This window comes from Lissotriton vulgaris, chromosome 3_1 (assembly GCF_964263255.1).
Source record: "Lissotriton vulgaris chromosome 3_1, aLisVul1.2, whole genome shotgun sequence".
Taxonomy (NCBI): Eukaryota; Metazoa; Chordata; class Amphibia; order Caudata; family Salamandridae; genus Lissotriton; species Lissotriton vulgaris.
The window spans coordinates 1,118,997,388-1,119,141,566 of record NC_141689.1 but is presented as its reverse complement, the minus strand read 5'-3'; positions in this window follow the sequence as shown (position 1 = coordinate 1,119,141,566).

The window sequence follows — 144,179 nt, the reverse complement described above, 5'->3', positions numbered from 1 at the left end:
TCTCAAAAACATAGCCTTTGATGTCAGCAAGAGAACACAGTATCACCAATAAGTACAAACAACAACTTAGTATAATTGTCAGTCCTAAGAACGGGATATCTTTGGTAATGAAAGGAATCCCTATGGGGCTGAACAAAATGAGACATAACATTTAAAACATATAATACTTTACAGTCATATATATACATATATCCTTTGGGGCTGAGCAAGTAATGCTTTAGATTTATGCATAGAGTACTATTGGAGATGTATATATACAAAAGAACCCACCTTGTTGAAAGGTGAGCTGAGCTGTCCGATGAATGTCCAAAATGCCGTAATAAGCCAAAAATGTGGAAGAGAATAAGATGTCTGAGGAGAGAAAGATTGCCTTAAGTATTTGAATTAGGGAGTACAGAGAACGCTTAATGCTTGTGTCCAAAGCACTCGACTGGTAGTAACTGAACAGGGTAGGCCATCACTTGCAAGATTAGAGCGACACTGACAGAGTTACACAGCGAAGGGCCTAAGCAGGGTAGACCATCACTAGAAGGATTTGAGCGACAATAACAGTGTTACACAGCGAAGGGCCAACAATTGCCTGTAGGGTTGGTGTTTGAGGATATGAACAGCCATATACAATCTAGGACAAAGTAGATGGAAAATGCAGAGCTACCGCAAAAAAACCCAAGGTAAAAAGTTAATCTGCAAAGGCACTATATAGATGTGGTGGGTACAAGACATAATAAAGCCCATGATACCGTCCATATATGTGGAAGTATTCACAATAAAACTCACCTAATATTAGACGGTGGAAATCAGAATGCGTAGAGTAACATGTGACAGTATTCCGGTCCAAAGAGACAGTATCAAGGGTCACATAAGACCTAGCTAGTATGCTGTAGGAAAAAGAAAGCGAGTAAGTCACACATGGTCTCGCAACGGTAGAGAGCAGCTGCGCATAGAAACGCGCAATTCTAAAAGCCTGCTCGGTGATACATGATAATCATATCAGAAACTAACAACAGTGTGGCTCTATCGTAAAGATTCAGGTTAGTGATATCGCTAATGCGTGGCAAACAATATATCGTGTAATGGAGAGTAGCATTCCAACCCAGATGTGTTACTACATTAAGGGGAAAGATGCTTGTATGACAGATATAAACACAACTCACCAAGCTGCACAATTGAGAAGTTATATACAGGTCAGGTTCTTATAGACGAACACACGAGCACGGACCGGAAAAGAGTTCAGTAATAAATGACGACAACCATGATAAGTTGAGACGCTACAAGAAACAGATACCAAGAGATAAGTTAGAGAGCGGTAATCAGACTACTGTGTAGAAGCCCATATCAAGAAACGTTAGCTAGTCGCTAGTATACACTTACCCTAAGTTTTGGACTGTTACATGGCCTCAATACGACAGTAACTGGAGCGCGGAACGGCAAGGAGCAACACGCGGCATTATATGCAGTCGCCGCTAAAGTGAAACCGCCGCCGCACTCACGTGGAACGACGGGTCATAGACACAAAGAGAGGACTAATGCGTGTCAAAGCCAGCTAATGAAATCAACGTGGCATCCATCTTGGAATATCCTCAAAATTACAAATGAATCAAAGTATTTGACCAATACTAAAATAGACTTGGAGGGTCAAAGACGTAGTTTAGACACAAGCATAGGTCGTGGTAAGCTCCCATAAAGAATGTGTATAGGTAAAGATAAAAGTACAGGAATATCTGTAAGGTATATGAATGAATAAAAAGAAATGAGTTGAGGTGAGAGAAAGACTTGTGTGTGGGGCTCATAGGATAATTCTGCACATGGGGTTGTAACATTTACAATATAAATTCAACATCATATGTAGCAAAATGGCAGTAACGGAGAATTAGATTTTTCAGAAACATAGGTACAGTACAGCTAATCTTTAAGAAAAACGTGAAGCTCACGGTCAACATTAAGACCCATGTCCACAGCTCGTAATTTAATTAACCATTGGGATTCGCATTTCCTCAAAGTGTTTATTCTATCACCTCCTCTAGGGTGAGCTTTTACCTCCATAATGCCATGAAATTTCACCGCAATAATTTCTGAGCCAGCATGTGCAGTATTGTAATGGACTGCTAGGGGATAGGTTCTATTCTGATTGCGGATTGCTCGTATGTGTTCTTGTATTCTCTCTTTCAAAGGTCTTGTGGAACTGCCAACATAGATTAGGCCACACTGGCACACTATGCAATAGACACAGAATTTAGTGTTGCAATTGATAAAGTCATTGATCTGGTACGTGTGGGGAGAGTTATATTTAAAACTCTTTTTTTTATATCGTCAGCAAATTGGCATATGCAACATTGGGTGCATTTGTAGAAGCCCTTGGGTTTATTAGGAAGCCATTTGTTAGAGTTATCAGTAGGCACTAGTTCTTTAATTATGGACGGGCTTAATCGATTCCTAAGGGTTTGTCCTCGTTTGTATACAATTCTGGGTTTATTTGTCAAATAGGAATCTAAGTCTGGGTCCATCCTCAGGATGTTCCAATGTTTGTTTATTTTCTTGTAGACCTGGCTACTGTGAGAATTAAATTGTTTGATAAAGGCTACCTTATCCGAGTAGTTGTTTTTATTTTTGCTTCTTTTCTTGTTTTTTTGTTTCAAAGTCTCAGACCTAGCAACCTTGTTAATGCGCATATGAGCCTTATCTAGTATTGCCGTGTCATAGCCTCTCACTGCAAAACGTTCTTTAAGATTGTTTAATTCATGTTGAAGATCTGTGTCGCGACTGCAGTTGCGACGTAATCTGGTCATCTCACCAAATGGTATGGCTGTGATTTGTGATTTGGGATGAGCACTGCTTGCATGCAACACAGCGTTGCAAGCGGTATTCTTACGAAAAAGTTTGCTTTCCAACTTGTTGTTGTTAACAAACAGTGTTATATCCAAGAAATCTACACTACTCTTACTATAGTGTGAAGTGAAGCCAAGATTGTACGTATTGTTGTTGATATACGTGACAAATTGTTTGAGCGATATTTCATCCCCTCCCCAAATAAGGAAGATATCATCTATATATCGACACCAAAAAATGATGTGATTAGATAAATCAGGGGGACCATTTTTCCAGATATGGAATTCCTCAAAGAATCCCATATATATGTTAGCAAAAGAGGGCGAAAATTTTGCCCCCATGGCTACACCAGAGTGTTGATGGAACCATTTTTTGTTGTGAACAAAGTAGTTATTATTGAGAGCAAAGCGAGTGAATTCCAATATCATTTCAGTATGGTAATATAGAGTAGCATCACGTTTAGATAGAAAATATGTGAGAGCCTCCATGCCTTTAGCCACTGGGATACTGGTATAAAGAGCACAGACGTCTAGTGTCACCAATAGGGCATCATCTGTCCATGAAAGGTCCTCTAATTTGTTAAGGAGGTCCTTAGTATCCTCTATATAGGAGGGTAAGTTGCGTACGATTGGTTGCAATGTGATGTCTATGTACTCAGAGATATGTTCTGTAACACAGCCAATACCCGATATTATAGGTCGGCCCGGTGGTTTAGTGATGCTCTTGTGTATTTTGGGAAGAATATAAATATAAGCTGCCATAGGATTGGGGTTATATAGATACTTGAGTTCTGCATCAGATAATACTCCCATGCTGTGCCAATATTTTAACATTTTCTCCAAACAGTGATTGACTCTAGAAGTGGGATTAGCTGTAATACAGGTGTATGATGTAGTGTCCATAAGTTGTCTGTCTATTTCAGAGAAATAGTCGGTTTTATCCATGAGGACAATATTACCTCCTTTGTCTGCCTCTTTGAAAACCACATTGTCATAACTGCATAGTTGTTTAAGGGCTTTCCTTTCCTGGATGTTAATGTTATCAGCTAATGTGGTGGAGGTCCATTTGAATTTGTTCTCTAATTTATATAATTCTTTAGTTACCTCCCTGAAAAAACAATCAATCAGATTATCATGCGGTAGTTGTGGTACAAAAATAGACTTGTTTTTTAGACCACTTCTTAAGGTAAAGTTGTCGTCAATACCCAAGTCTGTCATGATATCGTGTATGTCAGGAGGGTTGTCAATGCTATCATCTAGTTCTAGTAACATTTGTACGTTTTGCATGTCTTGAATAGATTGACCACTTTCAGCTACAGTATAAACAGGAATAGGTGACAATTTTTTGTTTACATCAAAAAACTTTTTTAATTTCAGTCTTCTGGTGAATTTAAACAAATCAACATGTAAAGAAACAAAATCTGGATTGATCATTGGACAAAAATTTAAGCCTTTTCTCAGAACATTTTCTTCTGTACTGTTTAGTGTAATAGAAGACAGATTAATTATGGACACATCATTGGTTTCACTGGGGCATGATACAGTTTGGCTGATGTCAATAACAACAGTGTTTACATCTACTTTCTCTGTACACGTGAGGCTGATCTTGTCACCCTTTTGCTCTCGTCTGTTCCTGTTCTTTCTCCCACCTCTTCTGGTTCGTTTCCTGTGTTTTTTCGGCTGTATGTTGATTTGGTTCCCTTGCGGAACCGTTCTAGTTCTAATAAAAAAGCCGAACCAGTGTTACCCGCATCAGGAGTTGTGGTATTGAGTGAGATCTCACTTCTGGTTTCACTAAATCCACTAGCACAGCTAGAGAGATCAGAGTTGCTGGCTGACATAGTAGTGTCAGCTCTTTTCTCTGTTAGGGAAGCTGTACCTGTTCTTGGCTTAACTTCGTCAAATTTCTTTGCGAAGGTAAAGATCCTACCATTGCGGTAGTCATTTTCATCCCTTTTCAGTTTTCTGAATTTCTTGTTTCTAATATAGATCTGGTGAGCATTAAGTATTCCTTTGAGAACATTGTAGTTCTTTTCTGTATTTTCAGGTAAGTTAAGTGATTTTATCTCCTCTTCTATTGCCTCAATCTCAGTCAAAGGTTTGGCTCGTTTACGCTCTGCATGTCGGATGAGGATGTCAATCATTCCGAATGAAGAGCCAGATATAAGTTTTTCCCACTCACTGAGGAGATCAGGATCAAGATCTTCAAAAAGTCGGGAAAATTATCACACGTAAGCCCCTAGGAATTTGTTTTAATTCTATATATTTCTTTAAGGTGGCCAGGTCCCACCATCTAGATAGTTCCGCTTTCCGGAGTCTTTCTAGTTTAACAAATAACTGTTTTAAACCAACCGGTTTGTCTTCTACACTAATGGTTTGTTTGGATTGAGATCCCTTCTCATGGAAAATATCATTGAACAGTTTATCTCTATCATCTGAGAAATTGGCCATATCTGCTTATTAAGCGTTTGACAATGTTCTGAATCTGTGATCAATTTTACACAGTTCACGTGTACAGAGAAAAAGATGGTGCTGGACTCACTTTAAATATTAGAAACAAAAAGCAACAGGCGGTAGTGTTCCCAAAAGGGAAATGTCCGCACAACACCCTACACAACCAATTGTCTTTTACCTTTTATATTGAGTACACATTGTATCAAAGCAGCATAATAGTTAGGGTGCTTAATAACCTCAAGGCACCTACCACCTGAAGATGCAGTCAGTACACACTGTAAAGTGCGTCACATAAACCAAACAAATTGGAGAGGATAGCACTCCTATGAAACAATAATTGTAATAGTTAGGGCAAAATTAAATAGCCCCTAGTGTGTGAAACTCTAGTATTTATAGAGTAAACACAGAGACATATAATAAGATGATATTCAATGGCAATGATAGAGTTCTGAGATATAGTCCACTTGTTTTTATCTTCAATCTTTATTCTTATGATTCCAAAGCACAGGTTATTCCAGCAGGATTAAACATCACCAACACGTGTTTCGTCCTACACAAGGACTTTTTCAAGGCTGGAAAATTACAAAAAAATATATACAATGTAATAATTCATTTTTTCTTCTAAAATGTATACTTTACACGTAATAATTACAATTAAAAACCTTATATACAATGGTGTAGCATGTCGGCTGACCATGCCTGTTATATCCAACTTAATATAACACAACGGGCAGGCCTGGATCTCAAAAACATAGCCTTTGATGTCAGCAAGAGAACACAGTATCACCAATAAGTACAAACAACAACTTAGTATAATTGTCAGTCCTAAGAACGGGATATCTTTGGTAATGAAAGGAATCCCTATGGGGCTGAACAAAATGAGACATAACATTTAAAACATATAATACTTTACAGTCATATATATACATATATCCTTTGGGGCTGAGCAAGTAATGCTTTAGATTTATGCATAGAGTACTATTGGAGATGTATATATACAAAAGAACCCACCTTGTTGAAAGGTGAGCTGAGCTGTCCGATGAATGTCCAAAATGCCGTAATAAGCCAAAAATGTGGAAGAGAATAAGATGTCTGAGGAGAGAAAGATTGCCTTAAGTATTTGAATTAGGGAGTACAGAGAACGGTTAATGCTTGTGTCCAAAGCACTCGACTGGTAGTAACTGAACAGGGTAGGCCATCACTTGCAAGATTAGAGCGACACTGACAGAGTTACACAGCGAAGGGCCTAAGCCGGGTAGACCATCACTAGAAGGATTTGAGCGACAATAACAGTGTTACACAGCGAAGGGCCAACAATTGCCTGTAGGGTTGGTGTTTGAGGATATGAACAGCCATATACAATCTAGGACAAAGTAGCTGGAAAATGCAGAGCTACCGCAAAAAAACCCAAGGTAAAAAGTTAATCTGCAAAGGCACTATATAGATGTGGTGGGTACAAGACATAATAAAGCCCATGATACCGTCCATATATGTGGAAGTATTCACAATAAAACTCACCTAATATTAGACGGTGGAAATTAGAATGCGTAGAGTAACATGTGACAGTATTCCGGTCCAAAGAGACAGTATCAAGGGTCACATAAGACCTAGCTAGTATGCTGTAGGAAAAAGAAAGCGAGTAAGTCACACATGGTCTCGCAACAGTAGAGAGCAGCTGCGCATAGAAACGCGCAATTCTAAAAGCCTGCTCGGTGATACATGATAATCATATCAGAAACTAACAACAGTGTGGCTCTATCGTAAAGATTCAGGTTAGTGATATCGCTAATGCGTGGCAAACAATATATCGTGTAATGGAGAGTAGCATTCCAACCCAGATGTGTTACTACATTAAGGGGAAAGATGCTTGTATGACAGATATAAACACAACTCACCAAGCTGCACAATTGAGAAGTTATATACAGGTCAGGTTCTTATAGACGAACACACGAGCACGGACCGGAAAAGAGTTCAGTAATAAATGACGACAACCATGATAAGTTGAGACGCTACAAGAAACAGATACCAAGAGATAAGTTAGAGAGCGGTAATCAGACTACTGTGTAGAAGCCCATATCAAGAAACGTTAGCTCGTCGCTAGTATACACTTACCCTAAGTTTTGGACTGTTACATGGCCTCAATACGACAGTAACTGGAGCGCGGAACGGCAAGGAGCAACACACGGCATTATATGCAGTCGCCGCTAAAGTGAAACCGCCGCCGCACTCACGTGGAACGACGGGTCATAGACACAAAGAGAGGACTAATGCGTGTCAAAGCCAGCTAATGAAATCAACGTGGCATCCATCTTGGAATATCCTCAAAATTACAAATGAATCAAAGTATTTGACCAATACTAAAATAGACTTGGAGGGTCAAAGAAGTAGTTTAGACACAAGCATAGGTCGTGGTAAGCTCCCATAAAGAATGTGTATAGGTAAAGATAAAAGTACAGGAATATCTGTAAGGTATATGAATGAATAAAAAGAAATGAGTTGAGGTGAGGAAAAGACTTGTGTGTGGGGCTCATAGGATAATTCTGCACATGGGGTTGTTACATTTACAATATAAATTCAACATCATATGTAGCAAAATGGCAGTAACGGAGAATTAGATTTTTCAGAAACATAGGTACAGTACAGCTAATCTTTAAGAAAAACGTGAAGCTCACGGTCAACATTAAGACCCATGTCCACAGCTCGTAATTTAATTAACCATTGGGATTCGCATTTCCTCAAAGTGTTTATTCTATCACCTCCTCTAGGGTGAGCTTTTACCTCCATAATGCCATGAAATTTCACCGCAATAATTTCTGAGCCAGCATGTGCAGTATTGTAATGGACTGCTAGGGGATAGGTTCTATTCTGATTGCGGATTGCTCGTATGTGTTCTTGTATTCTCTCTTTCAAAGGTCTTGTGGAACTGCCAACATAGATTAGGCCACACTGGCACACTATGCAATAGACACAGAATTTAGTGTTGCAATTGATAAAGTCATTGATCTGGTACGTGTGGGGAGAGTTATATTTAAAACTCTTTTTTTTATATCGTCAGCAAATTGGCATATGCAACATTGGGTGCATTTGTAGAAGCCCTTGGGTTTATTAGGAAGCCATTTGTTAGAGTTATCAGTAGGCACTAGTTATTTAATTATGGACGGGCTTAATCGATTCCTAAGGGTTTGTCCTCGTTTGTATACAATTCTGGGTTTATTTGTCAAATAGGAATCTAAGTCTGGGTCCATCCTCAGGATGTTCCAATGTTTGTTTATTTTCTTGTAGACCTGGCTACTGTGAGAATTAAATTGTGTGATAAAGGCTACCTTATCCGAGTAGTTGTTTTTATTTTTGCTTCTTTTCTTGTTTTTTTGTTTCAAAGTCTCAGACCTAGCAACCTTGTTAATGCGCATATGAGCCTTATCTAGTATTGCCGTGTCATAGCCTCTCACTGCAAAACGTTCTTTAAGATTGTTTAATTCATGTTGAAGATCTGTGTCGCGACTGCAGTGGAGTTTCACACACTAGGGGCTATTTAATTTTGCCCTAACTATTACAATTATTGTTTCATAGGAGTGCTATCCTCTCCAATTTGTTTGTGTTGTTTCAAATTAACATTGTCCTAATGAAATGTTTTAAAGAGTTTAAAATTTTAGTGCTAGGGGACGTTACTATTCCAGTATGCAAAGGTGAACAGGCACCTCCGGAGTAACCCTGGGCAGAGTTCACGGAGTTGCGCCACGCAAAACTCTGCAAAGTGGAAAAAAACTGTCGCGCTACACGGAACTCCGCAAGCATCGGAGTGCGACAGAAAAATGCCATTCGCTGTGATTTTCAGTGCTGGGTGCTTGTACGCCCTGTACAATCGTCGTAAACGGCACCATGCACAGCGCAGGCAGGCGCTGCTTTCCTTTCTGCAGCTCGAGTAGATTTTTACTCGAGCAACAGTTTTATCAACGCGAATGGGCAGTTTCTCAGCGTGAGTGGTGGCGAGCATACTCGACCACTCGCAATGCAAAACCTGACCCCCCCGCGCATTGAGAAATCTCACTGGAGGTTTATTTTCCACACTCGCTCTCGCCAACATGATGTTGACGATCGAGAACATTATGACTACAGAACTTGGGTTGAATGCATGTGCTTTTCTTCGCCAACGGAGTAAGATTACTGAAGAGGAGGGTGCTTTGAGTTTTCCTAGATATGGGAAATTTAACACTAGGATTCTTGATCACTTGAAGGACAAATATTATGAAATGAAGCCACCACCTAGATCCTTCCAGTATAAAGCATTGAGTGCATGGGAGAGAGTGGGCAGGAAAAAGGAGAAGCAAAGTACCAGAGGAGGACTTGTATTGAGCAGTAAATATTTACTCAAATGCCCGATGACAAACAGTCTAAATGGAGAAATATTAATATGGAAGTGACTAGGTTATATCCAATCCTTACTTCAGTGACTGCTAAGAGGGGAAAAAGCAAAGAGTCATTATGAAGGAAAGAGATGAGTCACATACGGATTTAGGAGTTGAAATATTGGAACAAAAGTTGACTTTGAGACCTCCACTATATGTGACCCCAGGAGAGCAGAGTTGGTCAAGCGCTAGTACCAGTTTGATAGTGCTGACTGCTCCAGTACAGCAAAGTGCATCTCAAATTAAACGACCTCTGCAGATATTACAAATTGCCTCTCCAGTAGTAGCTCAACCACAAGTTGCTGTTCCAACAGTGACTTCTGCAGCTACGGTGACCAGTGTAGCCCCAGCACCTGTTTTAAATGCTGCTTCTGCAATTCGGGTGATAGCCAGTCCTCCTCCGCTTACAAGATCTGAGACTCAATTAGTGAGCAGAGGAGTATCCACTTAAGGATTTGTCCCAACCTTCCAGAACTCACAGATAGTTGCCTAGAAGCCATCATTATTAGTGCAAGCACTTACAGATGGAGGGATGCTAGTACTTACAGCCCTAATCTCATCAGAAGATATAGTTGCAAATGAGGAGGGATACCTACCAGCTTGCTTTGAGGAAACAGCAGGATCTAGTAAGGCAGAGATTGTGGGAACACCTGAGAGATCAGAGATCAAAAAAGAAAAGCCATAAAATGTCTGATAGCTGAAAGTTGAATTGGAAGAAATAATAGAGTTTGAACACATAGAACAGTATCAAAGGAAAGAATTAATGTACATGTGTAAGGAAGGAACACGAACAGCTTCTTTAACTCATGAAAAATTGGCTTAACCCACTCAGAAATATGGGAAAGATCTTACAAAAAAATGTGCACCTACACAGAAACTATAGAGTCAAATTTGATGATTCTACATTTAAAAATATGAGGATTGCAGGACTGCGATTGCATAATTTAGAACTGGTCAAGTACATTCGCAAATTTAGAAATCAAGTGGGCTCAGAAACATGAAAAGTAAAAGATTGAACAAGCCGTTGTAGGAAAGCAAGACAAAAGAGGTGAGGGAGAAGTGACAGCTTATCCACTTAGAGAAATAGCAGGAGGAACATATGTACACGTTTCTTGGAGTCATGGTAAATTGAAGGCATTCATGAATAATTTTCCCAAATAGAGAGACAAGCCGGTGCAGTGGTATGCAAAGTGGAAAGGTTTATAAAGATTTCAAAGGTATTGTGGACTGATTTAAATATACTTTGTGACATTGCAATGCCTGTAGATTTTTGGGCTGAGTGTAACACTGTGGTGCAGTGGCCTGGAGTTGAACCAGCAAGAGTGGCTGGGAAAAATGTGCCTTCTCCTACGGTGATAGAGAAGTATGAAGCCGTTATTAACACACTAACTCACCCCATTGACGAATGCAGAAATACATGTCCATGTAACTCTTTAATTATGGGTTTACAGGAACCCAATGGGAAATATGGGAAGTTTCAGGATTTGAGAAAAAAAATGAAATTATAATACCCTATTGTCTGTGGTACCGAATCCAGCCACCAAATTAATACAGATTCCATGTACAGCAGAATGGTTTACCTTAATTGATCTATGGCAGGCTTTCTTCTCAGTGCCGTTGCATGAAGAACGCCTATTTATATTTTCATTTTTCTACCAGCAGAAGGTATTAACATTGTGTTGTGACCCCGAGGCTATTCAGAGAGTCCATCTATTTTTTACAGAGTCTAAAAAGAAACTTAAAGACCCTGGTAATGCCACACAAGTCCACACTTATCCAATATATAGGTGATCTGCTTTTGGCATCAGAAACACGGAATGCATATAAAAAGGACACCAATGCAGTCTTGAACCAGCTGACTGAGAATGGGCACAAATTGTCTCTAGGAAAACTGCTGTACTGTCAAAAAGAAGTTCGATATCTGGTCCATAATTTTGTGAAAGGAGCTAGGAAAGTGTCACCAAAAAGAGTGGAAGCAATCTTGCAGATGAATCCACCGGGAACTCAGAGAGAAATCAGGATGTTTTGGGGAATGGATGACTTTTGTAGGCAGTGGATACCAAACTTTTCGTTGGTGACCAAGCCTCTACTGAAGCTGACACACTGAGACGGGTCTGATCTGATTCCACAGGATAATGAACGTGCGAAAGCATTCCTAGAGTTGAAGGAAAATTTGAATCACGCCCCAGCACTAGGAATGTCAGACGATGCAAAAGAATTCACACTATTTTGCTGTGAGAGAAATTGGTGTGCTCTCTCGGTTTTGACACAAGGGCATGGAGGATCTCGAGAGCCTATTGCTTACTTCTCTACCACCCTTGACCCTGTACTTCCTGGACAGAATATCTGACCTAGCTGTAGGACACCCCCGCGCCGCACGGCCACCAGCTGCTGCGTGCGTGTTCCCTGCCTTCTGCCTCGCTAGCCGAGCTCCGCCGCGTGACCACGCCCCCTGCCTTCTAGAGGCGTGGTCCACGACCTGCCCCCGTCATTTTGCTGTTTTCTTACTGTATTTACTTTATTTTGTCTCTTGTTGCCTGTCTCCCTGTAACTTGCCGAGATTAGCCTTCTGTTTTTCTTGCTGCGTTAGCCCCTTCGTCCCCCCTCCCCGCTTCCCGCCACCGCCGCTAACCCCACCCCTTTTGCCTTCTGTACCCTCCCCGCTCCCGCCTCCCAGCTGCTCCGCCCCCCGCGCACTTGGCCATATATGGCGACCGTGCGACGCAGGTGAGTGTGACCTAGTTGTAGGACACCCCCGCGCCGCACGGCCACCAGCTGCTGCGTGCGTGTTCCCTGCCTTCTGCCTCGCTAGCCGAGCTCTGCCGCGTGACCACGCCCCCTGCCTTCTAGCGCGTGGTCCGCGACCTGCCCCCGTCATTTTGCTGTTTTCTTACTGTATTTACTGTATTTACTTTATTTTGTCTCTTGTTGCCTGTCTCCCTGTAACTTGCCGAGTTTAGCCTTCTGTTTTTCTTGCTGTGTTAGCCCCTTCGTCCCCCCTCCCCGCTTCCCGCCACCGCCGCTAACCCCGCCCCTTTTGCCTTCTGTACCCTCCCCGCTCCCGCCTCCCAGCTGCTCCGCCCCCGCGCACTTGGCCATATATGGCGACCGTGCGACGAAGGTGAGTGTGACCTAGCTGTAGGACACCCCCGCGCCGCACGGCCACCAGCTGCTGCGTGCGTGTTCCCTGCCTTCTGCCTCGCTAGCCGAGCTCCGCCGCGTGACCACGCCCCCTGCCTTCTAGCGGCGTGGTCCGTGACCTGCCCCCGTCATTTTGCTGTTTTCTTACTGTATTTACTTTATTTTGTCTCTTGTTGCCTGTCTCCCTGTAACTTGCCGAGTTTAGCCTTCTGTTTTTCTTGCTGCGTTAGCCCCTTCGTCCCCCCTCCCCGCTTCCCGCCACCGCCGCTAACCCCGCCCCTTTTGCCTTCTGTACCCTCTCCGCTCCCGCCTCCCAGCTGCTCCGCCCCCGCGCACTTGGCCATATATGGCGACCGTGCGACGCAGGTGAGTGTGACCTAGCTGTAGGACACCCCCGCGCCGCATGGCCACCAGCTGCTGCGTGCGTGTTCCCTGCCTTCTGCCTCGCTAGCCGAGCTCCGCCGTGTGACCATGCCCCCTGCCTTCTAGCGGCGTGGTCCGCGACCTGCCCCCGTCATTTTGCTGTTTGCTTACTGTATTTACTGTATTTACTTTATTTTGTCTCTTGTTGCCTGTCTCCCTGTAACTTGCCGAGTTTAGCCTTCTGTTTTTCTTGCTGCGTTAGCACCTTCGTCCCCCCTCCCCGCTCCCCGCTTCCCGCCACCGCCGCTAACCCCGCCCCTTTTGCCTTCTGTACCCTCCCCGCTCCCGCCTCCCAGCTGCTCCGCCCCCCCGCGCACTTGGCCATATATGGCGACCGTGCGACGCAGGTGAGTGTGACCTAGCTGTAGGACACCCCCGCGCCGCACGGCCACCAGCTGCTGCGTGCGTGTTCCCTGCCTTCTGCCTCGCTAGCCGAGCTCCGCCGCGTGACCACGCCCCCTGCCTTCTAGCGGCGTGGTCCGCGACCTGCCCCCGTCATTTTGCTGTTTTCTTACTGTATTTACTGTATTTACTTTATTTTGTCTCTTGTTGCCTGTCTTCCTGTAACTTGCCGAGTTTAGCCTTCTGTTTTTCTTGCTGCGTTAGCCCCTTCGTCCCCCCTCCCCGCTCCCCGCTTCCCGCCACCGCCGCTAACCCCGCCCCTTTTGCCTTCTGTACCCTCCCCGCTCCCGCCTCCCAGCTGCTCCGCCCCCCCGCGCACTTCGCCATATATGGCGACCGTGCGAACGCGCAGCGGGCGCGCCGATTGTGCGCCGAAGGCGCGCCAAAGGTAAGCCCGTCTACGCCCGTCCGCGCCTGGACCGCGCCCAGTGCCAGGACCCCTGGCCCCCGACGACCCCGGCCGACCCGCCTGACGTACACCGCCACCAACCTCAGAGCACTCAACTCCGGTCGACTCCCAGGGTGCTACCACGCCACACCACGACGCACCCACGGACCCTTCAGCTGCCACGCCTGCAAGTTCACCTGCATCCGGACCTGCATCGCACCAGCACCCGCCAAGTCGAACACCAGCAGCACCCACCTCAAGTGCATCCTGCTCAACACCCGCTCCGTCCACAGACACGCCATCGAACTCTGGAACCTCCTCCACACCACATCCCCTGACGTTGCCTTCCTCACGGAGACCTGGATGAACGCCTCTTCAGCTCCCGACATCGCCATCGCCATCCCAGAGGGCTACAAGATCACCCGGAGGGATCGCACCGCCAACCAGATGGGAGGAGGCATCGCCATCATCCACAGGAACACCATCCGTATCACGACCAGCACCGACAACACCCTCACCGCCGCCGAACACCTGCACTTCCAGATCCCCTCCGACCCGAAGACCACCCTCAGAGGCACCCTGATCTACCGACCTCCGGGACCACGCACCCAATTCAGCAAAGACATCGCCGACTTCGTCAGCCCGCATGCCCTCCCCTCCGCTGACTACATCCTCCTGGGAGACCTCAACTTCCACCTGGAGAACAACAACGACCGCAACACCAGCACCCTGCTCGACAACCTCGCCAATCTTGGACTCAAGCAGCTGGTGTCCACCCCCACCCACCTCGCCGGACACACACTCGACGCAGTCTTTTCATCCAGCACAGACATCACCTTCAGCCACGCCACAGAGCTTCAATGGACGGACCACAGCTGCGTCCACTTCACCTTCAAAAGAACGACGACCCACCACCACCAGCAACAGGCTGCCCGCAGAAGCTGGAACAAGATCACAGCCGACCAGCTCGCCACCTCCCTGAGCCAGCACCCTCCTGCCAGCTCAGCGAACCCCAGCCAGGCCGCCGACAACCTCACGAAGTGGATCAGCAACTGCGCGGACGAGCTCGCCCCGCTGAGGACCCCGCCCAGCAGAACCGGCAGCAAGAAAGCCCCATGGTTCACCGACGAACTCAAGAGCTCCAAGAAGAACTGCCGAGCCCTCGAGAAAGTCTGGAGAAGGGAACCAACACCGGACAACATGACCACCTTCAAGCTTGCCACCCGGAAGCACCACCAGCTGATCCGCGCCGCCAAGAAAACTGCATTCAAGAACCGGCTGGACAACAACGCACACAACTGCAAGGAACTCTTCAACATCGTGAAAGAGCTATCCAACCCCAGCGCAGGAAACAACGACATCACCCCATCGCAAGACCTCTGCAACTCCCTCGCCTCATACTTCCACAACAAGATCGCGGACATACACAACAGCTTCAACAACCAACCAACGCACACCACGACCGAACCACCACCCCCCACCACCACCCTCCGCGCCTGGACTCCGATCAGCACGGAAGACACCGTCCGCACGATGAACTCCGTCCACTCCGGATTTCCGACCGACCCCTGCCCTCACCACGTCTTCAACAAGGCCGGCGCTGTCATCGCACCCCACCTGCGAGACATCATCAACACCTCCTTCGACACCGCCACCTTCCCTGAGAGCTGGAAGCACGCCGAACTCAGCGCTCTTCTCAAGAAACCCACAGCGGACCCCACCGAACTCAAGAATTACCGCCCCATCTCGCTCCTCCCGTTTCCAGCCAAAGTCATCGAGAAGACCGTCAACAAGCAGCTGGCCGCCTTCCTTGAGACAAATGGATCCCTCGACCCATCACAGTCTGGCTTCCGAGCCAACCACAGCACCGAGACCGCCCTCATCGCCGCCACCGATGACATCCGAGCCCTGATGGACAACGGAGAAACAGCGGCCCTCATCCTCCTAGACCTCTCCGCGGCATTCGACACTGTCTGCCACCGCACCCTAGTACAGCGCCTCAGCAACGTCGGAATCCAGGAGAAGGCTCTGGAATGGATCATCTCCTTCCTCGACGGAAGAACACAGAGAGTCCGCCTACCACCGTACAAGTCAGAGGCCACCGAAGTCATCTGCGGCGTCCCTCAAGGATCCTCACTGAGCCCCACCCTCTTCAACGTCTGCATGAGCCCCCTCGCGGCCATCGCACGCCAACACAACCTCAACATAATCTCCTACGCCGACGACACCCAGCTGATCCTCTCCCTGACCCCGCCGCCGCCAGAGCCAACCTGCACGAAGGGATGAAAGAGGTAGCCGAGTGGATGACGACCAGCCGCCTGAAACTGAACTCAGACAAGACGGAGGTCCTCATCCTGGGCTCTTCACCCTCCGCCTGGGACGACTCCTGGTGGCCTCCCGCCCTGGGCACCGCACCCAAACCGACAGACCACGCACGCAACCTGGGCTTCATCCTGGACTCCTCCCTCTCCATGACCAGGCAAGTCAACAACGTCTCCTCAGCATGCTTCAACATCCTACGCATGCTACGGAAGATCTTCTGGTGGATCCCCACCGAGACCAGGAAGACCGTCACCCAGGCCCTCGTCACCAGCCGACTGGACTACGGCAACGCCCTCTACGCCGGTACCACCGCCAAGCTCCAGAAGAGACTCCAGCGGATCCAGAACGCCTCAGCCAGACTCATCCTCGACATCCCACGAACCAGCCACATCTCCGGACATCTGAGAGACCTGCATTGGCTCCCCGTCAACAAAAGAATCACCTTCCGCCTCCTCACCCACGCACACAAAGCCCTACACGACCAAGGCCCGAGCTACCTCAACAACCGAATCAACTTCTACGCTCCCAAACGCCACCTCCGATCAGCCAACCACGCCCTCGCCGCCGTCCCCCGCATCCGAAGAGCGACAACAGGAGGAAGGTCCTTCTCCTACCTGGCCGCCAAGACCTGGAACTCCCTCCCGACCGACCTGCGCCTGACCCAAGACCACCTCTCCTTCAGGAAGAAGCTGAAGACCTGGCTGTTCGAGCAGTAACGGCACCCCCCTCCCCCCAGCGCCTTGAGACCCTACGGGTAAGTAGTGCGCTCTATAAATGTCTTTGATTGATTGATTGATTGATTGACCCTATTAGGCTAACTAGGTATGAGCAGAATATTAAATCCTCAGAAAATTTTGTCTTAAAACGTTGCAAAGTGTTGAACCCTTCAATGTTATTGCCTGCAAATGATGATGACAATTGTCTAGATAGCACAGAATTGTGCGCTAAACCCCACCATCACACTAAGCAAGAACCCTTGATTAAGTCTGATCATGTGTTAATCGTATATGGCTCATGCTCAGGAGGTAATAATGGAACACTAAGAGCAGTGTATACTTAGCGCACCATAAGTGATGTGGTCGAAGCTTCAAGGCTCAAAAAAACAATTCGGCCCAAGTTTCTGAATCGAATTCTCTTATGAGATACTGTCGTTTAACTGATCAAATGAGAGTCACCATATTCACTGACAGACAATACGGATTAGGTGTAGTTCATGATTTTGGCAGTTGTGGTCAAAACAAGGTTTCATACAACCGGAGGAACTCCCATAAAATACGGGATGCACATCAAGAACCTACTGGATGCTCTGCAGTTACCAAAAGACATTATTGTGGTAAAGTGTCTAGCAGGAGTAAGGAGGAAGCGTATATGTTGCTATTCACAACCAATATACTAACTTAGGAGCCAGGTACTATGCCCTGTTAGCCTGTTCATTTAATGGAGGTTTCACATGCTAATCTGAAAAAGAGAGTTCTTTTACCATGTTGATGAAAGTCACTGATATGTGGGATAAGTGTAAAATGGTACAGGAAAATGTGTCAGAAACACAACAGAGTAGTTGGCTAAAAGCAGGTTGTGAGGAAAAGGCAAATTATATCTGGATGTCTTCAGATGGGAGACTAATGTTTCCAATGACACAATATTACCATGGATACAAGCATTTAGGGAGAGGCCTAATGGTGATACTTTTCAGACGGAATTGGTATACCCCAAGATTCAGAATGCTGGTATAAATCGGTGCATAACTTGTCAATAGCTAAACGCAGGGAAGCGGTCACACTAACTCACCTATGGAGATCATTTGCCCCAATAAACAGGATGCAGATGGATTTTTATTCGAGATGCCTATCCATAACGGGCTGAGATATATCCAGGTGATCATGTGTGTCTTTTCAAGATGAGTGGAAGACTACCCAACTAGAAGAAGAGACAGCCTCGCTGTAGCAAAGTTTGCTGTGGTGTGAATTTATGATGGGTGCACCACCAATTGAGAGACTGTTTAGATAGCAGGACTGTTGCCAGTTCAGCAGCAAGACGACAAGAGGGGTGAAGATCAGTAGACAGAAAATGAAATGCAAGTACCAGAAGTAACACAGAGTGATGTGTAGATCTTGAAGGAAAGAGAAGCAGATATTGAGTCACCAAAAGAAAGTGCTTCAAATGTGGGTTTGAGAGATGAAGATCCTAGCAAAGGAACTAGCATTGGAGTGAGGAGAATCAATCGACAAGCAGAAGGGCGACAAAGCTATGAAAACAGAAATCAGAGGTGAATCGCTTCAATAGCTTGAATACCAGAAGCAATACCTGCAGAGGCTGAGTCCAGTGATGAAAGTAGCTGAGACCCAAATTAGTGAAATCTAAGAAGATCAAAAAGAGCACAAGTGCCTTGTCCCAGGCATTTGGCGCCTGAATGGTCATACTTTGTGAACACCGCTTTGAATGTTTATTTTGAAGAAACATTTCAATGTCAATCCTGAACTATTTGAACCTCCTTGAAATTAAACAAGTGGGAGAATTTGAGAAAAAACAATCTGAGACTGAACAGAAGAGAAAAAGAAGCTTGAAGTGTGTCTATTAGAAATTTATTATTTGTGTTTGTTATTTTAAAGAAGGCTAACCTAGGTCAGAATTGAAAGTTTGAGAAGAATAGGGATAACATATTAGAAGAACACATAGTACAGTTAATGATTGTCTGGTTAGGAGCTTAACTAAAGAAGAAAGAATGAAAAAAAGAATAACGACTCTAAAGAAGCTATTTACTAAACTTTGTCACAAGGTATTAAACTAAGTGCTGTGAACTGACCGAAAAAAATGTGTTGCATTAGAAATTAATGTGACTATATTAATTGATCATTTTTTGTATTAACAATAATAATGATCACTATAGTACAGATATGGTTTTTAGCACCGGAGCCTGAGCATAAAGCAAATAAATATACTAATCTCCATATTTGCAACACCAGGGAGGATCATTTTAGTTACTATTTTGTAAGCTACATGAAAAATAATTATTCTAAAAATGTTTATTCAAGGTTAGTACAGGAATACACTTATGTCATGAATGCCAAAGAAATGTTATATTTGTTTACACTAACCTACATCTGTGTCAGAAGAGGTTACCTACTATCACAGGCCTTTATCGTGTGCTATTTCTTGCAGCATCCTATTATTATTAGATTATAGGAGAGGACGTTTCGAGTATTTAATATTCTAATAATGTACTAATACTTTCCAGTGCACCACTAATAGAAAGCATGAATTTACACTCACAAGCAAAGTAAATGAATACAGCCTGGTACTATTTCTTCCCACATTGACCCACAGAAAGTATAAAGGCTTATAAAGATAATTTAGCCTGTTTAATGCGACCTATAGAAAAGGCTTACATAATGGCATTAGAAGAAAGATACACTAATATGATACATACTGCTGACAAAAAGTGTGATATTTTAGAGAATGCATGGAGGAAAGAGGAAAATTAATTTAGAAAAAAGATGGTCTATCCTACACTGAGACTTGATTGCCAACATAAAGGGTAAAATTGTGTGAACAGAAGATGGGTACTTAAAAGAACTAGACATGTAGAGATTAGTAGCTGTGAACACAGTTTCGATTTGACAGGTCGATCTTTGCTAATATTGTAGGGAAACAAGACTGTCCAGGAGTTTATTACATTTGTGGACAGAATGCCTACTTTTTATTGCAAGCTGACTGGCAAGGGATCTGCTATTTAGGCATACTAATTCCAAAAATATATCATGTAAAAATTATGGATGCACTAACATTAACACCTGCACATAGGCAGAAATGCATTACAGAAACAGGAGCTGCATTCGTAGAAGACATATTTGGAGCTGTCATTCCATCTGTAGGTGTCATTTGAGTTTGGTGAAAAGATTAGAAAGCTGTAAAAAGTTGTTGACAAAATAACAATGAGTACATCAGGAGCTTTGCTTGTAATAAACACAGAATTATTAGCTATAAGTCAATTATATTAAATACACGTCTTGCATTAGACATTTTACTTGCTGAAAAGGGCAGCCTCTACCGAATGCTTAAATTAACTCACTGCTGCACTTACATACCTGACGAGAGTAGGGAAATAGAAAGCTTTGCATAGAATATTTTAAGTTTGGAAAAAGAATTGTTCAATTTGGAAACACCTTGGGGGATAGGTGCAAGGAAGTGGTGGAGAGAGGTGTTAGCCTTCCTGGCTGAACGCCTCTCTCCGCCACTTCTGAAACGCAAGGCTGCACCATATTTACAAGAAGGTGGTGCAGCATTACGATCCCCCCTGCAATGGCGCTAAGTTTAGCAAGTTAGCGCCAACGCAGGCCCCCTTGCACCATAGCGCAAGGGTGTCTGCGTGCAGGGGAGGATTGTTTATGTGTAGTAAGGTGTCTCTTCCTGCACATAACCAATCCTAAAATGCCATTCTGTCACTGTCATGTGTGCTGCTTCATGCAGCACACATGAAAGTAAAAAATCAAATTATTTTTAAAATTGTTTATGTACAGGAAGGGACACCTTCCTGTACATAAGCAATCCCTGGAATTTTGCTTTTTCCACATGTACTTCACAAGCCAGCTCACATTGAAAAAGCAAAAACGAGGAGAAATAATGCTTTTCTCCTCGTTTCCTCAACTTAAGACCAGGTTTTCCCTGGTCTTAATTTTGGCGCTGCCTCCTATGTACTCCACCCTTGTACATAGGGGGCTACGTCAAAATGAATGGGTGCTGTGCCGGAACGCCCACCGCAACACCCACTGCCCACCCCTTTCACGCTAAACATAGCTGGAAAGGGGGCCTTATTTACAAGGCAGCATTAAGCCACGTTAAGTGGCTTAACGCTGCCTTGTAAATCAGGCGCAGCCCCTAACACCACCACAACGTCGACTCTGTGGTGGTAATAGGGGCTTGTACATACGCCCCCAAGTTTGTTTGCAAATTTGGGGAAAGGGGTTACCGCAAATTGCAACAGTTATTTGACAGCTAGAAGGGTATTTTAAAATCTATTTTAATGCCAATAATAGTAGTAGGGCGTTGTCTTATATTTCTTTACGCATTGTTCTTGGCCTTTAAGTACATGCTTCACAAAAGAAAGGAAAAGTTGGAAAGCAAATAGTACAAGAAGGATTCAAGTTTGAGGGGTAATATGAATGATGACTACATGAACTCGTTAACATTAAGAGGTCTGAAAAGAAAAAGACAAGACTCAACTGATGATGAAAGTGCACTCTGAAATGGACTCACATGAGAAGCATAGATATGTGATGATTTCACATATCATCAGATGGGGAATTGAGGAAGTAATACATAATATAGAAATGTGGTTAAGCGTCAACATAGAAATGCATCGTTAAGGAGACGTTAGAGATTTTGCTTTTATTAAACATGCTAAAGTGAAAAATGCTGCTTAAATTCTGCAGAAAGCTCTCATTTCTATTGTTCTCCTTATGCTAGGCCACACTATTTTGTCATTCTTTTCTACCCTTTAAGAAAATAAATGCCTTTCATATATAGTGATTTAACATGATAACTGAACTATAGTGCTGTTTCATGCAAAATGTATTTCTCTTTTCCTCACACCATATGATTTCACTGTATTTTGATTGCTTTCCTTGCCACCAATTTATAATGAACAAGTGTATTAAGGAGAAGAAAATAATTGCTGCAACTTACAGTACGTGATCTAACCAGGACACACCAGAATTTAAATGTTTCATCCATAGAGCAGATCATTGCTAAACAATGATATACTTAACAGCTAATAGAGTAGGGTTGCATAAGGTTCACATGAGAACCTTTGTAGGTGTAATTTTTTGTAACAAGTTCTAGCCTCCTCTGAACTATTTCATGCCCACATGGACGTTTACCGTTGGAATCGAGGGCGAAGACAACAGACCATCAGAAGATCTTCTCCACTGGATGATGACGGAATATTTACCCGTTTTTCAACATATTTAGTGGCTTTTCTATTTAGTATGTGTTCCTAGTTAGAGAATCAAGGCATTCTATGCACTCCTACCCAGTCATGCCCCTTGGCATTTTATCGGGCTAGCTCAAATTGAAAGAAGCTATTGCTGGGACCGTGGTTTCCTTGATTTATACTTACGAAAAGTGAGGAGCATTTCTGTCTTTATGCTAATCATAGATCCTGCTGTGGTTCTCTCTCTCTCTCTTTCTTGTCCGTATAGACGGGTGCTACTGCAACTGTCCGGAGTACTTGGCTGAGTCTCCAGAACTACCCTTTATGGGAAGTTCAATCCTTTTTCTTAGTCATCTGACTTTGCTCCAAAATCTACTTTTGAGGATACAGGTGTAGTTGGGTTATGAAATGTAAGAAAGTATTTTCAATAAAATATCTGAGAGGGTTGACTCATTTCAGTTATTATAAATATGTGGAACAGTCTAATTTTGTGTAAGAGAAAAGGGAATAAACAATATGAATTAAGAATTTTCACTGTGCTGTACTTATTAGTTAAAGCGTGTTATGCTCCATGTCATAATGTTGTTTTCAAAAACTCAGTTGCCTATCCACACATCTTGCCCCTGTTAATTAAGTAGCAACATAATAAAGGGCATAGTGCTTGCAGCCACTTACATATATCTAGGCAGGATGTAAAAACATAGGTGCCATTAAAATCCAAATTTATGACATTCAATTGAATTGGAGAAAATCCGAGTGGCCCCTAATCCTCTCTCTCCCATGACTAAACACTGTCCGAGCTAACCTGCGTATGGCAATATAGAATGATGTTTATTAAGCATGCCATTAGTATATGCAGGGGAATATTTTCTAAAATTTGACACAATGCAGCATAGACACTAATGGTTGCTGCACTGAGTCAAAGAGTGAAACAAAAACAGTGCTGTATCTACTAAGATATGGTGATGTTTTTCTCTTCCCTCACACTTGCAAACTTTTTGCTGCCTTGTGTCTAACCCCACACCCCTCACCATAGAGCACAGGTGGGTGCATGATATCAAGCACAGATTTTGTCCTGGAAGGGCACACTTCAAGTACACAAACTATGCTTTCACTAGTTTAATACTTATCCCACTTTGTATATGTCCTGTAGAGTGTTGCAAATAAGCAAAGTCTGAAACATTTTGAGAAAAGATAACTTTTTTACTGATTATGCCTGCATCACAGATTTGTAATTTTTGAACACAGATCCTTGTCTACCATTTTTAGTATATAAATATTTGCATGAAAAAACATGGGTGTTTGCATGGGAATGCCCATTTACCCTGTACAGTATGCCCCTTTATCACAAAATGCAAACTGTTAGTAAATCTGGGCTTTATTGATTAGATCAATGTGAAATGTTCCATATTTGCAGATTAAAATGATAATTAGGTTTAAGACAAGGGAGTCTTGCCTTCAGCTCCAAAGCAAAAACATCATTTATACATCGTCCTCCAATTGTTGGGGTTTTTCTGGTGATTTCACTTCAAATATGTGAAATCACATAATAATGTATTTCAGAGCTCCTCATAGGTATATTAGTCTAAGTAAAAATTATGAAAATCCCTGCCTAAACGCAACAGCCAGAGGATTCTAAATGTGCTGTTTTACAGCCTTGCAAATATAATTATGCTCTTTTTTAGATACTGCTAAGCACAATCTTTACAAATGTAATTGCATTAAAAGTTAATAAGAGGAATCGATCAAAGTGGAAATATTTTGGAAACACTAGTAAACTTGTTTTTGTTACTTAGTATTAAACTATAAAATAAATTAAATGTGTTGTCGTATTTTTTCCACATGTTAACAACCATTCTTTATAGGGGTCTTTGCCCAACATGTTCTGTCATTAGACGAGAGCGGATTTTTAGACTCCCACCCTCAAAAATCAGCATAGGATTCTTGGATAACAGAGGAAAGCAGTATCTTTTAGGCCAGGCTTCCACTAGCAAGGTGACCGGCAACTTAATTGTACTAAAAATGGTATGGAGATGACATTGCAGAAGGATTCTTTTCCCTTTGAGTTGTAAAATCAACGCAGTTAATTATATACAATCATACATATATTTTTGCACAGCTTGCACTTTAAGTCATATTCCTCTTAGTTTAAATAAAGGAGCATTTCCTAGAATTCCTCTGCAGGAACAAATTTGATGAACGTTTATTTAACTAATGACTTGTTTCTGATTTTCTTAGACCCAGGATAGCCCTTTGATTTGCTTCTCCTCATGGTCACTGTGCTTACTGGTTTTAATTGGGACCCCTCATCTGAGCTGCTCAAGCTTCATTTGTATCCTGATTGAGCAATGAGATTTCATCAATGGCTGCTGCAGAATTATAGTAAGCACTTTTAGGCTACAATCCTCTAAATATAGTTGCAAAAGAGATGTACAGTCAGGTCAGCTGTCCTTCAAGGTATCTCCATTAACAGTTATAAACAGTGAGTAGTCATTAATTCCCAATGCACTTACTAAATTGTTTAACATTTCCACTTACTGAATGAAAAATCCTTTGCTTGTAAAAACTCTATTTTCCTCAAAGAACAGGTCATTTTTAATAAAATCGGTTTTTTTAAACATTGCACTATGCAACAGGTCGAGACTGCTCTGCTGTGATAAATCGATTTTTAGGACAAACATCTCTTTTTATTTACAATGTGTCCATGAGTGTACTCAGTTCAGCTCAAGATCTGCGTTTCTTTCGTTTGAAGCTAAAATAAAAGTAAAAGAAGAAAATATCTTTATTCAGTTAAATACATAACCATAAAATATATAAAATATAATAAAAACACAGTAAAACTAATATAATGTATACATGACTCACAATACAAAATATATATAAAAAAGCGGGTCAACCTATTAGCAGGTACTAGATAATCCAATTTTTACAAGTTCCAGTAAACACAAAAGACATTCTTTAAAAACACCAGAAGCATTATGGCAAAGCACCTCGAATTTTTAACACAGTTTAAAAAGTAGCCAATAGATACAGATATGCGAACATTCCCCAGCATGGGACATCCGATACACTTTCAGGCGGAGGGGGGGCCCTTTTGCACATATAACTGTTGGTTCCAGTGGAGGCCGATTAAATCCCTGTGGGTACTGAACCTCTAGATTAACATTAACTAAAGGTACTGGGGATTGACTTTTGCCCCTCCGGGCCCTATCAGGTTTTTTTCAAAATTTCGGGTATTCGGACTGTTGCATGCCTCCCTGATCCCTGAGAGACGCTGGGGTCTGATGAATTCAAGATTGTCTCCACTTCCTCTATTAAGTAATCAATCTGGCAAAGTGTACTGAGGTTTCTAGCCTTTCTGGCACACTTATTAGGTTTACTTATAGTGGAAGTAACAACTAAGACTTTCCGCTTGCCCATATCCCCCAACAGTGTCCCAGTTCACAGTTATGTAGGCTGTGAGAGGCTCCTTGAAACCAACAACAGGGAGTTGAGAACAAAAATGGGCAAGCAGCTTGGCCCAGCCACAAGAGACTAGAAGGCCTGTCACTCGCTCCCCATGTCTTTTTTGGAAAATGCACATTAATATTCAGTCCAATACAGGTGGCCACAATACACAAAATCAAAGAGATATTGCCGGGCCTAGCCTCCTCCGGGCTCTGATGGGCACGAACAGGCGCGGACTTAGCCTGGGTTTTGCCTGGGCGTGTCCTGTGAAATAAAATGAAATGAAAAGTGAGTCCTATATAGCGCAACTGTCACTCCGAACGGAGTCTCCTGGCTCTGTAAGTGACAAGGATCAATTGAATAGAATAAGACCTAAATTAGGTCCAGACAGCCGGCATCAGATATCCCAAAGATCCATGTCTTTAATGCCTTTCTGAACTGCCCATCCTGTTCAATTACTCTAAGTTCCTTCGGCATACAGTTCCAAGCCTTTGCTCCCAGTACAGTGGCTGATTTCCCACCTCTAGTTACTAATTTGAAGCCCTGCCACTTTGAGCAAGGTTGCAGCACTAGATCTTAATGTTCTTGCTGTAGTGTAGGGCCTAAAACTTGCTGAAAGATATATAGGGCCCAAATGACGATGTGCTCTAAAGGTCGTCAGTAATAGTTTGAACAAAATTCTTTTGTGAACTGGAAGCCAGTGGAGGATCTTCAAGGCAGCCGAGGCTGACGCTCTACGCGGAAGCCCTCGGACACTTCTGGCTGCATCGTGCTGGACTACCTGTAGTCTCCTTAGGATGGTTTTGTTGATTCCTGCGAGGAGGCTATTACAGTAGTCCAGACCCGATAGTATAAGAGCCACCGCCACTGTTTTCCTGGGGGCCAACGGAATCAGATTGAAGAACTTTCTCAAGGTTATTATAAGACCAAACAAGTCCCGGTTGTCTTCAGGACATGGGGCGTCAACAAAAGGGAAGAATCAAACCAAACGCCCAGATTTTTTGCTACTTCCACCGTTGATGAGGGGGCTGTAGTGTCATCTGGCAACCAATCCTTTGGTTGAAAGAAGTTGTTTTTACCGATAGGTAGAATCTCTGTTTCAGTGTTACAACAAAGATGATTATCTTTCATCCATTTTATGACTGCTGTGAAACAGGATTTGAAATTTTCTTCAGCATCAGTAGAATTCTTATCCAATGACAGAATCAACTGAGTGTCATCAGCGTACGATGTGATTTTGATCCCGTAAATCGAAATCAACGAGATAAGAGGGGCCATATATATATGAAATAAGAGTGGACTAAATGAAACCTCCTGTAGCACACCTGTAGAAACAGTCTGAGCTGGTGAAAGAAAAGATCCCAGCGAGATCACCTGCTTCCTATTTGACAGGAAAGATGTAATCCATCCTAATGCGGAATCCGATACGCCACAAGATCTCAATCTGGCTAACAAGATGTTGTGTGAGATCAAAAGCGGCAGCAAGACTAAAAGGATCAAGACTGCCTTCTTGCCGTTGTCCGTTATAAATTTAATGGTGTCCGATATCTCAAGTAACGCTGACTCAGTCGAGTGTTTTGGTCGAAAGCCGGATTGGCGGGAATGGAAAATCTGTGTTGACTCTGAGTAACTAGAGAGTTCTTTATATACTATTCTCTCTGTAATCTTACCTAAGATTGGTAACAGGGATATAGGCCTGTAATTAGAGAGATTAGAGGGGTCGATGTTCAGTTTTTTCTTCAATGGCTTCACTGTGGCAAATTTCCATTCATCCGGTACAATACCGGTAGAAAGTGATGAGTATTATTGATCACCAGATTCACAATATCGATGATATGATGTAGTAAGATCGGAGGAAATGCGTCCAAAGGGGAGCCCGATTTACAGGCCAGTATCGCCTCCTAAGTCTGGGAGTGCGTGGCCATTAGAAAGGCATGGAGGCCAGACCTGTCATCTCTATTATCTGACACCTGTCCTTCAATAAGCTCTGTGGGATTATAGACCCCGAAGTTCTTTTGAATGGCCTTGATCTTATCTACAAAGTATATCGCGATTTCATTACATAACTTCTGAGAAAGAGGGATTTCCACGTGTAAACCTTTGGGATCTGTGAAAGATTTTCCAATTGTGAAGATTTCTTTTTGATTATACTTTGCTGGGTTATTTTATTATAGAAATATTCATTGTTTGCTGATTTAATGGCTGAATGGTAGCGTTTCATAAAAGTTTTAAAGACTTGTAGGTTGAATACATATCCCTTTCTCCATCTGCGTTCCAACTGTTTAGACTGCAGATGAATTCCCTCAGTTCTTTTGAAAACCAAGGGTCATTATGAATTTTCCTTTTACTCAGTCCGGCGAGAATCCTCTCCAGGTTCTCTGGTGAGTGTCGGAACCTTGTCTTTGTCAATTGTGGGCAAAGAAGGGTTAGTGGCTAGATGATGCTTATACCTCCTTGGGGCCCCTACATCATTCTTCCTCTCCACACAGTCCTTGTTCGGGATTGAAAAACTAACTAAATAAAACAATGATCAGACCAGACCTGTGGGATTGGATTTCCTGTCTGAAGTGAACTAACATTGGTACAAACAGTATCCAGGGTGTGTCCTGCTCTACGTGTTGGTCCCTGGACAATTTGTTTCATGCCCAGCAAATTGACCGTTTCCAAGAAAGATGTAACTCCTGGGCTATCATTGCATTCCAGATGCAAATAACATCACCAAGTAGCGTAACATTTGAATATCTAAACATAGCTTCACTGAAGGCATCTCCTAGCGAGTCCAGAAATGTCTTACTATTGCCTGGGGGGGGGGCAATATATCAAAGCCCCAGAAAAGGAAAAGGAATTGTTAATAGCACAGCAAAAGCCCATGTGTTTTGCTCCTCTAAGTCCTGGTAAAGTAAAAACTTTCCATTGTAAGGTCTCTCTGTGTAAGATGGCTACCCCTCCCTATCTTTCCTACAAATTATAAATTTGGGTGGCACAGCAACTGCGATGCCGGGGTTGAAATCTTCTTTTGGCCAGGATTCCGTAACACATAGGAAGTCTAGATCATTATCCATGATCAATTCCTTGACATCAAAGGCATGTTGACCTAAGGATCGGGAATTAATTAAACCTCCCTTAATACCCGCGTGGTGATAGGCTCCATGTATTTCTCCTCTTATTTTAGAGGACTCATAAAATGATATCTGAAACTTGCATTTCCGACATGTTATCGGGCCTATGTCACAGAGCTGCAAAAAGCGCTTTAAGGGCCATGCGGCTGGCCATGCACCCTTTCTAAGACTCACTGCAGGTGCATCTCCTGGCGCAGGGAGCATCAAAAAAGTAAGGCCCTTGAGTTGCTGAGGGTCAGTAGGGGCCAAGGAAGCCCTTTGTTGATTGGCAAGATAAAAGTACTGAAACATTTTCTGTGTTTCCATATATGTCCTTTCATAGTGTGTCTCTATATAGGGTCATTTATATTGGTCCCTGCTGCATATTCCAACATAGGGGACTTAGACAGCTATCAGCTATTTGCGGGGGGGAGCTTCATGAAAGAAATGATAGCAGCACTTATTATTTCTACTCCAGTCCTCATCAGGGTTGGCTTTAAAGATTTAGGCTAAAAACTGCCATTTCTTATCTGTAACAACATCTATCTATCTATCTATCTATCTATCTATCTATCTATCTATCTATCTACGTCCAACACCCATCAGGCAGCCGACCCCCAGCCATGCATATGTTTGTGTGTTGGGTGCTGAATGTGTGCTTTTTCACAGCCCCTCTTGATGAGTCACTATGACATTTTCAAGGAAGGAGCTGAGGTGTCTGGTGGTTTGGAAAAAAATGTTTTGTTAAGATTCGTCAAATGGAGCCAAAGTTATTTGCAAACAAACAAAAAATGTCTTGTGGCAACCAGGTCCTAACAATAACTACACATTGGCAGCTAGGGGTGTCATATGTTACTTTCTGCCTCATCTCGCTACTCTCCTTCCTGGCCAAGTACCTGGAGAAAGCCATTAACTTCTAACTCCCTTATCACCTGGAAGGAAACAACCTACTCCCAGTCCAGCTTCCGCTCCAACCACAGAACCAAGACCGCCCTGATAGCCACAACCGATGACATCATATCCATGTTCGATCATGGTGAGTCAGCAGCACTCATTCTCCTCGACCTCTCAAGGGCCTTCGACATCATATCGCACCATACCCTCATTGCCAGACTCCACTACTTCAGCATCATAGGAAGTGCTTTCAAGTGGATCTCCTCCTTCCTCACAGGATGCACACAGAAAATCCGACTACCACTATAAATCTCCGAATCCAAGAGCATCATCTGTGGAGTTCCCCACTCTCTTCAGCACCTACATAACCCCATTGGCCGACATTGTCAGCACCCAAAGAAACAATATAATTTCATATGCAGACGACACCAAACTCATCCTCTCCCTCACGGAATACACTGCCACCACCAAATGTAGCTTCCAGAACACCATGACCAACGTCGCGGACTGGATGAGATCCAACTGCCTGAAAATTAACACAGACAAAGACAGAAGTTCTCATCTTTGGAAAGAACACCTCCACATGAGATGACACATGGTGGCCCTCTGCACGTGGACACTCACATACTCCCAGCAACCATGCCTGCAACGTCGGCATTACCCTGAACAGCGATCTCTCCATGCGGTGCCAGGTCAATGTGTTACTTCCTCCTGCATCCACATCCTCTGCATTCTGTGCAAGATTTTCACAAAAAACACAGTTGATGGACAGAATGCATAACAATGTCTTACATTCACCCCAGTACAAAGATATGGGCCTAAATCCATCGTTTTTTTGCACCCCACACCACCCTAGGTCAGACAATGGCTATATGCAAATCAGCCTTGACCCTGTGCCTCATGGGAACAGTCCAGCCCAAACTACCAAGCCATGTCTTTCCTAGACCGGAATCAAGCATCCAAGGACCGGTTTCTGGCTATCAGCCTTCTTCAGCCTGGATAGCTTGACTCCAGTGATGTGGAGAGCCTGGGACTCTCGTCTGAGCATACCCAGCCCACTCGGGGTGACAATTGCAAAAAACACAGTTGATGGACAGAATGCAGAACAATGTCTTACATTCACCCCAGTACAAAGATCTGGCCTAAATCCATCGTTTTTTTGCACTCCAAGTCAAGTCAAGTCAGAGAATTTGTATAGCGCACTACATACCCAGAGGGTCTCAAGGCGCTTGAGGGGGGTGGGGAATTATTTGTCGAATATCCACGTTTTAAGTTGCTTTCTGAATGCTAGGTGGTTCTGGGTAAGGCGAAGGTAAGTGGGAAGTGAGTTCCAGGTTTTAGCTGCCAGGTAGGAGAAGGATCTACCCCCCACCCTAGGTCAGACAATGGCTATATGCAAATCAGCCTTGACCCTGTGCCTCATGGGAACAGTCCAGCCCGAACTACCAAGCCATGTCTTTCCTAGACCGGAATCAAGCACACTAGGACCGGTTTCTGGCTATCAGCCTTCTTCAGCCTGGATAGCTTGACTCCAGTGATGTGGAGAGCCTGGGACTCACGTCTGAGCATACCCAGCCCACTCGGGATGAAAATTGCAGAAAACACAGTTGATGGACAGAATGCAGAGCAATGTCTTACATTCACCCCAGTACAAAGATCTGGGCCTAAATCCATCGTTTTTTTGCACTCCACACCACCCTAGGTCAGACAATGGCTATATGCAAATCAGCCTTGACCCTGTGCCTCATGGGAACAGTCCAGCCCGAACTACCAAGCCATGTCTTTCCTAGACCGGAATCAAGCATCCAAGGACCGGTTTCTGGCTATCGGCCTTCTTCAGCTTGGATAGCTTGACTCCAGTGATGTGGAGAGCCTGGGACTCATGTCTGAACATACCCAGCCCACTCAGGGTGAAAATTGCAAAAAGCAGTTGATGTACAGAATGCAGAACAATGTCTTACATTCACCCCAGTACAAAGATCTGGGCCTAAATCCATCGTTTTTTTGCACTCCACACCACCCTAGGTCAGACAATGGCTATATGCAAATCAGCCTTGACCCTGTGCCTCATGGGAACAGTGCCGCTTGAGTGGAGGGCTGTACCGACCTATAGCTCTGCCTCTATTGGGGGCGGGCCTTCCTGGGGGATCACTACTTCAGTAATGGCGGCGCCGTCGCGCAGCGGACACGCTGTGCTGGTAAGGCGCTAGCTGCTCTCTACGGCGCGCCCTGTACTTTAACCTGCTATTTTGCACATTTCCGGATTCTGTTTTATCCTAATCGTTACCTGCACTGCCTTGCTATTTGCACACATTGCCGAATTTCTTAATAAAGCCTGTGACATTTTTTAAACAAACCTGAGAGTGCCTGAGTCTCAGGCGAGCATTTTAATAGTTTTACTCGTTTTACATTGTAGCTGTGTTTACGATTTATTGTACTTTCACTGCTGGTCCTGAGCCCCGTTCCACCACGGCTGTTGCCGCTTGAGTGGAGGGCTGTACCGACCTATAGCTCTGCCTCTATTGGGGGCGGGCCTTCCTGGGGGATCACTACTTCAGGAATGGCGGCGCCGTCGCGCAGCGGACACGCGCAGCGGGCGCGCCGCGGCCGGCCGGGCCCAGGGGCCAGTACCCCTGTGCCTCGGTTAGTCTACGCTAGGCAGTCCCTATTAGATTGGGCTTCAAAAACTCAATTATTACCTGAACCAACACTGGCGAAACTTAGGCAGGAAGGGCTCTTGAGACCATCTGCTAGTTTTAAGTTGGCAATCAGGCCACCCTCCCTGGTACCGTCGCCAAAACAGGGCTGTAGGTTTGCACTACTTAACACTCGTTCACTACCAAAGCATTGTTTGGAGGTCTTTTCCCTCCTGCAGGAGGATGACGTCGATCTCCTCTGTGTCACCGAATCCTGGCTTAACGAATCTTCTACGCCAGAGCTGGTGGCGGCCCTGCCCTCTAATTTCTTTGCCATTCATGCTAACCGCCCAGAGAATATGAGAGGGGGGGTTGCCATCTTGTTTAGAGACACTTTAAAGACTGAAACCCTGTGTTCGGAGTGTATTGAGGGTGCTGATGTCTTGGCCGTGAAACTCTGTTCTCCCACAGATTGTGTGGTATTCTTGTTAGTTTACCGCCCGCCTGGCACATCTGCTAAGTTCATGGACCCCTTCCTGAAAGTGGTGCATGACCTCCGTTCCCGCTATGAAGGTTTGGTGGTGCTCGGTGACTTCAACTTTCATTGGGAAAGGACCCCTAAAGAGAGTCAGGCCCAGCACCTGGAAGAGGTCTTAGTGTCCCTAGGTCTCACTCAGTTGGTGGGAGGACCGACACATGAGAAGGGTCATACGCTGGACCTGATTTGGTCCTCTAGTCCATCTCTGGCCCCGCTCGCGATCTCCCCCTGTCCTTGGTCAGACCACTATTTGATTAAAGGCCACTTTCCGCTTTCCTTAAAACGGCCAGAAGTCAAATCTGACTGGAAATGGCTACGCAGCTGGAGCCAGGTTAAAGCAGCAGATTTGTCAGCTATTCTATCACAGTCGGACCTCCCCCGTCATGCGGGAAAAATCTGGAAAGTGAAAGCATCGCCTTGGTGTCAGTAATCAAGGAGGCCATGGAGGTAGTCGCCCCTGCCCATAAAATCAAATTGAGGGATAAGGGCAAAAGAGCACTGTGGTTTAACAATGCTCTTAGAGAAAAAAAGCAAGTTCTTCGTAGATACGAGAGAGCTTGGCGCAAATCCCGTTTGCCTGCTGCCCGCGATGCCTATACTACACAGTTCGCAGATTATAAAAAGGCTATCCGCCTGAGGAAAGCCGATTTCTACGAAATGGCTATTTCAGAGGCGGCTAATCCACAGAAAGAAATATTTAAAGTCCTGAATGATCTGCGGACAGTGAAAGGCCCAACCCCGACTTTCAATCTGAAGGACTGTCAAGATTTTCAGGCCTTCTTTTTGAATAAAATAAAGGATCTGATGGTAGAGATTAGCCAAACCTCGCATTTTCCCTGTTCTATTGAGCCCCCCCTCATATCCCCGAGATCAACACTGGGTACGTTAATAGACCTTCCAGCTCTCACAACGGAGTCACTATTCACCATAATGAATCGGGTGAAATCAGGATCCCCAGCCGACCCTTGCCCGCCCAAAATTTTTAAATTGGGCTGGCCTGGCATGGAGGATAAGATTCTCAACCTGCTGAATCGCTCCTTGGCAGAGGGACGGGTTCCCCACAACTTTAAGGAAGCACGGGTGATCCCCCTTTTAAAGAAACCTGGTGCTGACCCAAAAGTTTTTAAGAACTTTAGGCCAATCTCGCAGCTACCCTTTCTCTCTAAAATTTTAGAGCAACATGTCCTGCACTCCCTCACTCATTTCGTAGAAAGCAACCTTCTTTTGGAGCCCAATCAGGCAGGGTTCAGAGCTCATCACAGCACCGAATTGGTGATGCTTTCGGTGTTGGATGATTTGAGATTGAAGGCTGACAAAAGAAATCCATGTGCCCTGGTCCTTCTGGACTTATCCGCGGCATTTGATACCGTAAACCATTGTCAACTATTGTCGCGGGTTGAGGATTGTGGGATCCAGGGTACGGCTCTGGCCTGGCTGACTTCTTTTCTAGAAGATCGCTCACAGCGAGTCCAACTATCTGACCTCGTGTCAAGTCCAGCCAAATTGACATGTGGGGTGCCTCAGGGTTCAGCTCTATCACCCCTGCTTTTTAATATATACCTACAGCCACTGATTGCAGCCCTAATTAAGTTGAACTGCAGGGTTTACAATTACGCGGATGACACACAAATTCTGATCCAGACTGAACACTCTTCGAACGCCTATTTGAGAATGCAAGACATTCTCAAATTTACGATTAACTGGATGTCGGATAATTGGTTGAAAATTAACCCAGACAAAACCGAAGTCTTGGCAGTCAACACAGCTACCGACCCATGGAATGATCGGTTCTGGCCAGTTGAATTGGGGCCATGTCCAGAACCTGCGGTAGCAGTAAAAAGTCTGGGAATCAAAATTGATGCTCTGCTGACCATGACACAGCAGGTGTCGGCAGTGGTGGGCACTTGTGTCGGTCTACTGCGCCAGCTTCGGAAATTCTCCTTATTGCTGTCCGTCTCCACCCTTAGGCTGGCTGTTTCTGCCTTAATTTTGGCACGGCTGGACTACGGTAACTCCTTGTATCTGGGCCTACCTAACAATCTTTTAGCCAGACTCCAAGTAGTGATGAACGATGCGGCCAGGCTGATTTTCAATAAGCCTCGGCGCACAAGGGCAACGCCTTTACTTCAGGATCTACACTGGCTGCCAATAGCTCAGAGAGTTAAATTCAAGAGTCTATGCATCGCTCATAAAGCGGTCCATGGCTCAGCCCCCATCTATATCAAGGATCGACTGACTAAATATGTGCCAAATAGGACCCTTCGGTCTGCTGATGCATGTAATTTGACATGCCCTAAGTTCAGTTTAGTATCCAAGGGTGGCAGAGCCTTTTCCAGCATGGCCCCCCGTGTATGGAATTTGCTCCCAGTCAGATTGAGGAAAGAAACTAATCTCCTCATTTTTAGAAAGCACCTGAAGACGCTGCTCTTCTTGGAAGCTTGGGGTTCATCGTAGTGGGAGGTTGCGTGTTCTTACCAGTGTTATGTGTCCATTGTGAGCGCTTAGATACCTCGGGGTGATATAGCGCTTTTTAAAAGAATAATAACATAACATAACATAACAGTCCAGCCCGAACTACCAAGGCGGATCTCCATCAACACTAGGAAGACAGTGACTCAAGCCCTCATTTCCAGCTGACAGCACTATGGAAATGCAGTCTATGCCAGGTCCACCACCCAGCTCCTCAAATGTCTACACACCATACAGAATAAAGCAATGAGAGTCAGCCTTGACTACCCCAAATTGACCAGCATCACCCCCTGCATATCAAACCTCCACTGGTTCCCCATTCCGAAGAGATGTCAGTTCAAGCTGCTGACCCTTGCCTACAAGACCCCCCACAACGCAGGACCTTCCTACCGCAACTGCCACCTTCCCTTCTACCAACCGACCAGACAACTTTAATCCGCCTCGAAATCGCACACATCTCCTGCATTCGCAGAGACGCAGTGGGGTCCGTTCTTTCTCCTACCTCACTGCCAAGTTGAGGAAAATGAAATTTTACATGGCTAATATGTCCCCTACGTGTACCCCCACGTTTAGTATATGTGCATGTCACTCATGCATTTTCCCTCTCTGGCCTGCAATAATGAGGCCACTGCATTTGCGTCCTGCATCAGGATGCCAGTCATCAAGATTTCCATGTAAGAAACGTTAATTCCGCACTGAGGCCCATGTTGCCAATGTGTTTGTACTGTGCACGTTTAAAGTCGAGATGTACCCATTTTCTGGCTCAGCTGGAGCCAGGACTCGAATTCAGGTTTTCATGGCTCCTGACACTCTGAAAGCTGCAGCTACGTATCCCTGACCTCTCGCATACTTCTGGCCCAGCCGAGAGAGGCCCCGCACATGGTGCCAAGACAGAATTTTGCAAACCAGTTATCTGCTTGCTCTAACAGAATCACATTCCTGCCTAGTGAAGAAAGTAAACAGAACCCTTCTGCAGGGATAGAGCCCAGCCTTTCTGTCTCCGTTTCACTGATTTACAGAGCTTGCATCCATAGAAAGCCCAAAGCCCCCACGCAATGCACGAAGACATATATGTCCACACTGGCTCTTGGTGAAGAGCGACCTTTTGCTCCAGATAATACATCCCCGGACCTAAGATACCAGATAATACCAGATGTACAAGTCGTCCTGACACTGAAGGCTTCTCTACTAGACCGAAAGTCAGCTCCCCCCAGTCTCCCCAGACACACGTCAATTACACGTCATGACCAAGTTGCACACAAGTAGGGCAAAGTTCCAGCTGGCCATGCAACCCCCTCCATGTATCCACCCACTTATGAAACACCTTCTACATCTCAAGTGTACGCCCTCATGCACGCCCACATGCTCTTATCTCTTTCTCTTGCTCCGCCTGAAGTCCTCCTCCTCTTTCTCTATGTACGAGATTAATGTATAAATATTGTACTCTGTGAATACATTACAGATGACGACCTTTCCTGAACCTTAGTGGTGATGGAACCCGATTCTCCTTTAACTCGAGTTAATGAAATAAAGCCCCTTTGAATCGGACACCACTGACTCTGCCTCTCATTTAATGCATGACCCTTTGTTTGAGTATAGAAATTATGACAGGGTAATATTTTATTTACCACATTAATATGGTGCCCGAATAGGGACTAATCCCCTTCCCCACCCGCCGGCGATGTAGGTCCAGCCCTTGCCCCCTTCTACAGCCGTGACGGACTTCAAAGTGCACGCCAGCTGGGGACTTCCCGCTTACTCCCTCAGGCCCACGAGGAGGACGGACTGCGACCAGGCATCCACACGAGGCGGTGAGGATTGTGGATCATCCCAACCAGAGCCCAACCCGTGAGAGAGCAAGGTCCGAGGTTTTCCGAAGGCCCACCTGTTCCGAGGCGCATGCGCAGTATCAAGTTTCCGAGGCCTTCAAGTTCCGCTTCCCGGTGAGTACCACTATGGGGAACGCATAAAGTTCAAGACGGGTCCACTTCGGTGGGCACGGTAAAGACGGGTCCACTTCGGTGGGCACGGTAAAGACGGGTCCACTTCGGTGGGCACGGTAAAGACGGGTCCACTTCGGTGGGCACGGTAAAGACGGGTCCACTTCGGTGGGCACGGTAAAGACGGGTCCACTTCGGTGGGCACGGTAAAGACGTGTCTCTTTATGAGACCGGTATGGTTGTACTGTATTCCAGTGCATAAAGTTAACTGTTTTCAAGTTCATGTTTTTCTCTATGTATCAGTTAAACTGTATTTGTTTTAGTGTTTTCATGTTGTAGTGTGAATGATTGTTTCAGTCAGACTATTTTTGTGTATATTGTGTTTTCATTGTGTTGGTTTCAACATGCCACTGTTTTCAAAGTTACGTCAGATAGGGACTAGGAAAGGCATATTAGAAGAGTCAGTTAACATCCCGCCTAGAGACACATCTGGTCATTTTATGTATAATAAGCATGGGCTAGATGCCATATTGTTTTTAGACTTTAGATTACACGAAGGATTTAGAGGAGAAGTACAGATGGCCTATCTCGGGAACGTGGGATTCTGAATGCATTATGAGAGTAGAGGAAGCGCTATGGAAAAGGAAATCAAGACCCTCACTGAAAGATGCTGTTGAGTTTCTTGTAAATATGGCTTGTGAATAGCGCCATGTGGTTATGGCTTGGACAGGGCATGTTATCATTACGTTAGGCAGGAGAGAGCTGGATCTCTTTCAAGTGCTTGGAGATAACGTTTTGAAGATGTGCGTACGTGTTATGTGAAAACGTGGAGAGATGAGTTCATGACTTTCCCAATGATCTGCAGTCATTGGGAATGATTGTGCTTGAGCTGCCAAAAGGTTAATATCTTGATTGAGAAGGCAGTATTTATTTTTACATGCTGTTTAATATGCATGGTTATGTGAGCTGACACTAAAAGTCAGTGATTGTTTAGATGGATGGTGGTTTGATTTGACTCTTTCATTGGGTACTGGGTTCTGCCTATGTGCTTTGTCAGCTTGCTGACAGCATGGTCACATCTTGTATGTTCATTTACATGTGCTACTTAATATGCATCCACAGACGTGTGGAGAATTATTTTTGAACGCATTATTTAAAATGAGTGAAATATTAAAAGATGGCCCAGTTAGTGTGCGCACGCTACGGGCTGTTTTAATTATTATTTCGTAGGGACTAGAAAGGAATGTGCAGACCGGTGTTTTGGAATGATCACAGGTTGTGAATAATCAATCATGCCCAATAGTGCGCAGTTGAATGCGCTTTTAATTAGTGAAATGCAACCGTGTGCTTTTATAAAAATAATATTATAGAAAATATATATGGATATTTTCCTACTGCAAGCTGAACTTTTTTCAAATGTAAATGTTTCTGACATGCAGCAGACCAGCGTGTGACAGTTAACACACTTAGTTAGTAAATATGACTATTTGAAAAAATGATGAACCTGGCCCTTTTGATAGGTAGAATAGAAAGGCTTGCACACTAAATTTTGACTTCTTTGTTATGCAATGCAAGGATTTATGCAGGATATATTGTTCTATTTTTGACTAGAAATGATGACTATAATACACTACCATCTTAATGCATTGCTATGTGTCCCCTACATTAGTTTAATTTGCATTTAGTTTCAAGGCTCACCTATGTACTTTGACAGGCTGCTGATAGAAAGGTAATATCTTGCAAGTAGTGTTCATTAAACATGCTGCCTGATATATGTCCACCAGCCTTTGAAAATAGGATTTATTCAGAGGTCAGTTAGACTGCAATGCTCACACAGGTGGTTTCAGATAAACATTTAGTGGAGAAATTTCAATTGATATGTGCAGAGAAATAATAAACCCAACAGTCCATGATAATTCGTTTTTTTTTCCAAAATGCAAAATGCATAGCCTTGTGTGCAGAAGCAAATTGCCCTTTTTGTGTGTTAATTTGCATGCTAAATAAATGCCCATGTTTCAAATGTCTTGCCTTCTAGCTGAATTAGTTAGACAAAAGTGTTTTTTAAGAAAGTGGAGCTTTTAAGTAGCAGTACATTGTAACAGAATTATTTTAAAATGCTAGTATGTGTCTGAGTTACAAAAAAAAAAAACATGTGTCCTTATTAATTACTAATTTTAGGATGCTTTATATCACGTTTTAAATTTCTTTCAGTTAGTTTGAGAATAGTGGTTCTGGCCTGGGAACAGATTTGTTTTGAGTTCCAAAGAATGTGTTTTTCGACCTTGAAGGTAGCCTGGCTCCCAGAGAAATCTGTTTTGTAAAGGGAGGGCTTTTCCCTCTTGGAGCGCCGAGCAGTGCCTGTCTTGTTATCCTTGGCCATTCTCCAATTCTTTTCCGCGGACAGTGTTGATGTAAAGGGAGGGCTACAGTCCTCCAACTGACTCGGGCTTCCTTTGCATGGAGATAAGGGATCCTTGCACATGCAGAATAATTGGCAGAAGCTTGGCCCTTGGAGTTAGATAAATACAGTAGGCCTAAGTGATCTTCCCTGACTAGAGATTGGAGATGCTTAAACAGAATAATTGGCAGGAGTGTTACTCTTGCAATGAGATCAGAATTTGGCAGTGATTCAAAATTACATCGCACTGTAGCTTAATATGATTGGAGCTGATTCAAAACTCTGAGCGCGAACATCTTTCTAGAGGGAGGGGCTGCTTCTCAAAGGAGTGAGGAGTAGAGGCCCCAGCCCTTCTGTCTATGCAAGAAAAATTTTGATTTTATTCAAATAAATTTAGAGAACATATTGTAGGTAGTATGGTCATACTATTCCCAAGATTTAGAGTAGGATTTTTTTTCATAAACTACAGAGCTTTTGGAAAGGGGTTTCCCCAAAATAAAAATTGTGCTTTTGAATTGAAAATTTATTTTTGCTAGATTGATGACACAGAGTCCTAGCATTTACAGTCAAGCATTAAAAAGACAGCTGGACAGTATTAGCATGCCTACCAACACTGCACTGCTCCAGTATGTAGACGACATCCTAATTACAGCACGATCAGAACCAGACTGCGAAAATGCATCACTGACAGTTTTACACTTTCTGGCAGACAAGGGGCACAAAGTGTCCCCTTCGAAGTTACAATTCTGTGCACAGCAAGTGGTGTACCTTGGACACTTGCTGTCCAAGAGGGGTAGACAGCTGACACAAGAACGTATTCAGTTAATTGTTAACTTTTCACAGCCCAAGACACAAAAGGAAGTACGGGCCTATTGGCCTCACTTCATACTGCAGACAGTGGATTCCCCAGTATGCCTATCTAGCTAAACCACTCATACAACTGACAACACAGGAGGCAGCGTCTTCGACTGTCCTCCCTTGGACACAAGAACATACCTTGGCATTTGAAGACTTAAAAAGAGCCTTATGTCAAGCGCCAGTTTTAGCGACTCCTAGTTACAGCAAACCTTTTATGCTTTTCGTGACTGAACGAGATGGAACAGCACTATCTGTCCTCACACAAGATCAAGCAGGAAAACACAAGCCTTGTGCTTATTTTTCTAGTACACTGGATCCAGTGGCCCAGGCTCTGCCTGCGTGCCTGAAATCAGTTGCAGCAACAGCCCTAGCCATAAGACAAAGTGACTCCATAGTGCTTGGACACCCCCTGACAGTACAGGTACCACATGCAGTGGAAGTTCTCTTGAACAGGACACAGACACAACACTTGACTGTAGCGAGACTGACAGGATATGAACTGACGTTATTTCAGCCACACATAGAGATCAGACGATGTAACATTCTTAACCCTGCTACACTTTTGCCCTCAAGTACAGTAGACACCGCACCACATGACTGTGTGGAAGTAATGAATATAGTGACGAAACCAAGACAAGATCTGACAGATATTGCACTGCCAGACCCTGACCTGACACTCTATGTAGATGGATCATGCATGAGAACTAGTGCAGGAGAGTTAGTGGCAGCATATGCCGTGACCACTGCTACTGAAGTCATAGAGACACAGAGAATAGACACACTGTCAGCACAAGCAGCAGAGCTCATCGCTCTGACACAAGCCTGCATAAGAGCTAAGAACTTGAAAGTGAACATTTATACAGATTCACAATATGCTTTTGGCGTAGTTCATGATTTCGGAGTACTATGGAGGGAGAGAGGTTTCTTGACCTCTCATGGGACCAAAATTCAGCATGGTCCGCTTATTCAGGCCCTGTTAGAAGCAATACATTTACCTGCAGCCATAGCTATCCTGAAATGCAAAGCACACACCAAAAGTTACAGACACCATTTCCCAGGGTAATGACCTGGCAGACCGAACTGCTAAACTTACAGCCCAGACACCAACAGACACGACAAAGACAGAGGTACCATTAATGACAAAAAGCATGACAGTCAGGGATCCTTCTCAAGATGTACTCGACATACAGACACATGCCACTTCAGATGAAATTAAAAAATGGACTGAACAAGGAGGGGTCCAGACTGACCAAGGTTGGATGACTAAAGGCAAAGCTACATGGTTTCTTTCAGATTCCATGGTACAAGTGATCATAAACACAGCACATAGTCCAGCACACTTGGGAGAGAAGGCAATGATAGACAGCTTATAGAATATCTGGTTTAACAAGCACCTGCGTGCAGCAGCGAAACAGAAAGTACGAACATGTATGATCTGTTGCCAGTTCAATCCAGGAAAAGGCATTCCGGTGGAACAAGGCGGATTTCATCCTCCTGACCACCCTTTTGAGATCCTTCAGATGGATTATATCCAAATGGACAGATGTAGAGGTTACAAGTATGTCCTGGTAGTTGTGTGTGCACTAACTAGATGGACAGAAGCGTACCCAGTCCCAGATTATACTGCAGCAGGCCTTGTAGAACGCCATAATCAGACAATAAAGACGAGATTAGCAAAGATCTGTGCAGAAAAAGGCGTGGATTGGATGGTAGCCTTGCCGGTTGCCCTCTTTTACATGCGTATGGTAGCCCATTCCAGAACAGGCCTATCTCCATATGAAGTAGTTTTTGGTAGACCACCGAATATGTGGGGTACACCTATGCCTAAGAAAATAACTGATGTTGACAGTAACATGCTGACAAATTACCTGGCTTCCTTGATGTCTGCACTACTCTCTTTTCGTTCACAGGTTGCCGCCGCCTTCCCTGACAACACCCAGGTCAAAGAGCACACCATCTTCCCTGGAGATTTCGTCTTCGAGAGGAACTTTGATTGATCAAGCCCCCTTGAGCCGCGTTGGAAAACGCCGAAATTGGTGCTACTGACCACGAGGACAGCCATCAAGGTCGAAGGACGTAAAGGATGGCTTCACGCCCAACACTGCAGGGAATTTTATAGTGACTCCGGAACTTTGATCAAAAATGAAAATGACATTCCCGACATTAAGCCCCCTTTGCTAGAAAAGACTACACAGCAAGAGTATAGGTCCAAGTTACGATCTAGAAAGTCAGACAGCGTTTAATTGTTTAAGTCCACTAGGTGGTGAATCGGTTAGACAGGATTTCTGACATGTATAGGATCGCGGACCAGAATAGTAAAAAGAGCAAAATGAAAGAAAAATACTGCAAGATAATACGCAGTAGATGTATAGTAACTTTGATTTTTATGTCTCTTCTGTGCATCACTATAATATGTATCAGCTTGACACTACATGTTTTCTTTCCTCCTATCTCTTCACATATACACTCTTTCATTAATGACACTGTAGAGCATACATTTAGTGATCTGCCACCTCATGAACTGTCATATCGACTAGCCCTGCGCAACAATACTTTTATTCGAATGTTGCACCGTTCTCATCAGACCAGCAATGCGACTGATTGCTGGGTATGTGGCCAACTTCCACCTTATCAGAAGACGAAGGGAGTTCTGCCCTTCTTCCCTTTTCCGTTCTCCCACAATGGTTCGTGCGGAGCATGGTTTGCCTTAATGACATCACTAGACAGAAAATACACAGTTTACCAAGGTGACTGGATATGGGGAAATTTGAATAAAGTAATGAATGAGGTATGTTTTCCAGACGAAGACGGACTTCCCCAAAGGAAGGGAACCGATCTAGAAAATGAAGAGTACGAGCAAGGAAATGCTTCCTTCAATTTTATAATGCTGAATGTTCAGCCCACGCAAAATACAGGTCCACGATCTATTACAGTCCTACCAGCAAAAGGTGATTTGTGCGTTAGAAAGAAAGGATCAGTACATATGGGACACAGTGAATGTAATACTGTAGTAGAGTTTGATGATAATGGACAGTCTTCTTTCAAAGCATCTCGCCATACCTATTTCATTTGCGGTCAGACAGCCTATGTACATCTGCCCTTAGACTGGGGTGGAACATGTTATGTATCGTTCCTGCTGCCCCCTGTCTTTCTAGCCCCATCCCATTATCATCGAGATTCACGACTAGAGCATGTTAGACACAGGAGAGAGACCGATGCCTCAGAGATTGATCAGACTGAGACAGCTTGGGAGCAATATACAGATTTCAATAGAGGATTCTTTTTCTTCATAGGTCCCGTCCAAAACAGTAAACTCATACGCAGGTTAACAAGAACTCTAGAAGCAGTTGTGAATGAGACTGCATCTGCCCTGGCTAACTTGACCCAGGAACAGTCTGCCATGAGACTTGTTGTTCTTCAGAACCGCCTTGTTCTTGACGTCATCCTGGCGGATAGGGGCGGGGCTTGTAGAGTCATTGGCTCTAGTTGCTGCGTTTTCATTCCGAATAATGCGCCATCTGTGTACGCAGCAATAACAAGGCTCCACAAAATTGCTCACGAGATACATCAAGACCCAGGCACATGGACTTGGTCCTGTTGGCTCTGGGGTGTAATATCAGCATGGGGATGGAAAGTGTTGTCGTTCCTAGGAATGATACTGCTTATGATATTCGGCTGCTGTCTCTGTCTGCAGTGTGGCCCGGCGATTTGTGGCCTGTGTGCCACTCCCTGTGTCCCCCATCCACGTGTACAAAGGATCAAAGATGAACAAATGATGCTGTATGATCAGATATACGGTCTCATGAAAATAGATGTGTCCTGAAGGGTACGTAGGGAACAAGGAGGGAATGAGGAAAATGAAATTTTACATGGCTAATATGTCCCCTACGTGTACCCCCACGTTTAGTATATGTGCATGTCACTCATGCATTTTCCCTCTCTGGCCTGCAATAATGAGGCCTCTGCATTTGCGTCCTGCATCAGGATGCCAGTCATCAAGATTTCCATGTAAGAAACGTTAATTCCGCACTGAGGCCCATGTTGCCAATGTGTTTGTACTGTGCACGTTTAAAGTCGAGATGTACCCATTTTCTGGCTCAGCTGGAGCCAGGACCCGAATTCAGGTTTTCATGGCTCCTGACACTCTGAAAGCTGCAGCTACATATCCCTGACCTCTCGCATACTTCTGGCCCAGCCGAGAGAGGCCCCGCACATGGTGCCAAGACAGAATTTTGCAAACCAGTTATCTGCTTGCTCTAACAGAATCACATTCCTGCCTAGTGAAGAAAGTAAACAGAACCCTTCTGCAGAGATAGAGCCCAGCCTTTCTGTCTCCGTTTCAGTGATTTACAGAGCTTGCATCCATAGAAAGCCCAAAGCCCTCACGCAATGCACGAAGAAATATATGTCCACACTGGCTCTTGGTGAAGAGCGACCTTTTGCTCCAGATAATACATCCCCGGACCTAAGATACCAGATAATACCAGATGTACAAGTCATCCTGACACTGAAGGCTTCTCTACTAGACCGAAAGTCAGCTCCCCCCAGTCTCCCCAGTCACACGTCAATTACACGTCATGACCAAGTTGCACACAAGTAGGGCAAAGTTCCAGCTGGCCATGCAACCCCCTCCATGTATCCACCCACTTATGACACACCTATGACATCTCAAGTGTACGCCCTCATGCAGGCCCACATGCTCTTATCTCTTTCTCTTGCTCCGCCTGAAGTCCTCCTCCTCTTTCTCTATGTACGAGATTAATGTATAAATATTGTATTCTGTGAATAAATTTCAGATGACGACCCTTCCTGAACCTTAGTGGTGATGGAACCCGATTCTCCTTTAACTCGAGTTAATGAAATAAAGCCCCTTTGAATCGGACACCACGGACTCTGCCTCTCATTTAATGCATGACCCTTTGTTTAAGTATAGAAATTATGACAGGGTAATATTTTATTTACCACAAAGTGCTGGAACGACCTCCCACTACACCTTCAAACCTCCCCTTTATTCTCTGACTTCAGGAATAGACTCAAGACCTGGCTCTTCAATTGAGGACCAATATACCCCAGCGCCTGGATACCCCCATGGGGTGATAAGCCGCACTATATAAATACTAATCAATTGATAGATCCTATAAAGGTGACCCTGAAGATAAACAGTGCTCGGTGTTCGATCTCTGGCATGTAATTTCTGCTTATAGGGGACTGGTGCTCCCCAGTGCCCATTTAGTCCTATGGACAACTGTTTAGCAAAAGGCCACCAGTGGTGCATGCTTATCATCCTCTTGTGTTTGACTATATCATGCACAACTGGTGGGAGAAGCCATATGTACAAATTGATGAGAAATGCATACCTATTACATAATGGTTTATGATAGTACCCTGCACAAAAATTACAAACCAGCGTCTGTAAGTGAAGGAGAAAAAATGCAAATAGGGCCAGATGTACGACCCTATTTTGCATGTGCAAACAGGTTTGCGACCCATTTGCGCATGCAAAATCTAATAGGGTCATGTCAATCCCTATTTAGTGAGTTGCAATTTTTTTTGCAACTCGCTAAATAGGAATTGCGAGTCGCTAATAGGAAGGTCCATTCCAAGGGCATCCCTTCCTAATAGCGAGTCAGAGGCCAATGTAAAAATGTTTTGCGCCCGTAATTGCGGTCGCAAAACAATTGCAATTACCACCCTCTTCAAGAGGGTGGTAAAGCACTCGCAAATGGGGACCCCTTTGCCTTTGCAAATGCAGGGGGAAATATTTTTAGGGGCAGGCAGTGGTCCCAGGGCCACTACCTGCCCTTACAAAATTAAACGAAAACATTACATTTTTCTTTTTTTAAATGCATCTGCATCCCTTTTTAAAAAAAAACATTTTATTAGGTATTTACCCCATTTTTTACATAGTACAGAGCACAGCAATTCATTACAGAGATACCACATTAGTTAGAAAAATACAATCACAACACTTCTACAGTAGTGTGGACCTAATAGAAAACAAAAAGCAAAAGAAAAAAATAAACAGAAAAAAGAGAAAAAAAAAACAGTGTGATTAAATCAATTATATTCGAGTCTAGACACATTTCTATTGTAACATTCTAGGGAGGAATAAGGCCTAACAGTACACAAATCATTTCTATGCCCCAATTCATAGCATTTCATACACTTTGCCTAAAGCCTTCGTCCTTCCATCTAGCTATGGGCTCCTATATTTTTACCCCTAGCTTCCTTCCCTTTCTCCCTCTCCTAGCATATGTTGCTTTCTCTAGGTTATACGCTGATAGAAATCTAGCTAACCATTGGTGGTGGGTTGGTGGGATGCGATCAAGCCATGCCGCTGCAATTAATAATCGGAGTATTGCCATAGCTACAAAAATGAAGTAGCCATGTTCAGGCTGCCTATCAGAATCTATTATTCCGGTTATAATTATGGATAGCGTTAATGTAATTTCTATATTTAAAGATCTTCGTAAAAAAGACTTGATTCCTTCCCGTGTAGGTTGCAATATGCTGTATATAATTATCAGCTTTTAGCAACCCCCGTTCAAATGTCCAGATCCTCTCTGTTTTTTCTCTTGTTGCAGTATTCAAAGTTAAAATCAAAGGGTTGTGGTCAGAAAGGATCCTGGGCAGCCTTTCAATTTTTGTTTTGGACAGCAAAGAATTTGAAATAAAAAAATAGTCCAATCTTACACAATCTTACACAGAGCTTGTGGGGAGCCGAGTAATAAGTGAACCCTAGATCGCTAGGTTTAAGATTTTCCCAGGCATCTGCCAATGCATTACTATTTACAAGGCTAAGCAATGCTCGATAAACTCTTTGTTTCCTCCCCTGGTATCTAGATGTGCCATATATTCCCAGCCCCCCTGCCCCATTAATATTAAAATCACCAGCCAGGATGATGCTTGGGGACCAGGTTGCTAGTTCCACATCGAGGAATTCAAAAATCTCCAGGTCATCTTCCGTTAAGCCGTAAACCGACCCGAGTGTAACCCACTCCCCATCAATTAGACATTCTATAAGGACCCATCTCCCCCACTGGTCTTCAAGTTTTCTTTTTATTATATTATCTTTACGTTTTGACAAAATAGCCACACCTCTATTCCTAGCCCCTTGTTTCGTATATGCAAGGAGGTGAAAACCTAACTGTTCTAACAGACAGCCCTTTGTCCCATCAATATGCGTTTCCTGAAGAAACACAAAGTCGGGCCTCATAGTTTTCAGGAGTGCAGCCACCCGCTGCCTTTTCTGGCGGTCATTTAATCCACCTACATTCCATGTAACTACTCGAATCTCCATCCAGAAGACTTCAAGTGGCTGGCCTAAACATCTAACCAAAGAAAATTGTCTGTCGTTTCTACCCTCTTTACATGTTACAATCCCTTGTGGTCCAAAATTATAAGTGTTCAATAGCCTCTGCTTTATGTGCTTCTCTTGTACACCCAAGTGCTGTCTCAAGTGTTGTTCCCTTCTGCCGTGCCCTGTACTCACCCCCCCCCTCAGTTCCCCCCAGTCTCCCTCCCACATGACCCCCCCCCTCCCTTACAGGCAAATAGGTCAATCCTGACCTATGTGTGGCAGCTCCTGGCCCGAGGTAGCCCCCTCCTCCCCCCTCCCTGCCGAAACCTAGAATTTATACTGAAACTATGGTGATACTGCTGCTAGATGTTATGCTAAGTGTCATGTAGTGTTATGAACATCCCATTATCACATTATCAATTCTGATGCACTTTCTGAGCCCCCTGTCGTACGGCAACCGTTCTGTTATCCTGGCCTCTTTTTTCCTTTAACTCAGTTAAGTACGCCTGGGACTTGATTTCTGAAAGAAAGAACCTAGCCTGGCCCTTTAACACTACTTTTAGTCGACATGGAAACATCAAAAACGCCTCACAACCAATGTTCTGAAAGCCCTTTTTTCTTAAAGGAAAACGGACTGCATTTTAAAAAAAACTGTTTTATTTAAAAGCAGTCCCAGACATGGTGGTCTGCTGAGCCCAGCAGGCCACCAAACCTGGGAGGGCCAGCCATTCCTAATGGGGTCGCAATTGCGAGTGCCTCATTAATATGCATGAGGCATGCAATTTGCGACCCCATTAGGAATCGCTAACAGTGTCTCAGACACTGTTGTACATGTCATTTAGTGATTCACAAATTGCAACTCGCAATGGAGAGCAATTTGTGAGTTGCTAAATGACATGGTCATACATCTAGCCCATAGATTGTAAAAAAATCTTCTGCAACAGTAAATATGTGCAGACATCATAATTTCCTCAAACTGGCTCAGAGGAAAAAAATCTACCTTGGAGAGTAACTTTCATTTGTCTTTGTCTACATTTCCCATATTCTCTGGGTCACAGAGTGACATTTATCCACGCTGAAAATTAGTCCTTCTGATGGGCTGTTGAAGGACTTCGGATGATGTTCTCACATCTCTGACTCCATTTTTGGGCCTTCACTGGGATGAATGGAGGGTTGTTTATGAATGTAATGAAGATACGCTTTACAGTAAGCAGGTAGGTACATTTTCCTTTTCTGTGAAGCCAAAGGAACACAGGGATAATTTGGAAATGTGTGCATCAAAGAATGTCTGTTGTCCTTGGAATCTTATCAATCAGATATATCTGCAAGTCCTATAATATAGGCTTTGACTCTCAAGTGTAACAAAGACCAGCAAACTCGGTTTATTATTGAGGTGTGCTCTCAGGTTAAACTCTCATACAATTAACACTAGATTGGTGCACAATCAGTATAATATCCAGGCAGTGTTATGAGAATGTTTCATTTATCCCAACCAAACGTTATGCCCAATACACTATAACCCAGACAGTCTAACTCTCTTAGGTATGCAGATGCATTAAAAATATTTGCATTGAATCAGCAAGGCATTCTAACATATGCAGCCCAAATGCAGTATGTGATCTGCAGGGATAAAGTTCAGAGCGTGTTTTGCAGGTGTTTTAAATGCCTTGCTGTTCAGTTTAGTCAATCATGAGTTTGCATGCTGTTGCTTGTGGTTGCTATGGGTCTCAGACAGAGAGGTATGGATGGGTAAGCAGTGGGATTACAGTCAGGTAACTTGGACCACTGATCATTATTATTCCACGACTGTTAGGGCATAGAGCAGCTCTCGCACAATAACTCACAACCCACAACTTCATAGCAAAAAAGGCCACTTTATTAAGACAGGTGCATATTATATTTCTCAAAAACACGTCTTACAGACAGATAGATGATAAAGCAATCCCCAAACTCAGCTAGACATATCTTCAAAAACATAACCCCCGAAATGTTGACCCAAGCAACCCCAGAAGAACTGACTCATGTTGAGAGATTCCCATTATTTTCTTTTCCTTTCCCCGTGATTTGTATACTCCACCTCCCCCCTTGGGGGATGGACAAGCCTGCTCAAGACTGCCCACCCCCCCAGAAAAATCAGCTATCCAGGAAAACCAAAGAGTTTTCCTGTCCCCCCCCCTCCCCCCCCCCCCCCAAGGAGAAAAGTCATGACATTCTGCTGGAGCACCATATATTTTCCTTACATATTTGTGCAATCAAATCCCTCAACTCCAATAAGTAATATGCTTGTCCCAACTGGGACAAATCCACCCCATCCTCACAAAAAATATGCCCCTCAGTACTTTTTATGTTACAGTGAGATAAAACTGTGATTCCGATGTCCCCCCAGAAAACTCTCATGGCTCTATAAAGCTTACGTCTCGCCTTCTCCAATGCTGTGTGGCATCTTGCTCCTCTCCAATGCAGCTGCGTTATGAATTCAGTCCGAATCACCGTGGTACCCTCCCAGTTATTCTTGATAACGGCCAGATCCAGTTTCATTTGCTTTATTAGAGTCAGGCCCGATAAGTTAACCAGATAATTTTCACCTAGGTGAATGATAAGCAAATCAGGAGGGCCCCCTCTAGAACACATCAGAGACAAAGTGGGAAACAAACCCCCCCAACACATTCCCCCTTTTCCTTTCCATACCACCTCATGACTAACACTTGTAAGTCTGAGCGATCTCCCATAAATCTGTTGCTCAGTGTAAGCAGCAGCCCATTTTACGAAGGAGTGTCCCACTATCCACGTTGTCTTTTTCTCAGCCCTTGAACATGACCTAGGTAGAAAAATAAACATTAACAAGAGAACAAATTGATGCACTGAAATTTTTTCCTAACATAATTTTCACAACATTTGGACTTCCATCTCCCAATCCAACGTATGTCTGACCAGGACCATCCCAATCTCGCAGCCTCCAATGCTGCCCCAATACGGAAGGAGTGTGTGCCAAATCGCAAAGGATTCTCACCCAACTTAATGAGCACCTTCCTCATTACTGCTAACAGCTGGGCAATAGAAATCGGCCGTCCCTGGGTGTGGCAAAAAATGTTACCTGGTGCAAAAATTCTAGAGGCTTGGAAAACCTCCCATTCCCCCACAGGACAGCAAAATTCCACCCCACTCTTGTTGAAGAAAGCCCATTTTCCCCTGCCCAATTAATCCGTTTTGGAAGCCCTCAACCAAATCCTCAACCTTTGTTGTTCTATAAAAACTTCATTACTGTGTCTGCCTGCCTTGTTTCATAAACCGAGTAACTCAGATGCTCTAAATGCCCCAAAGAACAACCATAAAAACATAACCTAAACTTGCAACACTCAAACCCATCATAACTGCAAGAAGGCAACTGCAACAACATCCTTTATAACAAATCAAATCTCACTGGCTGACGTAACGGCTTGTTACCAGCCTGTTCCCTACTTAAACCTCTAAGAACCTTTTTCACTAACACTCCTCCCACCGGATCCCTCCCCCACCTTAACTGCCCATGAAAAGAAATTCCTGCCAATTTGCCAGAAATGGTAAAGTGGGAAAAACCTCTATCTATTAAGTGTAACACAAAACCTAATACAAACTGTTCATCATTAACCATCCTCCCATTCTTAGCAAACATGTTACCATAACTTATGAACTCGTCCATGCTTGCTGATAGCTTCATCTCGTGGAGTCCACAACTGATTTCTCTACCAGTTCGACAATTCTCATTGCCCCATGCCCAGACACACTGTGGGATTTGAGTCTTGTTGGGTTCTGCCCCAGGAGCAAGAATGCAAAATTACGTCCACTGAAAACGAGACAGAGCATCTGCTATACAATTATTAAATCCTGGAATATGTCGTGCTTTAAAAACAATGACATTTGAGCATAAATGCATGTAACAACCTCAAGACTCTCAAATCCTTGGCCTTTTGTTTATTGACCAATTCGACCACAGCTAAATTGTCTACCTTGAAAAGGACTGGTCTATTCTGGAATTCTTGACCCCATGCACACAATGCCACAAACAGAGGAAAGAACTCTAAAAAGGCTATACTGCAACCCTGCTTCAGCCAATGCACCGGTCCGCTTTCCGTACACCAACACCCCTCCCAGAATATGCCAAAACCTTTAGCACCGGACGCATCTAAGTAAATCTGAATTTGCCAAATCATATCTTCATTCACAAAAATATAAAAGTCAACCAGATGTACAGATCAGCCCTAGTGGCTTCTGAAATACGGACTCTGTGGTGACTCCGCAAAGAATTAAAAACCTTCCTTTTCAGTAACTAATTCCCCCTCAGCCCCCTCAGAGTACTATGCCCTCTACTCAGCGCTTGGACGCCCTCGGGCAGCAGCCGCGCTATAAAAATCCCCTTTTCATTTCATTCATTCATTTCAGGGTGATAGGCCCCTGACATGGACATTCCCAGCCTCCTACAGAAGGTTCTACCAGCTCTGTCCACCCTACACGCAAAGTTCAGATAGCCCAACAATTTTGGTACCTTCCTGAGCTCCAGTTTACGTTCCTCAATCACAGATAACAAAAAGGCTGAAATCTCCTGCACTTTCTCCACTGGTAACCTAGCTACCATCTCCCTAGAGTCAATTTCAATTACCAACAAAGTCAACTTTGTAATAGGACCTTCAGTTTTGTCAGGTGCCAATGGCACACCAAGCTCCCGGGCCATCATCTGGAAATTGTGCAAAGCATTTTGGCATTGTCCTGTATTCTGTGCACCAATGAATATAAAGTCGGCCAAGTAGTGACAAACAAGTTCATGACCACTACTGCGAAACATTGTGTGAAGGGGTGTTTGCCCCCACATTGAGAGCAATCATTCTTGTACCTGCAGAATTGTCTATTGCAAAAATCTCTGTTGCAGTTCCAGCAGGCTCCGGAAACGGTCGGTTGACCCCTCCCACTAAACCCCAGCCCAGCCTGGGTGGGACGGTACTGAAAGGGCCGGTAAGATACTGGTAGACCACTCGCAGTATGGGTAGTAGCTGGCGGCTGAGAAGACGCCATCCATTGTAACCACAACTCTGAGTCCACATCACCCCATGGCCTATCATTAAAAACGCTCAGTCTGGCTCTAAATTCCTCATCATATGATAACCAAGCGCAACCACCAAAGTAATTTTGAGCTTTCCTTATTATATCCATGTATTTGAACATAGCTACCACTCTATCCTGATGTTTCTTGCAGTAGATGCTAGCATAAATAAGAAAAGCAGATGTCCAGTTCTTAATTGTTTTGGGGACCCTAGGTCTCCTGGCCAATTCCCATTCCTCCTCCTTTGAGCCTTCTTTGGCCTGAATATCCCGATGTAAAAGCTTAAAAACATCCACAAATTCATGTCTCTAAATTCTGCTTTTGGTCTTGTCAGATACATGAGAACCTAAAGGCATACCAATCCCCATGTAGGGAAGTTTCTTATGAATATTTTTATCTTCCTCTACCACTTCTTGGCCATCTTTCGTAACCTCCTTGACCTCCTTAACACCTTTAGCACAATTTTTCCCCGCAAATACCGCCTCTTGTAAAGGGCCCTGATGCCCCACCCCAGGAAGATCTGTGCCCACACCCACCTCCCCCCTAACTCCAATAGATCTTGTCAATTTTTGTGTTTGTCCCCCTTGCTGCCAAGCTGTCCACCACTCCGCCTTACCTTTTGGTAATTGAGATGCTTGTTTGTTTGTTTGTTTGTGTTTGTGAGTCATCCTGTTGCAGACTGACGTTTGCAGGTTCCCGTACAATTGCTCGGTCCGCACTTGACTTCTGCAAAAGACTAAGAACACTGGTTTGCCCCAATAAACCCCTCTTTTCTCCCATGGTATTCATATACTTCACCCCACTGTCCCCACAATCCCCTTCTCTCAATTCACCCTCTTCGAGGTCATCACTGTCGGCATCCAGGACCAAATGCTCTTCACAGCCGCCCAAACCTGACCCCCCCCCCCACAGCTCCCCATCACCAACCCTCCGTCATAAAATTTCCAATGGAACTTTTTCATATTCTGTGTATTGTCTAAATTAGCAGGAAAATCCGCTCCAGATCTCCCTTTATCCACTATCCAACCTGACGGAGCCACATCGTGCTCTGTCCGCGGAATTCGATTGCCAGCCGCTTTCCCAATTAAGGTAGCTGGCACCTCACTCTGCAAGTCGCTCAGACCTGACTGTTCCTGATAGCCGGTCGCACCCTCCATGCCCACAGTCCTTGTGCCAATATCAGATCTTTTAGTGGCGTCACTATTCACCCATGCCGACTGACATGCACCTGGCTCAGGTACGACCTTCTGAATCTTCCCTCCCCCCTCCCAAGCTCAAGCACCTTTGGCTCACCCTAATCTTAGGGCTGGCTAAATGCTATTGCCCTGCATCCTGATGTGTGCCCACATCCTTAGAAACCGGGGCGCCTGCGCTACCTCCTTGTCGAGACCAGGTAGGCAAATGTAAGGACTCAACACAGTCCTGCATCCCGGGCTGCAGCAATACGTCCCCACCACTGGTGGCCTGCCTCAATAAACCCCCCTTTGAGATTAGCAGACTCCACTGGGTACCAAAGCCCCCACTGCCCCGCAGAAATAGCATCACAAGGCAATGCTGGGGAATACAAACATGGAAAGGATGAGGCAGGGCTCAGTAAATAAGTCTGGCCCTGTACGTTAATTAAATTGGCACCTCCAGGCAACATGCATTCAGTAGACAGCCCAACAGAAGGGGGAACCGGCTCCTTTAACTGACCCCTCTTAACAGGCACAGCAGCAGCACTCTTAGCCCTCCTCCCCCTAAAGCTTTTCCTATCCACAGCCTGCCCACGGCACCTCCCCTCAGTCTCCCAGCCCCTCCTGAGGACCGCCCCCTCCTCCTGCCCATGACAGAGTGCTGGCGTGCACAGAATTCCGAGCATCAGCACATACCTGGCCGCTAGCCTGCAGCGAAGTTGGGGGAACAAGAGTCTCTTCCTGCACATTGGCACCGACCTGCGCTGGAACGAGCAACTGTTCTCCAGTCAGCTGTCAGCAGGATTAGGAGATAGACAGGCAGCCACTGCTTTGGAAACCCCATTCGCCGCGTTCCTCTTCATGCAAGTGAGCCCCACCCAGGGCTCACCGGGAACCCCAGGCTTCAATAAATCATCTCTGCCAGCTGCGCAGAGCACTCAAATGGCCTCCCTGACCTCCTCATTTTCAGTCATCCTGAAGGAGAGGCACTCACAAAGTGAGTGACGCAGGGTAAAATTGCTAAGAACAAACTGAATTGCTCTTCTCACAAACTAACTTCCTCTCCTCCCACCGCCCTCAAGCACAGTGATTTTCCCGCCCCATAAGACCTTTCTAATTAACTTTCCCCTTGCACCCACAAACTTACCCAATCAGCCCTCCTCGCATCTGGGTGGCCATTCCATTGTGCGAAACAACTCAGGGGGAGATCGGCTCGCGCTCAGCTCCCCCAGGGTTCCCCCTTCAAAGAGGTTGGAGTGCTGGGTGGATATATTGGCACCTTGGTAAAATGTTGTTTTACCTGTCTGTTGTGCATGTTTTTGTTTTTTTATTGCATGGTATGGTACCAATGTATTATATTGTCTGACAGAAATACTGTTTCCTAAATATCATTAGTAAAATGTTTTACCACATCAGAGTTAGCTATAGAAAATTCTACCCGAGTGTGATCATATTGAAGGAAACAATATTTAGGAAATTATATATCTGTTAGATAATAGCTGTGCTAATAGAAGTCTGACTTACGCCTGATCCACTAGCATGGCATATAGAATTAGTCAATTATCTTATTGATTGATTTATTAAAATCAAAATCAAAAATATACATACAGCAAAGGCAGTTCTTCAATATAAATGAACATTCCTTAAGTATTAATTAAAATTGATAAAAGCCATCGAGAATTCATTACAGTGTGAATTTTTATATATACCATATGCATAAAATAAACAGCATCTGAAGTAGTCCTCTTGCCCAGCTTAAAAAAAACAGTGATTTAGATTTCCTTTCCCTCCTTAAACCAGATGACCTGGGCTTTTCAATAACGTACTTTAGTGATATCTACATCATCATCATCATTCCCAATGAGTTTCATTGTTGCAATTTCACTGACACGCTGTTTTCACTGCTACTTAGGTTCAAAGGTTGATGGTTACCAGTCGTTCGCAAGCACCAAAGTGTGAGGAGTTATTCAGCAGCAGCCTGCTTATATTTGTGTTGGAGCTGCAGCTAGCCCCCACGCCATTTTGTGCCTTCTTCACTGTGACCCATCCTTATTCAGCCTTTCGGGCTGCTGCCAAACTGTCCCAGCCAAGCTAAAAAAGATGTCTCAGTAAGCAGCAAAGTCCCTTCTGTATGCTCAGTAGAGACATGCCTGGCCCAGACATCAGCAGTATGCCACAGAACAGTGCCATTTGGGTGTACCATTTGGTAAAGGTGGCTGCACTCTATTGGTTTCCTGCTCGATAAAGGCACCAAACAAATCTCTCACGACTTATCATGAGGTCATCATTGTTTGCACTGCCTCTTGGGTCTAACTCAACCATCCTGCATCCCCCAAGCAACCTGAAAGGCCCCAGCTTTGAGCTGAAGCATCCGCTTAGTAGCCCAGCATGTCCCACTCTTGATTTAAATATTCTAAATACTAATCCCAGTAAGTTCTTTTCTAGCCTTATCTTGTACCGGTACAGAAAGTCTCTGATACAGTCTTAGATTTATTTTTATAAGATATATGTAGCTTTGGAAGAAATTCTACTCATCATATCCCATTGCCATATAGGAGTGGTACTCTGTAAGGCAACATACATTTATTTATTTATTTATTTATAAAAGCATTTGTAAAGCACGAACGAAGGCCCTTGGGCATCTCGGCGCTAAAGTTGCTGCAGTGTTTAACCCTCAGGAGGGCAGAGGTTCATTGGTTAAAAAGCCAGGTTTTAAGTTGCTTGCGGAACATCCAGAGGGAGGTGCTGATTTTGATCGATTATGGTAATGTATTCCACAGTTTCGGTGCGGCTACCATGAATCTTCTGTCCCCCCATGTGACAGATTTGGTTCGGGGTACCACCAACTCGTGCAGACTGGACAAGCGTAGCGTTCTTGAAGGACAGTAAGGGATAAGGTTTTGGGTAAAGAATGCAGGTCCAGCATTGTGTAGAGCCTTGTATACCAGGCAAAGAGACTTAAACATAATTCTCTTTCTCACTGGTAGCCAGTGGAGCTGTCTTATGGTGAGTGCGGCTGATTGATGTTTGGGAATGCGCCCTAGGAGCCTGGCGGCAGCATTCTGAATGGCCTGCATTTTCCATAGCACTCTCTCCTGGGCACCTAGAAACAAAGCGTAGCAATAATCTAGGGTTGACAAGACGAGGGAGCTCACCAGCGTTTTTCTGGCACTCTTTGGTAAGAAAGGCAGAATTTTCTTAATGAGCCTCAGTTTATGGAAAGCTGAGGAAGAGATCTGGTTGGCGTGTGGAAGAAAGTTTAGGTGGTTGTCAAAAATGACTCCCAAATTCCTCACCTTGTTGGTTGGGTCCGGAGGCTGGCCCATAGATATTGGCCACCAAAGGGGGGACCACTCCGGGATAAGTTGCCAAAAATTACAACCTCCGACTTATCAGAGTTCAGCTTTAGGCAATTCTGAGCCATCCAACTTCCAATAGCCAGCATGCCTTGGTTAAAGTTGTTGGCTATTTTGGGACCGTCATTCTTGACGGCAAGGACCAATTGAGTGTCGTCTGCATAGGAGGTAAGGCTCATCCCGTATGCCCTGATGACTTTGGCAAGGTCCGACACGTAAATGTTAAATAGTGTCGGACTTAGGGATGAGCCTTGAGGAACTCCACATGGCAGTGACAGCGGGGAAGATTCAAAAGGTCCGACAGTAACGACCTGGGACCTATTTGCCAGGAAGGAGGCAAGTAGTGGTTCACCAGAACAGCAATTATTTAACCCTTTCGCTGCGGCGGCAATTCCGCCGCATCGCTAAGGGGGTGGGGCAGCCGCGCAGCGCTCCGACGCTTATGATGGAACCGGTTCCGTCATGGCCCCGCCCGTTCTTTAGAACGTCAGCGCAGGCGCGAAATCAGCGCTGCGCGAGCGCTGCGAGCAAGCCATGATGGAACCGCTCCGTCACCAGCACAGCCCACCCAAGGGCCATGACAGAGCGGTTCTGTCATAAGCGTGGGAGGGGTTAAATGACCAATGTACCTACCTTCTAACAACTTGGCTACACTGCCCTGCATATAACAACCTTTAAATCATTAGGATAAAATCTGGGCAGTATACTCATCTATACCAGATATTGTTGACTAATTTCGGAATATCGTCTACATTTTGGGAGAATTGTAAACCTTTACTGCTTCTAAGTACTAGTGAGAGTAATAGGTGGTAAAGATAATGGTTGAGCGCAATAGATACCTGTTAGGTTGCAAATGATCATCAAAAAGGGGAGGAAGAGAGCCCTATAAACTTTACAGGGAGGGGGTATGTGCAAAGCTCAAAAGACCCAGACCCTGTCGCACAATATTGCACAGAGACTTTCGATTGCAATAGGAAATCCTAACAAGTATCCACACACTGTATATTAAATCAGGCAGAGAAACATTTAGCAACAAAAGAATTTTCTAATAATATTCTAGGTAGCACAACACATTATGAAATCACATTTAAGAAAAATATTGATTAAAAAAAATTCTTTATTGTTATTCATGAATCATTAGCCTGGGGCCTCCCTAATGGTTACAATCTAAAAGAATAGAAAGAAAATGTCTCTACTGAATGAGACAGGTACAAGAAGTTAAAACAGTTTAACTTCTTGTACCTGTCTCATTCAATAGAGACACGTTCTGTTTATTCTTTTAGACACGTTCTTTTATTATTAGAAAATTCTTTTGTTGCTAAATGTTTCTCTGCCTCATTTAATATACAGTGTGTGGATACTTGTTAGGATTTCCTATTGCAATCGAAAGTCTCTTTGTGCAATATTGTGCGAAAGGGTCTAGGTCTTTTGAGGTTGCAAATGATCCCATAGCAGTGGCAGACAGAATAGTTGGGACCAAGACACCATATAAGCCAGTAATTCTATAGTGATTATGTTGTGATTAAGGGTGTTTTATACTGTGGGCACACCACCGTTTTAGGAATTATGTCGGTCTTAGGCTACAAAGAGTATGACGTGAGGGTGTAAAACATTTATTCTGGAAGGGCATGCCAATGATGTTGTGGGAGTTGCTGAGTAATGACTGTCACTTATTTTTCTGTATCTGGTTTTTGAACTGGTAAGAAGATTGATATCAGCTGAGCTAGCATGTGGGGTGGTAAGGCTTGTGCTTAGTTCAGGGGTATTTAGAGGCAGACCCATCTAGGAATTTGAAGGTGAGGCAAAATATTTTGAGGGAGATGCTGGCTTCCACTGGAAGCAAATTGAAGCTTCCTATTTATGGTCATATTTGACTTGCAATTGCAAGCGAGTATGAATGCAGATGCAGCACAAACTACAATTTATTAGTAATTTTACAACTGCGGAGACTCACAGAACATATATGCAGGTATACTGAACATATCTTTTTATGTGCAGAGTTTTCTGCCCTGACTTGTGGGTCTCAACAATCATAAAGTTGCTATTCAATTGTAGTTTCTGAGAACCAAAAAAGAGTAAACTTAAACAAAAGTGTACTTCTGTCTCTTGTAAGAGGTGCCTAAAACAGTCTTACCTCAGCCCAAATCTTACATGGACAGATAAAAAACGATACCTGCATTTTTTAATACTTCATACATCACAGAGAGGAATTACATTACAACATTCCTTAAGTTTTGTTGATTGAAAGGCCTTCATTGAGAAACATTGTGGAACAATCAAACACTTTTTACCAGTAAACACCGTTTAACCACACATGCGATATAACGTATGCCATTACAATGCGGTCATTACAATGACTGTGTTGTTACATCACATACCAATACAACGCAAGTGAAAATCAAATCAGGTGTTTGTTAAGCACGACTACTAACCCGAAAGGGTCTCAATCCGCTGGGGGTGTGGGGGGTTTGCAGGCTCCAGTCCATCAAGAAGGGGGTCTGTCGAATAGCCAGGTTTTGAGGTTTCTTCCGAAGATGGGGAGCGATGTTATTTGTCTGAGGTGGAGTGGAAGGTCGTTCCAGGCACTGGCTGCGCGGAAGGAGAAGAAGCGGCCTCCCGATCTGGTCTTTCTGGTGCAGGGGACCACGTGTAGGAGAGGTGGGCTGATCGTAGGGTCCTTTGGTGTGTGGAATTTGAGTCTGCTGTTCAGGTATGCTGGTCTGGTGTAGTGGAGGGTCTTGTGAGCGTGGGTTTGCATCTTGAAGGTGACCCTAGCTTCAATGGGGAGCCATTGGAGAGTGTGCAGGTGCTGGGAGATGTGGCAGTGGCTTGGCAGGTTGAGGACCAGTCTTGCGGCGGTGTTTTGGATGTTCTGTAGCTTGTGGGTGAAGTTTTTGTTTATTCCGGCATAGAGTGCGTTGCCGTAGTCGAACCAGCTGGTGACCAGGGCGTGAGTGACAGTCTTTCTGTGTTCGAGGGGGATCCATCTGAAGGTCTTACGTAGAAGGCAGAGGGTGTGGAAGTAGGAGGACGAGACAGAGTTGATCTGGCAGTCCATTTTGAGCTCTGAGTCCAGGATGGTTCCTAGGTTGCGTGCCTGGTCCATGGGGGTGGGCGGGCTTCCGAGGGCGGGGTTCCACCAGGTGTTGTTCCAGGCGTCTGGGTTTGGGCCCATGATGAGTACTTCAGTTGTTTTTGTGTTTACTTGTAGGCAGCTGTTTTTCATCCATTTGGAGACGGCTTCCATGGCTTCTCGAAAGTTGAGCCTGGCGGTGTTAGGTTAGTTGAATAGGGAGAGGACGAGTTGGGTGTCGTCTGCGTATGACACAATGTTGAGTCCGTAGGCTCTGACGATGAGGGCGAGCGGACCCATGTAGACGTTGAAGGGCATGGGGCTGAGGGAGGTCCCCTGGGGGACTCCACAGGTGGTAGGTGTAGGGTCTGAGAGGAAAGGGCGGAGTCTGACCCACTGCATTCTGCCGGAGAGGAAGGAGTGGATCCAGTAAAGGGCCTTGTCTTGGATCCCTGTGTCGTGGATTCTGCGTATTAGGGTGCGGTGAGAGACTGTGTTGAATGCCGCTGAGTGTTCGAGGAGGATGAGGGATGCTGTTTCTTCTTTGTCCCGTAAGGTATGGATGTCGTATGTTGCCTCAAGGAAGGTGGTTTCCGTGTTGTGCTCTTCGATGAATGTGGCGAGTTGGCTGTTGATGGCTCTCTCAATGACTTGCTGTAGGGGCAATACCTTCCCTACTGTTGCACAGACTGGAGCTGGAATAGTAAATTATACTATTCCAAAATCCAGCTCCCCCTACAGCAAGTCGTTGTAATGACTTGCGGTGTAATGGTATGCGATGTAACAATGAAGTCATTGTAATGACTGCGTTATAAACGCATGCAATGTAACGTGGCCTATTCCTTTTTACCCTATTAATGAAAAAGTCAAAGTATGGGAACATGTTTACAGCTCTACGTGAGCCAACTTCACTGTTTTTACCTATTCACCAGCATTACCAGAGGTTTGTATGTTTACACCCAAAACTATGTCCATTTACCCCTACAAGGAATACACAAAATAATACTTGGGATAATAATACTTGGGATTATAAATGGATTTTCATACTGTGTATAGCGGAGAAATCCCCAGTAGTAATTCACACTCAAAGTGGTGGGGATTAGGCTTTCAAAGGCATGCTGTGCCTTGTAAATATGGGAACACCCACAACTATGTACATTTTTAAGCATTCTCAAGCTCTGGTTCGACCCCTTCCCACCTCGGAAATAGTCAAAAGCTTGTCCGTCCACATTGAGAAGGGGAAAGGTTCACTCACAGATCTGGTGAGAGTGTAAGGGACGAGCCTGCTCCACTGATAAAATATTTTCCAGCAGAGGAATAAAAACATGTGTGATTGCAAAGGGAGCTCTATTACCTCTATGCTTAATTCTATACTATGTACAGTTCTGCACAGAGGAAATATGAGGACTTGATGGAGATCTCACATGATATTCACAGGAGTATGTCTAGAAACTTTCCAATTGTACTTCTATGCAGATTTGTGGATTGAAAAAAACATATAGGATACGGTTAAGGGTCTTTTAGTGAATAGAGACCCTCTGTAAATAGAGCTCATTATTTGTCTGTGTTATTATATACAGGAGATCCCATACCCTTTAGCAGCTTTTGTAAGAACTCTGCAACAAGGGAAAGTAAGCACTTTCCCCCAGATTCATCAAGAACACATTTTGCGATTCCTTAATAGCGAAAAATACCGATTTGCTAATAAGGAATAGCAAAATGCTATTCATCAAGAAGTCCATTAAAAAATAGCGATTTCTAATAATTCCTTAATTGCGACTCGCAAATTGCAATTCATCGCAATTTAGCGATTTCTATAATTGCGATTTTTGCATTTGGGATGATGAGTCCCCAATGCAAAAATAGGGCTCGCAAAAGGCCGGATTCTCAAAATCTGGCCCTTTGTGAGCCGATTTAGGCTTCATGAATCTACATTTGTATTTATTGCAGACTTGTGCTCCCACCGCCTTACATCAATCCATCAGGAACAGTACTGGATAACAGTGGCAGTTGGCATGGATCGGGGGTGGTGGGTGGTGTTAGGGTATGGGGGTTGTAAACATTGAAGAAAAAAAAACATACCTCCTCGCCGTGTCTCTCCTCTGTCATCCGTTTGTCAACTCACCTACCGGAATGGAACAGGAAGCACACAGGCTCCCCTAAAGCGATCACAATGCCGCATAGCAAGGTCGTGATTGGTCTGAGCACTGTGGTTCAGCGCTTAGACAGGCAGTGGGAGCCTGGCCATGTTCTCCACCCAGGCTGTGATGCAGATGTGTGGAGAACATGCAAATTGTGCATCACTGTTTGGCCGGCCCCAGACAGCACTTACAGTGTGCCACCACTCCTCCTCCTGCTCCTCTGTCATCAGAGCAGCCCCACCCTGCTCACAAAGCTGCTGCAGCAGGAAAAAATAAAATGATAACAACCTCGAGTTATTATCATTTTATGTTTCCTTTATTTCACAGCTGCAAAGCAGTGAGGCGATGCTCCTCCACTAAGGCCACTACTGTCTAACAGGTCAAGCCACTACTGTCTAACAGGTCAAATCGGAATTCAGTCAAAAGACTAATTAGCACAGAAATGTTACAGTCCTCAAGGTATGCTAAAAGGAGTTACGTTTTCCCTTTGGCTGACTTCTCTCATTCAATGTCGTATTTGCTGTTTTCTGATTTTAGGGGAAATAAAAGAAGGATTGTCTCTGAATGGCGCTCTGCTGCCTGTTGGATAGCTTTGCACTATATAAATACTATATGCATACTCACACATAAATACATTGAGCAGAGTATATATTGGTTTTGGCAGCTTTAGCGATAGGAATGATCCATTTTTGATATGACAGTTTTGCGGATAATTCACGTGTACGTGTGCTTTTAAGCATATATTTAGGTTTGAATTAATAGCAAAAGGATGTGCTAAAAGTGACACAAAGGTCTCATTTCAAAATGACTCTTGCAATAAAAACATCAAATATTATTAATATTTCTTTTCCTGGAGACCCGGTGTTCCTGTGCTAATTAAGGATGTTGGGCAGGCCCACGCATATTTATGTCTCACTTACGCAGGAAAAAATACAAACAGATTCACAAAAAAGCAAGTCCCCTAACCTAAAATTGTTGGCTTGTTTCAACTAGCTCACCTCTATTAAGATTAAATAGTTTTCATGAAGATGTGAACGCTTGGCAGGGAAATAGACTCTTCTGCCACCCGTGTGTCATGTCACGTGCCGGGGATTAGAACCTCCGAGAACAATGAGTGGAGGCCGGAACTCGTGCAGACTGAGGAACACAGAGAGGAAATAGGAAATTTGAGCAACAGGATTTCTGCCAACATCGGAATGTAAAATAAAATATTTCCTGTATTTTTAATACCGCAGTGGAGAATGGCTTGATATTTAAAACAAGTGTGCAATTATGCTCATACTTTTGTTTAAAATCTGTACTCCAAATTCGTAATTATAACAAAAGTGGAGAAACTTTTTTTTTTTTACAAACTGCTGTGATTATGACAATATATATATTTTTTTAAATGCTGAATATTATTTCTTAAACTCCGTTTTAAACATATAAATTGAAATATCAAATGAGTGAAAGATAAAGAACAATGTGACCTGAGAGGAAGCCACATATACTTTACAGAATATTTAGCGATGTGGAAATCATTATATGGTGATGCTTTTGCCCTTTCACTGCTTAGGCATTTCCCCTCTTGAATCCTCAGCCCTTTTTTATTTAGGTCTGGGGTAGCCAAGACCTTTTGATTTAAAAAAATAAATATGTATTATATACTTATTTAAAGGGGCTTTCAGCCAGCGTTCATCATCCATTGGTTCGTTGGTGTGTAATTCACATTTGCTTCTGACCACTACAGCATACAAGAGGAGGTCATTCCACTTCAGTCACTGGATAAAGTCACTTTGAGTGACTGCAGTTTTCTATTTTGCAAGGAACACATCCACACACAAGCTAGTTCCCATCTGTGCCTATGTTTTTATTTTTAATTTGTTACTTTGATGTTGCCTTTTCTGTTTAGAGTCTGGAGTGACAGCAGGATGCTTTATACCAGATTTGAGCACAGGCCACATTCCACAAATTACCAGTTCCTGTCTCCTGCGCATGCTATTGTTAATTTGGAGTGTCCTTTATCTGACTGCTGGTATTTCAGAGCATAGCAGATTGCGTCCATTTGAAACTGTTCTGTATTAAGTTATCAAAAGTTTCAGTGTTATACATGTGAATTCATAACCAGACCATTATTCAGAACACGCATATTTGGACCATATCGTATGAGAATCACACTGAGAACATTTCTTTGGGAACCTCAACAGTCATTTTCAGTCAATGGTATGTTTTTTGTTCCCCATCGAGGTACTAATGGCTGGTAGCATAATCATTGCGTGCTCTTTTTCTCCACCAGGAGTCTCCCTGCTCAGAAACACTGTGAGGGATCCAAATTAAAAAAAGTGATCTAGAATTTCCTCCTACCTAACATAACATAACATAACGTGTATTTGTAAAGCGCACATTCACCACTACGGGTATCTTGGCGCTCAATAACATCTCTATGATTTCATAAAACATGAATAGGGGTAAGATTAAAAACAAAAAGCAGATGTGTAGAGGAATATTCTAGGTGTCCCTCTCATCAAATGTATACTGTTGGTCTACATGTTTCAACCTCACGCACCAGTGGTTTGCGTGAGGTTCAATGAGATAATTGGATAGCTTTGCTGTGCCAAATAGGACACTAGCCCCTCTCTTGATCTCTTTTATGCCTGTTCACTTTTTGTAAGTGCTGGAGAAAGCATAGCTCTCCTTTGTGTTGCAGCAACTCTGTACTAAAGGTGGTCCCTCATGCCCTGGATCCAGGGCATAGTTGGCTCTCACAAGGTTTTCTTACTTAAATTTTGGCTAAAAACACATATTTTCCATGCACTTGTTAAAAGCCACAAACCTGCTACCACCCAGCATTACCCCAAATCTCCCAATAAAAATGGTACCTCACTTGTGTGGGCGGGCTTACTGCCTGCAACAGGAAAAGCCCACACCGGAATGTGGACATGTCAAAACTTTCCATTGAAAACTGCCCCTTTTCAGAAAAGTTGTTAGCCATGGAATTTCAGCTTTTGCTCACCTGACACCCAGGGAAACGTTCCAAACCAGGCCATTTCTGAAAACTGGACACCCGGGGGGAGTCCAGGGTGGTGTGCCTCACTCGAATCCCACAAACTTTTCTTACTGGCAATGCCCTGCAACCGCACACTTTGCCAGTCCCCTCTAAGGTGTCCCATTGACCCTGGTTTGATCTGTTTCTGTTGCAGACAGTATTCCCAGCCATACAAGTGTAAAAGTGTTTTTACCCAGACTAGTGGGTACAAGGAGGAATGTTGTGCATCCTTGACAAATCCAAAAGTTTACGTCACAGAAATGCAAGTTAAATGCACAATTTTAGGTTGAGATCTGCAGGGCATTGTGGGCAAGAAAACATGGGATCCACACGAGGCACACTAGCCTGGCCTCTCCAGGTGTCTAGTTGTCAGAAAAGTCTCAGTTGTAGGTATCCCTGAGTTGACACAGAGCCCTGGCTTAAATACAGCAGCTACCCGTTTTGCTAAATCAGGTCTTTTTTTATAGGTAATGCTGATGTTGCCACACTGTGTTTAGGCCCTTTCCTGTCCGTGGGGTCTCCAGGTGCTGGGTCCTTACGTCCTTGATCGAAGAGCAAATGTCTTAACCAATATATTTTTTTAAAAATATATATTAAAAAAAACAATATTAGAGTTTCAATATTCTTAAAAACTTTTCTTTCCAATTCATATTAAAAATAATGTAATTTAAAAAATAAAATATGTTAAAATAAACAGCTAAAAAACTAGAAAATCAGTATAAAAAAATGAATATAACTATTATTACATTTAAAAATTATCATTTAAAAAACCTTTGAAATTCACTAAGAAAACATAGGTTACAGTCACGTTATAGTTATGAATAAGCATTGAAAAAACCTTAGAAATTCACTGAAATAAACATAGGTTTCATGGCATTTCACTCATAAAAAACCATTGAAATTCCTCGGTTCTAGTTAATTCTACTAACTATAACTTGCGCGGCCGCATTCTACTGCTGATGATGTCACATATTACATAATTCTTGACATGGTCAGTGACATCACTGATGACATCACTGATGACATCTCAACTGACATCACTGATGACATCATTTAGTGAATGTGGTTTGGTCCGTTATTTAAATATGTATTACATATATATAGCAATCTGCATTGAAGAATGAGTGGATGTATAAGTGTCTGGAAGGAGAATTTAGTAGCAGTGTGATTGACTCTTTAGGTGACTGATTTAAAGTATCTCCCTAAATATATAGGATAGTGATTAAACTGTGTGAATATCATATCTGTATCACTCTGTCTCTTTTGTATGAGTGAAATGTCCAGCTAACTATAACACCCCTGAAACCTATGTTTTCTTCAGTGAATTTCTAAGATTTTTTAAATGACAAATTCCTAACTATAAAGACTATAAAGTGTTTGTAAACTATTGTATCTTTCAGTCAATATATATATATATATATATATATATTACCTACTGGCGATAGCCAGTAGGTATATATAGTTAGGATTTTTTCTCTATGGAACTTTTGAAAATTCTATGTCTAATAACTTTGGCGTTTGTGGACGGAATTGGCTGAAATTTTCAGGAAAATGGCACATTTTGCTTCTGAGCAGCCCCTGAAAATTTGGGGGGGTTCGTCAAGGGGGGGCCGAGAAAAAAGGGGGGTCCCAAAACGCGGTTTTCCCATGTTAATTTCCATAGGGCGGTTGGCCTCACTTTTAGCCCGAACGGCTGAATGGATTTCCACGAAACTTGGCAAAATTGTAGGGACTGTTAGCCCGATGTGCCTTTGCTAGGTCTCAATATATGTGCTTCAGTGGATTTTGAGAAATTAACGTTTAAAACAAGATATATATCTGTAACAGCGCTCCGGGTAGCGCTCCGGTTCGCGAACTTTTCGCGTATCGGAACTTTGCGAAGCGAAGCTGATTGGCTCTCCGGTGTCTGTCAACATTCTAAACAGTCCGCAGCGGCCGCCATCTTCTCCTTCGGTAGGATCGAGAGACAAGAGGAGGCCAAAACAAACGGGGAAATGAAGGAAAGGGGCCAAGGTAGACCCCTTCTGACCCCCTAGGATTGATGAGGGGGATATTATAGAGCCACGCGGGGCCCAAAAAATAAATAAATAAAAAATCCGATTTTTTCGCCGTAGAGACGCGTCTTGGTACGCGAACCGGGCAGCTAACCGGGCAGCTAACCGGGAAGCTAACCGGCAGTGTAACGGGAGTCTGAGGAGTAGCTGATTGGCTGTCAACATTGTAAACAGTCCGGAGCGGCCGCCATCTTGTCTCTCGGTAGGATCGAGAGACAAGAGGAGGCCAAAACAAAGGGGGAAATGAAGGAAAGAGGGCAAGGTAGACCCCTTCTGACCCCCTAGGATTGATGAGGGGGATATTATAAAGCCACGCGGGGCCAAAAAAAAAAAAAAATCCGATTTTTTCGCCGTAGAGACGCGTCTTGGTACGCGAACCGGGCAGCTAACCGGGAAGCTAACCGGCAGTGTAACGGGAGTCTGAGGAGAAGCTGATTGGCTGTTATCATTGTAAACAGTCTGGAGCGGCCGCCATCTTGTCTCTCTGTGGGATCGAGAGACAAGAGGTGGAAAAAAAAAAGGTGTAAATGAATGAAAGGGGTAAGGCAGACCCCTCCTGAACCCCTAGGATTGATGAGGGGGCTATTAAAGTTCCCCGCGGGGCAAAAGAAAAAAAAAATTGCGATTTTTCGCGGTAAAGGTGCTTCCTGGTACGTTAACCGGGCAGTTAACCGGCAGCGTAACGGGAGTCCGACATATTGTGTTTTTTGAACGTTTGTGCACGTGTGGATTTTGTCTAATTAAGGTTAAAAAAATATATATATATCTTTAAGCGTGTTCTGGCGCGCTTACGTTTTGGGTTTGGTTTGCGCTGCAGAGACGATACGTCACGGTTATGCGATGCATCATGAGGCGTCTCACGGGCTACGTGATACGTCACTTAATAAAGAATATATTTTACAGCTATAGATATTAGCTTTTAAAAAACCAATGAAATTCACAGAAAAAACCATAGGTTATAGACCATATATAGTTAGGAATTTGCATTTACAAAACCTTGAAAATTCAATGAAAAAACCATAGGTTATAGACCATATATAGTTAGGGATTAGCATTTAAAAAACCTTATTTTATTTGCACAAAACCATTGAAATTCCATATATAGTTAGTTGCACTAACTATATATCGCGGACCCGCAATCCACTGCTAATGATGTCACATATTACATCATTCATGACATGGTCAGTGACATCACTGATGACATCACTGATGACATCTCAAATGACATCACTGATGACATCACTGATGACATCTCAAATGACATCACTGATGACATCACTGACATCTCATTTGACATTACTGATTACATCACTGATGATATCATTTATGTGATAATACATCTTCAGACTCTAATATAACCATAGATACACTCAGTGTAAACAGGCACTCACAGACTGTCACACATCCATGCAGTTACTCACACACCTAGTCAGTCATGCAAAGAATCAATCACATCTCCATTTCCTCAACTATACAGTTATACACACCTTACTTATTCAAACATATACTAACACATATTTACTCTCTTATACAATCCTTGATACAAGTTCACAATGATTCATACAGCCACTCTCACATTCACTGGCTCTTATGTTCAGTTATTTATATATGTCAACTCTCACATGGAGTGTGTTTTACATATGTACTTACTTTGACATGTAGCACTGAGATATCCATTCACTCACCAATATACTCATGCACACAGTCAACTGTCCATACAGCTGTTTCTACATGCACTTTTGAACCCATACACCTAGGGAATCAACTGCTCACACATCTATGCACAGAGTTATACACCTCCCAGCCACCTACACACATACTCAGTCTCCCATACAAATACTTGGGCAACCATTCAATAACCCATATAGTTTCTGATATAGCTACTGATTTAAACATGCAGCAGTTTACAGAACAACATACATAATGATTGCCAAATTAAGACACTTTAATCACTAACCCATGCACTCAGTGAGACACATTTAATCATTCTCTCATACAGTCAGTCATGCACCTACTAAATCCTTCATCCAGACACTTATACATCCACTCATTCTTCAATATGTAAGACATATTTTAACTTTACAGAAACATACAGTCACTGGGTGTTGTCATCAGTGATGTCATCAGTGATGTCATTTGAGATGTCATCAGTGATGTCATCAGTGATGTCACTGACCATGTCATGAATGATGTAATATGTGACATCATTAGCAGTGGATTGCGGGTCCGCGATATATAGTTAGTGCAACTAACTATATATGGAATTTCAATGGTTTTGTGCAAATAAAATAAGGTTTTTTAAATGCTAATCCCTAACTATATATGGTCTATAACCTATGGTTTTTTCATTGAATTTTCAAGGTTTTGTAAATGCAAATTCCTAACTATATATGGTCTATAACCTATGGTTTTTTCTGTGAATATATATATATATATATATATATATATATATATATATATATATATATATATATATATATATATATATATATATATATATATATATATATTACCTACTGGCGGTCGCCAGTAGGTAGTTATAGTTAGGATCTACTTTTCATAAGAAATCCGCAACATTCTATTGGGAATAACTTTGGTGCCGGTGGACGAATCTTCGCGAATTTCTCAAAGTTCGTTGCCCGCTCCGCTCCTTCCCTGAAAATGTGGGGGGGATTCGTCAAGCGGGGGCCGAGATAAAAGGGGGGTCCCAAAACGTGTTTTCTCCATGTTAATTTCCATAGGGCGGTCGAACTCACTTTTAGCCCGAACGGCTAAACTTACCTGCATCACGCCACTGCTCGCCAGGACACTCAGCCCACGCCGCCACCGCCGAGAGTCACTTTCCCTGCAGTCTGGTCGCGCTGCCGCTCCGGGACTACGATTCCCGGCAGCCTACGCGGCGGCGCGCGTTGTGACACCGCGAGGGCGCCAGGGGAGGCGCACAAAAGCGCAGAAGGGCCGGCGGAGCCTTGGAAAACAGCTAAACTTACCTGCATCACGCCACTGCTCGCCAGGACACTCAGCCCACGCCGCCACCGCCGAGAGTCACTTTCCCTGCAGTCTGGTCGCGCCTCCGCTCCGGGACTACGATTCCCGGCAGCCTACGCGGCGGCGCGCGTTGTGACACCGCGAGGGCGCCAGGGGAGGCGCACAAAAGCGCCGAAGGGCCAGCTTCGCAGGACGCGAGCGGGACGCCCGGGGCGAAGCCCGGGCAAAGGGCGGGCCGTCTGAGGCCGTCCGAGGTCGGACAAGGTTGGGTTGGGCCAGGAACTCTGTCCAAACATCTACAGGCCAACAGACGATCATTGATCTGCTAATTCATCGACTGCCAGGTAAAACGTTATTCATACATTCAAGCTTTACGTCTTGTTATTGAATCAAAGCCATCTGCACACATGCCTGGTATGCCTGGTAAAAAGCTAACACCTGCAACCAACACCATGGAGAACTACTTAGTCCAGGTAGTGGCGAAAATAAACAGCGATAGAAGGTCCTCATTGGGTTTGGACTCATCTACACAATCCCCATTAGTAGACAAAGAGACAGAGGAGTCTTTTGACCTGATAAACACTAGCCTCTCTGGAGTGGCACAAGCTTCCACACAGGACACTGTCACTATTCAACCCAGTGGCATTGTGGCCAGCACTGAAGACAACAACGATACTGATGTAGTGCCTTTGAGTCCTATGATCTGTGAGCTCATTACCCCTTCCACTGTTCCAATTCCAGCACCGAGGGTTACAGGGGCTAAAAGAAAAGCTATACAAAAACGACCGGGGTTAAGGTCAGCTAAAAATAAAACTGCAACACCACCAAGGAAAATCTCTGACGAGGAGGAGGATGATCCTTTGGGGGAAACATATGTGACCCTCTCTAATATTCAATTTCAGAAATTTTGCAGTCTGATGGACATAAAAATCAAAGGGATAGTCAAACCTTTGATAAGCAAAATTGATAAGTTATCCGCTGAGGTGACTAAATTGGAAGGTCTCCTTGGTAAAACGCTGGGTGAAGTGGGGAAACTCCCTGAAGTCATCACGTCCAATGTACAACCTTTGGTTAATGACATTCTAGCAATTAAATTGCCACCCACTGTTGCCCCAAACCCCCCAGTGGCTCCTCTGATAAACATACCGGAAAACAGTTCTGGTGTTGCACCCTCCGCCCATTTTATTGGTGAACCTAATACCTCGAAAGGGTCATTTGAGCTGGTGGTGGAAGCCTCGCCATTAGTTCTTGTATTAGCAAACGTGCCCCCTCTGGCTTCCGGTGAAGTTGAAACAACAGCATCGCTTCTAAACAAATCTTTATCTTGGCTAACCAACAACATGGCCATATCTCCGTGGGGGAAACAGCAACTGGCCGAGGAACTGGTAAATGCAAGAAGAGTGGAGTGGATTGGGAACAGGGAAAAAAAGTTCAAGGGTGATTGCGTTGTGCTTAATCTCTCTCACCCTGATGTATTACCAAATATATTGCCTAACATTTTTCCACCACAGAGACGATCTACTTCTATTGTACCATTGACTCTTGACTTCTTTTACCCTCGGAAAGGCAGAGGCCCCAATCCAAGCACCTTAAGAACAAAATGGAACGTTGTAACCAAAAGGGGTAGTAAGAATTTTGGTTCCGTTGAGTGGGGTCTAGGTTTGGAAAACAGATTTTCTGCTCTTTCCAATCTAGATGCTTGTGATTGACAAATAACTAATTGTATGCCTCAGCTGCAAATACCCTCAGCCATGTGTGCAACAGGGGGGCACAATCGAGTTACGGGCTCACCAAATGAGTTATGTAATCCAGATGTTTCAGTAGGATTAACATATTCAATAGTAGAAGACAATGTCAATGTGGATGTAAATACGAATAGGCCTGATTACAGTTCTGAAATATGTGTGGAGCATGCCTTTGGGAACTTTCTATCTTGGAATGTAGCAGGGCTATGTTCCAAAATGGACTGTGGAGAGTGGTTTGAATTCGTTAGCAAGTATGACGTCTGTATTTTTCAAGAAACATGGGCCTGTGATCCTGTTTATGCTTTGGGGTACTTGAATTATTATGTACCGGCTATCAAAGGTCCCAAAGGGAGACCAATGGGAGGTCTCACTATATGGGTCCGTCAGTCCCTGAAGATCTTAGTAAAAAATCTAGAGCTAAATCACAAAGATATCCAGCTCATTAGACTTGAGAGGGACTCCTCTACTCCCATTGACATCTATAATCTATATGTTAGAGGGGGAAATGCTGGTAAATCAGCGGTTTTATCGTCTCTGTACAGTTACCTAGATATTCACTCTTCTGGGAATAACATCATATTGGCAGGAGACCTAAACCGTACTTTTGAACCCCTTGATACTGGTGAGGCTTTTTTAGGTGCGGAGGAAGACAAGATGTGGGAAATCCCTGCACTTGACTTAACCCCAATAACTCGCTGGACCGAGGATATCCTAAGCCTGAATGCTATGTGCCTTGAATTTGGGTTAAGGGCCCTGAATGGTCGTACTAAGTCAGACAGAGTATCAGCCATGACTTTTGATAATGGAAGATCTAAGAGTCGTATTGACTATGTTATATGCAGTATGGCCCTATGGTCATCCATTATTGATATGGAGGTTAAGGAAAGGCTCGAGAGTGACCACAATCCTCTTTGCGTTCTCCATAAATGGTGGCTGTCTGATGTAATTGCCCCTAGTGCTTCTATTGACCCCTTACCCCCGTTGATTGTACCTACAAATGATTTACGCAGGTTGAGGTGGACTAGTGTTAAAACAGATCAGCTGGTTCTGGAAAAAATAAGCATGGCAACTGATAAGGCTATCATGGCCCTTGAGGGTGAAACTGGGCTTCTTCCTAGTAAAAATACTGTCACCAAGGTCCATGAAGTTCTCTTTGATGAAATTAAAGGCCATTTTCTGAAACCGGCAAACAAAAAGATGCATGCCCACAGACCAGCACGATGGTACAATCATGAATGTAGGCTGGCAAGAACCTCCTTGGGTGATGCTATTAAAAACAAGAATTTAGAGGCAATTAGATCTGCCAGGAAGCATTACAAACATTGTATAGTAACAGCGAAAAAAGATTGGGATGAGGCACACTGGAACAATCTAAAAAATGCAAGTGATCGTAAGGACTCCAGGTTATTTTGGCATATAGTCAAATGGGGACATGATAGGATAGAAGAAGCAAGCATTAATAATGTCCCCCAGGATGCTTGGGTTAAGTTTTTTAGCGAACAGTATGCTTCTAGAGATCAGGCAGTGGATAGAAGGTGCATGCACTGTTTACCAACTGGGGATGACATCTTCACTAAGAATGAAATACTCACTGCCTTAAAAACTGTTCGAAGTGGGAGGGCTCCTGGTATTGACGGGGTGCCGGCAGATGTTTTCCTGAACGACACTGATAGATGGTGCAAATATATCCATCTGTTGATAAATTTGATTACCAGGGGGGCAGATATCCCAGCGACCTGGAGGGGTGCTGTAATCATCCCTATATACAAGAAAGGAGATCGGGCACAGCCCGGTAACTATCGCCCCATTAGTTTAATAGACACCATCCAGAAAATAGTGGGGCGAGTAGTTGTCAATAGGTTGCTCGATTGGGTTGATGAACACAACATTTTATCCCCCTTTCAGGCCGGATTTCGCAGGGCAACCAGCACTGTGGATCAAGTCTTCCGTTTCCAACTAATACAGTGGAAGACCGTGGTGCTAGGCGGAGGCAGCCTGTATGCAGCATTTGTTGATCTGCGGGCTGCCTTCGACCTGGTACCGAGGGCGAAACTGTGGGAAGTGCTTGAGACACTAGGGGTCCCTGGGGATCTGTTGATTTTAATTATGCGACTGCATGAGGGCAACTATGCCAAAATACGATGGGGAGGATATGGGAACGACACTGCCGAATTTCCTGTTGAGCGCGGGGTTCGGCAGGGATGTTCAATGGCCCCCACTTTGTTTACCCTCTTTATTAATGGTGTTGTTTCCCGCATGCAATCTCGGGCTGTGGATGCCCCTTCTCTCGCTGGGGAGAAAGTCCCCATTTTAATGTTCGCCGATGACACTTTAATTTTATCAAAAACCCCCAGTGGCTTACAAAAAGCATTGGCAATATTTGATGGGTTCTGTACCGACCACAGACTTGAGGTGAATGCGTCCAAAACAAAACTCATGGCTTTTAACCCACACAGAAATTTTAAATCGAATATTACCATGAGTGGCCGCATTCTCGAAGTTGTAAAATCCTTCACCTATCTGGGGATCCTGATCTCCAACGACAATAAGTGGCAGCAACACCTTAATATTGCTACATTAAGGCACAAGCAGCTATCTGGCACTATAATTAAGGAGCATAGGAAGTCAATGACAAAACCTATTAAACCGCCCCTGATAATATATGAGGCAAAAGCAATTGGGTCTGCTTTGTATGGTGCGGAGCTATGGGGGTATGAAAACCTCCATGAACTCCAACTATCTGAAAATAAATTTCTGAGGTCGTTGACGGGTACCCCACAGAGTAGCCCATTATTGCCCCTGCGTTACGAGTTAGGTAGAAGAGAACTTACGGAAAAGGCCAAACTGCGCCCGATATTATTCTGGCGTAGACTTTGGACTACACCAGAGCTCTCTCATTACGCGGAAGGGTTCTCTGATGTCATCAAAGCTGACCATTACAATAAAATCAGATGGTTTAAAACACTAAAGATTGCACTGTTTAATTCAGGACTACATGCCTTATGGACAGATCCTGCTGGGGCTATATTTCCCTCTAAGACTGTTTTAAAAGACATATTCTGGGAACACGTAGCTAATAGGAGCTTACTTAACACCAACAGCGGAACTATGACCACTGGCTACCTAGAAGCTAAAATGTTCCCCATTTATGAAAAGTATTGGGACTATATAATGAACCCCCTGGACAGGAAATTGTTATTTCAAATGAGGGTAGGTTCGCTCCCCCTCTGTAACTTAACAGCTAAATGGAAATCAGGGGGGGCAGTACTATGTCCAGCCTGTGGGGTAGGAAAAGAAACCCTAGGTCATTTCCTGTTTTGTTGCCCAGTATATTCTGCCCCAAGGCAAGCCTGGTTGGCTCCTATGTGTAGGAATTTAGGTACAAAAAGTAGTATGGTGGCACTGCGTATAGTAAAATCTACTACTGAAGAATGGATCAATATTGCAATTGCAAAGTACCTGGGATGGGCGTGGGTCTTAAGGCAGAGACTGTTGGCAAGTTAAATACTGCCATCAAGTCTATCAGAGACTGCTAGACATTTGTTTATTCTCTGGAACTGCTTAGTAAATAGCCAGAGACTGCTAAACTAATGTTTATTCTCTGTAAATCTTTTAGCTGATCAGAGACTGCTAGACTTTTGTCTATTCTCTGTTTATGCAATGTGTCATTGGCTTGAACGTTGAATTTTTAATGTAATGAATTCTTTTTTAATGTAATGATTTTCTGGGGATATTTACATTGTTATTATGAATATCATCCCTCTGGTCTCTTTTTGCCGACGGTAATGATCTTTGCACCTGTACATATGATGTGTCATTGTTTTTAATTTTTTTTAAAAAATAATGTGTGCATTGTTTTTAAATTGTCAAAATGTGCATGTGCTTGTTTGATTGAGTATGTAAATTTAATCGATTTTTTAATTATATGTTTGTTTGTCTTGCTTTTATGAGTAATACTCGAATAAAGCACTTTTGAATTGAATATATAAAGTGTTTGTAAACTATTGTATCTTTCAGTCAATATATATATATATAGGTAGTTATAGTTAGGATCTACTTTTCATAAGAAATCCGCAACATTCTATTGGGAATAACTTTGGTGCCGGTGGACGAATCTTCGCGAATTTCTCAAAGTTCGTTGCCCGCTCCGCTCCTTCCCTGAAAATGTGGGGGAGATTCGTCAAGCGGGGGCCGAGATAAAAGGGGGGTCCCAAAACGTGTTTTCTCCATGTTAATTTCCATAGGGCGGTCGAACTCACTTTTAGCCCGAACGGCTGAATGGATTTCCACCAAACCTGGCAAAATTGTAGGGACTTGTACCCCGATGTGCCTTTGCTATGCCTCAAGATATATGCTCCAGTGGTTTTTACGAAAATTAACTTTGAAACAATATATATTGGGCTACATTGGGCTATATATATGTTAGAGCCCAAATGTAGCCCAATGTAGCCCAAAGATGGCCACCAGAGACAAAAAAAACAAATGTAGCCCAAATATCAGCCAGATGTAGCCCAACTATAGCCCAATGACAGAATGTCCCAGAGTGTTCTAAAGAACAACTAGAGCGCTAACAGTCTTACTTATGACAAAAGTATGGCACACCTGAAGTCATCTTGATTGGAATAAAGTGTTAACACTTAAAACATTTAATTTGCAAAGGAACAAAATGAGGGGGTTCATTTTGCCATAGAAATTATGATTAGTGCTGAAGAAAGAAAAATTAGGGCACATTTTGAGTGACTTCTCAAATCCTCTTATATTTCATTAAAAAAATTCTGATATGCAGTCTCCCAAGATTGCCACCAGAGACAAAAGAGCCCAAATGTAGCCCAAATATCAGCCAGATGTAGCCCAACTATAGCCCAATGACAGAATGTCCCAGAGTGTTCTAAAGAACAACTAGAACGCTAACAGTCTTACTTATGACAAAAGTATGGCACACATGAAGTCCTCTTGATTGGAATAAAGTGGTAACAATACATTTAATTTGAAAAGGAACAAAATGAGGGGTTTCATTTTGCCATAGAAATTTTATATATATAGGAACAAGCAAAGCCCACCCTCCAAGCCCGGGACGAGAAGGAGCGGTGTTGGTGTCATCCGGCATCACGCTGGGCGAGGTGACATCGTAGCCTTGCCCCCGCTGTAAGAAATCCTGTGACAAGGAGGGTGATGCGGTTGGGGACTCGAGGGGGCACTGACTTTGGGACGGCTGGACATTGGGGCTCCACGCGGCGCTGCTCCACCCCACGCATTTCCTACCAGCATTATGAAGTGCATGCTGGGACCTGTAGGCGCTGTTCATCTGGTGTCTGCATGGAGGTCAAGGCGTTTGGCATCCACCTCAGGGGGCGGAGCAGTCTTTTCAGAAGCAGGATGGGGCAGGACATATAAACTCTGGGATACTCACCTGCTTCTTGAACGCTACACCCACGGCGCTGAAGAAGGCACATAACGCCGAAATGCATTCGCCACAGCGGGTGTTTTGAACTCCATTTTGCCATCTGTTTCCTGAATAAAGGTGTCTCCAACGTCTCCCCTGAAGTGGTCTTTCTTTTCTTTTTGGAGGAAAGTGGATGGACATTCAATAACGCGATTTCCAGTGTCGCGTTTCAAAGACCCCCGCATCATTAAGAGGCTTTGTTTTCCACTGGTTCCACTTCGGTGTTTCTTCTATCCTGGTTACAGGAACAAGCAAAGCCCACCCTCCAAGCCCGGGACGAGAAGGAGCGGTGTTGGTGTCATCCGGCATCACGCTGGGCGAGGTGACATCGTAGCCTTGCCCCCGCTGTAAGAAATCCTGCGACAAGGAGGGTGATGAGGTTGGGGACTCAAGGGGGCACCTGACTTTGGGACGGCTGGACATTGGGGCTCCACGCGGCGCTGCTCCACCCCACGCATTTCCTACCAGCATTATGAAGTGCATGCTGGGACCTGTAGGCGCTGTTCATCTGGTGTCTGCATGGAGGTCAAGGCGTTTGGTATCCACCTCAGGGGCGGAGCAGTCTTTTCAGAAGCAGGATGGGGCAGGACATATAAACTCTGGGATACTCACCTGCTTCTTGAACGCTACACCCACGGCGCTGAAGAAGGCACATAACGCCGAAATGCATTCGCCACAGCGGGTGTTTTGAACTCCATTTTGCCATCTGTTTCCTGAATAAAGGTGTCTCCAATGTCTCCCCTGAAGTGGTCTTTCTTTTCTTTTTGGAGGAAAGTGGATGGATATATATATATATATATATATATATATATATATATATATATATATATATATATATATATATCGATTCCGTCTGGCCCAGATGCGGAGGCTCTCAGGCGCTCTGCGGCGGTGCACGCGAGGATCCTCCGGATCAAAAGAATATGTTCAAATGACAATGATTGCCAAAAACATCAAGAATTAGCAAAAACTAGATTCTTAAAAAGAAAATACAATCCGACATGGATATAAATTGCCTCAAACCGCTCTACAATGGTTAACAGAAGTGACCTATTAAAAGACAAACAAAAATCAACAGAAACTGAACCAGAAAAGATACGATTCATCACCACGCATTCTACAGCCAATCGATCCATCACAAGGATTCTCAAAAAGAACTGGCACATTCTCCACATGGACCCCACAGTGTCGCAAATAGTTGGTGATCATCCCAATGTAACTTACCGAAGGGCAAAGAATCTAAAAGACAAATTGATACACAGCCATTTTCAAGAGCTAAAAAAACCAGAAGCCTGGAGAAGACCAAAAGGCTTTTTCAAATGCTCAGGATGCAAAGTATGCTGCATCGCAAAAACGACTAAAGAAATAAAAATGGCCAACAAAAAAACATGGCAAATTGAACAACTAATCAACTGCAAAACTCAATTTGTGATATATGCCCTGGAATGTCCATGTTCCCTAAAATACATTGGGAGCACCAAAAAAGAACTTAAACTGAGAATTTTAGAACATGTCCGTGCAACTGTCAACTGCGATCGCAGCAACGCCATGGCCAGACACATGGAAAAAGAACACAAGGGCGATTGGAAGTCCCTAGTCTTTTATGGAATCGAAAGTGTTGGACCGAATCGGAGAGGTGGAGATCGTGAACTGGTATTGAGGCAAAAGGAGTCCAAACATATCATGAACTTTCGGACCCTCAGCCCATTTGGGCATAATCAGGATGAAGAACTGCATTGCCACTTGTAAAGCAAATTTGATTCATTGATTAGACTGGAAGTGATGCTGACTCTAAGTTTTAACTCTTTGAACCCACATGGAAATTGTGTTGATTATTGTTTATTTGGGACTCAAATACATGTAGTTGCAAATCTTTTTAAAGCAGGAGTGTATGCAGTAATACACACAATCAATTTGGTTGCCCACTGGAGGGCTCAATTTTGCTTGAACATGCATAATTATTTGTTTGCACCCCAAAGTGCTTGTTGCAGTATAAAATTGCCTACCCACTAGAGGGTTCCGATATGTTATTAATAGACTCAAATAGCCTCGCGAGCAATATTTGACAAGCTTGTCAGATGTCAGTGCTAATTTATGTTCTTAGAAATCTTACAAAAAAGATGTGTTAAATTGTTGGTTAATTCATTTAAAACTACATGTCCCACAAACACTATAGTGCAAACAGGAAGTGATGTAATGCCATAGTGTTTACCCCTTTTCACTTTTGTTTATTAAACCCAAACTAGTACCACAAGATACTAACCTGTGAGCAAGGTCTCCGTAGAGACCGAAACGCGTTAGGTTTTGCTGGATGCTGTAGAAACAATAAAGAAGAAAATTGCGAATTTAACTTAAACCCAGTGTGGTTTCCTGATTTTGAATACACGGGAGTGCATGAGGAAAAAACCTTCCCTTGTGGATAAACCGAATGATATATATATATATATATATATATATATATATATATATATATATATATATATATATATATATATATATATATATATACATACATACATACATACATACATACATACATACATACATATATATATATATATATATATATATATATATATATATATATATATATATATATATATATATATATATATATATATATATATCCATACTAATAATATAAAGAGACAGCCTAAACCTTTGAGGCGGGTAAACTCAAAAAGTACAGCACCAATCACAACACCCAATACAGCGTTGGAAAGGGCAGTTGCAGCAGAAGGACATAGGCTATGCAGACGCTCACATATACATTTAAAAGGTAAAGGAATCGTGCCAGCAAAGTAGTCCCTTGTGGGCGTGTCTGCGTTGTGCTGTGGGCGTGTGCTGGGGCGTGACAAACGCTGGGGGCGTGTGGTACGTTCCGCCCTTCATGCCATGTCTTTTATCGTGTGCTAATCCCACCCTGTTCCCTTTAAAGACTCCTGCACCCCATAATCATAACCCACCCGTACTCCTTAAAATACCCCAACACCCTTAAACACTAACCCATCTTAACCCTATAAATATACCCTGCACCCCAAAACCCAAGCCTATCCCTAAACCCTAAAAATACCCCTGTACCCCAAAACCCAAACCTAGCCCTGAACCCTATAAATACCCCTGTACCTCAAAACCCAAACCTACCCCTGAACCCTAAAAATACCCCTGTACCCCAAAACCCAAACCTAGCCCTGAACCCTAAAAATACCCCTGTACCCCAAAACCCAATCCTACCTCTGAACCCTAAAATACCCCTGTACCCCAAAACCCAAACCTATCCCTAAACCCTAAAAATACCCCTGTACCCCAAAACCCAAACCTAGCCCTGAACCCTATAAATACCCCTGTACCTCAAAACCCAAACCTACCCCTGAACCCTAAAAATACCCCTGTACCCCAAAACCCAAACCTAGCCCTGAACCCTAAAAATACCCCTGTACCCCAAAACCCAATCCTACCTCTGAACCCTAAAATACCCCTGTACCCCAAAACCCAAACCTAGCCCTGAACCCTTAAACTACCCCTGTACCCCAAAACCCAAACCTACCTCTAAACCCTAAAAATACCCCTGTACCCCAAAACCCAAACCTAGCCCTGAACCCTTAAAATACCCCTGTACCCCAAAACCCAAACCTACCTCTGAACCCTAAAAAAACGCCTGTACCCCAAAACCCAAACCTAGCCCTGAACCATAAAAATAACCCTGTTCCCCAAAACCCAAACCTACCCCTGAACCCTAAAATACCCCTTTACCCCAAAATCCAAACCTAGCTCTGAACCCTTAAAATACCCCGTACCCGAAAACCCAAACCTACCGCTGAACCCTAAAAATACTCTTATACCCCAAAATCCAAACCTAGCCCTGAACCCTAAAAATACCCCTGTACCCCAAATACCATACCTATCCCTAAACCCTAAAACTACCCCTGTACCCCATAACCCAAACCTAGCCCTGAACCCTAAAAATACCCCTGTACCCCAAAACCCAAACCTAGCCCTGAACCATAAAAATAACCCTGTTCCCCAAAACCCAAACCTACCCCTGAACCCTAAAATACCCCTGTACCCCAAAACCCAAACCTAGCCCTGAACCCTTAAAATACCCCTGTACCCGAAAACCCAAACCTACCGCTGAACCCTCAAAATACTCATACACCCCAAAATCCAAACCTAGCCCTGAACCCTAAAATACCCCTGTACCCCAAAACCCAAACCTACCCCTGAACCCTAAAATACCCCTGTACCCCAAAACCCAAACCTAGCCCTAAACCCTTAAAATACCCCTGTACCCCAAAACACAAACCTACCTCTGAACCCTAAAAATACCCCTGTACCCCAAAACCCAAACCTAGCCCTGAACCCTTAAAATACACCTGTACCCCAAAACCCAAACTCACCTCTGAACCCTAAAAAAACCCTGTACCCCAAAACCCAAACCTAGCCCTGAACCATAAAAATAACCCTGTTCCCCAAAACCCAAACCTACCCCTGAACCCTAAAATACCCCTGTACCCCAAAACCCAAACCTAGCCCTGAACCCTAAAAATACCCCTGTACCCCAAAACCCAAACCTAGCCCTGAACCCTAAAAATACTCCTATACCCCAAAATCCAAACCTAGCCCTGAACCCTAAAAATACCCCTGTACCCCAAAACCCATACCTATCCCTAAACCCTAAAACTACCCCTGTACTCCATAACCCAAAACTATATCTGAACCCCATAAAATACCCAAACACCCCAAAACATATACCTCAGTACCACAAAACATATACCCCTATACCCATACTTACCTTATCAAAACATTAAAAAAGCATGCTTTTACCATTCATGCATTTACATCGAATTTCGTTGTAAATGTATACGTGGTAAAAGCATATAAAATGTAATGCCATGTGTTATAATGGCATTGCGGAGTCATGGTACTTTCGTAATGAAAGTATGCGAAGTGATGATATGCGGAAAGAAAGATGCGGAATAATGGGTGTTTACCCTCCCCCGGTAAGTACATTGGTGGCACGGCGGCCCATATCTCCAGCAACATACTCGTATTTTTTCACCACCGATTTGAAAAATGCACAGGTCTCTCTCATTGATGGCCAGCACCGACATACACTTTTAGACACACCACCCGCCACAAGTTCTAGAATTGCGAACTTTAGAGCTGGGGAGCTACGTTCGAATCTCGGCATCAGCTCAACATCCTATGATTCCAGGCAAATCGCTTTGTCTCCCCGTGCCTACCACAAATGAATGTGTTCTTCTGTAATGTAAATTGTGCTCATGCCATGTTGTCGAGTTCGCGCTATATAATATTGCAAGGAAAAATAAAGTAGGGAAACTCGAGTTCACACACTACTGAACGCGCACTCTTTAGTGCATCAGCAGTGCACTGTGAATTGGAGCGTCTCACAGGCCTGTTACAGATAAGAAATGCTATCAAAACGAAATCCTACAAAACAATATACTACTGGCCGGCAGCAATTCATACCCGGATAACGTCGGGACGGGCTGCTAGTATATATATATATATATATATATATATATATATATATATATATATATATATCGCAAGCAAGTAACTCCTTCCACTTCCACCAAAGCCTCGGCGGCGAAGAAAGAGAAGCGAACCACTTCTTTGTCAGGCAAGATGTTTTATTTCAACCTAGCAGCAGTCAACAGATGACGCGTTTCGGGCTCAGGCGCCCTTGATCACATAAAGGCTATACATGGTTGAAGCCATTTTAAATGATATGCCCTTCTCACCAAGGTCACGTGTTCAGCAAGTTAATGATAAACATAGCAAACAGACTGCAAGATTTATATACAATCGCTGAAATTTTGCTAATCCTTTGTGCCATAAACCATATTATCATGACCTCAACAACATTTCCGATTATATAGTTACAAATAACGGAAACTTATATTGTTAAAAATTTGCGTCAAGAAAACTTTCTTTTGAAACCGTAATCTGATTTCAAAACAAAAACTTCAATTGGCAATTTGGAATTCCTGGATAAATCCATGTACACGTTTTTTTTTTAAAAAAAGTGCAATAATTCATCATAGCTGCATAAATGCATATGATCACTAACTGATTTGTGACTCTGGTTAAAAGGAATGTGCAAAAAGAATAAAGTGCATAACAGAACTGATTGTAGTATTTCCCTACAAATATATCATGTGCAAATGATGTGTTATATTGTGCATAGATAAAATGGTTACAAAATAAAAATGCATTTTGCAACCAACCCCAGGCTTAGACATGACACAAAGAAGATATGCTACGAGATGGCATCTACTTCTGTTTGGGAGTCAGATCTTGTACCCTCGGAACAAGTCCAAGGTGACCACTTCTCTTATACCAATAATGCCTTCCCTATGATCTAATGTCTCTGCCATAGTGTGAATAAGTGAGACAAAAAATTGACAACCGTCATAAATCATATGTCAAAAAACACTGAATTTTCTTATATATGCTTCAAAATTAACAATACAGACATAATAAAAAAGTAGGATATCTGTATAACGGCCAAAAACAAACTCCAAGATATACGGTATGCCCCACTTTGTTCAGGGCAACAATCAGAATACATAATTACAAGCATGTGTACATATCTTCGGTGTTATTCAGTCCGTTTGGGCATTTGCTGTCGAAGTTAAGAATGAATTTAGTTTCTAATCTCCTCAGCAAAGCCTCTCTATTCCCTCCTCTGCGTGGTTTAGGGACGGCAGATACCACATAGTATTTTAAACAAGATAAGTTGTTTCCATGAACTTGTTTAAAGTGGCGTGCCACTGGGTAATTGGGATCACTATGCAGAATGGCACGCAAATGTTGAAGGATTCTCTCATGTACCTGCAGTTTTGTGCTTCCGATGTAATTGAGTCCACAGGTACAAGTGAGAACGTAAACTGCAAATTCAGTTTTGCAGTTTTAGTTTCCCAATATCTTGTGTGGTATAGGACTGAATGGAGTAAAGTATTCTGTTGTGCTTACCCCAAACTTGCACGCCCGACATGTGGAGCATCTATAGAAACCATCCTTAGGTTTTAACCAATTAGGTTTAGTTCTTACTTCAGGGCTTGTGGGGTCTAACACAGCTCCCATGTTCCTAGCTCTACTGAATGTTATAGTGGGGCTAGATGGCAGACTCATTCTCAGAACGGGGTCAGTTAGTACTATTGTCCAGTTCTTATTAATGATAGATCTAATTTTACGTTCATTCTCACTGTAAGCTGTGATTTGTCTAGGACATTGGACCTTCTCAACTGTCCCGGAGATTGCTGGTAAGTCAGATGAATCATGCGGGACAGGCTCTTCCTCTATAGGGGCTGGGAGTAAACTGGCTCTAGATCTTAAAGATGTCTTAGCTAAAGCTGATGTCAGGATCTTATCAGAGTAGCCTCTAGCTTTCATGCGTCGCATGGATTCTGCAGCACAAACGTTGAATTCAACATCCGTGCTGCATATCCTTTTCAGGCGCAGCAACTCCCCATAGGGGATGCTTGCAATCAGGTGCCTAGGATGGGCACTTGAGGCATGGAGTGTGACATTGCCAGCGGTGGACTTTCTGAACAGGGTACTTTCTACTCTTCCATTAGCTACATACAGTTTGACATCCAGAAATTCCAAGCTGGAATTGTCTATGTGGTGGGTTAAGTGGAGATTCAGATTATTAATATTGATGTTTTGAATGAATTCCAATGCTTTCTCTTTACTCCCTTGCCACACGATGAAAATATCATCGATATACCTGTAGTAGTGTTTGATGTTTTCTTCAAAGATGGAAGAATAGTCCCTTTTGAGGACCTGCTCCTCCCACCAGCCAATGTGCAAGCACGCATAGCTGGGGGAGAAGCAGGCTCCCATGGCCACACCCCTTAGTTGTTTAAACAATTCCTTTCCAAATAGAAAGAAATTGTTGTTGAGACACCAACTCATCATGCTAACTAGAGCTTTGTTGTGCTGATAGAATTCGCACGGTCTTTGGTCCAAAAAGAATTTTACAGCCGATAATCCTGCCTGGTGGTCTATACTGGTGTACAAAGACTCAATGTCTAATGAAATTAAATACATCTCATCTGACCATTGAATGTTCCTAATTTTTCCCAGGAAATCACCAGTATCTTTGATAAAACTAGGCAGTGTTTTTACATGATTCTGTAGAAAAAAGTCTATGTATTGGCCCACCTGTTCCGCTGCACCTCCTATAGCGGAAATAATAGGCCTGCCAGGAGTAGGAGAAACACATTTATGCACTTTTGGTATTAGATAAAGTACTGGTACAATTGGGTTCTCATTGTGCATAAACTTAAACTCATCATTAGAAATAAGGCCATCACTGCGTAATTGCATCAGCAACTTCTTAAGAGAGTCTGTAGCCAAGTTGTATTTCTTGGTGTTAGATGGCTCATAACAGTTAATGTTATTGAGTTGGCACTTTGCCTCCTTGATGTAGTCTTCTCGGGGCCAGATTACTAAGTTGCCGCCTTTGTCCGATTTCTTAATGATGATTTCGTTGTTCTCACTCAGTTTTTTCATCAACTTGGCATAGTCTTTTTTCCTTTGTTCGACATGTTTTCTTTGTTTGAATCTTTTAGACTGTACTTGTTTATTTAATTTTTTTATGTCTTCAACTACGCAGTCGTGGAATGTATCTAACGCATCTCTTGGCATCATGGGGATGTATTTGGATTTTTTCTTAAAGGGGCTGATCCCAGCACCTTTTTGTAGCAGGTTGATGTTATTAATCCTAGTCTGAGTAGAGGGATCACATCCAATCTCATCACTTGGTGCCTCGCCAGTGTTCAAATCATGTAGGTCTAGGTAGGTTGGGATATCCGCAGCCCTAATACCTAAACTCTCCACATTATTGCTCATATCTTGCTGTAGCTCTCTGTCTTTATCTTTGGCATTTTTCAAAGAAAAGTGTTTTTTCAACTTGAGTTTTCTAACAAACCTAAAGACGTCTATTCTCGTGGAGCTATAGTTAAAAGTTTGGCCAGGACAAAAGTTGAGACCTAAAGACAACAAAGTTTTTTCAGCATCAGACAAAGGCACGTTGGACAGATTGATGATAGTTCTATCCAAATCTATTTTTTCCGTGTCCAATTGCTCTTCTTTTTGTTTTTTCCTCTTTTGTTTGTTGTTTTTTCTTCTTTCTTTTCTTCGTCTGTTTTTTCTTGTATTTTTTGCTGTTGTTTGCTGTCCTTTCTCGGTCTCAGTGAACGCAGTCTCTCTGCTACTAAAAAATCCAATTCCTCTCCCATATCAAGTACAATTGCGGGTGTGGGCCTTTCTCCGCTCTCTATGCTAGATTCGCTGGAAATAGAGATCGAATCAAAACTAGCACTCTCTGCCGCTGCTCCCACTGTCGCGGCAGACTTCTGTACACTGGTCTCGCCGTTACTCTTGCCCTTCTGTTCCCCGAATTTCTTACGGTTTTCGTTATTGTATTTTCGGGCGAATGTGAAGATTTGCCCATTGTTGTAGTCTGCTTCATCCCTGGCAAATTTATGGGATTTGCGTTGTTTTATTTTCTCTTCGTGTTTGCGTAGTCTTTCCTCGATAGCGATTCTGGCTGCTTTAATGTAGTCAACTTTGGCGGATTTCTTAAGTTCTTCTTCGATATTTTCAATTCTTTTAATGATTTCCAGCCGGTCGATTGCTGCATATTTAATTAGAATGCGGACTGAGGTCATGGAAGCTTGCAAGTTGTTCTGTGCCCATTCTTTCAACATCGCAGGGTTGGGATTATCGTAACTCGGGGCCAAAAGGATACGAAGACCTCTCGGAACCCGTCCGACCTCTGCATATTTAGTTAGTGAGCAGTGCTCCCACCACTTAGTTATCTCCAAGCGCATGTACTTTTCTAAGTCTTTGAGTAGCGTTTTTTCATTTTCATCCGCCCCTGCCGATGTGCTAGCAGTGGGTACAACGTTAGAGTTTGTTATTGGTCTTTTACAGAATAATTCTTCCGCTGCCGCTTCGCGCTGGCGTACAGCCTCGTCTGTCATGCTGACTGATAGGTTAATGATACTAGTGTAGCCCGAATCGTATCTCGAGTTACTCAGTAGATGCCTGTTATCTCCCCACCTCTGCCACAATGCCGTTGTCACTCACCGGGTACTGTCTCTGCTTCACCTTCGAACCAGTCCGGTTCTACTCGCCGATCAGTAACCCTTTGCTCTCGTGTGACGTGTGGCGGCGCGAGGGGGCTGCTACCAATGTTTCGCCACGAACATCCAATCTTTCGACTTAGGGCCGGCAGCCGCTTCCGGGTGAGAGGGTTCGCAGGACGGAAGAAAGTCGGACTTCCGTAAATTTCAAATCGCAAGCAAGTAACTCCTTCCACTTCCACCAAAGCCTCGGCGGCGAAGAAAGAGAAGCGAACCACTTCTTTGTCAGGCAAGATGTTTTATTTCAACCTAGCTAGCAGCAGTCAACAGATGACGCGTTTCGGGCTCAGGCGCCCTTGATCACATAAAGGCTATACATGGTTGAAGCCATTTTAAATGATATGCCCTTCCCACCAAGGTCACGTGTTCAGCAAGTTAATGATAAACATAGCAAACAGACTGCAAGATTTATATACAATCGCTGAAATTTTGCTAATCCTTTGTGCCATAAACCATATTATCATGACCTCAACAACATTTCCGATTATATAGTTACAAATAACGGAAACTTATATTGTTAAAAATTAGCGTCAAGAAAACTTTCTTTTGAAACCGTAATCTGATTTCAAAACAAAAACTTCAATTGGCAATTTGGAATTCCTGGATAAATCCATGCACAAGTTTTTTTTAAAAAAAAAGTGCAATAATTCATCATGGTTACAGGAACAAGCAAAGCCCACCCTCCAAGCCCGGGACGAGAAGGAGCGGTGTTGGTGTCATCCTGCATCACGCTGGGCGAGGTGACATCGTAGCCTTGCCCCCGCTGTAAGAAATCCTGCGACAAGGAGGGTGATGAGGTTGGGGACTCGAGGCGGCACCTGACTTTGGGACGGCTGGACATTGGGGCTCCACGCGGCGCTGCTCCACCCCACGCATTTCCTACCAGCATTATGAAGTGCATGCTGGGACCTGTAGGCGCTGTTCATCTGGTGTCTGCATGGAGGTCAAGGCGTTTGGTATCCACCTCAGGGCCGGAGCAGTCTTTTCAGAAGCAGGATGGGGCAGGACATATAAACTCTGGGATACTCACCTGCTTCTTGAACGCTACACCCACGGCGCCGAAGAAGGCACATAACGCCGAAATGCATTCGCCACAGCGGGTGTTTTGAACTCCATTTTGCCATCTGTTTCCTGAATAAAGGTGTCTCCAATGTCTCCCCTGAAGTGGTCTTTCTTTTCTTTTTGGAGGAAAGTGGATGGATATATATATATATATATATATATATATATATATATTCACTGAAAAAACCATAGGTTTAACACCAGTTATAGTTAGCTGGAAATTTTACTGATATAAAACCATTGAAATTCCCACATTATAGTTAGTTGGACTCACTATAACTTGCACGTGTAATGCACTGATGACACCATCCAGTGAATGTGTGTCTTTCAGATAAATAAATATGTTTTATATATGTATGTTAAGGTCGATGGAAGAATATTTGTTTAAATTATTGTCTTAATGGATGTTTTTTAAAAAAAAATAATTGGATATCTGCCTTATTAAGTGTATCTTAGTGAATACATATATTAGCCAGTGAAAGTAGGTCAGTCTCTCTGTCATCAGTGATGTCATGAGTGATGTCACTGACCATGTCATGAGTGATGTAATATGTGATGTCATCAGCAGTGCATTACACGTGCAAGTTATAGTGAGTCCAACTAACTATAACGTGGGAATTTCAATGGTTTTATATCAGTAAAATTTCCAGCTAACTATAACTGGTGTTAAACCTATGGTTTTTTCAGTGAATTTGATAGGTTTTTTAAATGCTAATTCCTAACTATAACTGGTGTGAAACCTATGGTTTTTTCAGTGAATTTCATAGGTTTTTTAAATGCTAATTCCTTTGTATATTGAGTTTCTAACCTTTTTTTTTTTTTACAATTTGCTGTTTTTTTTTAAGTATTCATTTTTTTTATATAATTTTTTTCTTTTGCGCTCTGGGTGCGCGCTCCGGGAAGCTTTCAGCTAAGCTCTCCGGTAAGCTTTTCCGTGAGCTCACCTGAAAGCGCACCCAGAGCGCTACTGTCGTTCGTGAAAAAAATATGAATGAAAAGTTAATAATAATGCAAAACATTTCGTACCATACAAATAAAATTAGTTTTTTTTTATAAGGAAAATGATTATGCATTTCTGTAAAAGTTTGATGACGTCACTTCGGCGCGCAACGTAAGTGCCCTCGGAAGCGCCTACGTTCGCGCCGCGTAAACGCACGCAAAAGCGCCTACGATCGCGCCACGTTTGCGCCCCGGAAGCGCCTACGATCGCGCTGCGTAAACGCACCCGGAAGTGCTCCGGAGCGCGCAGCGTAAACGCGTCGGGTCATGTGACCCTAAAATAACACTTTTCATTGGTTGCTAACAGTTTTTTTTACAATGAATGAAATCCCCACCCATTTCCTTCACTTCTTCTTGCACTTTTGTGACTGAAAGACCTGTTTTTTGCACCTGGATCTTTTGTGAATTACCATGGCTGCCAGAGAATCCAGCAGTGAGGATGAACCTGAGTTCATCAATGAAGAGCCTCCTACCCCAAAGGTGAAGGAACATTTCATATGGAAATTTTTTAAGATTCCAGCTGACCAGAAGAAGGTGAATGCACCAAAAGTGGAGTGCAGGATCTGCAAACAGGTCCTGTCACGGGGTGACCCCCCAAAAAAGTACTCTTTTGGGAACTTTACGATGATCCGACATGTGGAGAGGAGGCACCCCCAGAATTTTGCCCGGGAAAGTGTCAGGGCTCTGGCACAAGAGGTTCCCAGAGATGGGGCCTCTACATCAACCGGAGGAGCAACTTCTTCTGGGAGAGAGCAATCGCAGGAGCAGGTGCCAAACATACAACCTGCATTTAACCATGGGGTCGTCAGATGCAGATACTGCAATCAACTCCTCACCTATGGGGAGCAAAGTGTCCAGCTCATGGTTCGAGCATTGGAGAACCATCGCTGCCCTTCCCACCCCTAATTTTTTTGTTTTCTTTTTGCTCCTGTTGAGCAGTTTCCATTCCCTGTTTTTGTTCCTGTTCAGTTAAAAGAAGAAAACCAAAAGTTCTTTTCAGAACTACCTCCAATTCTCATCAAAGAGCTATATTCTTAAAAAAATGAAGAGTAAGTGAAATATAGTGCATTGATAATTGAAAGGAGAATGAGTAAGAAAGAACAGAAAGGTATGAGAGGTGAAAGGAAGTGAAGTAGGAGGAATGAAAGAAGGTGAGTGTTAGAAAAGAAAGTTATGACACAGTGAATAAACTGGAGGCCTCATTTCTGAAAAGTGACGCATCGCTACGTGAAAACAGCGATGCGTCACTTTTCTGGACGCACTCCTTATGACATTCCAGATATGTCATATTTAATATATGACTAATCAATTCACAAGGAGTTACAGATATGTCAGTATTTCTGACGTATCTGTAAACACAAAAGTAACGCATTGCTGGAGTGCGTCACAAAAGTGACGCAACTCCAGTAATGTGTCCTTTCACATGGAAAAAGCACCATGTGAAAGGTCTGCTGTGAAGCAGGCGCAAGATTTTGACGCAACAGCATCCTAAAAGTGACGCACTGCGTCGTTATTACCAAGCTTTTTGCGGGGGAACACCCCCTCTGCATGCATTATACCTGACGCTATTTTTAAAAAGTGACGCATCTAGGTACATGGGTCACTTTTTAAAACTCTGCGCCACATTATATCTGCATCAGGTATAATGTATGCAGAGGGGGCAATCCCTCGCAAAAAGCTTGGTAATAACGACGTACTGAAATCTTTGAGATTTCTCTGCGTCACTTTTAGGATGCTGTTACGTCAAAATCTTGCGCCTGCCTCGCGTCACTTTCATGTTTACAGATATGTCAGAAATACTGACGTATCTGTAACTCCTTGCAACATGATTCGTCATACATTAAATATGACACATCTGGAATGTCATAAGGAGTGCGCACAGAAAAGTGACGCATCGCACCAACAGTGTTAAAAAAATGTGCCTCGTTGCACTATATTTAAAGGACGCAACAGCATCCTAAAAGTGACGCAGTGAAATCTCAAAGATTTCACTGCGTCGCTATTACAAAGCTTTTTGCGGGGGAACACCCCCTCTGCATGCATTATACCTCACGCAGATATAATGTGGCGCTTGATTTTAAAAAGTGACCCATCTACCTAGATACGTCACTTTTTAAATATAACGCAACGAGGCGCATTTTTTTACACCACTGGTGCGATGCGTCACTTTTCTGTGCGCACTCCTTATGACATTCCAAGTAACGCATTGCTGGAGTGCGTCACAAAAGTGACGCAACTCCAGTAATGTGTCCTTTCACATGGAAAAAGCACCATGTGAAAGGTCTTGCGTCAGTCTAACACCTGCTGTAAAGCAGGCGCAAGATTTTGACGCAACAGCATCCTAAAAGTGACGCAGTGAAATCTCAAAGATTTCACTGCGTCGCTATTACAAAGCTTTTTGCGGGAGAACACCCCCTCTGCATGCATTATACCTGACGCTATTTTTAAAAAGTGACGCATCTAGGTACATGGGTCACTTTTTAAAACTCTGCGCCACATTATATCTGCGTCAGGTATAATGTATGCAGAGGGGGCATTCCCCCGCAAAAAGCTTGGTAATAACGACGTACTGAAATCTATGAGATTTCTCTGCGTCACTTTTAGGATGCTGTTGCGTCAAAATCTTGCGCCTGCCTCGCGTCACTTTTATGTTTACAGATATGTCAGAAATACTGATGTATCTGTAACTCCTTGCAACATGATTCGTCATACATTAAATATGACACATCTGGAATGTCATAAGGAGTGCGCACAGAAAAGTGACGCATCGCACCAGCAGTGTAAAAAAATGTGCCTCGTTGCACTATATTTAAAAAGTGACGCATCTAGATAGATGCGTCACTTTTTAAATATTGCGTAACAATGCGCATTTTTTTACACCGCTGGTGCGTCACAAAAATTGACGCACAGGCGGCGCAAAACTGGCAGCGCAAGGCCTTCATAAATATGGTCCTGGATTTTCCCCGTGCTTCGCTTCCCGGTGCGCGTACCATGCGCTTCCCCCGCGCAAAACGAAAAAAAAAAAAAAATGTAATGCCCCGCAGGACCCTATTTTAGCCCCCACATCAAACCTAGGGGATCAGAGGGGGTCTACTCTTCCCCCTTATGGTCATTTGCCCCTTTTTTTTTCAAACCCCTTGTGTCTCGATTTTACCGAGACACAAGATGGCGGCCGCTCCAGACTGTTTAGAATGTTTACAGACACCCAAGAGCCAATCAGCTTTCTGCGCACAAGTCGCGTGTCGCGCCAGGAGCGCACTCCGGTGCGCGCACCGGAGAGCGCCTATAGATATATATATTTTTTTGAACCTAAATTACTCAAAATCCACTGCAGCACACATCTTGAGACATAGCAAAGGCACATCGGGCTACCAGTCCCTTCAATTTTGCCAAGTTTGCTGGAAATCCATTCAGCCGTTCGGGCTAAAAGTGAAATCGACCGCCCTATGGAAATTAACATGGGGAAAACGCGTTTTGGGACCCCCCTTTTATCTCGGCCCCCGCTTGACGTATCCCCCCCAAACTTTCATGGAAGGACCGGAGCTCGACGAGGCCATTTTCAGGAAATTTTCAGGCAGATTCGTCAACCGGTGCCAAAGTAATTCCAAATAGAATTTTGAGATTTAACATTGAAAAAAATCCTAACTATAACTACCTACTGGCGACCGCCAGTAGGTAATATATATATATATATATATATATATATATATATATATATATATATTTCTTCACTTAGCATGCAGGATTAGCTGGCTAGTAGATTAAGAGGCACACACGGAGTTGATATATAAAGCTGAAAATGCTTTATTCGGTGCTTAAAGTCCTCTCCCCTCCATATCGACAGACGCGTTTTGCCTCGCGGCTTTTTCAATGTTGATTACCCATTTGTGCAACAACCATTTTAAACCCTCCCTTCGCTTCCATAGCCATGAAAACAGAAGATGGACATTTTGCCAACCACTTAGATATCAGTTTTGTGGCGGCCATCTTATAACGGGTAAAAAATGAAATAATATTCTTTACATTCCTAAAGTGCAAGTGCTCAAAATAAATCAATCATAAATATTCACAATTAACCGAATTAACGATTAAAACACATTTTCAATAAACAGGTGTTTCTTTTTTTGCGTTTGTGTAATGGCAATTCATTAATTGTCATACCAATTACCTGTTGTAAATTTATAACCTCAGCAGTTAACAAACAAGATAGAGTAAATGTTCACAAAATTGATAAACATAACATGCAATATCATTTTGTTACTCAACCTGCTGTGGTGACAGAATTGTGCCCTGGATGGGCTCGTAATTCATATATGTATATATATGTCCAGTGAGGTTTGCTACTATAGATATTACAATAGTTCTTATTTCATGGGGAGTAGCAGTGACATATAGAACGATTCAGAGGAATAAAAGGGTGTTACAATATCTTGTTACTGTATGTAGATGCATATTTTTCTCATATTAGCATAACACCCTATTATCACACTTTGAAGCTATTTTTATGTTAATGTAACACAGCCTTAAATTGTAAAGTTACTCTAGGTGTGTTCAAAGCTCCTCGTCATTGTTGAGTCCAGCCGGACTCATACTTTGGAGCTCTATGATATAACGGGACTCTTTGGCTCTAAGTTTCCTCAACCTGTCTCCACCTCTTTCATGTTTGTCTATCCCGTCGATGCAGTAAAATTGCAATAGATCCCTATTGCTTTGATGGTATAATTCAAAATGTCTCGCGACGGGGTAGGTTGGGTCCTTGTTGGAGATTGCCTGCATATGTTCCAATATGCGCTTTTTGGTGGAATTCTTGGTACTACCAATATATCTCTTATTGCATGGGCAGGTGAGGCAATATACGGTGTATTCCGAATTACAATTGTAAAACTTATAGATGGTTCTAAATGGCCTGGAGTCCCCTGGCCCACCTTCGAAAATAGTCATTTTTTAACTAAATTTGCAGGCCTTGCACTTTTTGCAAGGAAAGAAGCCGTTTATTCCCAGTTTGTTCTTAGTGGCTATTGATTTAGTAAAATGGCTGTGTATAAGGTGGTCTCCAATAGATGGACATCTTTTGTATGTGATGGAGGGACGTTCAGGGATGTGCATTTTAAGAATGTTATCAGTTTGAAGAATGTGCCAGTTCTTTTTGAAAATCTGAACAATTTGTGCTGATTTCTCATTGTATGTTGTGATCATTCGTACGGTCTGATCCTCAGTTTTAGTTGGTACAACTTTGTTATTGTTTTTAGAGGATAATAGGGTTTTCCTATCAATTTGCTGTACTTTTGACTCAGCAATTTTCAGATGTCCAATCTTGTAACCCCTATCAGAGAAGCGTAGTAATGCATCTTTCTTTGCACTGACATAGCTCTTATCAGTAGAGCAATTGCGTTTAAGGCGCAAGAGCTCACCATATGGTATGCTTTTGATAAGGCTAATGGGGTGGTGACTGTCTGCGTGCAAAACTGCATTTCCCGCAGTAGGTTTCCTGAAAAGACGGGTGGCCAGACATTATCTTCAATATAGACCTGTAGGTCCAGATAGTTGACAGTATTATTGCTGATATTCCCTGTGAACTTGAGATTTAATTCATTATTATTTAGAGATGCGATATATTCCTCAGCAGAGGATTGATCACCTCTCCATATAATGAACAGGTCGTCAATATATCGTGTCCAAAGCACGATCCTATCTAGCCACTGGTCGTTAGCATCCCCCCAGGCCACGTACTTCTCCCACCAGCCGACGAAAAGATTCGCATAGCTGGGGGCGAAGCACGTGCCCATTGCTGTACCCCGATTTTGTAGGTACAGTTGTCCATCAAAAACAAAGATGTTATTATTAAGACAATAGGATACCATCTGTAATAGCATGTCATTATGTTGTGTGAATTTGGGATGTTTTTGGCCTAGGAACCATCTAATTGCATTCAAACCATCAGAGTGACAAATACAGGTGTACACACTCGTGATGTCTAGAGTTATGAGCAACAGGTTTTCTTCCCATCTTATCCCCTCTACATGTTTCAAGAAATCCTGTGTATCCTGTATATATGATGTCAGGTTCTTGACAAAGGGGGATAAAAAAGAGTCCACATATATTGCTGTATTCTCCAAGAGGCTGTTATTTGAAGCCACTATAGGTCTTCCCGGTGGATTACTGTAGTGTTTATGTATTTTGGGCAAATGGTAAAATGTAGGTAACGTTGGTTCTTCACAGAGCAGGAAAAGATGTTCATCATGGTTTAACATGCCCTCCTCTTTCCATTGTCCCAGTAGTTGATGATACTTTAAGATACTATCCACATATATGTTACGTTGAATTTTAGTGTAACATTGAGTATCTCCCAATTGCCTCATTGCTTCTCTCTGGTAATGTTCTTTATTAAAGATCACCATGTTTCCACCTTTGTCTGAAGGTTTTATCTCTATAGATTGGTCATTCTTTAAAGTTTGTAATGCTTCCCAATATTTCCGTGGAATATTGTAATGGTCAATTCCTTTATGGCTTCTTTTGGCCAGGATTTTTAAGTCATTAATAACAGCTTCATTGAAGACATCAATTGCATCAAACGATGTTTGTGGAATTTTTCTTGATTTTCTTTTAAAGTCACTTTTTCCGCCCACTTGTGTTATTCCTGCTTGCTCTAAATATTCTTGGGTGTTAGGTGCTGTGGATTCTCCAGCACCCAAGCTTTCCAATGCTTGTAAAGTTGACATTGCATGAAAGGTATTAACCGTCGGGAGGACATCTTCTATTTGTTCCTCCTCGGTGGCGGAAAGTGGTGTCAATGTTCCTTCTTTTGGATTAATCAAGAAGATCTTTTGGAACTTCAATTTCCGTATGAATTTGAACAGGTCTATACGGACACTTGCATAATCATATCCGGATGTTGGGCAGAAGGTGGGACCCAATTCAAGGACTTTTTGTTCTTCATTTGTTAATGTTCTGTTTGAGAGGTTGACCACAATATGCGCCGATTGTTCATTTAGTTTTTGTTTTTCTTCTTCCGTTGGCTCCTGGTCTCTCTCTGTGTTGGTGTTTCTTCTGCCTCTTTTCTTACCCCGCCTTGTTTTCCTTTTGGATTTTTCGATTTTTGCTGTACCGGGATGTGCGTCTGCGTCGTTTTTCTTTGACGACTTTCCTTGATTATTTTGTATTCCCGAAAAAACGGGGGATCAGTTCCATTTTCCACATTCTGCCCATTTTGGCCACCTTCGGCTATTGTCCGTTCGTCCTCAGAGAGTTCAACTTCTGACTCCGATGTTTCCTGACCTTCGATGGCAGTTGTATCCGCTTTGTTCAACTTTTTTCTTGCGTTGTCATATTTTTTCGCGAAGGTCAGTACTCGCCCTGTGAGATAGTCCTGTTCATCACGATCAAACTTGCTTTGTTTTCTCCGTCTGATCATCTGTTCATAATCCTTTAGTCTCTTGAGCATGGTGTTCTTCAAGTCTGCTGCAGCCGCAGTGTCTTGTTCCTTACTAATTAGATCTTCCAATCTTGCTATTTCCTCTAGGGCTTTCTTTCTATCGCTCCAGGCGTAGTGGACTAGCATTTTTACCATGCCTTTGGCTGATTCCGCGGTGTATTTGGCCCAGTCCTTAAGTAGTTGAGGGTCCGGGTTCTCATAGGCCGGGACTGTTTAGATTCTAAGGCCCCTTGGTATACGATCACTATCTACGTATCCTTGTAATGAGGTGGCCTCCCACCATTTCCTCAATTCCCTCTCGTGGGCTTTCTCTAGATTTTGAAACAATATTGCTAGATTGCTAGCAGGAGTCGCTGCGGCTGATGTACTTGCACTTTGTTTAGGCCGTGCACCGGGGTTGGGCTTGAACATCCCTACGGCCATTTCCTCCCGTTCTTTCACACTGGACATATCGTATTTATTTATAAGTCTTTATAAGTCTTTGTTATCAACGTGTGATTATGTAGCATTATGGCAGTTGTATCCGCTTTGTTCAACTTTTTTCTTGCATTGTCATATTTTTTCGCGAAGGTCAGTACTCGCCCTGTGAGATAGTCCTGTTCATCACGATCAAACTTGCTTTGTTTTCTCCGTCTGATCATCTGTTCATAATCCTTTAGTCTCTTGAGCATGGTGTTCTTCAAGTCTGCTACAGCCGCAGTGTCTTGTTCCTTACTAATTAGATCTTCCAATCTTGCTATTTCCTCTAGGGCTTTCTTTCTATCGCTCCAGGCGTAGTGGACTAGCATTTTTACCATGCCTTTGGCTGATTCCGCGGTGTATTTGGCCCAGTCCTTAAGCAGTTGAGGGTCCGGGTTCTCATAGGCCGGGACTGTTTAGATTCTAAGGCCCCTTGGTATACGATCACTATCTACGTATCCTTGTAATGAGGTGGCCTCCCACCATTTCCTCAATTCCCTCTCGTGGGCTTTCTCTAGATTTTGAAACAATATTGCTAGATTGCTAGCAGGAGTCGCTGCGGCTGATGTACTTGCACTTTGTTTAGGCCGTGCGCCGGGGTTGGGCTTGAACATCCCTACGGCCATTTCCTCCCGTTCTTTCACACTGGACATATCGTATTTATTTATAAGTCTTTATAAGTCTTTGTTATCAAGGTGTGAATATGTAGCGCCCTCAGTAGCACTCGCACTTGTTGTCAAGGGTAGGGAGGGGAGAGGATTGTCATGCACCGTGTTGTTACTCCTCGAAATAAAGGCTCAGAGCTTAAGTTCAAAAACAGTCCCTCGAACGCTCGTGGAAACAGAGACTCACCCTGGTCGGCGCCGCAGCTCCCTCACGGAAGTCGTGTCACTTCTCAGCCGGTTTGTCACTGTAACCTCGCGGTTCCCGTTTCTGTTAGTCCGCGTATGTTTCTCTGCGGGAATCGCTCTCTCCTTCCACGTTCTTTCATGCCCGCATGTCTTTCGGCGTTGCTGTACGTTTCAGAGCCTCCGGGCTGACGGCCATATTGATTTTCGGAACAGGGCTTCACCGCCGTCGCTCCGTATTTCCGGGTGCACGCTTCGGCGATGGTGAATCGCTCAATATTTCTTCACTTAGCATGCAGGATTAGCTGGCTAGTAGATTAAGAGGCACACACGGAGTTGATATATAAAGCTGAAAATGCTTTATTCTGTGCTTAAAGTCCTCTCCCCTCCATATCGACAGACGCGTTTCGCCTCGCGGCTTTTTCAATGTCGATTACCCATTTGTGCAACAACCATTTTAAACCCTCCCTTCGCTTCCATAGCCATGAAAACAGAAGATGGACATTTTGCCAACCACATAGATATCAGTTTTGTGGCGGCCATCTTATAACGGGTAAAAAATGCAATAATATTCTTTACATTCCTAAAGTGCAAGTGCTCAAAATAAATCAATCATAAATATTCACAATTAACCGAATTAACGATTAAAACCCATTTTCAATAAACAGGTGTTTCTTTTTTTGTGTTTGTGTAATGGCAATTCATTACTTGTCATACCAATTACCTGTTGTAAATTTATAACCTCAGCAGTTAACAAACAAGATAGAGTAAATGTTCACAAAATTGATAAACATAACATGCAATATCATTTTGTTACTCAACCTGATGTGGTGACTGAAAAAAAAAAAAAATATATATATATATATATATATATATATATATATATATATATATATTACCTACTGGCGGTCGCCAGTAGGTAGTTATAGTTAGGATTTTTTTCAATGTTAAATCTCAAAATTCTATTTGGAATAACTTTGGCACCGGTTGACGAATCTGCCTGAAAATTTCATGAAAATGGCCTCGTCGAGCTCCGGTCCTTCCCTGAAAGTTTGGGGGGGATACAATAAGGGGGGGCCGAGATAAAAGGGGGGTCCCAAAACGCGTTTTCCCCATGTTAATTTCCATAGGGCGGTCGATTTCACTTTTAGCCCGAACGGCTGAATGGATTTACACCAAACTTGGCAAAATTGTAGGGACTGGTAGCCCGATGTGCCTTTGCTATGTCTCAAGATATGTGCTCCAGTGGATTTTGAGTAATTTAGGTTCAAAAAAATATATATATCTATAGCAGCGCACCGGTGCGCGCACCGGAGTGCGCTCCAGGCGCGACACGCGAGGTGCGCATGGAAAGCTGATTGGCTCTCGGGTGTCTGTAAACATTCCAAACAGTCCAGAGCGGTCGCCATCTTGTGTCTCGGTAAAATCGAGACATAAGAGGTGGCTAAAACAAAGTGGGAACTGACCATAAGGCGTCAGGGATAGACCCCTTTGACCCCCTAGGTTTGATGTGGGGGCTATAAAAGGGCCCCGCGGGGCATTTAAAATATATATATTTTTTTCGTTTTGCGCGGGGGAAGCGCTCGGTGCGCGCACCAGGTAGCGCACCGGGGAGCGTAAAATGAGGGAAAAAGATGACAGAGTTTTAAAAAAATGAAGTTTTTATTTAGAAATTGGAGGTAGTTCTTAAAAGAACTTTTTTTTTCTTCTTTTTGTTGTTTTATATTTTTTTTGTGTTTTTGGAACTTTTTGAACTTTTTTTGGCTTTTCAAAACAGTTTTATATTTTTTTTTGTATTTTTTAGGGGGAGAAACAAAAAAAGGGAATTGAAACTGGCTCAACTGGAGCAAAAAAACAAAAAACCCAAAAAATTATTTCTTTTTGGGGCACTTGTGATTATCACCTGCAAGGACGATGAGCTTAATACTTTGTTCCCCATAGGAGATAAGCTTGCCACAAGCAGTACAAGTAATTTTAAAATCAGCAAATCTCGGCTGAATGCAAGGCATCACCTCAGATGTTTCTGGTTGCGAGGAAGTGGGTTGGTTTCTTTGGGAGGGGGTCCTTGATGACTGGGGGAGGTTACTGGCCAGTTCCCGGAACTCTGCACGAGAGTAGTTGTTTGGATGTTTTCTTGTCATGTGCCGAATCATGGTATAGTTACCAAAAGAATATTTCTTGTTTGGGTTGCCCCGTGAAAGTTCATCATTGCAGATGAGGCAAGTCACCTTGGGAGCATTCACCTTTTTTTTCCCCTCTGGAATTGAAAAAAACTGCCAAACAATGTGTGGTTTGGGTTTGTAGCTGATGCTACTACTGAAGCCATTATTTGGAGCAAAAAAGTAGAGAGAGCAACAAACAGGTCTTCCTCAGTCAAAGGACAAAGTCAGAATAAGGAAAAAAGGTGGGGTCTTTCATCATTTAGAAAAAAAAACTGTCCTGAACCAATGAGAAGTGTTATTTTCAGGTCACAAGACCAGGGGCTTCATCATTATGAAACTAAAACTGTTATGAACCAATGAAAAGTGTTATTTTCTGCTCACATGACCTGACGCGCTTACGCTACGCGCACGGGGGCGCGCAGCGTAAGCGCGTCGGAAGTTTACGTTTTGCGATCGTATTCGCTCGAGTACTTCCGGGTGCGCTTACGCCGTGCGTATCACGCGGTCGCGGCTACGCGATACGTCACGATCATGTTTTCGTTTGCGATATTGGCGCTCACGAGACGCTCCCCGGAGCGCGCCCGGGGGCGCTTTTCAGAAATACGCTTTTCGGGCCGCACTCCGGGGCGCGCTCTGGGAGCGCTCCCCCCAAAAATTAAAAAAAAAAAAATGGGATAATTGTAGAGACAGGTAGCCCTATTCTGAAGTGGTTTGTAAAAAAATTAACTTTATAAAAATATGTATTGTGCTACATTGGGCTTAATATATGTTAGAGCCAAAATGTAGCCCAAATGTAGCCCAAAGTAGCCCAATGTAGCCCAAAGATGGCCACCAGAGATCAAAAATTGTAAATGTAGCCCAAAATTCAACTAGATGTAGCCCAACTGTAGCCCAATGACAGAATGTACCAGAGTGTTAAAAAGAACAACTAGAGTGCTAACAGTCTTATTTATGAAGTGAAACTTATAGTAAGGAATTAGCATTAAAAAAACCTTTGAAATTCACTGAAAAATACCATAGGTTTCACACCAGTTATAGTTAGGAATTAGCATTTAAAAAACCTATTAAATTCACTGAAAAAACCATAGGTTTCACACCAGTTATAGTTAGCTGGAAATTTTACTGATATAAAACCATTGAAATTCCCACGTTATAGTTAGTCGGACTCACTATAACTTGCGCGTGCAATGCACTGCTGATGACATCACATATTACATCACTCATGACATGGTCAGTGACATCACTCATGACATCACTGATGACACCATCCAGTGAATATGTGTCTTTCTGAAAAATAAATATTAGTGAGTTATGTTTAAATATTTAAATACATATATTAGTGTTTCACTTTGTGTATAAGTGGCTACATGTGTTGATAAGTAGCTACATGCGTATGTATATGGGTTATTTGATATTTTTAGTAGTATCAGTATGAGTGTCTATGTGGTTTGGTGGAGGTATTACTTAGCACATAGATGCATGAGTGACTGACTCTTTGTTTGTATGTGTTTTGAAGACAGCATATGTACAGGACTGTATGGGTGGATGAGTGTCTATATGTGTTTGTTAGTGAGTGAATGACTGGCTCACTAGTGTCTTTATCAGTAACTACATATGTTTTAATCTAGTATATATGAATATTGATGTATATAAGTGAGTATATGTGAGAGTAAGAGATTGTAAGATTTCCTGTTTAAATAAGTATGTGTTTCTATAAGTGATTGTTTAAGAGAATAAATATGTGTAATTTTCAGTAGAAGTAAGGTGGAAGTGTGTGTATAACTCTATATTCAAATAAATGGTTGTTCAATAGTTTATTTGCACGTGTGAATATGTGTGTGAGTAACTTTTGGATGAATGTCGGTGTGTAACAGGATGTATAGGTGTATCTCTTCATATGATGAGTGAGTATATGTATGAGTGACTATATAGAACTGTTGGTGAATGAGTGGATGTGTATATAGATAGTGGAAGTACAGAATTGCTTGTTGTAACTGATATAGGTATGTCCATTTTTTAAAAATTTCAGTTTCTATTTTTGAATATGTGTCTCAAGGGTTACTTTACACTGAGAGGAGGTCTGTGACTGTGTCACAAGGATGGTGTCATCAGTGATGTCATGAGTGATGTCACTGACCATGTCATGAGTGATGTAATATGTGATGTCATCAGCAGTGCATTGCACGCGCAAGTTATAGTGAGTCCGACTAACTATAACGTGGGAATTTCAATGGTTTTATATCAGTAAAATTTCCAGCTAACTATAACTGGTGTGAAACCTATGGTTTTTTCAGTGAATTTAATAGGTTTTTTAAATGCTAATTCCTAACTATAACTGGTGTGAAACCTATGGTTTTTTTCAGTGAATATATATATATATATATATATATATTCACTTAAAAAACCATAGGTTATAGACCATATATAGTTAGGAATTAGCATTTACAAAACCTTATTTTACTCACACAAAACCATTGAAATTCGCATGTATAGTTAGTTGCACTAACTATATATCGCGCACCCGCAATCCACTGCTGATCATGTCACATATTACATCATTCATGACATGGTCAGTGCCATCACTGATGACATCACTGATGACATCTCAAATGACATCACTGATGACATCACTGATGACATCTCAAATGACATCACTGATGACATCACTGATGACATCTCATTTGACATTACTGATCACATCACTGATGACATCATTCATGTGATAATACGATGAACCTCTTCAGACTCTAATATAACCTTAGATACACTCAGTGTAAACAGACACTCACAGACTGTCACTCATCCATGGAGTTACTCACACACCTAGTCAGTCATGCAAAGAATCAATCACACCTCCATTTCCTCAACTATACAGTTATACACACCTTACTTATTCAAACATATACTAACACATATTTACTCTCTTATACAATCCCTGATACAAGTTCACAATGATCCATACAGCCACTCACACATTCACTGGCTCTTATGCACAGTTATTTATATATGTCAACTCTCACATGTACTGTGTTTTACATATGTACTTACTTTGACATGTAGCACTGAGATATCCATTCACTCACCAATACACTCATGCACACAGTCAACCGCCCATACAGCTGTTTCCACATGCACTTTTGAACCCATACATCTAGTGAATCAACTGCTCACACATCTATGCACAGAGTCATACACCTCCCAGCCACCTATACACACTCTCAGTCTCCCATACAAATACTTGGGCAACCAATCAATAACCCATATAGTTAATCATATAGCTAATGATCAACTGTGACGGGGTGGGTCCGGGGAGGCCTGGCTTACCTGTCTCCCCTCTCTTTGAACAGCATGCCGGCGCCTGGAGGAACGCGGAGGACACAGACGGTCCGGACCCCGAGGAGGCTGGAGAGTCCTGCTACTTTAATTGGGCGGAGCTGGACAGGGAATACGTCGCTGAACACGCCCCCTATGTGCAGGTAAAAGCCGCCCATGACTCCGCACAGGTGTGTTACACACCCGGAGGTGAAGAAGGAGAGACGGACGGTTGGCGAGGAGAGGACGAAGGCGAGAGGAGTACGGAGGAGAGCCGAGAGCTGAGGAGCGAGGGAGACAGAGGAGCGGAGTGGAGCCGGGAAACGAAGGAACATCGGAGGCCAGAGGCAGAGGCAAGAGCGGGAGAACGGCGAAGAAGCGAGGAGGCGGTCCCAGACGAGTAGAGTGAAAAAAGCACGGAGAGTCGACAGCGGAAGGGAGAAACCGACAAGCCAGGAGGCCACCAGGAAGGCGCTTCGCCCAGCCACACTTCATCGAGGGAAGTGTGGCTACCGGAGGTACGTTCACGGCTTCCAGGCTGGGTGGGCTTTAAGTGGATTAGACCACGAAAGTAGTTTGGCACTCACACCCTAATGCACTACCCCTCCCTCACCTACCACTACCGTAGTCCATAGAAGGAGTTGTGCACGTGTGAACCCTCACTCCCTTACCCGTGATTCGGATTCAAACAGTCAGCTGAAACGCTGTTCTTTTTTCTCCTCTGCACGGCGGACGGCTCGACATCGTGGAGGAGAGCTCCAGGACCCCCAGTCCCAGAACCCACCGGGACGTGCGAAGAGCAGAGCGGGAGAAACGCCTACAAAGACTCTCAGAAGAGGCGGAGACAGCCTTACCATACTACAGAAAGACAGTACCCCGTAAAAGAACGTTTAAAGCAATAAAACCTGCGTTACCCCGACTACCGGTCTCTGTCAGTCTGTTTGAAGGGACTGTAGTCCCGACCCCTGCCCCGCTAGCCGTACATAGCGACCCGAGGCACCACATCAACACATGCAGCAGTTTACAGAACAACAGACATAATGATGCACAAATTGAGACAGTTTAGTCACTAACCCATGCACTCAGTGAGACACATTTAATCACTCACTCATACAGTCAGTCATGCACCTACTAAATCCTTCATCCAGACACTTATACATCCACTCATTCTTCAATATGTTAGACATATTTTAACTTTACAGAAACATACAGTCACTGGATGTTGTCATCAGTGATGTCATCAGTGATGTCATTTGAGATGTCATCAGTGATGTCACTGACCATGTCATGAATGATGTAATATGTGACATGATCAGCAGTGGATTGCGGGTGCGCGATATATAGTTAGTGCAACTAACTATATATGCGAATTTCAATGGTTTTGTGTGAGTAAAATAAGGTTTTGTAAATGCTAATTCCTGACTATATATGGTCTATAACCTATGGTTTTTTCAGTGAATTTTCAAGGTTTTGTAAATGCTAATTCCTAACTATATATGGTCTATAACCTATGGTTTTTTCAGTGAATTTCAATGGTTTTTTAATAGCAAATATCAAAAGCTGTAAAATGTATTCTTCTTTTAAAGGAAAAATATATTTTATATGTATTTAATATAATTTTTTTATGTATATAAATTTTTTGAGGGTACAAATTTATCAACTATCATGCTGAAGAAGAGTGTGGGGAAAAAAAAACAAAGAGGAGGACTAAGAGGAAAGAACAATCAGTTCAAAAATACAATTGCTTTAAAGCATGAAGTGCTTTTCCACACATTTACATTTAAATAACCCATATTAGAACATACAAAATATCTACAGAGGAGACGGTGTACATTGAATTTTAGACTCTTCATTGGTACCTACATGTTGGTACTTACATCACCCACACAACACAACAGCTCTATTCAGAGCTACCCTACCTCAATGCACTCTAAAATATTATTTTACTATTTCCCTTGGTTTTCCCCTTGTTACGCTTTCCGGAACGCTACCCGGTGCACGGTCCGGGCGCTAACCGTGCGAAAATATGAAAAAAAAGTTTTTTTTTTTAACATATATGGGCCTCCTTTGCCACCCTCAGAAAACCTAGGGGGTCAGGATATGTCTCCCGTGCCCCCTTATACCCATTCCCAACATTGTTTATCCTCCATCTTGTGACTAAATTCGTCCGAAACACAATATGGCGGACTCCCGTTGCGCTACCGGTGAGCTACCCGGTTCGCGTACCGGGTAGCGCTTCCACCGCGAAAAATCGAAAAAAAATTTATTTTATTCTTTTGCCCCGCGGGGCCCTTTAATAGCCCCCACATCAATCCTAGGGGGTCAGGAGGGGTCTACCTTGCCCCTTTCATTCATTTCCCCCTTCGTTTATTTCCACCTCTTGTCTCTCGATCCTACCGAGAGACAAGATGGCGGCCGCTCCGGACTGTTTAGAATGTTGAGAGTCACCGGAGAGCCAATCTGCTTCTCCTCGAGAAGTTCCGTTACGCATCTGGTACTCGAACCGGGGCGCTAACCGGGACGCTGTCACAGATATATATATTTTTTTGAACGTTAATTTCTCAAAATCCACTGGAGCGCATATCTTGAGACCTAGCAAAGGCACATCTGGCAAACAGTCTCTACAATTTTGCCAAGTTTCATAGAAATCCATTCAGCCGTTCGAGCTAAAAGTGAGTCCAACCGCCCTATGGAAAACTCAATGTTAAAAACACGTTTTGGGACCCCCCTTTTTTCTCGGCCCCCGCTTGACAAAACCCCCCCAAACTTTCAGGGGACGCTCAGAAACGAAATGTGCCATTTTCCTGAAAATTTCAGCCAATTCTGTCCACAAACGCCAAAGTTATTAGACATAGAATTTTCAGAAATCCCATAGAGAAAAAATCCTAACTATATATACCTACTGGCTATCGCCAGTAGGTAATATATCTATATATATATCTATATATATATATATATATATATATATATATATATATATATATATATATATATATATATATATATATATATATATATATATATATATATATATATACATATATATATATATAACATCTCTATGGCAAAATGAAACCCCTCATTTTGTTCCTTTGCAAATTAAATGTTTTAAGTGTTAACACTTTATTCCAATCAAGATGACTTCAGGTGTGCCATACTTTTGTCATAAGTAAGACTGTTAGCGCTCTAGTTGTTCTTTAGAACACTCTGGGACATTCTGTCACTGGGCTATAGTTGGGCTACATCTGGCTGATATTTGGGCTACATTTGGGCTCTTTTGTCTCTGGTGGCCATCTTTGGGCTACATTGGGCTACATTGGGCTACATTGGGCTCCAACATATATATAGCCCAATGTAGCCCAATATATATTTTTCAAAGTTAATTTTCGTAAAAACCACTGGAGCATATATCTTGAGACATAGCAAAGGCACATCGGGCTACCAGTCCCTACAATTTTGCCAAGTTTTGTGGAAATCCATTCAGCCGTTCGAGCTAAAAGTGAGTCCAACCGCCCTATGAAAAACTCAATGTTAAAAACACGTTTTGGGACCCCCCTGTTTTCTCGGCCCCCCCTTGACGAAACCCCCCCAAATTTTCAGGGGCTGCTCAGAAACAAAATGTGCCATTTTCCTGAAAATTTCAGCCAATTCCGTCGACAAACGCCAAAGTTATTAGACATAGAATTTTCAGAAATCCCATAGAGAAAAAATCCTAACTATATATACCTACTGGCTATCGCCAGTAGGTAATATGTAGGTAATATATATATATATATATATATATATATATATATATATATATATATATATATTCACTGAAAAAACCATAGGTTTCACACCAGTTATAGTTGGGAATTAGCATTTAAAAAACCTATTAAATTCACTGAAAAAAACATAGGTTTCACACCAGTTATAGTTAGGTGGAAATTTTACTTGCATAAAACCATTGAAATTCCCAAATTATAGTTAGTTGGACTCATTATAACTTGCGCGTGCAATGCACTGCTGATGACGTCACATATTACATCACTGATGACATGGTCAGTGACATCACTCATGGCATCACTGATGACATCTCAAATGACATCACTGATGACATCATCCAGTGAATGCGTATCTTTCTGAAAAATAAATATTTTTTATATATGTATATCTAAAGGTTGATGGAAGAATAAATGGGTAAATAAATGTCTAAATGGATGGTTTTTGTGTAAAATTGATTGGTTAACTGACTTATTAAATTTATCTTAGTGAATACATATATTAGCGAGTAATGTTTAAATATTTAAATATATGTATCTGTGTCTCACTTTGTGTATAAGTGGCTGCATGGGTTGGTGAGTAGCTACATGAGTGTGTATATGGGTTATTAGTTGTTTTTTGAGTATCAGTATCAGTGTCTGTATGGTTCAGTGGGGAATATTACTTAGAGCACAGATGCATGAATGAGTGACTCACTATTTGTTTTTTTTTTTTTTTTATTTTTTTTATTGAGAAGATTCAGGGCAACAAAAGAAAACCACATACATACATAACTTGCCAAAATACAAATCAGATATACAGAAAAAGTACACAAAACAGCAAAATATAAATAATCAAAAAAGTTCAACCTAATCAGACAATAAGACATGCAACTAACATATAATATTAATAATAATAACTTAAATCTCATCATTATGATCCTTACATTCTTACTCATCTATTTTCTCTCCATTTCTTTAACGGGGCCCATATCTTCAAACCCAATTCCCTCATTCTTCTTCCTTTAAACTCGTATAGACATTCCTCACTATTATGTATTCCCAGCAGTTTAGTTAACCACAGCTGGAAGGTGGGGGCTACCGGATCTTTCCATCCAGCCGAGATTAGAATCCTCAGCACAGCCATGGAGATAAAGATAAAGGCTTCCGCTTCATATTCTAACCTTAGACTAGCATCCCTACCGATCAAAACCATCGTAGGGGATAAGGTGATCTGTTCCTCTAACAACCCTGTTATAAATCTTTCAATTTCCATAATGACCGGATTCAAATTCTGGCATTTATAAAACATATGAGGTAGGTCTGCCGGTCCTTGATCACACCTGGGGCATCTATCATTATCCCTCTTACCCCATTTATACAATTTGGCAGGTGTATAATATAAATTAAAAATAGTTTTATAATGCTGTGCTTTTAAATTCGAAGCTCTTAACACCTTTTTATTCATTGCAAGAACATAATCAATATCCACATCTGGATCACTAATTCTTTCCGCCCAATCAGATTCCACTCGCCCAATATCATCCCCCAAACCCTGGAGAAGATAGCTGTAGCCAATTTTTATCTTCTTACCTCCATTCCTCACATATTTCAGAATTGGGTTAAGCTCCTGAATCCGAATCCTAGGTCTAACAGCCTTAACTGTTTCTTCTAGCTGTCTATATAGAAACCATTGGTCAGTTGGTATACCAAATTTTTGTTGAAGCACATCAAAACCCAAGATTTCATCCTCTACCATAACATCACCAAGACACTTAATCCCCGCTTCCTTCCATCGCTTACTATTTCTATTCTGCCCTAGATGCTCAAAAGGTTTTGCATGCCAAATATCTATAATACAATTAATTTTCGGAATCTTCAAATATCTCTTTAATGCTTTCCATAAACCCCAAGCACTCATCATCAACCTACTCCCACTCCTTTTAAAATATCTACAGTTTATTTCTCGAGTAAACAAACCCACTGCTTTTCTACCAACTAATAATTCATATATTGTTGGAGTTCTATCTAATATATTTAAGACATCATTATCATCATATTTAAACAGAACATTCATTTGTAGTATTAGACAAACCCAATGATATAATCTCAAGTTTGGTGCCGTCAAACCCCCACCTTCCAATGGAGCTGATAGTCTAGCTAAAGATCTTCGAATTTTCCCGTATTGCCATAGAAATTGTGAGAAAACTGCTTCCAATTTCCTAAATACACTCTCATCTATCAGTAAAGGTATGGCCCGGAAAAGATACAAAATTTTAGGAAACATAGACATCTTCAAAACGTTCACTCTACCGATTAATGATAGATGTAGGACGTCTATTCTTCTCAGCTCTTTATCTATTGATGTTATCAAGGGTACATAGTTCTCTTGTACAATTTTCTCCACATTCGCATTAATCCTCACCCCCAGATAAACTGCAGAATCCACATAGCTTCGATCAACCTTATATATATTCTTAGTACTGATTATTATGGTTTTTCCTTCATTTAGCTTGTACCCCGATTGAGACCCAAAAGTTTTAGCTAATTGAATCAATTCTGTCATGGCCATCTGTGGGTTGGTAGTTGTTATCGCCAAGTCATCTGCGTAGGCCAATATTTTAGTGGCATGACCATTGAGTTTAACCGGAGAGATTTGATCTGAAGCCAGAATTTTTCTAATTAGTGGATCTATGTACAGCGCAAAAAGTATAGGGGAACAGGGACACCCCTGGCGCGTCCCTCTCCTAATAACCACTTCATCTGACTGTAGCCCCATAGTTGTAATTCGGGCTACTGGATCTTCATACATGGCTTTTATAGCTTTCAAACATTTTCCTCCAAACCCTCTACTGAGCAAAACCTCCCATAAGAATTTCCAAACTACTCGATCGAAGGCTTTTTCAGCGTCCAGGAGAATCATGGCCATCTCCTTCCCCGTGGCAGCCGACGCATCGAACATGGAAATTGCCCGCGAGATGTGATCCGTCGTACCTCTTCCCGGGACAAACCCATGCTGCCAAGGAGAGACAAGTTGTCCAATGACTCCTCCCATCCTCTTCGCCCACACCTTTGAATACAGTTTAGTGTCTGCATTTATTAAAGAAATAGGCCTATAAGAGCCTGGATTATCTTCCGGTTTACCTTTTTTATGGAAGACCACGATATTAGTCTGTTTCCATGAATCTGGAATCTTCCCTGAACAAACTATTCCATTAAAAAGATCTAGAATTATAGGCAGTAATTCCTCCCCTAGAGTTTTATATAACTCAATAGGTATCCCGTCTGGGCCTGCCGCTTTACCTGCCGCAAGTTCTTGTAGCGCAACTCTGATCTCTTCAGGGGATATATCTTTCTCCAGCTGCTCTATATCCCTTTCTTCTAAAACTGGATAAGGAGTTCCGAAATCTAGTCTAGATGGTATCTGACTGGCCTCTTGATCATATAGATTTTGGTAAAATCTTTGAAAGACCCCCATTATCTCACTAGGCTCAGTGTAACCTATTCCATTCTCTTCAAGCTTCTTTATATTATTCTTATTAAGATCTTGCCTTATGCGCAATGCCAACACCCTGCCAGCTTGCTCTCCTGTCTCATATCTTTTAGCTCGCGATGTCTGATATTCTCTGGTCTCTTTTTGCGTAAATATTCTTAGAGCATCCCCTTTAATCAGCGCAATACTTTTAGCTGTTTCCCTCCCATCGTTACCTAATCTTATTTCTTCTAAATGCCGATTTTCTGATTCTGTTAGCTCTAAGAGGAGCGTTTCAAGTTTCTTTCTATCCTCCTTTCTTAATCTTGCGGAGCTGCTAATGATTTCCCCCCTTAAAGCTGCTTTAAAAGTTTCCCAAACCCCATTCCTGGACGAACTATATCTATTTATTTCAAAAAACTCCTTTGCCCACTGTTTTATATGTGTAACAAATCTTTCATCGTTTAGAAGTTTCTTTTCAAAAGTCCATTTGGATGTCTTTTTAGCTACATTACATACTCTGTATGTCAATATCAAGGGGTTATGATCTGAGATCAATCTTGGCAATTTGGCAATTTTAACCTTCCCTAATTCACCCGTAGAGATAAAAAAATAATCTAACTTAGAAAATTTCTGAGCTGGATATGAAAAGTATGTGTATCCTGGGTCTCCAATAACTTTTTCCGACCATACATCAGACAAACCATGCGACATTATAAGAGAGCTTAATGCTCTATATACCTTCTGTTTACGTCCTTTGTAATTATCTTTTTGACTCCAATTTACCGAAATGTTTAAATCGCCACATAACACTACAGGGGTACCCCAGTTAGCCAATTCCTCCTCCATCAAATTGAACACTTCTGGGTCATCCTCATTTGCACCATAAATTACCCCCAAAGTAATGCCAAGCTCCAGCTCAACCAAGGCCCATCTACCTGAGCCATCTGTTTTGGTGCGTCTCGCTCCCCCCAGATTACGTTTCCCCACAATAGCAACTCCCCTTGTAGTTGATGTTTGGGACGAGCAGCCTAATATATTATAACCGGGGATATTCAATAAATTCCTTTTAGCCCAGGGTAAGTGTGTTTCTTGGATACAAGCTACATCAATATTATTAAACTTCACAAATTGATTCAGTCTCTGTCTCTTCTTCCAGTCATTTAAGCCCCCTACATTAATAGTGCATATCCTAATGTCTGACATTATTATCTTTTTTCAATTCCAACCTGATTGTATACACACATCTATCAAATCCATCCCAAACTGGTATTTGGCCCTTTTTCCTCTCAATGTTTTTTTCCCCCTTTTTCCCCACCCCCACCCCCCCTGCCCTCCCCTTGAACCCCCCGTTCCACCCTACCTCCCCCTCAACACTCTTGCCCCTCCCACCCCTTCCCCCCCTCCTCCCCTTCCTCCCCTTTACAGAGGCGCTCAGACCCGGTGGTCTGTGCATGTGATGGTTGCAGTACAACTGAAGAGATTCAATATTAACCATCATGAACCCGTAGACCCGTTTACCTCCTTAAACCTATGTGCCACCTACACCAGCACCAGCACCAACACCAACACCCTGTACAATTCTATCTAGTCATATCCATAATACAGCCATCGTACAACCACTGTGCAAAATACAGTCTAAGAGCTTTGAGAATCGAGATACTCTTTTGCTTTGATCTCCGAGGAAAAATACAGGGTTCTACCCCCATTAATTACTTTGAGTTGTGCCGGATTAATTAGATAAGCTTGCATGCCCTTGTCCTGAAACGGTTTTATCATCTGTCTGAGCCGCCAACGTCTCTCCACTGTGACATGACAAAAATCCGGTCGGACAAAGAAAGAAAAGCCATCAATATTCTTTTTTGAATCCGGTCTTGCTTTTTCTGAAATTGCCTGTTTCAGATTAAAATTACCCAGAAAGATTAAAATCGCTCTGGGTTTATCTCCCTCTTTAGCATTTTTGTGAACTCTAGCGGGGGTACGATGTGCTCTCTGTATCTCCTTCGCCCAATCCCACCCCTTTAATTCAGTGAAGGCATGCTCAAAAAGTTTTATCACGAAGGCTCTTGTGTCCGTATTTTCTGACCCCTCCGGTATTCCAAGAATACGTAGATTATTTTGTCTCGCTCTATTTTCCAACACCTCCAGCTTCCACTGCACGTCAATCAGCTGCTCACCTTGCTGAGCCACTTTGTGCAAGGTAGTAGTCGTTTCTGATTCTGTCGTCACAATTCTTTCCTCAAGATTAGTCACCCGTTCTCCCAAGTTCGTACATACTCTTGCCAATTTCCTTACCGCTCCTTGTATTTTCCTGGCTGCTGCTTGTGACTTACGGCTCTCTTGTCGAGCCTCTTCTCTGTGCGCCAATATTTCTTGATGTATTACCTCCAGCAGTGACATCTGTGCTAGATCTCCACCAGGGCTCTCTATTAGCGGATTACGCTGAGGCTGATCATGTCTCTGACCGCATAGTCCAGGTCCTATACTAGATTTTCCAGCTGATGTTGATGGTAAAGCCTCTTCCCGATCAGGATCACTTTCTGAGGCAGAGCCACTGTCCTCTTGGTCCAAGCTACCTTCATCTTCGTCCGACCATTCCCCTCCCTCTGAGAGTGAGAAGAAGGCCTCGCTAGGAGCCTCTTTTTTATCTTCAGAATTTTCTGTATTCTCTGCAGTTTCTGCAGTTTCTGCATTCTCCTTGAGCTCCTGCTCCTGCTCCTGCTCCTGCTCCAATCCCCCCTCCAGCTCCTGATTTGGGATTTTAGTGGCTTGTTCTAGCACCGGCATAGTACATATATCAGGCTCGGGTTGGGATACAGATTGAATAGAGTTTTCCGGATTTTCAGTATTCTCCACTCCGTGTAGCTGCACCTTACCGCTCTCCTCTTTATTTGTGGAGCCCATCAACTGACTCTGTAGAGCTAAGGGCTGTACGCCCGTCATTTTCTCCTTCAAGTTATCTTTCTCTGTGGCCCCTAATTCAGAGTCCTCCAGCGCATTGCCAATAATCTCCTTGTCTTTCCTTATCTTTTGGAAGATGTTCGCAATTGGGGTAGTACCGTGGCTAGCTTTCGCCACTCCTTGCTGTGCTGTTTTTTTAACTGGGGATATTGGGCTTTGATTTTTCCTTTTTATTCCATCCCCCCCTTTTTCCAATGTCAGCTCTGCCTGCTCTGCAGCAGCTTTCCTTTTTGCAGCCGCTTTGGCTGCAGCACTCATTTTGGGAGCCATTATCAATTTTCTCCTCTCTTTAACACCAAAATGCCCCTTACCCGCAGCTTTAGAGTCCTGATCGCTTCCCTCCTCTTCTTTAGGAGCTTCCAGCTTGCTCCGTAATCCTTTAGGCTCTCCTTCCCCCTGTGGGCTCGTTTTCCCCTTCGTTCTCCGGAGCTGCTGCCGAGACCTGTGAGGCAAGCGCCGCCCGCCTCGCAAGCTCCGCTTCCAATCGGCAAACTCCGTGAGCTCCGCGATCAAACCTCCCCCTGTTACGCCTCCTGACGCAACCCTCCTCACAGTCTGTGTCAGCTCCCGTAGGAGCCGCCTAAGCGGTCGATCACCGGTAAGGGGCATACGGGGCATACAGCAAGTTCACAATCTCCGTTTTTTCTTTCCGGGGCCAGTCCTTTACAAACCGCAGGGATACACGCATGTATGTTTGTACAGAAGCTGAATGCTGAATGCAGGTTTTAAGCAACGATGCGGGTCAAATCGCCTGCCGGCATCTCTTCAGTCGTGCTGCCGTTCAGCCGTCCAAGGCGGCCGCCATCTTGCCTAGTGACTCACTATTTGTATGTATTTTGAAGACAGCATGTGTGCAAGACTGTATGGGTGGATGATTGTGTGTATGGGTGGGTTAGTGAGTATGTGTTTTTATAATTGATTGTTTAAGAGAGTAAATATGTTTCAGTTTCTGTAGAAGTATGTGTAGTGGTGTGCATATAGCAGTATAATCAAGTAAATGGTTTTTTGATAGTTTATTTGCATGTGTGAATTTGTGTGTGAGTAACTATATGGATGAGTGTTAGTGTGTAAGAGGATGTATAGGTGTATGAGTACATATGATGAGTAAGTACATGCATGAGTGACTATATAGAACTGTTGGTGAATGAGTGGATGTGTATGTAGATGTTGGAATTACCTAATAAGTTGTTGTAATTGGTATTGGTTTCTCCTTTTTTAAGAAAATGTTAGTTTCTATTTTTGAATGTGTGTGTCAAAGGTTATTTAATGCTGATAGGAGTTCTGCCACTTTGTCACAAGGATGTTGTCATCAGTGATGTCATTTGAGATGTCATCAGTGATGTCATGAGTGATGTCACTGACCATGTCATGAGTGATGTAATATATGACGTCATCAGCAGTGCATTGCACGCGCAAGTTATAGTGAGTCCAACTAACTATAACGTGGGAATTTCAATGGTTTTATGCGAGTACAATTTCCACCTAACTATAACTGGTGTGAAACCAATGGTTTTTTCAGTGAATATATGTATATATATATATATATATTTTTCCAACGAATTGCTCCTTCTGACAACCCCTCGCCTTCAGCTGGTGGGGATGTGTATTGGAAAATATCTCACGATACATAGATCATTTCCTGAGAGATTTTGTCACGGGACTTCCTACGTACGTGAGAGATACAAAGGATTTCCTTGACAAAATCAACAAAGTCGTCATCGACAAGGAGTGTCTTCTAATAACTATAGACGTAAACGCCCTGCATACTATCATTGAACATAAACAGGGAATGGAAGTGTGTGCTAGATTCCTCAAAGGGAGAGATATCAGGTTTTTAGGACACACCACCATGTTATTAGACATGATCAAACACTGCCTTGAAAACAACTTCTTTACTTTCAATGATAACATCTTTGTACAATCCCATGGTACCGCGACGGGTACTTCTTTTGCACTGAGCCTGGCGAACCTCTTTATGGGAGCATGGGAGGCTGACATCAAAAATGATGTACAATACAAAGAGGACTTTGGCAAAGTCCAATTATGGCTACGGTACATAGACAATATTTTCGTCATCTGGAAAAGTGGGAAAACACAGGCCTTGGAATTCATAGAGAGGTTGAATAAGAACAACAGAAACATCGGGGCATATTACCAAGCAATAGCGATAATTATCGCTATTGCTTGGTTAGAGACAAAAATTTACCGCAGCGCTGCAGCGATTTTTACCGCAAATAAACCTTGGTATTACCAAGGTTTAACGCAAATGCGGTAAAAATCGCCGCAAAGCATGAATATCGCTGAAAAGTCAGCGATATTCATGCATTAGCGAGCTAATGCTCTTAGCCATGTTATCCACCTCCCATTGGATAACATGGCTAAGAACTGCTCAGGGCAGGTGTTAGCTTTTGGAGATATTCCCGCTTAGCGCGAATATCTCCAAAAGTTGGTAATAGGAGATAGCGATGTTAGCGACTGTTTTCAGTCTCTAACATCTTGGCACGCCCACTTTGCATCTCTTTAGTGATAAATATCACTGACATGCAAAGTGGGGCCCAAGATGGTTGCTATCTCCTACTAGCTGTTGCTAACTGGTGTTAGCGGCAGCTAGGTAATAGGGAGATAATTTTATCTCCGCTTTCTTGGCTTTTAAAGCCAAAAAAGCGGAGATAAACCCCCTTGATAATATGCCCCCTCATTCTCACAAGTAACATCAGTGAGAATGAAGTAGAATATCTGGATACAAAAGTCCGAATTAAACAGAACACCATACAGCCGATACTGTTCAGAAAAAGTACAGCAGGCAATACTCTGCTACATGCAGAGAGCAGTCATCCAGAAAACCTTAAGTGGAGTATCCCCTTCGGGGAATTACTAAGGGCAAAAAGAAATTGTAGCAATAACAATGACTACCTATCTGAAGAAAAAGTGATGACACAAAGATTCCTCACTAGAGGGTATCCAATGTGGGTCATCAAAAAAGCGAGCAAAAAAGTGGCAGAAATGAGAAGAGAAGACTTATTGTCTATCAGAGAGAGGGATGATAATGATAAGGAGGAACAGGGTACAACCAGAGTTATCCTAACTTATAATGGAAATTCCAATCAAATCAAGAAAAGCTTGGTCAAATATTGGAACTTATTAAAGAATGATCCAATTATCGGTGACACTCTTCCCACACGACCAAGCATAACCTACAAGAGAGGGCGCACCCTCAGGGACATACTTGTACACAATGACATAGGTAAAAGCATAACCCCTAGAGGGATCAACTTACAGGGCTTTTATCCATGTGGCCACTGCAAAGCCTGTGCAAATAGTCACATGGTAAAAGAATACTGGAACCCGAGCAGCAAAACCATGCTACAGATCAAACAATTTTTGACATGCATTACTACCTTTGTTATATATGCATTGGTTTGCCCGTGCAAGGTAATCCACATTGGCAGCACAACACATATGGCCAAAAAACGGGTACTCAAACATACTCGTGCTATAAGCAATCTGGACCAACAATACCCTATAGCACGCCACTTCAAAAGCCATCACTTTGCAGACCCCAAAAAACTAGCGTACTTTGTTCTAGAACAAGTCAATCTAGGTCCTAGAGGGGGTAACCGGCTAATGAAACTGAGGCAAAAGGAGTCCAGATATATTATAGGCTTATGCACCCGCTACCCAAAAGGCCATAATATTGATGAAGAATATAATGTACATCTTCAAGAATAATATTGTATAGTACTGCTAAAAGAAATGTGTAAAATCTTAATAGCTTTGTAAGTTCCTTCATCTTTTAAACCTTTTCTAATTGTCTGCTTCTCATTTCTTCTCTCCCACAGATGCAAAGGGAGGGTGGGGCTGATTGAGGAGCCCTGGGGGTCACCACAGATGATGTTCTAGGGTTCGGAGGATAAAGGTGATAAGTGATTCCTCTGTGTTTGGTCAGAGAGGAAGGAGGCAATCCAGATGGGGGAGTCTGGTGATGAGGGTGTGATGGGAGATGGTTAGAAGTCCACCAAGAGGTCAAGGAGAATCAGGGCTGCTGTTTCCTCTTGGTTGAGAAGGCATATGATGTCATCCGTAGCTGCGATAAGGGTGGTCTTGGTGGAGTGGTTGGCCCAGAAGCCTGATTGGGAGGCATCAAGAAGTTTGTTCTCTTTGAGGTACACTGTAAGCTGGTGGCTGATGGCCTTCTCCAAGGCCTTGGCTAGGAACGGGAGTAGCAAGATCAGTTGATAGTTCTTACGAATGCTGTGGTCGACAGAGGGTTTTTTCAGGAAAGGCTTGACCTCTGCTTGTTTCCATGAGGTGGGGACAGTGGTTGTTGTAATGGAAGTTTGAGGATCTCTGCTAGGTTGATGCTCATTTCTTCTCTCACTAGCTTGTAGATGTGGTGCAGGCAGGGGTCTGAGGGAGCGCCGGAGTGGATTGAGTTCATGATGGTGGTGGTGTCTTGGAGCGAGAGCTGCTTCCAGCTGGATAGTCAGTGGGTGTTGGTAGCACTGGTTAGGGTGTGGGGGTGCTTGAGGTTATTGGGTTGGGGGTCGAAGTTGCTGTAGATGCCACATGATGATTTTATTCTGATATTTTGGAAAGTCAAATGAGGCAGAGAATCCAGGTAACTGCAACACTCCTAAAGAAGGGAATCACATATCTGTGGGGGATGTACCAATATATTTAAAATATCACATAAATATATCTGTACAGATATCTGCAGCCCCGTTTCATATATTTCTTCTAAACACACGTTTGTTTAGATCCACATTTACTAACCCTTGAAAATCAGCAGCAGTACTGCGTAGCACAAATGGTAAACAGTTGAGCAGCAACACATTTAACATGAATCATGTTGCAAAAGTTCTGGCTGGCCTATTGATCAATCATGAGCTGGTTTGAGAGGGCAGTGTGCCGGCCATTTTTTGGGTGGTTTGTGAGTCTGTTTTAGGGTCTGGTGGGCTGGTAGTTGCTTTTGAATTTCCTGATATTACCATACAGAATGCCTGCCACAAGCATAAATGCAAGCAGTCTCCTATTCCTTTTAAAACATCTATAAATCATGACTTTTCAAGGTCAAAACTGGCACAATTGGCAAATGTAGGCCACTTTTTATGCTACCTGATTCATTAAAGGCCTCTTTTATTTTGGTGCCTGGGCCTACTTCCTGTCCCAGTCTGTAGCTGCATGCTGATTATGCCTTTGGTGGTGTTAAGAAATCCTATTGAAATCATATTGATACTAATCATAGTTTTAAGGCACAAAAGAGACCCAGAGGTGCCTTGCGTGAGATGTGTCCTGAGCAAAACCCACCAGTAAAAATCTCACTGCTACGGAAAATGTGTAATGTTGCTGCAGTTACAAATTTTAGGCATAGGGATTCCACTAGATATTCTGCTTGCCCCTGGTTTTTGCCTGATTTAATTTGGTGTTAGGATTTTAGGCAAAGTCAGGTCATGCTATTGTGGTAGCTCTGTCTTTGCATAAAAACGTATGGCTGTTTGTGCTATCTCCACCTCGTTACACCCTCTGCATAAACTATTGGGTTGTTGCCACTTTTGTAGCTTAAAGGAATTGGGCGCAGTACTTGAATCAACTTTGAGTACAGATACATTATTCCGCTCGAAAGTTGAGTGTTGAGAGCATTTCCGTTGTTTGGACTGGTTGAACCGCAGTTCCTTGCGCAAGTACTGGCTCAACAAGGAAACATAGGCCTCACTTTTTGTCTGTCTTAATATGCTGCCCTCATGTGCATTGTTATGATCACTAAACTCAAAACAACCTACTGTTTTGTGAAAGGCCTAACTTAATAAACACATAAAATCAATGTATCGTATCTGCTATCTCTGCCTCCTCAACCCCGACACTAGTAGAATGAGGGAAACTGGCCATTCATACATGGTCCCCTGTCCCTCTAGGATAGGAACTAGAGACATAGGGCGACATGCATCGAACTTTGGAATTGTGATTCCTAAATTGCGATTTTTAAGAAATCGCAATTTAGGAATCGCAATTCTTTATGCTTGTAGGAATCGCAAGAAAATGTGCGATTCCTACACATTCCATATTTATGACTCGCAAATTGCAAATCGCAAATAAGGAATACCTTCCCATTCATTCCTATGGGCCTAGAGGCCCATGGGATTCAAAGGAAATTGCATGCACAATTTGCATGCCAAGGGCATGTGTGTGTGTGTGTGTGCAACAAAGAACTTTGCAAAATGCACTTTTGTGCATTTTTCAAAGTTTTCGCAAATAACCATCAACTTTAAGTTGATGGTAATTTGATTTTCTTGAAAGCGAAATCCCAATTTTTTTTGTTTTTGCATTGCAGTTAGAGAATCGCAGTTTGCAATTCCCTAAATGCAATTGCAATTTAAGTAATCGCACATTTTGCGATTACTTAAATTGTGATTTTTTTCATTTGGGAGGATAGGAACTAGAGCCACAGTCCCCTGTCCCACTAGGATAGGAACTCGAGACATAGTCCTCTGTCCCACTATGATAAGAACTAGACACACAGTCCCCTGCCCAACTAGGAAGGAATCGGTAATAAGGATTCCTTATTACCGATTTCTAATTTCCGAATTCGGAATTACCGAACACCCAAATACCGAATCGGAAATGGTAAAAACGATGATGATGTAGGAAGAATCGGTAATACTGAATTTCATGAAATTCGGTATTTAGGAGTCGGTAATTAACACTGACTTAAAGCAGGTGGTAATCTGCTGCAGTGTATATATGCAGTCCCAAAATGCAACAGTGTGATCACTATGGCGGCCTTCTATGTAATTGCAAGGCGGCAACGGCTACAGGCAGCAGGAGTGAGGATCTGGAGTTGGGAGGAGCGCGTTTACAGACAGCGCATCTCACTCTCCCAACTGACTGAGGCTGAGATCCATGAAATGTACAGGCTACACCCCCACACCATCCTGGACCTGATAAGGGACCTGCACCCACTCCAGGTGCATCCAACACCAAGGGCGCACGCCATACCACCACATGTGCAGATGCTCTGTAACCTACACCTACTTGCATCTGGCAGTCACCAGGGGGTGATAGCTGCAGTAGGTGGGGTGTCACAGAGTAGTCTGCCCCGTTTCTTTAAGAAGTTCCTGGATGCCATGATGCCGAGAATGCATCACTACATAAGCTTCCCAAACACACAGGCGGAACCTCTGAAAACCAAGACAGACTTTTACCAAATGGCACAGTTTCCGCATGTCATAGGGTGCATTGATGGGACACACATTCCAATCCCCCCACCTGCAGCCACTGAGTATATCTACAGAAACAGAAAATCTACCCTCTCCATAAATGTGCAGGTAATCTGCGATGTTGCCAACATTATCACCAACATCGTGGCCAAATTTCCAGGGAGCACCCACGACTCATACATCTTCCAGAACAGTGGGATCTACACACGCCTGGGTGCGGGAGAATTTGGAGAAAGATATCTGCTAGGTAAATCACTGTGACACACCCTGATGGATACTGCAGATGAATGTGTTGGTGTATGTAATTATTGGCACTCTCTTTCTCACCTAGGTGATCGCGCTTATGCTGTGTGATCATTTATCCTCTCTCCCTACCTAAACTCATCAACCCCGAGTGAGAGACGATACAATGTGGCACACAAATCAACACACAACGTTGTGTAGCACATCTTTGGACTATTGAAAAGCAGGTTCCGCTGCTTCCACAAAAGTGGAGGAGCACTTCAGTACACACCCATCATCTGCTTAAAGTCATTGCAATTTGTGCTATGCTGCACAACCTTGCCACTAAGAAAGGTACAGAAGTTGAATTAACTGACTCTGAGGAAGATGATGATGAATTTGCACAGCAAGAGCCCAATGAAGCAGGAGTGGTGCCAGCACCAGATGGGAGACAAAGACAGGCAGAGATCTTACGCAACTATTTTTGAGTAAGTAAGGAGACACAGCCAGTTGTTGTATGTAAATGACGTAGTTTTAATATTTGGGTACTAGGCCACAACATAAAGGGTCCAACTTGCCAGTCCAATTTGTGACAACCCTAAGAGGATGTCATGGGTTACTTCACCCAATTCAGTACACAAAGTGTGGGCTGCATTAGCGTCTGCGGCCATGTACAACACTGCTGGATGCCATCAGCAGACTGTCTTCACTGGCTACAGATTCAGTGCCAGCCCCATGCCATCTGCTGCTTCTCTTGGTCTCAGTTGCAGGGGGCGTTATGCTGCTGCGACTGGTCGTCTCCTCCACATCAACAGCACCAGTATTGGCAGCCTGAGTTGTTAACAGCACTTCAAGTGCAGTTGTTACCTTGACAAGCCCCCTAGAGACATCACGGCTGCAGTGTGCCATCCCTTCCTGCTTGGCAACGGAGCGCCTGCAGAGCAGAGAAGTGGCAGTTGAGAGGCGGTTCACTGCCTTAGTGTGGTTTTCCATTTTCTGCCTCTCCCTGCACCGTGCCATCCAGTCCTTATAAAGTTTTCTGCGCAGCAGCATCACTGACTGGGACATGTCCCTCATGGCCTCAGCCATCTCCTTCATGCCCTCAGCCAGCGTGGAGGTCATAGTGCTGATGCCCTTCTCAATGTTCACAATGTTGGTGTTAATGTGTTTCGTTTGCCACTGTACAGACTGTATTTCCTTCCCTTGCAGGCGCTGCACCTTGACGATGTTTGCCTCCAACCCAGCGAAGACACCATGCTCCTCACCCTGCAAAGGTGGACTGGTTTCCCTAGCCATGCGGCATCTGCCACCTGTGTGTGCTCTCTCTGAGATAGACTGCAACCCAGCATTACTGTCATCCAATGGCACAATTGAGATTTCTCCCCCCCGGTGTCTTTCAAGGACAACTCCATCTCTTGGAGTGTGGCAACAGCATGCCTCCTGGGTCTTGCCACTGCCAGTGGTGTTGCTGCTGGTGATGCTAGCAGTAGTGGTGACTCTGGCAGTGGTGGTGAGGCTGGCAGTGGTGGTGCTGCTGGCAGTGGTGGTGATGCTAGCAGTAGTGGTGATGCTGGCAGTGGTGGGGATTTTGGCAGTGGTGGTGATGCCGGTGGCAGTGGTGTGGTGGGCCCTGCACTTGCACTGGCCTCCTCTGATCTTTCCTTCCGGGGTGCCCTTCTTGACTTGTCTTGTGCAGACCTGCGCGATGTCTTGCTTGTGGACACAAATTGTACATTAGCTCAGTAGTCTGGCAGCCCTGCATAGCAATAATAATTTTTCATTTCTGGCACACTATCTTCATGCCCTCCGCTTGCTTATCACTGATGTGTGTCACATGCCTTGGTGTTCAGTGTGATGACTGTCATGATACGTATTTCATAGACTACATCTCCCATAATGCATTGCTGGTGTTTACTAAAACCTGTACTGGAGTGGGATTCACACAGCCTCATTCGGGAATGGGGATAGGGAATGGGGATGCAGATTGGTGTGCATGCTTCTTACCTTGTTTGGTGGCAGCTCTGGCTGAGCTGTCTGCATCCCCGATTCCGCAGACACTTTCAGGCTCTATGGTAGACTCCACAAGCTGCTCAAGTGCATTCAGGGCAGTTGCCCTGTTCCTTCCTCCTCCTGTCTGGCTGGCTTGTTTTTTAATCTCCGCCATCTTCTTTTTGGTGATGCTCCTGACAACCCTGTGAGGCCTTACATCAGTGTTTTGAAGGGGACCCGGGGTGCAACCCATGTCTGGCATCCACAAGCTTCGAAAGTGGATAACCTTATAAACATCTCATGTACTAATAACCAACATCTGGTAAGCTGTAAATCCAGCCATCCTATCTCCTACGCCACTGACAGCCGCTATGGGCACTCTGACCGAGAGCTTTCAACTACACGCTCCCAGTAGCAGTCTTCCTAACGGGGAAGCCAACTGGTCAGACTCTAAACTGACCATCACGTCTTGGAATGTGGCTGGGTTAAAGTCAATCTTTTCATCTAAATTAGCTGTGGAATTCCTGAATAAAAGTGACATCATTTGTCTTCAGGAGACTTGGCCTCTATCTCCATCGCCTCTCCTTGGCTATTATGAACTTTTTCAATCAGCCACCCAGCCCTACTCCTTTGGAAGACCCTCTGGGGGCCTTTCCATTTTCATCAAACACAGATGTAAGATTGTGGCTACTCCCATCTCTCGGAACTTAACGACAGGGCAGACTGTGCTAATTACCGGTCTCTCATCTTTAGGTAAGGCTTTCTCAATGCTCTTAATTAATTTTTATCACAATACAGCTAAAACTTTAAAACCAACGGCAACAGTTCTACTGATTAAACATTTGGAAGAACTTTTACTGGAATTCTCCTCAGCAGAGGTACTGTTACTAGGGGACTTCAACATCAGAGACCTGGCAACCAACGCCCTTTCAGTCATCAAATCCAAAGAGCAAGAAACCATGATTACTTTTCTTACTAGTTACAACCTACGCTCTGCAATGCAAATCATATTGGAACAGAATCCGGGAGGTTATTTTCCTCCAACATTTAAGAATATTTCGACCATCTGGCGAATAAATTAATCAGGACGAAATTTCCACTCGTTCCGAGAGCGACCATAAGCCCCTAACTGTAGCAATGCAACTGCAAGTGCCCGCCGCTGCCGAAATAATTGAAGTGGGGCTCTCAACGCAGGCTGAACTCCACACTTTAGTCAGAAGAATTAAATGGGACATTTCGGGCTCTGTCGAGGTGGGTAATTGGCTTGGGGAAGAAATTCCAAACTCCACGCACAATGTCCCCACAGACTTTCATCACCGGTGGGACAATGCCATCGCCAAATCACGAGTCCTCCTAACAGGCCCTGAAGCTCAACACAGATCTTATGGGCCACATCCGAAGCTGACCCTTGACCCGGAGTTGGCCAGCCAAAGAAGAGCCCTAAGGAGGGCTGTGCGCCTGCAGAAATTGAAAGGTACTGCGCTCTCTGCCAATAATATGGCTTTACTATGCAAAGCCTTCAAAAAATCATCATGGGACGCCAAGAGACAAAAAGAACAGAATGAGTGGTTAAAAATATTCGCCTTGCTAAAGGAAAACAATCTGTCCCAATTCTGGAACTACATGAACAAGCTCCGCTCCTCCAATGAGAACAGAGGGAACTCGGTTCGTGAAGATGATTGGGCCCAGCATGTGACTCATCTATATTGCTGTGACATCCCAGATCCTATGGCGATCGAACTAAGAGATCGTGCCGATACTACCCAGACAGAAACTCACGAGCTGACTACCTCAGTCGAGATCTCCAAGTACTTGAAAGTCATGAAAAACGACGGTGCTCCCGCGCCCAACGGCCTTCCAGCAGTTGTATTTAAATGTGCTCTGGAAGAGTGGGTCAAGCTTTTGGTCCCCCTATATAACAACGTGTTTACGACCCGTCGGCTACCAGACTCATGGCTGGGCTCGATCCTATGCCCAATTTTTAAGAAAGGAGATCCCTCGCTACCAGCTAGTTACCAAATCATTGCCCTATTAGATCTTGAGGCCAAAGTATATGCCCGGTGTCTTCTTAGGTCACTAGGAAAATGGGTAGCAGAAAACAACATTCTACCATATTTCCAAACAGGGTTCCGATCTTCGTCCTCCACAATAGATAACATCACGACTCTAGCTATTCTGAGCCAACAAGCAGCACAAAAAAATCATCTTCCACTCTACTGCTGCTTTATAGACTACAAAAAACAATTTGATGGACAGAATGTAGATCAATGTCTTACATTCACCCCAGTACAAGGATCTGGGCCTAAATCCATCGTTTTTTGCACTCCACACCACCCTGGGTCAGATAATGGCTTTATGCAAATCAGCTCTGACCCTGTGCCCCATGGGAACAGTCCAGTCCGAACTACAACAGCCATATCTTTCCCAGACCGGAATCAAGCATCCGAGGACCGGACCGGTTTCGAGGTAACACCTCTCATCAGCCCGGCTAGCTTGACTCCAGTGGTGTGGAGGCTCTGGGACCCACGTCTGAGCTACCCCAGTACACTCAGGGAGAAAATTACAAAAAACAATTTGATGGACAGAATGTAGATCAATGTCTTACATTCACCCGAGTACAAGGATCTGGGCCTAAATCCATCGTTTTTTGCACTCCACACCACCCTGGGTCAGATAATGGCTTTATGCAAATCAGCTCTGACCCTGTGCCCCATGGGAACAGTCCAGTCCAGTCCAAACTACAACAGCCATATCTTTCCCAGACCGGAATCAAGCATCCGAGGACCGGACCGGTTTCGAGGTAACACCTCTCATCAGCCCGGCTAGCTTGACTCCAGTGGTGTGGAGGCTCTGGGACCCACGTCTGAGCTACCCCAGTACACTCAGGGAGAAAATTACAAAAAACAATTTGATGGACAGAATGTAGATCAATGTCTTACATTCACCCCAGTACAAGGATCTGGGCCTAAATCCATCGTTTTTTGCACTCCACACCACCCTGGGTCAGATAATGGCTTTATGCAAATCAGCTCTGACCCTGTGCCCCATGGGAACAGTCCAGTCCGAACTACAACAGCCATATCTTTCCCAGACCGGAATCAAGCATCCGAGGACCGGACCGGTTTCGAGGTAACACCTCTCATCAGCCCGGCTAGCTTGACTCCAGTGGTGTGGAGGCTCTGGGACCCACGTCTGAGCTACCCCAGTACACTCAGGGAGAAAATTACAAAAAACAATTTGATGGACAGAATGTATATCAATGTCTTACATTCACCCCAGTACAAGGATCTGGGCCTAAATCCATCGTTTTTTGCACTCCACACCACCCTGGGTCAGATAATGGCTTTATGCAAATCAGCTCTGGCCCTGTGCCCCATGGGAACAGTCCAGTCCGAACTACAACAGCCATATCTTTCCCAGACCGGAATCAAGCATCCGAGGACCGGACCGGTTTCGAGGTAACACCTCTCATCAGCCCGGCTAGCTTGACTCCAGTGGTGTGGAGGCTCTGGGACCCACGTCTGAGCTACCCCAGTACACTCAGGGAGAAAATTCCAAAAAACAATTTGATGGACAGAATGTAGATCAATGTCTTACATTCACCCCAGTACAAGGATCTGGGCCTAAATCCATCGTTTTTTGCACTCCACACCACCCTGGGTCAGATAATGGCTTTATGCAAATCAGCTCTGACCCTGTGCCCCATGGGAACAGTCCAGTCCGAACTACAACAGCCATATCTTTCCCAGACCGGAATCAAGCATCCGAGGACCGGACCGGTTTCGAGGTAACACCTCTCATCAGCCCGGCTAGCTTGACTCCAGTGGTGTGGAGGCTCTGGAACCCACGTCTGAGCTACCCCAGTACACTCAGGGAGAAAATTACAAAAAACAATTTGATGGACAGAATGTAGATCAATGTCTTACATTCACCCCAGTACAAGGATCTGGGCCTAAATCCATCGTTTTTTGCACTCCACACCACCCTGGGTCAGATAATGGCTATATGCAAATCAGCTCTGACCCTGTGCCCCATGGGAACAGTCCAGTCCGAACTACAACAGCCATATCTTTCCCAGACCGGAATCAAGCATCTGAGGACCGGACCGGTTTCGAGGTAACACCTCTCATCAGCCCGGCTAGCTTGACTCCAGTGGTGTGGAGGTTCTGGGACCCACGTCTGAGCTACCCCAGTGCACTCAGGGAGAAAATTACAAAAAACAATTTGATGGACAGAATTTAGATCAATGTCTTACATTCACCCCAGTACAAGGATCTGGGCCTAAATCCATCGTTTTTTGCACTCCACACCACCGTGGGTCAGATAATGGCTTTATGCAAATCAGCTCTGACCCTGTGCCCCATGGGAACAGTCCAGTCCGAACTACAACAGCCATATCTTTCCCAGACCGGAATCAAGCATCCAAGGACTGGACCGGTTTCGAGGTAACACCTCTCATCAGCCCGGCTAGCTTGACTCCAGTGGTGTGGAGGCTCAGGGACCCACGTCTGAGCTACCCCAGTACACTCAGGGAGAAAATTACAAAAAACAATTTGATGGACAGAATGTAGATCAATGTCTTACATTCACCCCAGTACAAGGATCTGGGCCTAAATCCATCGTTTTTTGCACTCCACACCACCCTGGGTCAGATAATGACTTTATGCAAATCAGCTCTGACCCTGTGCCCCATGGGAACAGTCCAGTCCGAACTACAACAGCCATATCTTTCCCAGACCGGAATCAAGCATCCGAGGACCAGACCGGTTTCGAGGTAACACCTCTCATCAGCCCGGCTAGCTTGACTCCAGTGGTGTGGAGGCTCTGGGACCCACGTCTGAGCTACCCCAGTACACTCAGGGAGAAAATTACAAAAAACAATTTGATGGACAGAATGTAGATCAATGTCTTACATTCACCCCAGTACAAGGATCTGGGCCTAAATCCATCGTTTTTTGCACTCCACACCACCCTGGGTCAGATAATGGCTTTATGCAAATCAGCTCTGACCCTGTGCCCCATGGGAACAGTCCAGTCCGAACTACAACAGCCATATCTTTCCCAGACCGGAATCAAGCATCCGAGGACCGGACCGGTTTCGAGGTAACACCTCTCATCAGCCCGGCTAGCTTGACTCCAGTGGTGTGGAGGCTCTGGGACCCACGTCTGAGCTACCCCAGTACACTCAGGGAGAAAATGACAAAAAACAATTTGATGGACAGAATGTAGATCAATGTCTTACATTCACCCCAGTACAAGGATCTGGGCCTAAATCCATCGTTTTTTGCACTCCACACCACCCTGGGTCAGATAATGGCTTTATGCAAATCAGCTCTGACCCTGTGCCCCATGGGAACAGTCCAGTCCGAACTACAACAGCCATATCTTTCCCAGACCGGAATCAAGCATCCGAGGACCGGACCGGTTTCGAGGTAACACCTCTCATCAGCCCGGCTAGCTTGACTCCAGTGGTGTGGAGGCTCTGGGACCCACGTCTGAGCTACCCCAGTACACTCAGGGAGAAAATTACAAAAAACAATTTGATGGACAGAATGTAGATCAATGTCTTACATTCACCCCAGTACAAGGATCTGGGCCTAAATCCATCGTTTTTTGCACTCCACACCACCCTGGGTCAGATAATGGCTTTATGCAAATCAGCTCTGACCCTGTGCCCCATGGGAACAGTCCAGTCCGAACTACAACAGCCATATCTTTCCCAGACCGGAATCAAGCATCCGAGGACCGGACCGGTTTCGAGGTAACACCTCTCATCAGCCCGGCTAGCTTGACTCCAGTGGTGTGGAGGCTCTGGGACCCACGTCTGAGCTACCCCTGAGCTTTATAGACTACAGCGCCGCTTTTGATAAAGTGTTGCGCAACACCTTATGGAGGAAACTTGATAACTGGGGGATTCCTCAAGGCCTGCTAGGAGCCCTTATCTCCTTGCATAAGAAGACATGGGTGCGAATTAAAACTGGCCCAAAGACAGTCTCTGCAAAAATTGTAACCGGAGACGGATTAAAGCAAGGTTGTGTTCTTGCCCCCCTTTTGTTCAACCTCTACACTGCTGATCTGGGAACATTCTTGGAGAAAAGCAATCTCCTCCCGCCAAAATTGGGCTCTGCAAAAAGGAACTTGCACATTTTACAATATGCGGACGATATTTTAATAATGGACCAGGCAAAATCGGATCTCCAAAGAGCATTAAGCAGGGTCCACAAATATAATACTGCCAATACCTTAATAATCAATCAGGAAAAAACTAAGGTTTTGATATTCGGCAGCTGTAAGAACAAGAAAACTTTAAGGTGGTACATTGGGCCTGCAAAGATCAAGACAACGACAACATATAATTACCTGGGGGTCTGGTTTAGCGAGTCCTCTAGACCAGCAGCCCACCTAGCCGCCTTGAAAAAGAGAGCAGGAGCCATAACATACTCCTTGACCCGACTCAACCAGTCCCTGAGAAGTCTTTCTGCAGAACCAATCCTGAAGGTGATTAAAGCCACTCTTCTTTCCGCCTTAAACTATGGGCATCAGGCCTTCCCTGGTGCATGCTCTGCTAGTCTTGACCTTGCCCAAGCTTCCATTTACAAAAAAATCTTTCATCTTCCAAACTTCATTCATAGGGCAAGACTATGATTGGAGCTGGGCCTTCAAAGACAATCCATTTATTGCGAGGCTGACACCCTGAAATACTTCATAAGGACATTAAAAGCTGCAGACAACACTTTAAAAGCCCGGCTAAAAGAAACTTTTGCTAGTCCTGGAAATCCATGGAATCGACAAGTTACAAAGGCTATAAAATCGCTAGAGATCGATAACTCATTACTAACCTCAGACACTATTCCATACACAGTCTGGAAAAAGGTTATTAATAAGCAGGTCAAACAAATCTCCCATCGGATGGACTCCATGGCTTTAGAAACATCAACAGTCTTGCTCCCCCTGAACAACTCATACCTCCCTGGGGCACCTCAATCTTACCTACTGGAAAATCTAAATGCAGTGGCTCGGAAGAATATAATGTTCATGCGTCTTCAAGGTCTGCGTTCAACTGCCTTTAAGCGATGGGCTCCAACAAGTGAAGAGGAGGCATGCGGACTGTGCAATTACCAGACTGAATCATGGCTGCATCTTCTGTGCTGCTGTCCTGTTCTGGACGCCCCCAGAAGACTTCTTTTAAAACCTTTATATCTAAAATGGGGCATCAGGTCGTGTTGGGAAGCATCAGCCCTGTGCTTTACTTCCTCAGACACTCAAGTGCTTGAAAGGATTGGAAAATTCGTGAGACTTTTGGACAACCTTTTTTTTTACCCTCTTTGGTCTCCGTGCTTCCAGTTCTCCCCCCCAAAAACTTATCACAGACTTTTTCCGTCCCCTTACTTAGCACCCCTGCACTAATCTATTTTACTTTAGGCCCTGCATTGTTTTGTGATTATACTGGCACCTACAAGATTGTTCTTTATATGAACAGGATTTTAAATATTGATTGTCCTTTTCAGTTTTTGCTTTTTAATATGATAATTGTGCTAATGTCGATATTTTATAGCTATGGTTTTAATTAACTGCGCTAACCCAATAAAAACCTGAAACCTGCTCCTGACATCATACCACCTTTTTTTAAGTACTTCAATTTCCCGGAGGGTCACTCCTATGGCATTCACTTGTGCCTGAATTCCCAGCCACTTGCAAGGACTGCTTCCCAGACAGCTTGGTATGTTGTTTAACCACCTCCTCAATCAGGACCTGAAGCTCCCCTTCGCTGAATTTCAGCTTTCACTTCCTTTCACCTCCTTCTTTGTCTCCTTGTTAGCCATTGTGCAGGTTTTACAGGAAAAGTTCTCCCAGTGGCTCCTGTGTTCTCTGCACTTCCATCCTCTCCAGAAGGTTCTGATTCAGTGCACCTGCATGGGTGTGGCCCCTTTCTGGTTGGGAGGTGGGGTGGATGCACAGGATTGGCTGATTCCTCAATTGCTAGTGTTTTGAATTACCGATTCGGTATATACCGAACCAGTATTTTCCGAATTGGTAATACAGATTCAGTAATACCGATTGGTATTGAGGAATTGGTACTTTTTTTTCGGAATTTTACCAATTTGGTAAAAAATACTGAATTTTTACCTACATCGGAGATTCACAATTCTTAATACCAAATAGGTAAAATTCGGTTTTAAGAATTCGGAATTTCACTTTTACCTACATATGGCCCATAGTCCCCTATTTCACTATGATAGGAACCAGAGACATAGTCCCCTGTATCAATAGGATACGAACTAGAGACATAGTCCCCTGTCCCACTACAATTGGAACAAGAGACATAGTCCCCGGTCCCACTAGGATAGGAACTAGGGACATAGTACCCTATTCCACTATGATGAGAAATAGAGACATAGGCCCAGATGTAGGTAAATCTGATTCACCGACTCTAGAATACCGAATTTTACCGATTCGGTATTCTAGATTCTGTAAATCAGATGTAGGTAAAAATTTGGTAATTTTTACTGAATCTGTATGATTCGGTAATTACCGAATCGGTAAATACCAAATTTTACCGATTCGGTATTCTAGATTCTGTAAATCAGATGTAGGTAAAAATATGGTAATTTTTACCGAATCTGTATGATTCGGTAAATACCGATTCGGTAAAATTAACGATTTTGCAAGGATGACAGGGTGTCACTTTGACACCCTGTTGCACCCCTGATTTTGCCTTGTGTGCCATGTGACACACACAGGGCATGTCTGTGTGCCACATGGCACACAGACATGCCCTGGCACAGGTGTACATGCACAGATGTGCATGTACACTGGAATTCGTTATTTACCATGTAATAGTGTTACATGATAAATAACGAATCGGAAATGACCTGTGGCACTGTTTTCAGTGCCACCTACATCTGTATTTACCGATTCGGTAAATTTACCGATTCGGTATTTTACAGAATCGGTAAATTTACTTGAATCGGTAAATATACCGATTCTATAAATTGAGCCTACCTACATGTCAAATCCCAAATACCGGTCGGTAACGGCCGAAATCGGCTGTTACCGACCGGTATTTGCCGACCTACATCTGGCCCATAGTCCCCAGGCCCACTAGGTTAGGATCTAGAGGCATAGTCCTCTGGCCCACTTGGATATGAACAAGTGACATAGAACCCTATCCCAGTAGGATAGGAACTAGAGACATAGTCCTCTGTCTCAGTAGGATAGCAACTAGATGCATAGTCCCATCACCTACTACAATAGGAACTAGAGGCATAGTCACCTCGCCCACTACAACAGGAACTAAAGACATAGTAGGAAAGGAACAAAAGGCGTAGTCCCTTGTCCAACCAGGATAGGAACTAGGGGCATAGTCCTCTGTCCCACTACAATAGGAACAAAGAACAGAGTACCCTGTTCCACTAGGATATGAACTAGGGACATAGTCCCCTGTCCCAGTAGTATAGGAGCAAAAGGCGTAGTCCCTTGTCCCACTAGGGTAGGAACCAGAGACATAGTCCCCTGTCCGGGTAGGATAGGAACCTAGAGACAGAATATCCAGTCCCACTAGGATAGAACTAGTACAACATGAAGATTTATACAAAGAGCTGAAGAAGTTTAATTTTAAGACAAGAGTCTCACTCACTTTTCTTTGAAACAGCTAACTTTCCACTCAACCGATGTTGTGTCTCCCAGTGCATCATGGGAGTTTTAAAAGTATAAAAGCAGGAAATAGAAGACATCCTCTCTCTAGCCATTGCATTCTGGGATATGTTTGGGACAAAAGAAATGTAATAAGCCAAAAATAAGACGTTTAAATACATAAACTCTTGTTTTCCTTCCACCTTACATTTAAAGGAATCAACTTAAGTCAAGTTTATTTAAAAATAAAGGAAAATAAGAACAAGTGCAAAATTCAACAGCGATTTGCACGCTTTTTCTTTGTTTTTGGCAAATCACATCAGCGATTTGCACGCTTTATTTACTTTATTTTTTTTTTACTTCAATTTAATACCAATTCCTGGGTATAAGTTTGTGTTTGGACGACATGCAAAGCGTACAAGCTCCAGCACCTTTCTTGCAAGAACCAGGAGACCCACCTTTAGAGGCTAAGATCATTTAAGGCTTATTTGGGTGCAATTGATGCTCAGAAATTCGCGACCAATTAGTGGCTAGGTGTCATTCTAAGAATATACAACAAAGGCTCCTGGCTTGCAAGAACCCGACTTTAGATAAAGCCATAGACCTAGCAAAAAGCATTGAAGGTTCTTCTATTGACGCTAAAGTTTTGGAAGATTCTTTAGCTAAAACATCAATTTCAGGAGCAGTTGTTAATAAGCCGATTTTAACAAAAAATCTGCAACAAAGTTTCAAGAACAAACCTTTTGCTAAACCTAGTTCAAGTGGACTACAATTCCAAAGAACATTCTGCTTTAGATGTGGTTCACCTTCTCATGTTTCTTCATTTAAATTTTGTCCAGCCATTGGTCAACAATGTAAAAAATGCGTAAAAATTGGCCATTTTATGAAAATGTGTAGAACTGGCAAACCTTTTAATGTTAGATGTGTTTTAAATGATTTTGGCAATAACTTTGATGAGGAAAATCTTGAAAGTAATCAGGAATTGCTTCTGGGTGTGAGGTGTGTCAATTCTAGTGATGATGAACTTGTGATCGACCCAAATCTTAATGTATCAATTGAAGGGCATGCTATACAATTATTAGTTGATACGGGGGCACGTATAACCATCATTTCAAAGGATATTTTTGATAAGAATTGGCATAACAAAGTTTTACTCCCTCCAGACATTTCTACAGTGGCGTTTGAAGGAAGCAGAGTGGATCTCATTGATTTTTTTTGGTCCAATATAAAAATTTTGAATGAATCAATTCATGGCAAAGTTTATGTTGCAAGAAAGAGGATAAATGTGCTAGGCCTCATCCATCAAGCTGAATTTGGTATCACAATTAGACCAGGTTTAGAACAACCCATCTCATTTGAAAGCAAGAGAGTAGGTTCAATAACTAAAGAAGATAAGTTCTGGGAAAACAAATTTTCAAAAGTTTTTAATGACAAACTGGGTAAAATTTCAGATTTCACTTATCGCATTAAAGTCAAAAGTGATGTTGTTCCAGTGAAGCATAAATTGCGGAACATACCATTAAATGTGAGGAGTGATCTTTCTGCCATGCTTAATGATATGTGCTCACAGGGTATTATCGAAAAAACTGATGGAACTTTGTGGTTGTCCCCGATCGTTTTGGCGAAGAAAAAGAATGGGGAATTACGCATGTGTGTTGATATGCGGAGTGTAAATGAGGCCATTTGGGTAGACAATTACCCTTTGCCCAGAATAGAAGATTTAATAACTAAAGTGGGACCTGCTAAGTGGTTTAGCAAGCTGGACTTAAAGGCAGCCTACCACCAAGTTGAATTAGAAGAAAATTCTAGACACCTGACAGCATTTGTAACTCCAGATGGAGTTTTTCAATTTTGCCGCATGCCATTTGGCATTGCATCCGCTGCAGCAGTATTTCAAAGACTTATGTCAGATATGTTTGTTGGTAATAATCATGTAGCAATCTTTCAAGATGATATCTTAATTTTTGGCAACTCTGAAAATGAACATGATGTCGCATTAATAGAGGTCTTAGGAATCTTAGAAAAAAGAGGTGTAACCTTAAGGAAGGATAAATGCATATTTAAGACCAAAGAAATTGAATATCTTGGGCACGTATTTACTGAGGAAGGGATCAAACCCAGACCAAGCCTTGCAAAGAGTATTGTTGATGCTCCTGCACCTCAGAATAGAGACCAATTATTGTCCTTCCTAGGCTTGTGCGAATTTTATGCAAAATGTATGTGTAATTTTGCAAGCATCACTGAATGTTTTAAGGTTTTACTTAAAAAAGGAGAAAGATTTGTTTGGTCCGAGATTTGTCAACAAACATTCGAACAAATTAAAAGAGACATCACTTCAGCACCTGCATTGCAACCATTTGTAGAGGGAAGAAAGACTTGTGTGACTGTCGATGCTTCAGAATATGGTTTAGGTGCAGTCTTAACTCAATTTAACAATAATCTTGAAACCACTGTAGGTTTTGATTCTAGAACTTTACGTCCTCCTAAACGGAAATATTCCGTTATCGAAAAGGAATTATTGGCGTGTGTGTGGAGTGTGGAAAAGTTTAGAGCCTATCTGTGGGGAAGACTATTTGTCTTAAGGACAGACCATCGTCCTTTAGTAGAAATCTTGTCAGGAAAAAAACTAAAACACACTACTGCACGTATAGCCAGACTTTCTACAAGACTATTAGAGTTTAGCTTCTCAATTGAATACATCCCAGGAAGGAAAAACTCAAGAGCAGATTGTCTCTCGAGACTTCCTATCGGTGATTGTGAGGAGTATGATTGGGAGGAATGTTTTATCGCCTTTATTGGTGACTCTAACATTTGTAAAGATGAAAATGAGTGGATTCAAGAGTTACAAAACGATACCATTCTGAGTCAAGTTTTAAAAATGGTGGTCTCAGGTTGGCCGAAAGAAAAGAGTTTGGATGAGAAACTTCAAAGTTTTTGGAAAGTATCAGATGAATTGTCATTGGAATGTAATAAGCTAATGCGTGGTGATAAGCTTGTTCCACCTACCTGTTTTCATGAATGAAACATTAATTTAGCACATTCCGGCCATTTAGGCACAACTTCTATCAAGAGGAAAATAAGAGACCATTTTTGGTGGCCAAAAATGGACCAAGAAGTTGATTTGTATATACGTGATTGTAGGAAATGTATGGTTAACGATAAGGCACTAAAAAGAGAAAAGGAAATTGATTGTTATAATATCTGTCCAGAAAGAGCTTGGCAGCGACTCGGGTTAGATTTCCTAGGGCCATATCATGTTTTACCCAGTCACATGAGGTACTTTATTGTCTTAATTGACCATCTTTCTAGGTGGGTTGAGGTTAGAGGTGTAATGGAACCAACAACAACAAATGTCATCAAATTTTTTAAGGATGTATTTGCAAGAGAAGGTATCCCGAAGGAAATACTTACTGACAATGGGGTACAGTTTATTTCCAGTGAGATGCAACTATTTTTAGGGAACTGTAACATCAAACACATTAAAACACCTTTGTATAGTCCACAAAGTAATGGCAAAGTAGAACGATTCAATAGAGTTTTAGTGGAATGTATCCAGCCTACTTTGAAATGTAACATGAATGTGGAATTGGCTTTGAAGTAGTTGATCTGGAGTTACAGGACAACACCTCACAGTGTAACAACTAAAACCCCTTTTGAATTAATGCGAGGAAGAAAAGCCAGCACTGAATTATGTCCTTTTTGGATGTCTTCTGGTCTAAACAAAAAAGTAGACATCAACGATGCATGGGATGTAGCTAAATCTAATTCAGATGTTTCTAGCGCAAAGAAAATTGTTAAGGACACTGCAAAAACCAACTTGGTTTTAGGTGATTGGGTGCGGGTCAAAAACCCTTGTCTTGTTGGAAAAGGTTGTTCTAAATTTAAAGCTCCATTACAAGTTGTAGATTTAAGAAGGAATGCTGCAAAATTATCTGATGGAAATTGGTGGAATATATCTCGCTTAGCGATTGACCCAAGTACTGGTTTTGTTAATTTTAAATCTCTTGATAATCGCTTCAATGTAAGTGGTGAAAACATTGTAGAAGAAGAAAATGTGAGGAAGAGTTTGCGAGATAAATTCAAGCCAAGAAAATTAGAAGATTTTGTATGCAATTAATTTATTTATTTATTTAGTTATTTATTCATTTAGAAGGGAGGAAAAGCCAGTATTTAGTTTCTTGTTGAATTATAAAGAAAAGTGCATATTATTATCTGTAATACTGTTTCAATTGTACGTGCATATTATTGCCTATTGCTGTAATGTTGTTTAATTGTCTTTTGTTTGAAAAGGGGAGATGTGTGGTGACGCGTCTCTGAGAGTCCTGCTATGTCATGGAATCTGCCCCGTCAGATTCCATGATAGGCAGTTGCTCTCTGGCCCCAATTAGTAGAGACATGCACTCGTGGCTCTGTTATTAATAAATCCACTTTACCTCTCCAAAGCGTCTCATGGAACCATCTTTTACAGGTAGTCCATTGGTGTAGTAGTTTCTGACATACAAAATAAAATAAAATACCTCTACGTAGCTCATAACCAGTGCCGGTACTAAGTTTTACCTATATCCCTCTACCTAAAGATCAGAGAAAGATGCCGGTACTAAGTTTTACCTATATCCCTCTACCTAAAGATCAGAGAAAGAATTGTGAAAACTCAAGCTTATTCAGAAATGACATCCTGTGAATGCGGGTTGCAATAATTCCTGGAAGCAAATAGTGGATGACTATCTGAGGCATTACTCTTCTCCAGACATCTAGACAATGCAAATGTAAAATACCCATTTCCTGGGCAGAAGTCATAGAAAGTATGCATTTATTCCAGACTAGAAATGCCACTCAAATCACAACTTTTCTTATTACAGAGTCCAATCACTGAGCTCACAAATACAATCAGATTCACAGTTACAACTCACACCACTGTTTTAGAGAAACAAGCGAACTACATAACAATCTCCCATTAGGGCAACAAATCACCAAACAAGAATACCATTCGATAAAAATAATTGCGCCTGTCACAAAATTACTCAACTTCACAGATGGTGCACCAGCACTTTCTCATTCACACATCTTTTCACTCGTAATATGATGATTCAGAAACAGGTATAATCCTAATAGTTTGATGGTTAATCATTTCCCTCAGTTGTTCTGGAACTACTGTAACACTTCTCTCACTATCCAATACATTTTCAGCAGTACTCCTGCAATTAACAAGTCTTTGATTATCCAAGTCCAAATTGCCCTTCAGCTCCTAATTTACCAGAGGACAAAGAACAGGAGAACACATTTAGCTAAATGCTTTACATCCCAGCTTTGTTCATCTTGTGTATCCATGGCTTACTTGTTAGCAGTTGGCACTTTTAATGGCCAACTTATCTCTGAAACACAGTACAGGTTATTACGGGGCAGTAGTGGTGAGACGGGGAGGGACGGTTTAATAAAATTATTTAAAGAGAATTTCACTTACCTGCAGGCCTCCAGCTCTCCTCCATCCTCTTCAGAAGATGCAGGAAGCATACAGGCGCCCAGACTCCCCCAGCCAATTACAACGCTGCTGTCACCAGCATGACAGCCAAAGACACACAATTGATGGACGGAATGCAGAACAAATCAAAACATTCACCCCCAGTCAAGAGATCTGGGTTAAATCCATCATTCTTTTGCTCACCATGCCATCCCAGTTTAGACCTGGCCATATGCAAATCAGCCTTGACCCTATGACTCATGGGAACAATCCAGCCCGAACTGCCAAGCCAGGTCCTCCCTGAACCAGAAACAAGCATCCTAGGACCGGTTTCGAGGATTCACCCCTCTTCAGCCAGGATAGCTTGATTCCAGTGGCACAGTGAGCCCAGGACCTACGTCTGGGCATACCTGGCGCACTTAGGGCGAGAAAGCAAAAGACACACAATTGATGGGCAGAATGCTGAATATATCAATACATTCACCCTCAGTCAAGAGATCTGGGTTAAATCCATAATTCTTTTGCTCACCATGCCACCCCAGTTTAGACCTGGTCATATGCAAATCAGTCTTGACCCTGTGCCTCATGGGAATAGTCCAGCCCGAACTGCCAAGCCAGGTCCTCCCTGGACCATAAACAAGCATCCTAGGACCGGCTTCGGGGTTTCACCCCTCTTCAGCCATGATAGCTTGATTCCAGTGGCACAGTGAGCTCAGGACCCACGTCTGGGCATACCCGGCACACTTAGGGTGAGAAAGCAAAAGACACACAATTTTTGGACGGAATGCAGAACAAATCAAAACATTCACCCCCAGTCAAGAGATCTGGGATAAATTCATCATTCTTTTGCTCACCATGCCACCCCAGTTTAGACCTGGCCATATGCAAATCAGTCTTGACCCTATGCCTCATGGGAACAGTCCAGACTGTAATGCCAGCCAGGTCCTCCCTGGACCGGAACCAAGCATCCTAGGACCAGTTTCAGGGTTTCACCCCTTGTCAGCCAGGATAGCTTGATTCCAGTGGCACAGTGAGCCCAGGACCCACATCTGTGCATACCTGACGCACTTCGGGCGAGAAAGCAAAAGAATACAATTGATGGACGGAATGCAGAACAAATCGAAACATTCACCCCAGTCAAGAGATCTGTGTTAAATCCATCATTCCTTTGCTCACCATGTCACCCCAGTTTAGACCTGGCCATATGCAAATCAGTCTTGACCCTATGCCTCATGGGAACAGTCCAGCCCGAAATGCCAGCCAGGTCCTCCCTGGACCGGAACCAAGCATCCTAGGACCGGTTTCAGGGTTTCACCCCTTGTCAGCCAGGATAGCTTGATTCCAGTGGCACAGTGAGCCCAGGACCCACATCTGGGCATACCTGACGCACTTAGGGCAAGAAAGCAAAAGAATACAATTGATGGACGGAATGCAGAACCAATCAAAACTTTCACCCCAGTCAAGAGATCTAGGTTAAATCCATAATTCTTTTGCTCACCATGCCACCCCAGTTTAGACCTGGCCATATACAAATCAGTCTTGACAAGTCGCGGTCGGTAGTAGGAGTTCCTGCAGGGCGGTGACGTGGGGAGGGGGAGGGGCAGGGTGGGTGGTAGTAATGTATGGATTACAGAGTTTAACAGGTAAGTAAACATATAAATAAATAAAATGAATTTCGTTGCGTGCACTGCATCACCAAATGCGATGCAGTGCGCGCAACAAAATTTGTTTTATAAAATAATATGTTTACTTACCTGTTAAACTCCGTAATCCATACATTGCTACCCCCCACCCTCCCCCTTCCCTTCCCCTCCCCACGTCACCGCCCTGCAGGAACTCCTACTACCGACCGTGGTTGGTCTTGACCCTTGTGCCTCATGGGAACAGTCCAGCCCAACAGCCAAGCAAGGTCTTCTCTGGACCGGAAACAAGCATCCTAGGACCGGTTTCAGGGTTTCACCCCTCTTCAGCCAAGATAGCTTGATTCCAGTGGCACAGTGAGCCCAGGACCCACATCTGGGCATACCGGGCGCACTTAAGGCAAGAAAGCAAAAGGTGGTGCACTGTCAGTGCGCCTCCTGACATCAGCCCTCTTCAGGTGGTAAAGAGGGTCCCATGGACCCCCAGACATCCCCTTACAGGCAGGTGCAGTCTCTGACTGCACCCGCATGCAAGGGGATCTCTACACCCCTTTGAAAGTACAAGTGGGTGCCGCCTAAACAGTGAAAAGACGGAGCAGCTGCTTCGTGTTTTCACATGAATGCGTTCACAGCTGCCCTGGGGGTCAGCGCATACAACATAATAGGGCGCATTGTGATTGGTTGCTCCCGGTGCACCTTTTAAAAGGCGCAAACAATCACAATACATAATGCTGCCCCTGGTCTCCATTCTTTAAAATCATAAGCTAGTAGTTGACTATAACACATTTCTAGTGAATTAAGTTTGTGCTAAGAAAGTCCTTAGTATGTAAATGCCCCTTTCATCTTCCCTGTGTGGCAAACATGGCCAACAGCAGCCTGAGGATCATCAGGTTTTGCCAGAAAGGATAAACTTGGTTTTGGGTGGTGCAAATCCGTCACCATTATGAAACCTTGCTTTTCAGATATATATATATATATATATATATATATATATATATATATATATATATATATATATATATATATATATATATATATATCTCACCACTTGTGCTCCTGCTGCTGCGCCAGCTATCAATAATCAGCCAACTTCAACAAGGACACGGAAGACCCAGAGTGCAGGTGAGTTTTTTATTTTATCGCACACCACGCCAGGATAACGTTTCGCCCTACACAGAGGGCTTGGTCACATGGCGCACCGAAAAAAGTTGCGTGAATTTAAAGTGCTAGTGCAGTATCAACGTCCTCACTGATTGGTTGTAACTTGATTAATCAAATTAACAACACAATTGTAAACACAATTTCTATACATGTGCAAATAAGGGGGCAAGGTGTGGCAATTGTGGCAATTAAGTGCAAGTGCTTAAACATTCCTGTATAAATACACATTTGATATCCGGCAAGTTTATGACAGAAGCTTAAAACAAAGCGGACAGCTACATTGGTATTTTCTATGCACATAGTGATTGAAAAAAAAGGTTGCTTATCAAAATATTTCATATATTTACAACTTGTGCAAAAAGGCATTCACCCCAATATATGCTACCTGGCTCCTGAGTAGTCACTGCTTAAATGCAATAGCCAATTTATGTCCAGTACGAGAGTCCGCAAAACTTCTAATTAAAATATATACATTAATTCATATATATACATCTATATACAAAAAATATGTTACATACATTTATCAGTAATTACCATTAGGGTTTAAACTGGTAATGTTATGCCGGATAGACATGAAGGGCCTACGGTTGAACATGCCCTTCCAACTATAGCTCATATCCTGCTAAAGATGTCGAACCCATCTTTGCCCATGACGTTGATTACTGACACCATAATAAACAAGTGAAAGTTAAAAAGCAATGCTGTTCATGTATCACTGAGTACAAGAATCTATGGTACAGTTAACTCAGCTACGGAAGAGATCATACAGTGAATAGCAATTTCAAGATATAGGATACGGAACACAGGCATGCTGTGAGCAGTAAGCAGTGCAGAACTGAAGGGTATTGGTGAGGGTAATGAGAATATACGGAGCTATAGACATGTGTAAAAGTCCTCTGTGGAATTAAGCCCATTGGGGCTTTTACTGTCCATCTCCAAGATGTACCTGGTCTCAAGAGCCCTCAAGATCCCTTCTCGATTCCCTCCCCTCCTGAGTGGGCCAATGGCGTCAATGGCATAGTATCTCAGGAGCCCACTGTTGTTATTATGGAACTCCTTGAAAAGCCTGGCCACAGGATATGTGGCGTCACTCGTGTTAAATGCCCGGATGTGCTGGAGCATCCTCTTGTGTACCTGCAATTTGGTACTACCAATGTATTGCAGGCCACACGGGCACTCCAGCACATACACCACATATTCTGATCTACAGGTCAATTGCTTAGTGATTTTACGCGGCACTGTAGAAAATGCGGTTAGAAACTCGGTTTTATTGAGTCCCTGCGAGCAGGCCTTGCAGCTGGAACATTTTCTGAACCCGCGGCTTGCTGCTAACCAGTTTTTAGGAGGAATCACTTCAGGGCTGGATTTGACCAAGGCATTTTGCATTGCAAATGCTTTCCTGTAAGTGATTGCTGGCTTGTTGGACATATGTTCTCCTATAACAGGATCCAGTTTAATCAGATTCCAATTCTGATTAATGATTTTCCTAAGTGCCCCATGCTGACTATTGTAGGCCCAGATGAGTCTGACTGGCTGCTCACTGCTAGTTGCACTGGGTTTCTGATGTTTCCTATGGGTCAGTGCTTCAGTGCGGGATAGGGCATTAGCTTTTCTAATCGCTGAATCGATGAGATGTTCCTTGTAGCCCCTTGCTAGAAACCTTTGCTTACTTGCTGCTTGTGCCTCCCTGCAGTGAACTTCTGTGCTGCAGACCCGCCTAATTCTAAGCATCTCCCCATAGGGGATGCTACGAATTAAATGCGGGGGATGGTGGCTTTCTGCATGCAATATAGTATTGCCCGCAGTGGGCTTCCTAAACAGCTTGGTCTCTAGCTTGCCCTGGTTGACCTCCAACGTCACATCAAGGAAATGTGCTGTATCCTGACTGATATGTGATGTGAAAGACAGGTTATATGAGTTTTGATTCAAAGCATCAATGAAACTGGTGACTTGCTCCAATGCACCTCGCCATATCATGAGGATATCATCGATGTATCTATACCATCGAATGATATGGCGAGTGCAGGTGTCTTGGTGAATGCCATTGAGGACCTGTCTCTCCCAGTACCCCATGTGAAGACAGGCGTAACTGGGAGAGAAACAGGCCCCCATGGCAACCCCTCTTATCTGTTGGTAATAGCGGTTGAGGAACATAAAATAGTTGTGATGCAAACAAAAGCTCATCATAGCAAGCAACATTTTGTTATGTTCTAACAGCTCTATTGGTCGCTTGCCAAGGAAAAATTCTGTGGCTCTTAACCCATCTTTATGCACTATACTAGTATATAAAGA